This window comes from Apteryx mantelli, chromosome 7 (genome assembly GCF_036417845.1).
Source record: "Apteryx mantelli isolate bAptMan1 chromosome 7, bAptMan1.hap1, whole genome shotgun sequence".
Taxonomy (NCBI): Eukaryota; Metazoa; Chordata; class Aves; order Apterygiformes; family Apterygidae; genus Apteryx; species Apteryx mantelli.
Window position 1 is genome coordinate 36,937,843 of NC_089984.1, and position 103,604 is coordinate 37,041,446.

Consider the following 103,604-nt stretch of genomic DNA (forward strand, 5'->3'; position numbering starts at 1 on the left):
CTGTGCTCTTTTCAGGTAGCAGAGCTGTGTCAAATCACAAATCATGTTGGCTTATATTAAAACAAATCCACTTGTACAACCTGAACAAATCTAGGCAACTCAAGGCATTCATATATTCTTGTTTTCTTCAGATTCCACTTCTGTGGTTCCGAAACCGTGAGGGAAGATGTTCTGCAAACTCTTACTGCTTGCTAACAACATATACAAATACCCCAAATCTTGCTATTAATAAAAGCTAGTCATGCATAAAATACTGGAGTCTGCAATCACTACATTTATAATATTCATAGCTTTACATCCTGAGTAATGAAATGTACCTTCAGATGCAACCATACATGCAAGGAGAAACCCTCCCTGCTCCAGCATGCTAACAATAAAAATATCCAGGGAATTTTAATACACAATGGTCTTGAAGGCTGCAGACATATCTCTCCAGACAGCCTGCAAAATACAGATTTTTTAGAGTGGCTTTAGGAGTGACTGATCCAAAGCCCACTGAAAAATTCCTCTTGATTTCAGCCTGCTTCAAAATAACTTTAACAAGGGGAAGAAAGGGGGCAACTAACTGAATCTTGTAAGTGGCTTCAGACACACTGGACAGTACCAAAGAGGAAGTACAGGTGTTTGTTAGTAGAAAGAGATTAAGGAGGCTGATGTTCTTGATCAAATTGAAGGTTAAGCTCCAAATTGGTGTGAAGTAAAGATGAAAGCAGAAATAGGGAGGTGAGCAGTTTAGAAAATGAGGACAGAAGTTTTTAATTACACAAGAGATGGAAGAGTTGATATTATAGATAAATGGTAATACGTTTTGGTGTTTTAATGGTAGACTAAGCTTGAACCAACTGATCTGCACAAAATTGATTTGAGAAATCTGCGTATCAAATTTGAAATGTTAGTGAAGTTTCACTAAAATGCTCATAATCAGAACAATCACCAGGCTACCCTGAAACTTCATATTGGCCCTCAGCCTGCTTGTAGATTTTTCTGTTAACATTTATGTAGCATCTCTCCCAGACTGCCCCCTGAACAAAACTGCCAGATCTTTAAATAATCAAGTCATAAAACGAGTAGTGGAACAAGGGAGTAGCTTTTTCTCTCTCTGCTTTTGACAATCACATTCAGCTGATTGATAGTTCACAAACTCAGTCCTGTCCCTAAATAATCCTGTCTAAGCTCCCTCAGCCTGCTGCTGCTGAAGCAGACTGCTTCTCCTGTGCTCTCAGAAGAACCTTGTCCTTATCGGAAAACAAATCACAGAGCTGCTGGCATCTGGAGACCTACCACTCTCTTGGACCATTTCTCTTAAGGAGTTTCTCTTGACCCAGGCTGGGGCACTCTGCTCTTTCTGCCTTTCTGTGTGACCTTTCCTCCTCCAGTGTGTCTTGTCATGAGGGAATATCAGCTCCCTTGCAAACCTTTGGATTCCCCTTGTGGTGTCAGAGGTTGAAACCAACTCATCCTGTGTTAGAGCACTACTCTTTTGACATAGAAGAAAAAGCAGTTTTTCTGCTTTAATTAATTCAGGTCATTATGCCGCTCTTGCAGGGCAAGGGGAGAGGGAGTGAACTGTAAAAGATGATAGAAAAAGAACAGTCAGCACTGAAGAGTGGCAACTTATTTGCATACTCAGAGCTGCAATAAATTCCTCATGTCAAAAACAAACTGTTCCTTGGTTTTACTCAGCTAAACAGATATCCCCCAGCAATTTAATTGTCACTCAAAGAGATGTGTAGGCTTGTTTTTATGTTTAAAAACAGACTCTAAATTACACTTGTACTACAAGCCCAGATTAAAAGGCTCCCAGGAGCATGCCACAAACCAAAGAGTGACCTGGAGAATCACTGATTCCTGACTCCCTGAAACCTTGCTCAAGGGAGAATAGGGAAGAAACATGAGCAAGTAAAGAGGACACCCCTTGCTATGCTGGCTTAGATCTTTGGTGCACTAGAAATGGTAAGCCAATTTTTTTTGACCAAATTCTTTTAAGACCAAACAGCAGATGTTTTTCACCCTGATGATACTGGTGTCTTCCTCTCATTAAAGTGCTTCCCTGCTTGTGCTGCTCCTCATGGCAGCAGCGAGTGCACAGCCAAGAAGTTTGCTTTGTACTTTTTCTTCCTAGCCTGTGCTTTCCATGAGGCCTACAGACTACTGGTTATTTTGGCTCCAGTTTTTCCCATCCTCATGTTGGCAGAGTAAGAGGGTAAATAAATTCAGTATTTGGCCTAGAAAGCTCAATTAAGTGATTTGTTTGTCTTGAGTCAGGCTGCACTAAGTCCTGTTTTAGGTCACTCCTGCACAACCTTTCTTGAGTCTCTGAGCTCAGAGAGTTGTGATCAGCAGTGCAGAGTCTAGTTGGAGACCTGTAGCTAGCGGTGTGCCCCAGGGGTCAGTACTGGGTCCAGTCTTGTTCAACTTCTTCATCAATGACCTGGATGAAGGGACAGAGTGCACCCTCAGCAAGTTTGCTGACGATACAAAACTGGGAGGAGTGGCGGTACACCAGAAGGCTGGGCTGCCATTCAGAGAGACCTGGACAGGCTGGAGAGGTGGGCAGAGAGGAACCTCCTGAAGTTCAACAAAGGCAAGGGCAGGGTCCTGCACCTAGGGAGGAATAACCCCCTGCACCAGTACAGGCTGGGGGTTGACCTGCTGGAAAGCAGCTCTGCGGAGAAGGACCTGGGAGTGCTGGTGGACACCAAGTTAAGCATGAGGCAGCAATGTGCCCTTGTGGCCAAGAAGGCCAATGGTATCCTGGGGTGCATCAGGAAGAGTGTTGCCAGCAGGTCGAGGGAGGTGATTCTCCCCCTCTACTCAGCCCTGGTGAGGCCACATCTAGAGTACTGCATCCAGTTCTGGGCTCCCCACTACAAGAGGGATGTGGCACTACTGGAGCAAGTCCAGCGAAGGGCTACAAAAATGATTAGGGGACTGGAGCATCTCTCTTATGAGGAAAGACTGAGAGAGCTGGGCCTGTTTAGCCTGGAGAAGAGAAGGCTGAGAGGAGATCTTATCAATGTGTACAAGTATCTGAGAGGAGAGTGTCGAGAGGATGGGACCAGACTCTTTTCAGTGGTGCCCAGTGACAGGACGCAAGGCAACGGGCACAAACTGAAACACAGACAATTCCATCTGAACATGAGGAAATACTTTTTCACTGTGAGGGTGACAGAGCACTGGAACAGGTTGCCCAGAGAGATTGTGCAGTCTCCTTCTCTGGAGATATTCAAAACCCACCTGGACGCGATCCTGTGCAATGTGCTCTAGGTGACCCTGCTTGAGCAGGGAGGTTGGACTAGATGATCTCCAGAGGTCCCTTCCAACCTCAGCGATTCTGTGATTCTGTGATTCTGTGATTCTGTGGCTGTGCGGCTATAGTTTTGCAGGAGGCAGAGTATCCAACACTCTGCATTCTTTCACACTTCATTCATGTGCTCCATTCCAAGGAGGAAAGCACATTCCCTCCCAGGGAGATAAACAGTTTCTGGGTTTAACCAGAGCACATACTGTCTGAGACACCAGAGCCTGCATCTGATGTCAGGCCTCCATGTATCCTGCATCCCTTTGATGCTGTCCTGCATGCTCCTTTTCGCCTCAACTGTTTGTCTCTTCTAGAATTTGGCTTCCTGATCTCAATATCTCCCGCTGAGGTAACTTCAACAGGACTATTAACTTCCTAACACTGCAAGAGAGTTTCTCCTTTGTCTTTTGTTCCTTTACCTTAGTATAAGCAGATTCTTGCCTACACAATTGTTTTGACAGTCATGATATTCTCAGCATTATCTTTTGCCATAGCCATTTCAGCAGCCCATGTAATTTTAACAAACACCTAACAGAATCAAGACATTAAAGTTGACAATGGTATAATAAAAAATCTCCTTTTAATAACGAAGTGGAGCTGCCGTCATCTTGTTTTAGCAGAGTAAAATCTCTTGCACCCCCCCCCCGAACACTTTACAAAGCTATTACATAAAATGCAATGTTAAATGAACAACAAATTACTTTCCCTTTAGCTAGCTTTTAATACTAATGGTGCTATTTATTCCTGACCTTTTGAAATATTAGATTTTTTAAATGACAACATGAAAAGAATTCTTGTTTGAAAACGCAAGCGACTTTAAACCACGTTATTACTTGTAAGTATAGCATGCACATGCATCATTCATTTCAGTGTCCCATTTATAGCTAATTGGTATATATTTCAGTTGACATATATTGTTCTCCTGCAAACGTGTCAAATTCCTTAATGATGTCAGTGACAAAAGCATAGCGTTTGAGATATATAAATTACGCTCTTTACCATATAATCATTCTTATCTATTGGAAATGCTATTTGTGACAAATCATGTTCAAAAATACATGCTAAATTGATTATTTTTTTAAACTTTAATATCACACCATTCATGGCAAGTCTTTGATCGAATCTTTAAATGTAGAAATGTTTTGATTTTTATCTGCATCATTTTGTAGCTTTTGAAAAGCTTACTTTATTTATTAAAGGAAGAGTACGACAGCACAGATCTTAAAATGTATCTTTTGTTATCTGTATTAGAAAACAAGTGAGCTATAATTGTGGTTATGGAATGAGTAATTTGGTGAACAATGCTTTGTAATGTAGTTTAGGTTTTATAATTCCTGCCAGAAATTACTATTATTTTGTTGGTGGGCAGCATTGCAATCAGAATTTTAAATATGGCAGCAAACTTGGCCTACATATTTTCATTACATTTTAGATTGCCAAGTGTAATGTATGTCACTCATACATTACAGATCATCTGAGGATAATAAAAAAAAAAATTCAAGATTTCATGTGACTAATTATTACTAAGCTATAGCAGTGCTTGTTGTCTTTATAAAATGCTGTCTGTATCATTTGCTCCATAAATCAGTAGGATAATGATCTACCTTTCGAGATATATTTGCATGTATCTTAATTTGGTGTTGATGAATTAATTCTTCTTCCTGAACCTCTTGAGGTTTTTCGTTTTGGAGCCTTTTTACCTAGCCTCAACTGACAATGTTTATGTATGCATATTTAATTCCATATCCTCCTGAGGTGTCTCTTCAGAGTAACAAATAGGAATTTTATTATGTTATGCTTCAGGACTATTTTGTTCTTAATTTGAGTGAAAATCAAATGCTATTTAGCCACACCTTCGTACTTCAGAAATATTTATACTGTATGGTCATATTTAATTGTGATAAAACAAGCTATTAATTAAAACTTGTTAAAATTTTGTTATTTTTTGAAATTGCGATGAGATTCTCTGACAAAAAAAGATATTTACTTGAAGAAAATATTTGCTTCTACCAAAACAAATGCAGTAAGTTCAGATTTCCATTTTTTTCCTTTGAAAATGCTTCCAAGCATAATGAAAGCAAAAAAATGTATTGGCATTTTAATTGGCCAAAACAGAAGGTATCAGTGGCGGGGCAGCGGAAGGGAGAAGGTTGATGTGATGCTCCCACTGCTCTAAATGAAAAATACTATTAGTGATGTAAAGGCCACTTCTAAATTATGCCTGTACACAAACAGAAACAAGAAGTAAAGTACTCCTTAAATTAGTCTAAATATTGTATTCAATTATACAGTAACAATTGAGTGACTACTATACTTGCTAGCATACTGAAGACATATATTATGTGAGGCCCAAAGACAAATGTTATATTCAAGTCCCCCTTTGTGCTATGGCCCATGTAATTATTGTTGTGGTACATATGGTTTGAAAAATCTTACCTTTATCTGCATTAAGTGGATAATTGCTTCACATCAAACCAATTAGGGAGCTGATGGAAAAAAAAAAACCCAAGATCTAACCTGCACAGCAAAGCACTGTTTCACAGGGTAGTTTTAGATAAACATAGTCACACATGATCTCATTAAAAATAACAACAATGAACAATATCAGGGGCTCAGGCGCCTCAGTTTGGAGTGTACAATTCTAAAGCACGAAAGCCGTTCCGATTTACATGGAAGTGCTGATTATCATCTTTGGAAAGTTAAGTTCCCTTGCGAGAGCACTACTGTTTCTTACTCAGAAAAGGCAGCACACAAAATCAGTTATCACTTCAGAAAAGTGGCCCAGGCTTACATACCTGCAGTATAACAATGGCTGGTGCTTACATACCTTTGCACATTCACAGTTTTCAGAGGGTTTTTTTAAGGAAGGAGGGATATAAGTACTACTGTCATCGCCTTAACTAAGCGGTAAGTGAAACACACAATGAGCACATAGGTATTTTGCCCGAGATGACAGAAAAGCAGAAGCCAGTCCCTCATTCACTGAATGCTGCACGCTGTTTACTGAATGCAGTCTGCCTCCAGTTACGGAAAATTCCAGAACAGCTGTGTAAGAAAGCACCTCAAACTCTCATTTTAGACTTACAGCCTTTTCCCTGATGTCCTTCTTTAATCATACACTGACCTCCTCTTATTTGATGAGTGGATAAAGATCGGTTGGACGGGAGGGCAGCCTGACAGGGCTTCTCTGTCGCCGCCAGCCCCGACCAGGCTCACTCAGTTCTTCGGGCGGCTCTGTGGCCTCACCTCATGGCTCTTAGCTGTCTCTCCGAACCGTACCCAGCTCCCCTTTGCTTGCACTGTGGACAATGTTGCCTTGCGACCATTTTATACTCCACAGTAAATTTAATGGGGAATCAGAGATTGAGAGGTGTTTGCTCTCTCTGCAACCTCACTCTGTAATAACTACACTCCAAAAACCTGCCTCTTCCACAGGATTCAGGCAAGCAGGATTTAGGAAAGGAGGTTTCTCCATCTCATTAAAAGGAGATTACAAATCCTTACACCTTTAGTTTAATTCAAAAGGGAATCAAAATGTCTTCTCTGGGTCATGACAATCAGCCGCCCAGTTCCTCCCACCGAACCTGAATTACAAACCTTCTCCCAGTGTCTGTGACAGAAAGCACGCTGAAGGGCAGTTTATAGCACAGACACGCCGCTCCCTGCCGTGTCTGAAGGGACAATAACACAGTAGCAGCAAAGGTCATATATTTGTTACAAAGGACATTCGTGGGGGATTAACAACAACAACTCCTTCTTTTTAACCAGGGAAAATGTTAAGAGAAAAGTGACTGCACTAAAGAATAATTCTCCTTTTGACCCACAGAGAAAGAGGTGCCTAATGAAAATATATGATCACGGACAGTGTGAAGATAACTGTCTGATCAGATAATGGAATTGTTTTCAGTGATAAGAATGAATCCATTACTAATGCAAATAACGATAATAATTATAATTTGCAATACAGTAAAAATCACCTAGTCTACCTCCTCCTCTGACAGGAGACTGTATAATAAATTATAGGCTGAGGAAAAAAAAATTCAAAGGGATAAAGGTTAAAAGATTAAAAAAAAATCTGAAACTTAAATGCTTAACAGGGAAGTCAAGACCTGAAAGCAGAAATTGGTGCTATTAAATAAAGCAATTGTGAAGAATGAGATATTATGGAATTGATTAACAAACCAGAAATCAAACCTTTCCTCGTATCACTACCTCTTGTCATAGATTTCAATAATTTTGAAAGAACAAAAAATTTTAAGTTGGCATATAATGAAAAAATTAATTATTTAAATGCAGGTGAATAGGCTAATAATACTCTAGAAAGATTAATATAATCTAACACAGCAAAAACCCCCAAAAGAGTTCAGCAAATTTGGGGAATTTCACCAGTTGTTTTTGCTTTGCTTTGGTATCTGAAACAGGTCCAACTGCTCTGCCACTCCTGACCAGGCCTGTGTGAAAGGGTATCTGCAGACCATGCGTTTCTAAATGGGAGCTCTTTTGGGGGTTTCTGTGCACATTAGGATTCTCATACCAATCCCATAATCTCCTTTGTTCATGTGAAGGATTTGGGGTACAGGAACAATGGGGGAAATGTTTCATTTCACCTTTGTGGGGGAATAGAATAAGACAGATGGAACAAATCTTAAGTTTCTGAGTTTATACTACGGATACTTGCCAAGTGAGCTCTTTTGTTGCTTAGAATAATTCTGCTTCCTCCATAAATTAGGCAGAGCTGAAAGGGTTTACCATACCTTGTTGTCATTTCACCAGCCTCAAAGGTTAAGGTGGTGAAGCAATGGGAATCTATCAAGAAAGTGTATGATTCTCCCACACTCATCAATTCTCAGTAAAATAGCAATTAAGTGATTGAGTCTAGAGCCATGTCTTCCAACACTCTTTGTTCAGATCCTGGTTTTCAAAGTGCAGCATGTGCCATAACAGTCACAAAGGAAAAGCTGGAGATTTTAGGACAGGGAATATCTGAGAGAAATATAAAGGCCAGAAGTGCTGACCCCTAGTCAAAAGTGGGGATGACTACCAGGTGGACTAGTTTTTATTCCTGGAGTGGAGCTTGGCTTAATGCAGTTAGAGAAAGGCTATTTTATTGCATTTTCAATCTGCAGTTAAAAGTGTTATAGCTCAGTGTATCCTGCCTAAACTCCCACAGCAAGTCCTTCTGGAAATTGCTGGTTTCTCACTCTTAAATTTTTCATTGCAGCATTTTTTATGTAGCCCAAAAGCTCAACACACTTTGATTTAGTAGCACAAGTAGTCTATCAGAACTTCAGCACTATAGGAATTCAAGGAGAATGCTTTAGCAATGCAAATTGCTGAAAGCTACATGAGTGCAAAACTGTATATGATTCATAACCACAATTTGTGGTTACCTCATAAGCACAATTTTTCAAAAACACATCCAAGTAGTATAATATTAACTGCTGCAACAAGTCCCCAAGGTTTAAATGCACACTTCTCAGACTGCACGCAAGACCTTTAATCAGTGTTTGCAAAAGGCAAAAACACAACATGCCTCAGTTATTCACATCACATTTCATTGTTTGCTGATGCTTCACCAGGGCAATCTGTTTCTTAGTGAGATATGCACCATAGGAGTCCTCTGTGTGTGTACACACAGAACTACTTCGGCATAGATTTCCAAATGTCTTTCCAGCAATGAGATGTTTATCTGCAAGAAAACAGAATCCACTGTTTCATCCCCCAAAGTGGCCAACAGAGCCATAAAAAAAAGACCATAAGTCTACAAAATGTGATTGAAAGTCTTAGGTTTTAATTTAGAGAATTAGACTGAGGGCAAGCATATGAATACTCTTCAAAAACCTGCCACAAAGAGGAAAGGAATGAAATGTTCCTGTGTCCTCTAGGGATATGACAAGGTTTAATAGCATTCAACTGCAGCCACAGAGATTCAGAGTTGACATTATGTAAGACTTGACGAAGGTGAGGACAGTTAAACACAAATAAACTGCCTGCGAAGGTAGCAACATTGCATCATCAGAAGGTTTAAAAACATTAAACAAATGTCAGGAACCGCTTAGGCAGAACAAATACTGTTTTGCAGCAGGAAGGTGAAATATGTGATGTCTTAGGTCCTTCCCAGCCTAATGTATCTCCTGAAATGCTCTGACAGATCTGTAACTGCAGTCAACAAAAACACTGGATGGAACTGCATAGGTGTAGAGAATAAAGGCCAGAGTATTTGGCATGGACTTCTCTCCTCTGTGACACCATTTTCTTCTCCATTTTTCCCACAGCAGCCAGTGTTTATTAACCTTCACTGCATGCTGCAAAGCCAGTCTCTTCTTCATTCCTGAAAGCCGGACATGTAATTGACACTGGCAAGCAGTAGTTTCAAGCTCTAGTGAGGACTCTGTGGCAGTGCTAATTAATTTTTATTATCTGTATTGTCATGGGGTTATATCTGATCTTGCTGTACTTGTTCAGTTCATTTAAAACACCTTTTACAGACTTACCAAGGTTACTCATAGCACTGGACAGCATCCCTAATAGCAAATGAAAAAATCTAAAGGCACAGTTAATATTATATACCATCTGACCCTAAAGGAGGGAAATGATAAATGCTTACGTGGGATGTGACCAGTGTATTTTGGCATCATCCCTTCAGGCCTGTAGAATCTTTGATAGACATGCGGTATTTTTCGAACTTCAATCTCATGTGTCTCACCTCTAAGACAAAACAAAGTAACTACAAAATTAATTTATATGTGGTTTGGAACATCCTCATTTATGTTACCTGATTCTTCAGATGTTTTACATAATTATCAGACTTAAAGGCTGACCCTGCTGCACTGAGCTGACAAAGGTATCTATTCTTCCACCTGTATATGTACTACTTGCTAAGGACTTTGCACCTGTGTGTTCCCAAAACCCTGTAGATACTACTGCTATCCTGAGACTTCTGCTTATGCAAGGAACATAGGGAGATACTTATCTGAAGGGAAGGATGATACTGTAGTATTGCTTGTAAGACAGCACAATTAAATACAGGACCTCCTGCAGATGTCATGCAGGACTAGCATCTTATCTGTTGAATCCAGCTCTGCTGTCAGTTAACTTCTTTCAAGTCCACTGATTTTAAGAAGTCAATACTGACATACGTAAGGGTTTTTTGCAGGGGAAGGAGCTAAGAAAATGGATCTGTACAATTGCCACTAGATGAGTAAAAATTCTGTCAACAATACGTTTTACTGCAACAACTTAATTGCAACCTCAGTACATGTTAGCAAATACTCAGTGATGCCACATGTACCATATGTAGTGTGTGGGAAGCATCAGGTCAGCATTGAAGTTGTTCTTTGTACTACAAAGGAAAAGGATATGCTCAGTCTAGTGTTCTCTCTTATCAGCTGATGGCAGAAAGAAGTTCCAGGTAGAGGTACAGAGCTGATTCCTCTGAGGGAAGGAAATATTCCTCGTTGCCATTAGAAGAGAGAGAGTCACATTTCTAACTCCTTGGACTGCTCTGGCTTAGCAATCCAAACTTCCTGGTATTCACAGCTGTCAGTCTCCCCATTCCTTTCTACTGTAAACCCTTCCCTGATCTCCTTCAGTTACTACTGCAACATACCAATGCCTGTGCTCTCCCGCATCCAAATCCTGGCTACATACCTCTTCAGCTGATTCCTTTGATACCCTTACATTCAATTCAGTATTGTCCTCCTTTTACTTGGTGGTTCTGCTGCAGCATACAATATTCAGAGAGTAAGCCTGCATTGCATTTTTCATTCCTCCATGTTTATGTAAGCTTACCTGTGGACACTGATAGAAGGATCATAGGGGACTCGCTCTATTAAGTTCTTAAAATCCTGAAAACAATTTTTTGCCATCACACGGTAACGAACACCATTTCCTAGTTCAGTGACTTTTGCTCTAGGCACAAAGCCGGTCCAACCTGGGATAGGGGGATCCAGTAAACTTCTCTCAATTATTACAGTACCTGAAAAATGAGAAAATAGATACTACTTCAAAATTATATCCAGCACCTACAAAATTATATGTTAAACATAGAAGATATAGAATTTCCTGGCTTACAAAAAGTGTTTGCAGTTAATTGACATACTTCATATACTGCTCTTCAGTCCTTTTATATTGCTGAGGTATATACTTGGTTGCTTTTGATATACCCCTTAGTGATGCTGAGATAAGCTTACATTTTTTATCCAGGCAGCTTCTCAAATCCTCAAATACTTTTGAATATGTATTTCTCTGGCTACAAAGGACTTGAGGGCTTGGCTAAAAGCCAGGAGGGGCTAGACTTAAAGCTCCCCTGAAGTCAGTATGAACCTTACTGTTGAATTTAATGAGCTCTGAAACAGTCCCTACATAGTGAAAATACTCTTGCACATAAACGTGTGTCATTTCCACTGCACTGTGAAAATTCTCACAAAGGAAATTGCCTCCTGCCTGTGACACAGTTTCAACGGGACACGGGTGACTTCCTGTTTCAAACTGACAGTTTACTATGCTGTGTGCTGTTAAAATAGCCATTCTGTTCAAACACTAGAGGTAGCTGCTGGTAAGTGAAACATGAAGCAGTATAGGAAGAAAAGGGATAGCGACAAAATTAAGAGTTATAACTAAAGAATTTTTTAATAGTAATCATGGTAGAATAGGTTTCTGGGGCATCCTATACAAGACTGAAATACAATGAAAAATGCCAATTCAAGACAACCTTTAGTTCAGATGGAAGAATTAAAAAAGCCTGGATTGGAGTTCAGCTGAGTTGATGCATTTAAAAGTCATGGTTTGATCTGTATTTGGAGATTGTGTTCCCAAGAGAAGATACTCAGCAGTCTAAACTTATTTCAACTGAGGAGTCTGAGAAAATGTTTGAGAAGAATGAACTTTGAATGGGGAGACCTGGATCTCAAATTCTGTAGGAGCCTAAAGAACTGGGAGGGAAACTGTGAAAGAATTACAATGTAAGACTAATTAAAATGTGAAAGACATCATGTGTTCATAAGTAGCCAGTAGTCGAGGCTGCAGTGAAATGTGTTGTAAAGGTAGTAGTTAAATCCTCTTGTTAAAAAAGTCACACCATTTACTACTACTATAATCTTTATTATTAGAATAGTGATTTAATTTTCTGAACAATTAGATTTAAATGTTTAGTACAGTAGGATTCAGGAGAGCTTAAAAGCAGATTCTCTGGGAATTTAAAGGTTTCATTTGAATGATTTGTTTGTTTCCTAAGAAATCAGGACTTAGATGCATGTAACTCTACAAGAAAAATCTCAAATAAAGAGTCACTTTTTAAACCTGCCCTATACATTAACAAAACTGCTAGTGTTATCATAGCTGTTTTAGAGCTTCTGTATTTAGCTTTTCCAAGACATGAGAAGTATGTTTCCTGCATTCTCTGTGCACCTTAATCCAGCACTGTAGTAAAATCTGTGCCATATTTCTGAGCATGTGACTAATGAAATCAATGAAGTTATTTGCATGTTTAAACTAGGCATAGCCATAAGCAGGTCCATATATTAAGTCAAGGATAAGAAGACAGAACTATCATGAATTCATACATTACAAATCATCAGAGCATTGACTTCTTCACTTCCCCACATCTTCACTTCCCCACAGGTTACTCAGCATTCCTGACATTTGTTGGGATGCATTTTCAGGATGGCAAAAGATGACATTTTTGTTGCAAGGAATTGCTCTTTGCACACAGTAAGATTTGTGGGACTGCACAAGCTTTAATGTAAATGCCTGTCTATGTTTGAACATCCACTTTCAGATCTCTAATTTGAAGAAACAGCAAGCACAAAATTCTGCCAGATTCTTCCTCTCCAATACCTTGTGTCACCCTACAGGCAGTCCCTCTGAGAGAATGCCTCTACTTACCAGAGCAGAGGAAAGGAAGAATGAGAATAAATAAAACATAGAATTTACTCCTAAAAAAGTAAATACAAATTTTTAGACTTCAATACCTAAATGAGATATGCAAATAAGAGACACGATTATACAGTCTGCAGTTCTCACCAGTTTATCTGAGCTGCAGCTGTTCACCATCTCTTGAAAATCAGGCAGCTCTTGAACTCAGTAAGGGGACTCCAAATTCATTCTACTGGAGAGGGATGTTTGGATGATGTTTAAGCTGCTTAGGAAACTGAGAGGAGAGATCCTCTTTGGGGATGTTGTACACTGCTCTCGAAAGATTTTTTATAAGTTGTTTTATTCAGTGATTATTAGCACCAGCATGAAAACACTGTCTGCAAATCTCAGTGAGAAGCACTGCTCCATTTGGAACCCTATTTAAGCAAGGATTTCTGTAATATCAGTAGAACTGATGTAGGATTCATACAAATTACTTCCTATCAAGATGGGGCTGTAACTTTAAATATAAACACACTCACATGAGAAAATCTCAAGATTTAGAAAAGAAACATCAGTGAAAGGGCCAAATTCTGTCAGTGAATGCACATACGTGCAACTGCCCTGGAAATCAGAGCAATGAGCTAGAACACTGAAAGCAAAATTTTGTTCTTAATGTGTCCCTGAAGACTGTAATTATATTTCCCATTGTACTAGTAACATTAATTGAATGTTTAGCTGAAATCAAGTTCATTACAAGTTAAATACAGTACCTAGCCTATTAGGATGGTGTTTATAATTATAGTCATAAAGTACTCGTAAAACATCTTCATTGCAGCAAATAGTTGGAAGTTGGGGTGTAGTGGCTGCTATGCATCTCAGCTCATTCTTCGCATCTTTGCGTCTTTGAGTAGCATTGCAGAATAAGGTCATGTACACCACTGAATCGCCTCCATAACTAGTGCCAATGCTACAGAATTTCAGAGGGACATGGCCTGCAACAATTAGCATAAAATATAACATCGCTTAAACTGTAATAGAAGCTTTTCAATGCAGCAGGACATTAAAAAACATTTCTAGATCTACAAATGCACAAAAAGCTTGCACATACACCTGGTCACATTAAGTTTCTTGGCCTGATACCTCAGTTTCAGCAATAAACCAGCCTTTGACAAGGCCCAAGAGAGTACAGTCCTTTCTATCAATTTTCATGTCACTTCATATCTGTGGGGAAGAATTAACTTTAATAGATATTTTTAATAATAGAACTGAATTTACTTTGAGTTTATTAAAAGTGCAATTTTTAAGTTTCATCTTCAGCTGGTTAGAAACTGTGATTACATTAAAACAAAGAACTGCACTATCAAAAAATTATTTCAGATGGGAAACCAACTCTCAGAGGACTGTCACCATGTAATAATCTATTTTCATTACAAGTGCACCACTAAATATCATGTTACAGCTCAACCTGAAGAGTAGGACTCTGTTATATGCTAAAGAAATACAGTTAAAACTGCATTATGCCAGACCAAAAACTGCAGCTGCTGCTCAGCTGTAGCCTGCATCTTCCATCTGAATGAACATGGAGCAAAAAATAGTTTGACTATACACTGAAATACAAATCTACAATTCTGGCTCAGCATCTCTGCATGGCAAAAACTCATATTGGAGTACTATAAAACGTACTGATGTGCTTTGGTCCTTCATGTAAAATGGAGAAGTCTCCATGGGACAGGAGCTGTTGTAGAAGCTGCAATTATGGCCCATTCACCAGCTGAGGTTCTCCTCAGCAAAGGAATTCATTGCTGACTAGTTCTGTTATACTTATGGGAGAGAAGACGTCCAAACATATTGCTTACCTGTGTATCCAGGTATCGGAGGATTTCTGGCATCTAAGTATTTTCGGACAGATATCATAACTGAAAGAAAATGGACAATTATATCTAAATTCATGTCCCCTTATATTAAGGAAAAAAACACATTACCCCTTCAATTAGCAGGCCAAATTCAGTTTCTTTCCAGTTAAACTCACAGCAGCTCCTCCAGAACAAACTGAATTCTAAAAACTTATGCTAGTGTGACCAAGCACAGAATTTGTCCAGTCAATAAATCTGATGCTATTTTACTCCTGCAATTGATTTTTTAAAAGATATGTAGTTAAATAATGGATTCTCATTTTTCATCTGATTGTTTCCTATTAAAAAAACTGGAGAGAAACATCAAGTTCAGTAAGGAATATATAGTGCATAAATAGTGTTACAAAGGAATATATAAGTGCGCATTCCAGGCATGCTAGCAGAGTGAGCAGGGGTCACTTTTACTGGTCAAAATCACCCTCTAGTTGTAGCTATTTGTTTTAAACACCTTAATTGAGTAACGTTTACGATTTAGATTGTATCTCTATAAATAATGGTCTCTATTCCTGAAGTATTTCCATCATTCCTGCCAGGAAAACACTCATGCAACCAACAATGTTTACATGAAAATTTTAATGATACTCACTGCACCTGGATCAGTTTTCTTAATGAAATTATAGTTGACTGGTAAACTTCTACTATGAACACATTCCTGATTATAAACTGTCTGGAAGCAGAACAATAATCTGCTCCAATGTGGCACAAAAATCATTTCACCTGCTAATGTTACATCTGTAAGGAAACATATTAAATCACAAGAACAACAGAACAGTAATCCAAAGAACCCAAAAAACATTTCAGAGCGTTATCTGCTTCCACAGATTGAAAAGAGATAAACAGCTAAATATGATCTTGAAGGGCAATGATGTTGCAAAACTACAAGCACACCACCACCCACGAGATTACTATATTATAGATAAACCCGGACCTGACATATGATACCAGAAGCCTAGTAGGCCTTCAGGATAGCAAGTGAAATAAAGGACCTTAAAGAAGATACAGAGTGGAAAGGGATTACTATGTAGAGAAAGATGTTACGTCACAATGTAAATTACCTTTAAGGCATCAGTATAAAGAAGAACAGAGCACTGAACTCCTAAACACAGTTAAAACAGTACAACAGGTTTCCCATAAGAAGCTCAAAGTGTCAGCTCAGAATCTGCAATAAATGCTTAACTCTAAAAGCAGGAGGATAGGCGCTACAAAGAACCCAGTTTCTATCACATTACCCGTGTTGAATAATACTTCATGTCACAGCTTAGGATGGAAAATAAAGCCAAAAGAAAGGGTACGATCAACACTATCAGCAGAGTAATTTCTTTAATTTCCTTCCTCATCCACAAATGCAATAAACAGTAGTGCGAGAGGCTGAGGCCAGGCTGCGGAGTTGTCGCAGGTGTAATGGTGCCTGCACCCCACACAAAAACCTCTCACCAAGCTGGGACCTACCCACAAGCTCACTTCCTCGGGTGTGACAGAGCGCGATATGCGGCCCTCACGACATCTATGGCAAGGCCTTGTGCATAACTGCTGTCGCGACTACAAGCCCTGCCGCGCCCCTCCCGAGGAGCCCCGCCAGGCTGCTCCGCTCTGCGGCGCCCTCTGGGGGAGGCCACCGCGCGGCCGCCGCCTGCGAGGGCCCGCCGGCCCGCCCCGTGCCCCGGTGACGGCCGCCGTCTGCGAGCGCCCGCCGCCCCCGTCCCCGCCCGCCCTCAGCAGCTCCTACTCGGCAGAGCGTCCGCGCTGCTCGGCTCGCCTCGGCCCGTGGCGCCTCGCGCCGCGGGGCCCCTCGCCATCTGGCGGCCGTTGGGAGCTCCGGCGGCGCCGCCGCTCCGCAGGGGCCGCTGGCGCGCTCGGGGCGCGGCCAGCCGGCGCCCTGCCGGAGACAGCAGCGGCCTCGCACCGTTTCTTCCTTGGAGGGGGCCTTCCCCGGAAGGCACCGGCTTCCTTGCCTCTCCGGGGCCCTGCGCGCAAATACCTGGGAGTATTTTTCGGGGAAATGTGTCGGTGCTGGTGGCAACCTGAAGGCTTGGGAGAGAAACTCATGCACTGGCATTCTTTAAAGCCATCTGCATATTGTTTTAAATATATTTCCCCTCCTCCCACAGGCAGCGCTTCAAGCAAGTACTTTAAATCCCTTCTTTGATAAATTTTGAAGGTGAACAATTTTAATTCTGGAAATTTTGCATTTACCCTGGATGTGAACACCATTTAGATGTTCACCCTCTACTCAACGTGTATCTTCCTTCAGACCTGCCACCATGGACTGTGACTATGGAATATCCACAGTCACATGCTGTTTTTTGTTTTACATCTTATATGCTGTTATGGTTTTCTAGTTATCATCAATAGGCTCTAAGAGTAATACTTAGATGACAGTGAAAACCAGCAGCACTGTTGTATTTCTCGACATCATGAGAGTTCTGTAGAAAATGTCTTAAAGGAGTGGCAAGAAGAGTATGTCTTCAGTGTTGAGCACATGCCATTTCCCAGCTCTCTCATTCTGATTCATGATGTCTTATAGAAAATACCTAATCTGTTTTTTGGTATTGTCTGAAGCCTTCCTGTCTTAACACCCAACAAATGGCCTATTCAAAGCTACACAAACTTTGTGGAATTTGAGTAGGATCCCCAACAGTGGATTTCAACCGTAGGCACATATGGACTCCCTCTAAGAAATACACGCGTGAACTAAAAAAGAAGCAGCCTACTGTTTGAAGATCTGCATATGCTACACAGAGGCCTGCAACCTCTAGGCAAAGACTCTAGGTATCCACAGATCAAAACAGGTTTAAAAAGTCTGATATGCAGCACATACAGTTGGCATCCCTTTTGCTCAGTTATGCATATGAAGGTGCATCCAAATGCAAGTATAACCACCTAGCCTTTCTCACTTTCTCACTTTTTATAGAGATTTTCATAAAAATAGTAACACCCAGAAATAAAATTTAGTTTTATCATATTTTATTTGACATGGTTGAAGACACAAGAACACTCAGATACAATCCAGACAAGTTGTGAACAGCTCCAAACATCAGTGAAATCTGAACTTATCTTGCACAGAGGTGAACAAGACCACAATGGTTGGTTTTATAATATAGTTTAAGACTATTTTAAGCAGGTGAGTACTGTGACATTATGCCCAACAACTTTTATACTATTCAGCCGCTTAAGCCACTTCATATTATAAATATGCAGCTTATCTTGGCGATTAAGCCTCTGCAATATATAATTAGCTTTCTCATAATAATGCATTAAAACTCCTGTATATATATACAGTGGTATAAATATACCAATGTTACCTGTTCTACCCATCACTGCACATTTATCAGATTCTAGTACAATTAGTTATTCTATCACAATTAGCTGCTAACTTTCAGCCTGGAGCTATGTAACTTTGACCCACACTTGCAAATTGCTGCTTAAGAAAAACTTCTGTCAAGGCTGCCTGTTTTGCCTAAGGATAGCAGGCCTTTTCAACACTAAGTTGCACAATGCCATCTGAAATCCCTACGGAAAAATGCTCTGCAGGGAATATCCTGCTAAAGTTACAGAATTACTATTCTAAATATGACTCATTTCCTAATAAATTTCATACTAATTTTATAGCCTAAACAACCTTCACTATCAAAATGGGCATCCATATGCCACTTACCATGTAAAGTTGTTCAACAGGGCTATAGACTACAGACCATAGCATAATATTCTACTTCCTTATTCTAATTCACTAGAAAGACAAGCTAATTTTCCATTCTTGGGTTTAAAAAGGGCAATGAGGTCAGGTGGGAGTTTGCTCAGTAGTTCCCTGTTCTGCAAAGATAAGCTTGATAATGAGGAAGTGCAAAAATATCCAAAATCTTCACATTTTACAGTTACAGCAGAATCATTTAATTAACAAAACCCTGCTTGGATCCACATAGAATCTTATAAAAGGTGAATACAAAAGTGCAGAAAAACACTACTGTTCAAAAACTACACTTCTGAAGAGCTGCAGAAACTACTGTTACTATTCACTGCAAACAGGCTGAAAAGAGCACAAAAATCATGAGCCACATGATCTGTAGTGGGCCTCCTCTTTGTGGGGGGGTTGCAGCCACGTAACAAAGATTTTACTAGACCAAATTCTGCACTAACTTAAGGCCACAAAAGTACTGGAAACAAGTCTGTGCAGAATCAGACCCATTCAGTGAAACGCAGAATGCAAAGATACTGAAGCCTGCTCTTCTGTATGAACTTTGTGTTTGGGCACTGGTAGACTAGTAGTCTCTACTGCATCTGACCTGCAGCTACTATATATTGGTGTTGCCTGGCTTTGGCAAGTATTTTTTTTAACCAGAGAAGATCCATAAAAAAACAAAACAAAACAAAACCTGTTGAAGAAGCTGTATATCCAGATCATACATTCTAAATTTTAACACGATTTTACAGGAGGATTCATCCATTATTATGATGAACTGTTAGAAATGGAAGGGTGATGATCTGAAACAAAGAAATGAAAATCCCACCAACATACTAGTGCATCCATGTAATATGCTTAACTGGTATAACTTGCATTGCAGGAAGAATGTTGTATTCTCTGACACACCAACATTTCTTTCCTATTATTATAAGATCAGCCTTTTACATTTCATATCTTACCATCTTTAAAAGCCTATAATTATGGAAGCTGATTGAAAAACTATGTTATTTAAAATTAACAGCTGAATGAAATCAACAGAGGCAAAGAGCATTTTTATACAAGAAAATAGCACTGTAGAAAGAAAGAGTCTGTACAATATTTAAATATTGTATATACATAAAATTATATTGTTCATAACTCATCTTAAAGTTTCTCTTGTTTGTAAACCATGGAAAGCAACACACAAAAAATTCTATTTAGCTTTTAAAGCATTTAGCAGGCAGCAGGAAACTGAATGCTAGCAAGCACACTTTGTAATTACAGAAAGTATCCAGCCAGATACTGTGACTAGCATTCTCCATAGTCTTTTTTTTTTTTTTTTTTAATTAACTGAATGCAAAACAGATTTCTTTTCACATTCTACTCGGGAATTCTGCAGGAGACACAAAATTCAAGAGCAAAATGCAGCCAGCCCGTTCTGCACTCTTTACTGTGGCAAAACTCTAGGTTACATAGAAATCTGAAGTGCAGGATTGGAACGTAAACTAGTGAAATAATTGTTAAAATTTTCATTTCCCAAAAGTGTCAGTAATGGCTTTAACTCATGCTCAACTTATTAGAAAGGAAGGTTTAGTTTAACAATTAACATTGCAAAGTTTCAAAAATGTAATGAATTTCAGCAGGTAATCAGCTCTGTAAAAGCTTTGGAAGTGTCAGTATTTTGGGGTGATTCTACTGATTAATATTAGTCTGCAAATTTGAATGGGGATTTGCATTTGCATTAAAAGTTGTCGGTTCATGGAAGATACAGATCCAGGGTTTCACAAGTTACCCACTCGTAGGATTTTACAAAATAAAAATTGTGCCAGTTGCAGAAGAAATTCTCCAGGTGAACATGCATAAGAAAATATTTCTAGAAAGTTGTTATTTGGTAAGCAAGATGTTACTGTGACCATCATTGTACTTCCCCTGTAGTATAGTTGTGTGCTCCCAGCCACAAAAGGAATGCTTTATCTCCTTAATGCTATTTGTAGTTTCATTCTCTTGGCCTCTGTCTTCCACTTTAATGCATGTTAAACTCAATACAGAAATGTATTTTTCATTATTAAAATGTTTGCTACTCAAAATAGATTATGATACTTTTGATTTGGACATTTTTTCCCTTTTAAGTTGTTTAAAACTTCCTGGACAGCCATCAGCTAACTGTATTTCCAAAAATTAACATAGAGATTAATGAAGAAAGAGTATAACCACTGGGAGGAGTGGTTGATAGACCAGACGGGTGTGCTGCCATTCAGAGGGAGGCTGGAGAAGTGAGCAGAGTGGAACCTCATTAAGTTCAACAAAGGGAAGTGCAAAGTCCTGCATCTCAGGAGGAATAACCCCATGCACCAGTGCAGGCCAGGGGCTGACTGACTGGAAAGCATCTTGGCAGAGAAGGTCCTGGGGGGGTAGGGTCTTGGTAGCAAGTTGAACAGGAGCTAGCAACGTGCCTGTCCTTGCAGCAAAGAAGGCCAACAGCATCCTGGGCTGCATTAGGAACAGCGCTGCCAGCAGGTTGAAGGAGGTGATCCTTCCCCTCTCCTCAGCACTGCTGAGGCCACATCTGGAGTGCTGGGTCCAGTTCTGGGCTACCCAGTAAAAGAGAGACATGGACCTAGTGGAGCAAGTCCAACAAAGGGCCACAAAGTTCATTAAGGGACTGGAGCATGTGAGACAGGAGGAGAAGCTGAGAGAGCTGGGACTGTTTACCCTGGAGAAGAGAAGGCTTGGGGGGATCTTACCAGTGTGTATAAATGCCTCCTAAGAGGGCAAAAAGAAAATGGAGACAGACTCTTCTCAGTGGTATCCAGTGAACAGACAAGAGGCAATGGGCACAAACTGAAATACAAGAAATTACATTTAAACAAAAAAACCCACTTTTTTTGGTGAGAGTGGTCAAACACTGGAACAGGTTGCCTAGAAAGGCTGTGGAGTCTCCAACTTTGGAGATATTCAAAACTCAACTGGACAATGTCCAGAACAACCAGCTCTAGTTGACCTTGCTTTGAGCAGGTAGGTTGAACTAGTTGATCTATGGAGATCCATTCCAGCCTCAACTATTATGCGATTCTGTGATTTCCAATGTAGACTAATAAAAGTAAATTTAAAACAGCCTTAAAAGGAAAATAGCTTTGTTCTTAATAATTTTCCAAAGTGTAAATGAGAGCAATGCTAGCTGTTCAGTTCCAAAGCTAGCTCTAAGAGCTTTTAACAATAAAGGCTTTATTTTCAGACTGGAGCAGTTAATATTAGGCTCCCAATATATATATATATTTTTTAAATCTTTTTTTAAGGATTCCAAGGATTTTATTTTCAGTGGAATCTCAGAAATTAAGAAACTCAGTTTCTATTTTGTTAAGTACGTGGCTTTCAGCATTTAAAATTTTGAAAGTACAGGGCAAAATCAAGAGAACAAAAGACTGTAAGCTAGTAATTTTTTCAGAGGATGGTGCTGTTCAAACAGATAATTCCTACAACCACCCTGTGAATTGGTGAGTGTTTCTTGGGAGGAAGAAGAGGAAGAAGGGCACAATAAAGACATAATGATTTTATATTTTTTAACTAATCTTTAACACCCAACAACAATCAGTATTACTTAAAAAAGGTGGGGCTTTAAGCATGCTTGAGCAACTCAGTGACTTTTACTACCTCTGGAACTTTTGCTCCCCAAACTTTTAAAGGGTCTTTTAAGATCCAGCCTTTGGTCATCCAAGGTCACAAACATGACATATCCCTACCTACTGGCTGTTCTCATCTAGCCTGCTGAAATTCAAGTTGATTACATGATATATGAAAGTCAAAAAATGAAATAGTGGAAGAACAGTCTCACAAACAGGCCATGGTGGGGTAAATGGACTGCTAGTAATTTAAGAAATCAATACCAACTTTGACACTTTTAGAGGTGGCAACATCAATGGCTATGGCTTTGATTTCAGTGTCCCCAAACTGCATGAGTGTTTTGATCTCCCGCCGGTTTGGCACTGAAGCATCAGTTCCCGTGAGATCCAGGCGAAGGGTGCCACACTTTTTCACTCCAGACTCAGTGATGAAACTGACATTCTCTTGTTCCGAGCTGTAGATATTGATCACTATTACTAATTGAGAAGGTTTCGCAGGTGTGTAACTGCGCGTCACAGTTTCTCCAAGGGCTACAGATTGGTCAGCTGAGATAAATTTGTCAAAAACATCAGTGCACCAGCGTGTGCCATCTTTGATTAGCAGCTTCTCTGGTGGATGCTTCCCTTCCACAAACCGATTCAGCACCCCGACACCATAGGTGAGAGGGGAACGTCGCACTTTGATGACAGCGGGGTCTAGACCAAAGAGGACAGCTCCTTTGAGTATAGTGAGCCCCACATCCTGAGGAATGATGACTCGACATCTGGAACCAAAAGCACTCTGGACAGCTTGTTGAAGTAAGGGGGATTCAGCAAAGCCACCCACCAGAAACAGAAACTTGACACTGGTCACTTCCGGTTTATCAAACACATCACCTAAACAGAAACAAAGGCCAGTAAGGTAGGGAAAACTTTCCTAAGGCAAAGTGATGCAGGTGAAAATCCTAATATCCTAATATACACAAGATCTGAAACTGCCACATGTTTTGAGGGACTCTATGCCACTCCACCACACTTAGCATGCACTAGTTCCACTTCTGCTTCACTTCCTCTTCTACAGAAGAGGCTACGGTCTTGTCCATACAGTCTTTCACTGGAGCAATGCCTGTGAATGGGAACTTACTAGAAAGCATAGGACATTTCCAAAGGAGAAGTGGCATTTAGGCTTCCTAAACAGAATTTTTATTTAATTTGAACTAGTAAAGGGAGATACACAGATTTTTTGCAAAGAAATCCTGCCAGTCAGAATACGTGTGGTGGGGGAATAGACGTCATCTTGTCACTGCAAGTAGCAATAAGATATTCCCAAACTTAACCGATTCAAAGGCCCTCTACTACATTCCACAGAATTCATCCAATTTTAAATTCACTTCCTATTTTGGACCCTACCATCTTAACCACAATGTGTACCATCTGCAAAATAATACCTCCTTGCGTTTTTACAATTTTCCCTCTTAGCTTAAGCCCACGTCCTTTAGTTCCAAAAAAAGCAAATATTTTAATCACTCAGCATCAACTAAGGCACACCCTTAGTTCATTTAAATAACTGAGGCAGCATGAATGAGATGTCTGTCCAAACTATTGTAATCCTAGATCTCTCCTTTCCTGCTCACATATAAGCTGTTCTGTATTATTTGTCTTAAGTTGTGTCCTCTCAAATTTACCTAATAATTCCTCATACACAAAGACCAAAATTGGATACTCTATTCCAAATACAATTCAATTAGTGCTTTGTAATGCATAGGCAATAATACCATGCTCAGCATACATATTATACTCTACTTGATACAAACCAAGTCTTCCATGAGGCAGAGTTTGAGTAATTAATTTCACAATAAACCTATGTCACTTCCTACTACTGGATTAATATATCCAGTGCTGCTTAAGCCATGCCTGGGAATACTTTTACCAAGATGCATCACTTATTATTTGTGTTTTAGAGATGTCAGTGATTTGGGCAGTCATGAAAAAAATTGTGACTTTATAAGTCCATCCACTGCTGAGAAATGAACTAGAGGTCTTAATAACAGGAATAATCAGAAACATAATTATGTCTCTGGCATTAATTAGTTCTTTCCAGAAACAGGAAAAAGAAAAGTAGGATCTGGGCTAACCAGTACACTTCAGCCTTCTGGATGCCTGTAGCCCTAGAAGTACAGAATAATTTAAGCTTAGACAGCAACAGGACTGAATCACACTCAAGAACTTGTACTAGAATGAGGTAGTAAGATATATTAAGGCGATGCCCCCTACTTGAAATTACTTTCCTGAACACTTTGTATAGAGCTACAAGTTTCAGAATTAGATTCCTTGCCTAGCTGGGTTGTTTGACTACAATTCCAGCTGCCGGTCTGAAACAGGCAAATGAAGCTTCAGTCTCAGCTCAGCTAGCAAGTGGGATTACACACAGATACATACTAAGGTGCTGAACAATCTGGTCGATTGTAGGTTTGAAAAGAGCATTCATTGCATCGGGGCTCATCCTCAGCATTCCCTGGGAGGACCACTTCACAAAGTCCACACTGGAAAATAATAGTGAAGAAGGACATTAAAACAGTAAATCTAGCCTTAAGAAACAGCCAAGCACTTGCAAGACATAAATGAATGAGTTTACACAATCTGCATGTTGTTTGCTTGGAGCAAAGGGCCTGGCCTCACCCCAGCCCCAAGACAACTTGAGCAACGTAAAATTTCAAGGGAGAATTGTTCTTTTTGCTTGTTCAGTTGTTGTTTTCTTTGCCTGCTTGCCTCCTGTAGCATTACCAATGCTCCTGAAACAGATGTCGGTCCATCCTGTGCCTGCTTATCTGAAACAGCACTGATTCATCCCCAGAAGGGCAACATTTATATTATAGCAGCAGCAGGCCAAAGCCACTGGAAACACACAAGGAAAATAAGCAGGTATAGGAAATCTCAGGAGGCAGAAGGGAGCATAGCATTTTAATGAGAGGCATAACGTTTGTTGAATGAATACAGGCATATGTTATTCCATCATTTATCCACGTCCAAAAACCAGTTATAGCCTGATAATCTCGTTTTCATTCATGTACATATGTCACCTTTACACTCTTTCTATCCCCTGCTATCCTACTAATTCCTTTTTATTTTGGGGGGAATGTTTAGCACTCCCTCTCAAATGCACCATTAAGACTACTAACAAGAAGTCTTGTGATGGGCAATATTTCCAGAAATCTTGAAAATTATTTCAGAGCTTCAGTCTCATTTAGGAAGTGACTCTGAGGCTGGATTTCAAGTCATTTAGACTTTAAGTACATTTATTAACAGTTAGGAAGAGATGCAGAAGTTTCAGCCTGCATGCTATATTTAACGTTCAGTAGAAAAAATGCAGGAAGAGGCCAACGTGCAGGTATTAAATAGCATGTCTTCTGCTGTCAGGTTCTAAGCATTCTGCTCCAGATTCATGGGCTCTCTGCTTTATTCTCCTTGATGCCATTAGCCTTCATGTCCCCCGCAGCACAACTTCAAAAGATGCAAAATGTCCACTTCTACCTTCTCCTCACTTTCTTTTCTGTAGTAACCCATGATCTTGTCTTTTAGGGTGCTTTCTTGAAAGTGACAATCCTGGACTAAAAATTCTGTAGGGGGGATTACCTCCTCACCTTCTGAGCAAATGATCTACCTGGTAAAATATTAAGGGGAAAAAAAAAGTCCTGCCATCACTGCAAAAGAAGAACACCTTGCCTAGCTCTGTGCAGTGGCATGTTTTTACCTGTGATCTTGCATTGCTCATAAATATATCCATACCATGGATATATTTATGTATCTCATGATCCTGGATTTGTTTCAAGGCCCAGGCCTCTACAAATTAACATTCTCAGTAATTAACTTTTATGCATCTAAGTTCTCTATTTGTTATCTCTGACCCTCTTACTCTATTAATCTCTTTTCCCATTTACAAAATGGGTCTTAGGTTTAAATGAGTACTTAGCAAATCAAAATTAAAAGTATCATCTGGGGTTGATTCTGAAATAAAATCATTAATAAATATGTATAAGTGACTCAAAATACATGGTCAAATTCAGGAAAGTGACTCAATGGGTCACTGGGCAACCCAGTAGGTGACCCTGCTTGAGCAGGGTTGGACTAGATGATCTCCAGAGGTCCCTTCCAACCTCAACCATCCTGTGATTCTGTGAATGGTGGCCTTATGAAAGTCATAGAAAGCAATACCGGGAGAGTGTAAGTCTTGTACAGAAAAGCTTTTGCAAGAGATTGATCAGAACTTTTTATTCTGGAAACCACACTTCAGGCAATCCCATTTTCTCATTAATATATTACATTTTTACATTATTTTCTTTTAGTCCACATGTAATTAGGATATTTTAATTGTCTTCGCAGTCAGTTGTTAATTATGCATCTATTTAGGTTCAAACATCTACTCACTTGCTTTTCCTCAAGGCATGTTCTACACTGTGACCTCGAAACTTCTTGTAATAGTCAATGAAGGAGAAAGGCAGAGTAATGTTCAGTGGATTGGTCCTGTCTGGAGCTGCTGCCCTTTTACGGGACTCAAATGCTATCATCAGATCTACCCAGGCAGCAGGACGCTTGATTTTAAATTGTTCAATAAAATCTTCTCCAAATATTTTACACAGGAGCTTTTCAAATTCATAGTCCACACCTAAAGAACCATATGGCCCACCTGTATTACAAACAAAATACAGCTTTAATATTCTTCTTACTAGATTTCAAGTTCATATACACATCAGATTGGCACTACTGAGAGCGTCATAGCATAGAAAGGTATACAGAAAGAGGTAGCTTTTCTAAAGATATCAGTTGATCTAATACAAAACATAATTTACCTTTGCCTCACTTTTACCCTTACACCATCATCACCGCTGCAACACTACCATCATAAGACAGAGAAACATTTTTATTAGAAGCAGAGGAAACTGCCTCCTTATCCACATACGAGAAGGTGTAGGTTGGACTTGTGTTCAGGAACAGATAAACTTGATGTACAATGCCCTGCTTGTTCTTACTAGCTTCTTTTCCATGGCAGTTCTGCAGCCACTAAGACCGAGAATGCTCAGTGATGTACCATACACAAGAGGACTAACTCAGTAATACAGAGGTACAGCAACAAATAAGAGGCTGCCATGTGGTTAACAGCCTGGCATAGGACAAAGTCCAAGTGGATCTGGAGTTCAGGAAAGGATTATCATTCAAGGAATTGCATTTTGCATCTTTGTTGTGGACCAATCATTGTGTATTTTTCCAAGAGAATGGTGGACCCTCCTTGTTCCACTGCCTGTGAAATTACTGGAATATACGACCTTCCCCTTAAATCTGGGGAAAATTCTGTTGTGCCAACAGTCACTTTACAAGGATCCTGTTGTGACACTCAGCTATTTTTATCTATATGGTATATCTTGAAATACCTGGACAGAGCAGCAATATACAGGTGACCTGTGAAAGGGGAGGGAGATGATGACTCTGTTAGCAGAAGTCTGACCAGCGCCATGGCAGGGAGTGAGTAACAAGGGAGGTTACAGTTTCTTACCCTCTCAAAGTCAGGTTTACCATCCCAAAGCGTCAGAAGAATAAAGTGATTTACCCTTGTCTACTGACCAGCAGTTAGGTTATCATAATTGTGAATGCTGATCTTACTTCAGGAAGAACTGTTAATTAAATGTAGTGAATAATAAACATTACCTTCAATCACAAATCAAAATATTACACAAAAAAATGCAAGCCCTGAAAGCGTCATTTACCTGTTGCCTTGTACAGTTCCTTAAGATGCCCTTCGGGGAGCCTGATCTGATGAACAGTCATATCCACTGTGCCTCCTCCACTGTCAACGACGATGTAACGATCACCTGGTTTGCAACAGCAACAGGCAAGTGATATTTACGTTAGCATTAACACAGCAGTATATTGCTATGAAAACTTCTCATAGGCATTATCACCATCAGAGATGATGGCTTGCATAAAGTCATGGATGTCTGCACTGAAAATTTGATCATTATTAGCAATTATAATGTAGTGATTGATAATAAATATGAAATTTGGATGTCAAAAGCTATCGGTTTAGCACAGATGAGTGCTAAAGTGGATTAATGGAACTGCTCATGCTACTGGTACATACTGGTGGGTTTCCAAATTACTATTATGGCATACTTACAAGGCCTGTTCTGAGGAAATGTGTTCTGGTCTGTATTTTAAAACCTGGATTCCTTTCTATCATCTGCTTAAAAAGCTGTATTTCGCTAGAGCATGCAGAATTGCAGCTCAGCCCTGTTAACTAAGAGCAGCACATGTACTTGTATTTTTTTCTGTTTATAATCAGTTTGAGAACCCTAAAGTGCACAGCAGATTTGTGGGAAATGCAATGTTCACCCGCAGTATAAAACCCAAAAGAGAAAAATTCATTCAAGAAAGGACACTACCTTCTTCCAGTTCAGACCAGATCTCTCCTATGACATTTTCCACCAAAAAGGTGCGACTCTGTCGATTACGACGGACATGTTCTTTAGCTAGTCATTGAGAGAAAGAAAATTACTGCGAATAAGAAATCATGAACAAGTTGATAGCATACAATGCAGGAAGCAAATGCAAGCCAGATGAGATATCTCTATGTATCACTTGTTAATAGAACAGATGAACAAAACCTACTGCATTAGCATTGGGAATATAACATTACTCCTAGAAAGAAGGAAAAAAATGGTTTTTTAGACATTCTGTTTTTCCTTGATAGTAATTGGATTAAAAACAACGGGATAATATGAAACCCACAAACAAGTCCTTCCTTAAAACACTTATTTTTTATATTCTGGTTTTAAAAATGCAACCTGAACCAAGGTGTCCTAGTTGCCAGGTGTGCTAAGGGGTATTTTTGCCACAAGGTGGCAGCCCTAGCCCACAAGAGACTGACAGTGTCCTAAATGTTCCCAGGAAGGGCAGAGAAAATCCAAGATTTTCTACTACTGATTTTGGGTGCTCAGCCAAAGATACCTTTGGAGCCCTTCAGTCATGACCTTTCAGTCTGTCTCAAAACAAGCATCCAAAAACACCAGTTCACAGATTCATAACTTCTTAAGGTCCAAAGAGATCATCAAGTCTGAGTCTCTGGTAACTCAGGCAAGAGAGAGTCACCTGGACATGGTTAGAGACATTAACATCTATTTCAACCTTTACTTATGGAAATCCTGGTTTTATCTATAGTCTGCACAGCAGAACCTAATACTGCAGTTCTTTCTTAAGCAAATCAATTATATCTTTCCTTGACTAATAACTAAGATTTGGCCTATTATAAATATGCAGAGGACACTGGCACAGAATAATTTAGCTACATACAAATTAAAAATTAAGCATAATCTAATAACACTATTAGAAATTAATTTACAAAAATTCATTTCTACTTAGACATTTAAAAGATGCCAAACATTCTGTGAAGACAAAGTAGAGCAGCCTTAGCTATTATGCTTCTTAATCAACCTGGATGACCAAAAAATCATTTCTTGTGTAACTTTCATTCACCTTCAAAGGCAGTTAAATAAAATACTACAGAAAAGAAATGCATCCTGTAATCCATGAAAATATCATTCTTTCTGAAAATAAAAGCATGCAAATCGCTGAATGTATTTTTCTTCTTGTTTCTATAATGCCTGTCATTAGAAGAAGAGCAGAGGCTCCACTTTCACCTATACCCCTTCCATAAAGTCCCTATGACGCACACAAGCCATGCAAGCCTCACTGTACTGACTAAGCAGCACACACCAAGAGCTTACATGACAAAGTATTCCATGACAGAACAAGCAGTAGGTCCAAGAACGGGCCTGACAGAGCCCACAGAAGTCAGCGGGAGTCCTTTCATTCACTTCTGTGGGCCATAACGTGAACATGAGATCCAGTCTTTAACCATGACTGAAGTAAAATTGTCCTGGCCATTATGAACAGTAAAATTTTGGTTTTGACTTCACAGCAATAATATGGTCCTTGGAGTGCTTCTCTCTGTTTATGTTTAAAGGGTTTTCCTTCTTAATCCATTCTCAGCTTTTCTTGGGTCCTTGCCATGCCTACATGAAATTTTAAATCCAACCCCAAATTAATTCACTCGAAACTTTGTTTTCCTTAATTTTGATTAATTCTGATTTAATTAATTTTTCTCATCAACAATAGCTTTCACCTTACAAAGCCAAGAAAGAGAACAATAACCCTCTGTCCAAGAAAAGACTCTGTAGCAGAATATCCAAATCTGTCAAACAGATCCCACTCAGCTTCAAAACCCCCTTAACCAGATAAACTTTTTCCACTGATAATTTATTTTCCCAGAGGCAAATCCCCATAGAGCCTGAAAGTGGGTACACAGAAAATCACATGGAAGAGGAATGGTTCAGAACATGAACACAGGGGAAAGAATGTGAGGGGAATGCAGAGGAATTGTGTTCTGTGCCTTGCGTGGGCCTCTGTAACACTGAACACATCTGACAACTGCTAGCTAGGAGGTATATGAATATGATAAAATGATGTGATGACTCAGTCTGACTAAAAAAAACCCATCCAGTAAGTACAGGAATGGCTTTACTAGCTTAATCTTCCATTTGCTTATGCTGTTTTGAGCTACTTAATGTGATGAAATACAAATTATTCTGAAAAATTCTCTCTGGGATAGATTGGCACACCACCACTGATGTTAGTGCAACTGTTATAATTCACGCTAACAGAAAATATGACCCATTATGCTACAATCACACCATACTGCTTCTCCCCCCCATCCCTCTTTTTTTTCCCTCCAATCTCAGGTAAGCTCAAAAATCTTTTGTGATGAAGAATCTTTTGCCAAGTGACTTAAACTGTGGTCCAATCTCTGTCCCTCACTGTAAGTCAGTCTTCAAACATTGATATCAATCAAGTGCCAATAAATTAGAAGTGCCATATTTAGTTTCTTTGCAATGTGTAGATAAATTCATTGCTGAATTCCTTTAGTGTTTCTTAGTGTTTCTAGTAATTAATGCTGACTATTTCATAGGGATGACATCGGAAAGCACAATCTGCCAAAACTCTGGAAGAACACCTCAGTCTCATTGCAGACCCAGTTGTATAACATTGCTTCAATAATGCAACAAATTGAACACATAATTGTTTCCAACTTAAGATAAAAATTGACCCAATCATGAAGTATTAATTTTAATTAAGGCAAAAAAAAATACTGATCTATAAATACTATGCTTCTCTTTAATCTCTAAAACAGTCCCACAACATCCCAGTAAAGGCAATGAAGATATCTGCATGCTAAAATTTAAGTGTGTGCAAACATGTTTGCTGGATCAATATGTAAACTAGTCTAATTACAGTAAACAATGAAACAATACATTAAAAGCAAATTAATGCTAGCCTGAAACATTTCAAGAGAGTGAAGACAAGAAATGGTAAGCAAAGAGCCCTAATGAACAAAGCAAGTTTAGGCATAAGAATCTAAAGTGAGTTAATAGAAGAAGTACCCTGTGTAAATCCAGTTCCAGTTGTGTCACTTGGGCTATAACCATTGACAGGTGCCCTACTACTCAGGTCTATCATCTGGTGAAGGCGAAGTTTTCGGCAGTAGATAGAGGCAGCCTCAGGTTCCAGGGCAATGATCAACTGCTCAGGATTTTCAGGAGTTGCCATTCCTGCCTGTGAGAGAGAATTAATCAGAGAAGTGGGGTGGGAAGCACTGTAACCTATCAGATCCTTTCCAGCAAGTGAACAAGCATTTTCCCAGCTCTGTGTCATTTAGGTCAGCCCTCCAAGTTCAATGCACAAAGAAGCTGCTGCCATTCTCTAAATGTCTTGATCCCCAGATCAATCATCCTGCCTACTATATAGTCACAATTTCACAAGCTGTAAGAGGGAAATACACACGCGCTTACCATGCTGAGTGTCTACCTGATCAGCTGTGTGTGTGACAGGTGGAAAAGGAAAAGTCATTTTGAAACCCATGATGAATGGCCTAAAACTCCAATTAATCCACGAATCTACCTGTTAAGAGAGGGCCCCAGTCTCCTTTAAGAAATGAAGAAATACCTTTGGCTTCTTTTCTACACAGTAATATTTTAAGTATGTCTTGTTTTATATCCTAGCAATATAGAGGGTAAGTGGATGATGCAATGGGAATTGCATTAGCCCAGCTAACTTTGCTCACAAATACATTGCGGGCTCATTATCTGGGGGGAATTAATTTCCTCAGTTAGTTACCTTTGCTGAAAGTGACCATCTCCCCACCCCACAGCTTACCAGGAACCTACAATACACTTTGTTAGAAGTACATTTTTTGACTTAAACTCAACATTTGCTATTCCCCAATCCACTGCTTTTAGGCACATCCCCTTTTATAACAACTTCAAAAAGCTCAGTATTCAAGTACTCAAAGTACAATGAGGCAGGTTCTGTAAAACATAATGAGAACAAGCCTAAAAATAAACCCAAACTGTAAAACTAACAGTTGTCATTCTTTCTACTTGCTTTCTAGATAGTGAGTTTTCAGACACAATGTTTTTGAACAAGCCACAAGTTCTCACACAACCACATCACTCCCAGAGTTGAGCTTAGAGAAAAATATTGAAGATCAGTTGACAAAGTTGTGTTTTCATGTCTTTTCTCCTGTATTTCTCCATACCAAACTTTCCAAGTTTGGAAAATGCAGATTGACAGTTGCCAGAGTAACCCTACAAGATATATAAAGACTACCAGTCAAACACAAGTCCAAGCCAGACTTTCCTGCCATCATACCATTTACATGCAAGCATATGTGCAGGCACAGGTTTAGGCAAGCTGGGGCTGTACTGGGGATGAAGATGAAGTTCTTGCATCATGCCCTAGTACAAGCCTGAACTGTCCTCCAACCAGTCTAGACATACTAAGCACAAGCAAGGCTGGGCACATGCCAGCTCACTCCACCATCAGGTATCTCCAGCTGAGCTCTTCTAAGCACAAAGCTTTAATTTGTGGAATTGGAAGAGGCAACATTCAAGATATAAATCAGCTCTTTCTTGGTCATACCTGACAGTTGTTTATCTAACTGGCTAAAGACCTCCAATAATGTACAGCCACCTCTCACAATCTCAGTTCTTTACTGCCCTTGCCTTTTGAAAGTTTTATTGAAAGTCTAATCTGAATCTTTATTTCTGCAATGTAATGCCAATACTTCTTGTCCTATCCAATGTTGACATGGAAAATAGTTCCCTGCTTCCCTGCTGCAGTTTTTACATATATTTTAAATCCATTATCATGACCTGTAAGAGCTCTGAATCTGAGCAGCAAGTGTTTTAATAGCCATCAACGTGGATGACCTTAGCATGCTTAGTTTGCTTGATGAACTGGGCATACATTAGTAACACAAACAGTTCTTGGTTTCATGTCCAGCCTATGCACTAAAATAGGCGTTGCTGGTTGTTAGAATACAAAATAAATTGTTGCTAAAGCATATTAAAACCCAAAGGCTACATCATAAAGTATTCCCAGAGGTGACAAGAACTAAGCTGCACACACAGGAAATGCATTGGTATTTCCTAACCTGGGGAAAAAAAAAGGACGGTATTAATTGCAAAGCCATCTGGTTGTTTTTGTTTTTTTGGTGTTTTTTTTTTTTTTGGGGGGGGGGGTATTTTGCTACAGATTTCCAAGGCTGATTCTGCTAAAAGAAAACAGTAAACTATTAATGATAACAGTTGCTTCCTCCCCTCCTCCAGCAGTAGTCTGTATTATGAATATTTCACATTGCAGCCTGCACTTCAGTAGAAGGCAGTTATTCTTCATCAGTTGGACTCAAATCCATGTTCTCAGATCCTCCCAGTATAGTAGATGCTATTCTTGCTACTTTTTTTGTCTAGATATAGCATATTCAAAATATCTCCTGAGGAACACATTCAAGAGAAAAGAAATGACAGTTTTTAACAATTCAAAGAACAGTTGATCCTAATGGAATTTCATGAAGAAAGCCCTTTTTTGTTAAAAAGCTTTCCTTACAGAGTTTGAAGGGACAGTTACAATGAAGAATGTGTTATTTCATATCAAAAAAAGACCATACCAAAAATCTTGTACAGAAGAAGGTACCAGGCATCCTGTATATAAGGGACAATATTGACTCTTTACATACTACATTGGATATGCAGCATTTCTATACAGAGTATTATAAATAGCACATTACTGTATATATATCTACAAACCGCACACACAGTGACACATCTGTGGGGAGAAGGGGAAAGAGAAAGAAATGTGAACACACACATACTGCTAGGGAGGAACAGAGCAATGAGATTACTTTAATACAAGCTCTGAAAAGATGAAGACAAAAGGCAATACCATTATCATTACAGCTGAGAAGAAAAGGACAGGAGATGTTGAAAAATATTGAGTGTGCAGAGAAAGAGGAGTGACAATAGCACGTGGTCAACACAGACAAACGGTGAAGCATTCAATAAAAGTCTTGAGCCATAAAAGTTTGGGAATTTGCTATATTTTACATTCATTCCTTTCCATCTGCCTCACACCCCGCCCTCACGCACTGCTGCCCAAGTGCTACTGTAACTAAGAGTGGAGATTTAGTAGTTAGCAGGCTTGAATGAGGTAGACCTAAAGTTAAATCCCGCAGACGTTGTTTATGTAGAACACGCTGGCAGCGGGACAGATGCATTACACTGCTTCTGCCTAGGGCGGCTTATAGCAGACTGTATTAGAGACCTATGTCTTGACTCTAGATTGATAAGGAGACCTCCCTTCCAGTCACTCAGTACCAGCATAAACCCAGTCGCTTATGAAACATGAAGAAAACAGACAGCAGTTTTTCCAAGAATGTTAATGTATAAAACCCAGCCATAGAAATGCAAAAATCTTGTTAGTATGAGAAAGTTCTTAAAAATGAATTTATTTCCAGAAGATTCTTGCACTTATATACCTGGAAGAACCAGAGAACAAGACAAAAAGGACTGCTTTAAAAGCCTACCACAAACAGTGCTCACTCTGCTCATCTGTCTGAGCACTAGGATCTCATACTTTGATAAAGGGACTCCCAGACTTCCATCTACTCTAGTAAAAACTGATCTTTGAGCTGGTTCCAGTGCATTACCATTCATTCACAAAGATGCACCATCAACAGCATACCTGAGAATGCTTCAAGGCCTCAAGTTATGGGGCATGCATAATTTGACACCCAGATACAGGCGAATTCTTAACTTGCCACACCAGCTCTGCTGCTGTGGCCATTGAGATGTATCACCATAAAAGAGAGTGAGCTATATAGCTGACCATAAATACACTCTTGATACTCTAGGCTGCCAAGTGTTAGACTAATTCAGAACTAGCAAATATTGTCTGGACTGTAGCTCAGTGTAGCTACATTCTGAGCATTTCCAGAGAACTAATTAATATTCACTTATTCAACGTGCAGAAGCATTATTACTACAGATTAAAAAATGATACTTTTTAAACCCACACTCACATGCCACGTTGTGATGCATGATGAAAAGAACAATTCACATTTAAGATTTTTAAATACTGTAACACATACAACCTGAAAAACAGCAGTATAGTACAATATTCTGCGTAGTTTGAGTCTTTTTAAAAGGCACACCCAAAGCTATGAGCTAGCCCTGCATGAAAGGCTCCCATCTCTGAAAGCCACCATAATTAGAAGCTTCCACATCCAGTGTGTCACACTGGTGTATCTCACAATGCAGCCAGGCAGAGTACCACCTCTGCTAGGCCTTCTTTGATACACAGTGGTGGACTCAAAATGAATGGCCTATTAGGAAACACACCATCATTCACAAGGTACAAAATGCAGTTCCTATTACTATCTTTTTAAACTATTGTAAGCAACAGTTAGGTTTCCTTTTTTCTGTTTTAATAAAGATACATTAGGCATCTTTTTACAGGCAAACAACAAAATGCAGGAGCACTATGACCCATAACGCAAAAGAACATGCCTTACATGAAGTGTACCGGTTTCTCTGAGCTATAAAACTAATCAGAACAATTGACACTAAGGTCTTCATTAGTGCAAAAAAGCATGTACAGAAAATAGTATTCCATCTGTTGAAATCACAATTCTGATTTATTATTAGAATTGGACGTTAAATGGAGTCAGTCGCATGCTTTTCATATTAATCCTTACCTCCTTGAGCTTTACCTGCCCTGGAAATGTGTGCTTTGTCTCTCTCTTTGTCTCTCTCCCTCTTTCACTCTCTCCCTCTCTCTCTTTCTCTCATATGCACACACTTCTCCTTCACTCAAAAAACCTAAAGCCAAACTTGCTTCCTGAGTACTGAAACTTTTGAAGCCTCATGATTGACTGATGTGAGGGCTGAGAGCTCACACTGCAGTTTTTTGTGTTGTCAGGGAACTTACAGCAATGCCTTCCTGTACGCAGCTGCCGATTTTCAATGATCTCTGAAGCTTCTACCCTTCTATCAAATTTGGCTGATAACATATAGGCAGGAAGGCATACACATACAACATATTTGCATAGGCCTAGCTTGCTGTGGAAACCAGACCATTAAAAATGGCCAACTATGCAGAACAAAACTACAGCAAGAGCACAATAGCAATGGTAAAAATGCTGTACTGTCTTGTGCAGAATTTTCAAGGACTTTTCTCCATCCGAAAGGGAAGTATTTAATTAGTTTGCATGCACAAAAATTATACTTTTATGTTCCTGAGGCTGTGTGGAGGAAGAATGGGCTGTCAAACCCTTCTTAAGCTGTGCAAGTAGCTGTGCTAGTAGCCCAGTACTGGTACTATCCTGCCAAGTCATGTGGGAAAGCAGCAGCTCATGGGACTAAAAAAGCTGCATGCAGGCAAACCAGAAGACTCCTAGTGGAGAGATCTACTCTTGCGGATCAGATGTTGGACTGGAATTGTCCAGAGAGAAGTTTAATATCTAACTCAGTCACAGACTATGTGAAACTGAACAAAATCACTTAGTCTACACTGGGACAGTCTGCCCTCTGTTCCCTACACATGCAATGGCCATGTAAAATGCTAAAGAGAAAGGGGCTAGCATCCATATTTACCCACTTTCAGGTAAGTGCTTCAATAACTAGGGAAGATGCCAGTTCTCACTCTGGTCCTGTGAAGCTATAATTATTCCAGACAAAACGGTGTAGAGTCAGGAGGAAAAATATTCACCATAGAGCCGTCAGGGGCCTGTTTGGTAGGACACTCTCCTTAAAGTCATCTGGAACCTTCTTGAGAGAACTCATTTCTATCACCTGCTGGTCAAGTGCTTCAACTACTGTCCTATGTCACATGGCACCACAGATACCAGCATTTTTCAAGAAGTACAATCATGACTACCATGTCTTGTGAGGAATTTGCTGCTGCACGTGCATGGTTGGTGTGCAGCTGGACTCCTCGAGGGCATGGAAACAGGTCTAAGCAGAACTTCAGATGCTTAGTAAATCTTATGGGTAAACGGTAAAATATTTGTGTATTTAAGATATTTATTATAATTAGTAACAATAGGAAAACTAGGATTGCAAGTTAAGCACTGCACAGCCTGCATGGAGAAAGTATTGCGTAACTGAATCAAGGCAACACAAAACAGCAGCTGGAAATTACGTGCCCTGGGAAATTTACACTGCTTAAACTAATCAGGTCATGGTGTTAACAGATTCACGATAACACCATCCACTTAGTGCCTTGGTAAGTGAGCTCTTCTCTAATCCTCCTCCTTTTTCACTAGCTAACACTTTCTCCAGTTCCATGGCATCAAACTGGGTTGTCACAAATAAACGGCTGAGATCTAATTACAGGGACAGAGCATGCCAGGAAAGAAGATGAGCAACACGGGGAAAGATTCACAGCATTATCACAGAGGCTCATAAGGGGAAGTTGGGTTGGCAGGGAGTGGGGCTAACGGATATCACAGAGCTGCATGAAAAGCACAGTTCATGCAGTTTTGCTACATCTTCAGCCTTAAAACTTAGGAAGCCTTCAGAAGAAAATTTGGGGGGAAAAAAAGAAATCACTACTGTCACATATACCGGTGATTTGCCGTTAGTCTTCAGAATGATGAGAGTACCACAGCACAATAAGTAAGGCGAATAAATACAACAGAGTGAAGTCAGACAGCTCATTTAGCTCAGTTCATTTATATGTGCAGAGACAGACTCTTAAAATTGCTCAACAGCCACAAAAGAAGGAGGATTTTCAAAGGCGCCCAGTTTCCTCTTAGGGACCTCAGTGAAGAGGCTGGGTTTTCCAAAGACAGGGGAAGGAGCTACTAGGTGCTGCCTTCCTTTGGAAAATTCAGTGTCAGGATTTAATTGCCTAGATGAAAACTGAGAATTGATTAACTTTTTTTTTTCATCCAGTCAGTGCAATGTTTGGGTAGTGGTTGATCCTACAAAAATCTCACATCTATACTGTCAGAGAGGTACTTGCTGCTTGACAGAAACAAGAACTTTTTGATTTCTTTTCTACTTTCAAAATGCATCAGGGTAACCTCCAAAGTCCATGTGCTCTATCGATTTAAAATTAGGGTTGTGACACAAGCTGTCCTTTGTCCTATTGTGATCTGGTGCTGCTGATAATATTTTGCATTTCACAAGTGAAATTATAATGGATAAGTACCACAGCTGCAGAATTCCTTCAGTGTCAGCTTTCCCATCTGTATGGTTAAGTGACAGGACAAAGATGCTCATCCCTTTGTGACAAACCTGCCTGAGAGCATATAGATGAAATCTCAGGCTATGGTAAAAGAGCAGTAACTTCATTTTGCAGACAAAAGAAATAGAAATTATGAAAGATGAGAAGCCTAAGAGCCAATTGGCTTAATGGAGGGGTGGAAAGGCAGGTGGTGCACAGAACTGGAAGTTAAGAGACTCCTGCAATAGTTCTCACTTATTCATTTTGCACTAGCTTAAATGATTATGTAATGTGAAAGGCAGAGGAGGACCAACTCCAAAGTAATTTGGTCTTTAGACAGTCCTTAAAATATTGGGATTATCATGAGACCTCTCTTTGTGGCCCAAGATATCTTCCTTCCTGTAGTGAAGAAGTAGAAGCTGTTCCTATACACTTCCACATTTTTTCCTTCCTTTTAAAATACCAGCGTGCAGACTTTTCAAGTGCTTGTTGAATTGCCAGAGCTTGCCTATACTAAAAGCTCACACAAAGTAACTAACCCACAGAAAAATCACAGCCTCCCTATAGTCTCTATACAGAGTGAACTGGGGGTGCTGCATACGCTTTGAAGGTGGAACTCACAAGCTATAAACTCCTGTGAAAGGAGCTTTTAGGCAAAAATCTTTAACCTGCAGGAAATCAGGATACATGATAATAGGCTATATCACACTTGCATCCACATAGGACATTTGGTGAACTTAGCCAGAGAGATGCAAATTAACATCCAGTTAACAGCAACACTATACCCCATTTAAAAGTTTGTGCATAAGTATGTATGTTAGAGTGGCAAAGGGTTTAGATTAGCTTTTTATTTATAATCAGGCTTAATTTTGTGGTGGAAGAATCCCTTGGATACCAACTTCAAAAGGCTGGGATGAAAATATCTAATCAATGTGTAGAAGATTATTATTGTTGTTAATTCCAAAGAAACCACTGGAATTATTTACAGCCCTCTATTACAGCACTTGCACTGAAAAACAACAATGAAGTAAGTATTTCTGACTGCTAATTTCAATGAGTAATGGCTACAGAGTGAACTCTGTAATGGTTATAAAGTGGGCACTCTTGGACCCGTCAGTTTAAGAGGGACACGGAGAAAGTGGAGAGGGTTCAGGGAAGACTACTAAGAGAACATGGTCTGTAAAGAGAGACTGAGGGAGCTGGGCTTGTTCGGTCTGGTAAAGAGGAGGCCAGGGGGCAATCTAATAGCTGCGGACGACTATTTGAAAGGCAGTTACAAAGACAGTAGAATTCAACTCTTCTCAGTACTGCCAGCCGATAAAACAAGAGGAAACAGCCACAAACTGCAGTTTGGCGAGTTCAAATTGAGTATTACAAAAAAAACATTTTCACTAGGAAATTGATGCAGGATTGGAACAGTCACCCAGAGATGCATCTCTGTCCTTGCAGGCTTTCAAAACTTGGCTAGACAAAGCCTCTGCTGACCTGTCCTGGTGTTGAAAATAAACCCACTTCAGGTAGGTGGTCAGACTAGATACCTCTACGAATGGAAACAAATGCTTCCAAAGAACGCTTCTATGATTCTAGAATGGTGAGATATTATATGCTGATAAAGACCAGAAATACTGGTAAAAATCTTTCCCAAACGCAAAAGACCTACAGTTTTTGATTTCTTCTCTTTGTGACTGCTGTGTCAAATTGTTGCCTCTATGTATCCATGAGAGGGAATCAATTGCATCTGACAGCACGACAGAAATACCAGACTCGCCATAATAAGTCCGCAGTTACTCAGGGCCTCACAAGCTTCTGTACATAGTTCAGTCATCTTTGCAATTAGAACTTTCATTTGAGTCTCTTGACATCAAAAAGAAACATTCTTCATGCTACACTTTTTTAATGTGAAGGCTATACTATTTTTAAATCTAAAAACATAAAAAGCATACCAGTCCTAAGAAGTCTTAGAGCCTTGAGCATCAGCCACCAGTGATTTTAGGAAGTGATTTAAAACAATCGGTTTAATGCATCAAGGACACACAGTAATTTAAGATAGTGATACAATCTGCACTGAAAAAATTCTGCCTCAGTTCAGTGTCTGAGGGAGCGTCCTCTTTAGGGAGGAAAATTCAGTTCCTAGTTAATTTTTCATAAGTATTCTTTATCATTTGTAATCCCTAGTTAATTCATTTTCTTATATTTGTTTGGAAAGAAAAGATGTTCTTGTTTTTAAAAGTATGGGAATCAGCAGACCTGTACTTTAAGCTCAATTCTTTTGTGTTCAGCTCTGCTACAAGCTTCCTAGCTAAAAAAAACCAAACAAACAAACACTAAAGCAAATGCCTCAATTTCTGAGTATGCAGCTCAATACCAGGGCACAGGTTTACAATTGGGTTATTACTGAAGTTTGTTGGAACGGGGGGGGGCGCTTTGACTCTTAAAAATCAAGGTGCCCATTTATCCTATACATACCTGATCATATTTGCAATTAGCAAGTTGCTTTGAAACAAAGCAGAATCCTGTTGATATTTCATTTCTGTTTACTAAACTATTAATAAAGCTACTCCTATCATAAGAAAGAAAGTACAGCCTGTAATACTGCTCCCTCCTAATGGCTGTTCAGAAACCACAACATTATCCCATTCTGAAAAGCAAGAAGATAAATGGGGAGCCTGGAATTGCAGTGATGTGTGACTTTTGCTTTCAGCATGCTCTTTGAATAATGAATGTTGTGGAGCTATACTGGCTACAATCAGAACTTTTACATTTGTGTGCTCACTGATTAGATAAACCTATTTGCTATATATGGCTAGGCTGTCTTATTGAGCTAAATGCATTTGGAATAGATGGTCAGACTGCTTCTTTTTTTTTTTCCTGGGGTTACTGTTACCCAGCTACACATACAGGTTGTATGGATGCCTTATCGGTATTTCCAGACTTTGTATTTTCATACCTTATTTTTATAATCTATTTTTTATATTTTCAATCTGAACTTGGAATTTTTTGAGAGTGTAAGCACTGCTTGATTCTATTATCAAAACCTACAGTAACTGGGACTCGGTCCTCTGGATTTTGTACAATAATTTCTGGGTTTTAATTTATAAAACAATAAAATTTACTAAATGTGTTTATAATACAATAAATTAAAATCAGCCTTATTAAGGCTGACTCAGGTATTGCTGAATGACAGATAGCTCACCAAGGGAGAGGCCGTGTTGGCAGTTCTACAGTAAATGGGACCACAGCAGCAGTGAGTCCATACTTCCACAATGGTAATTCTGCTACAGCTAGCTCCCAAGTGACTATTGCCGCAGATCACATCTATGCAGTAGATGAAATCACGGCACCAAGTGGCATTACCAAGAATTATTTGCTGCACTACATTGCATTTCCCAGAATGCAGGAGGACATCAGTTGCAAGTTTTATGACTAGCACTCTGTATTAAAAAAAAAAGACACCATTAAATTCTCATAAGCTTTTCAATTTTGCATGTTCTATTATTGCATAAATGCTCTTTGTACCACAGGCGTGCACTAGTTTCCACAACAGAGAAGCCTGACTCTCTGTCTTCCTATTTAAGTATCTTCCTAGCATCTCAGATTCTCCCTTTCCCTTTGTTTCAAAATATCCTCTGCTGTAGGTCCTTACGGCTCAGGCTGGTTTCATTAAAGCAAGACAAGTGACCCTTACTTTGAGCAGTTTCTCTGAAAAAATTATATGCTTGGTACATTTGCAAGTTGCATCTTATTTCGTACCTTGGTCTTTCTGATTTTACCTTAACATTTTCCACTAGTTTCCACTTTCAGCTTATATATACCTTGTACTTCTTTTTCTCCATCCTTCTTGTAATTGAATACTGACATCTAAGATGTCTTTTCGACTGACCTATTATCCTCCTTCCTTGTCCTTTCTATGAACCTACTACAAATAATCCTACCCACTAGTTTTAGACCTTGTCCACACTGGTTTATGCTTGTTTGTGGACTTGTATCATTCCCCCCACTCCTCTGGACTGTAGTTAAAGCCCCTCTGGCTGCTGTTTTCTTCTTTTGGCTGGAACCTCCCATCTAGCACAATCTTTCTTCCAGCTGGACAGAAGATTCTGATTTTTCAGCTATTTATATTGGTTTCAATGCCTTTCCAGGCAATCTATAAGATCCTCAGAAACACATTCCACTGCTATATATAATATTCACCTTCCTTCCCACTACTCAGTAGATTCCACTGCATTGAGACAATTGCTAAAGGAGAGGGTCTATATATAACTTTACAAGACAAGGCTTTACATACAGCTTTACAAGACTGGCACAGATCTATCTACTCTTACCTAGAATGCTGTGAAAACTCTCCATTTTACTTGGTTGGCAAAACAAAAAGATGACCTCCAAAAACTCCAAATTGTGCCACACAAATTGACAAGCCAAATTTAACAGAACTGAATTAGCAGACAGCTTTGTCAACTGCCTGTGCTTTCATGTGAACCTGCCTGGGTAATTAGCATGTGTGTAAACTGAGATTTATTAGTACGTATTTCCCACTGTGCTAAATTCCCACTGTGTAGATTTTCACTCCTCAATTAGTTATCCTTCCTAATTAATCATAGTACAAGATGCAGTATTCTTCTTAACATATCACTTCATAAACATTTTAATACTTATGATGATAAAGATCATAAGACCATAAAAGTGAAAGCATGGACTCAAGAGAATCGCAGGAGCTGCAAATAATCAGGACAGTTGATGCATTAACACATTTCTGCTCTTCTGCCTCCACTAACAAACACTGTTTCAAACAAATCACCAGCTTTCCAGTGCTGCTTATGCCTGAACACCATTGCCTTTTTATGGAGTTTATAGCAAAAGTCTGTTACACTGCCTAGACACAGAATTAAATTCCAGTTGCATGTGCTTTACATACCGAAGAGGACAATACTTACGAAGGAATAAGCTTAGCTTAGCTTCACAAAGCTTCACAGGTGTCAGTCTGGTTAAGTCTCTCTAGTTGTTTGTCTTTTTAAATCAAATGAAGAGGGGAAATGACAGAACTGTAAAGGCAGCAACTCATGAGCAGACTTCTCAGAACTAGAAGAGCATAAATAATTTTTGAAAAAGGGACTTAGGTCAGTTCAGCTGCAACAGCAAATTGCACCCCATCACTGATCAGCATCACTGGGGGTGGCCATGGCTATTTTCTGCAGGTTTAGCTCCTTGAACCAGTTAACTCTTTTAAATTGTCTCACCTGTCAGATGAGTGCCAGCACAAAGAAAGAGAGGCAGGACATGCAACCAGAGGAAGAAGGGAGAGCAGGAACTGCCTGTTTAGCAGCAGCTAGTCATCAACTCAAGCATAGCTGTATCTTCATGTTACACTCCTAGGGAGTCTCAGGGAGTTAGAAAGCATTCTCTGCTATCAGTTTGTGTACTGCATACAGTGAATTACAGCCCTTTCCTTCCCCTCACCCTCTCACACCGCCTCATACACACAGTGCTATGTCGTGCAATCTTCTTGTCGGTGTAACTCCTATTGAAGTGAACGCAGATGGCAGATGCAAGCTCATGGCCTAAATTTAAAAGAAACTTCAGGTCATAAAGTTTTTCATCAGCATTATCTCACTGGTGGCCATGGGTTGGGCCTAATCCATAGACTGTTTCCATCCATAGCATCAAAGGGTAGTTTAGGTAGCAAATGCTGGCAAAGAGCCCAGCACTACTAATTCATGAACCTGAAAATGGCCTGGCACAGAGCTGCTGCTCCCACTACTATCTCCATATATGGTGGAAAGGGGACCTAAACTCATTTTTCCTGCTGTCCATACGAAAAACCTGTCAGAGCAGCTAGGGGCAGCTGCTGCCTCTGTGTCAGCCCAACCAAAGGCTTCAAAATCTGCAACATGTGTCCCATGAGACTGGAGAAGTGGAACTACACTAAGTTATGCATACAATAATTCCAGTGAACTGAAAAGCTTTACTCCAATATGGACTGTATGTTGTTAATACATTTTACTGTCCTTTAACTAAAGTTACTTATTCATCAATTATGGTTTTACTTTATACTGTCACAGCTCTCATTAATTACAACTGAAGTCTGTAGGAAGTCCCTTTATTTGTCCTGAAATCTTTATTGTCTTTAGCTTCCTGTCTCTCAGAAAGCTCCCTCTCTATCTTAGAAGACAACCCAAACTGTGCTACTAGCTGGAAGGCTGACAACTATTTTAGTGAGCTCATTTTTTTTTCTTCTCTTTTTCTCCCTCTAGAATGAAGAAAAAAAAAAAAAAAAAAACAGTGCTTAATGCCTTCCAAAAGGTAGATCATTTCTGTTGGAAAATGTTTAACAATAGAACAGACATGCACATCTGAGACAATACCTCATTAAAAAAATGTTGTCCTATTTTTATTACATAAGATACATTCTGAAATCTCTCTCCAGAGAATTACAAAACAGCCTGTCAGGTTAGCTGCAAATGGGCTCATGTAAGCCAATGTCTCATTTAATCAGAAAGATGTGGCTTCCTTGGTCTTTCTAACCCATTTCAAGACAGAAGGGATCTAAAAATATCTTCTTTTTTTCCAGAAATACTGTGAGTATAAATAGTAAGTATCAGTATACAGAAACACTGTGTCAAACTGAAATTCACTTAGCACAATACTTCATCTCAGAGATATTCTGATATCCAGAAAGGGACATTTCATAGCATGATCTAAAAACTCTCTACAGATGTTTGCTGCAATCTGTTTTCTGCATTAAATCTCATTATCATCATTATACCTGGATGTTGGCTAAATCCTGACACCTGAAGTCTCGCATTCTTTCCACAAAATGTTATAAATATGATAGTTTGGCATATCCTTCACAGTCCCGTAACTCTCAGTTCTTCTGAAGAGTGTTCAGCACCCAACCTCAATTACATCCTCTGACAATACTCATCACCTGGATGAAAAGTGTTGCCTTGGATAATGCAGATTTTCCTGCTTTCTGTTTTAGCTAAAATTCTCTTCTCAGCTGTGTGCAGAAACAAAATGAATGAATGGGATAAGAAAACATTGGTTGGAGGTTAACATTTAAAACTTTTGACAAAACATCTAATGCATTTCCTTTTTAAGGTTAATAGTGAATCTGTTCTTTTTCAACAATATCCTTTTGAGGCAACATCAGTCCTAAGCACGGTATCCAAATAAGGCTGTAATATTTATTTACAGGAAAAAGTTGTTACAATATTCTCCATATTGCTCACTGTTCCCATTCCATGTCATGATAACATCTTGCTTTGTAGTTTGGGCCTTTGTTTTCTGTTTTTTAAACATAACTTCACATCAGACAGAAGAGTTCACTGTACTCACAGTCACACCCACATCTCTTTTCTGATATGACATAATTCATTCAGAACCACCTAAGACAATCTTTTCATTTAAATGCTCCTTTCCAGTGTGCTTCACTTCACATTTTTATTGGCAAGGGATTTCACACGCCATCACATTACTCATTTATCAAATTATTTACTTTTCTCTACAGAGCAGGCTAGCACTGATCAATGTAATGTAATGTAAGCCAAGAACACAATGTGTTAAATAATGATTATCATGCTCATTCCACAATGAACCTGAGGTGAAAATACTAAAAAACCTTCAGTGTAAGAGCTGGTTAAAAAAAGGCCTCAGAATTTCAGGCTCTTGTGCTTAATCCTATAGTCTAGACTGCCTCTTTGTTTATTTATAGAAGCTTATACATGCAAATTGTTATTTTTGTTATTTGTAACTGGTATAAAAATCTACTTCAGAGCCCTAGAATTCCATTTCAGAATCCACAGTACATATCAAAAGAAAAAAAAAAAAATCTTACAATATCTCTAAGTAACTGACCAGTTGACTGATGTTTAGAAGACTACAGGATTTTTGGGGTAAGTTTATGAGAATAGGCTAGCCTTCCCTTCCCTTTCCTTTGCTCTGCCCTGAGTACATTTGGCATGCCATATTTCACTTCTTTATTTTATAGCTTCTGCATTCTGGATTGTGACATATTCCTGTCACACTCTAACCCTTCCCTAAACTTTATTTCTACTAGCATGTTCAAGAAATTCCAGCTTGCAGATTCTGCCTTGCGTTTACTGTGGCCTAAGAATTTGTATTGAAACATGAGCTGGAAGAATGTCATTACTAAAAAGAAACACCATTAGGATTATTAAATCTTATGTTCCCTGATAAACAATCTACAGCACATGAATTTCATTTGGATAAGGGTTTAAAAGTGCTGCTCATAGTGAAACATTAAGACAGCAAAGCGCTATTAAGACTGAACCAGCTATTCATCCTTACCTAAATTCAACCGATTTCTATATACTAAGCATAAATGGTCTTGAATACCCTTAGAGTTTCATCTTTCCATTAACGGGCACCATCTTTCATTGCCATCAATAATACAAGACTAACAAAACACTGAAATTTCCTTTGTTAGTACAATCTCATCAGACACAGAGGTGGGATCCCCGTATTGCGTCCATGTTGACAGGCCGTTGTGATGATGCTGTAAGTGCCAGGCCATGCTCATGAGCAGGAAGTGGCCTGCCTCCAGACCTAAGCCATCTTTTCGTGTTGGGGTCTAGATTTCAGGCCCAGCGCAGGCAATCGCATGCGGTTACTGTTGCATGGATAAGAATAAGGGCAGGCCCCACCAACAGGAGCAGGATGGAGTGCTGCATGCTATACAACCAGACCACACTGCCAAGGTCTCCAAAATTAGAAAACATAGCAGCAATTTGAATTTGTTACTCACGATGCAAGTTCTTGATAAGAACAGAGTTTCTGTTAAGACTGCTAAGTACAGTGCTGCTGATAGAACTACACCAAAGAAAAAATTTGAAAAAGCAGGATACCAGGCCTCAGCAGGCAACATACAGCTTTATAACTATCTCTGGATAAATAGGACTTAAGTAGGGACAACATAAAGAAGTCTCTGTGGGTTGTTATTCAGGAAGAAAGCAATTTTGACTCAGCAAAGTGAGATTGTAAAGACAAGCAGCTCTCTAAAGCCTACTACATTTAGTCCTTCAGGAGGCTCCAGAGAGCAAGGTAAACCAGAATAAACAAATACCTGCTTCAAAGAGGTAACAATTCAAGTACAAAAAAAGAGTTAAGGGTAGAAAGAGTACAACAGATGAATAAGGACAGGGCAGACAAGGTAACAGCGAGAAGCAATAGGAGCAGTTTTCACATACCAGTGAGCCAATTATAGTCAAGTTTTTGTAGGCATGAGAAAAGGCATTTTCGAGAGGGTTTCAGAGGAGGAAAATGAGTTAGCATTACAGAGATTCGTGTCCAGGACATGCAGCTTATGCCAGAGGTGACACAGATGAAGGAGTCAGATGACGGTTGATCCCCTGTCAAAAGTGAGGCTACAAAAACCTTTAATGGCAGTATTCTGAAGGGATACAAACTAGGCCAGATCACAGTTGCCAAAGCCAAAGAAAGGATGTTGCAGTAACTGAGATGCAAAATCAATGACAGCTTTAATGAAAGCTCAGCAGTATGTACAGACAGGAAAAGTTGTTACGCAGACAGAATTAGCAAAATTTTGATAGGCTGGGTGTAGAGACAGGAGTGTGAGCCGAAGGGACCACCCAGATTACGCATTCAAACGATAAGCAGCATAGCAACTGGAAGGGGAGGTCGCAGTTACATTCGGGCAGATTAAGAGCTCCAGGTTAGGAATGTTTTGGTAACAACAAAACATTCATGAGGGGATGTCAGAGATGCACTGAGATTTCAGGTTGGACAGAAGGAGACAGATCTTGAGTGCAAACACAGATCTACAACAGTTTTACTTGGTTTTGATAGTTCCACGCAGTTTAGCTTGCTTAGACAACCGTTTAACACTTCCTGAAAGGCTGGACTTTATGTTGTGAAACAAAGACTGAAATTATCAGTATTTTTATTCTCTTACAGCTAGGTCACTTGCCACAGCTTACTAGAGCAGATATACACTACTCATTGACGATTCCCACTAGTTAGCCATCACCTAGTTTAGAACTGGTGGTTGTACCTCAGCGTACTTCCAGTAACAAAGTGTCTACCACTACCTTTTTGTACTCTCCTCTGCTCAACACCCAGATTACTTTTATAGACAACAAGCTCTCATTTTCAGGATGTTTGCACATTACAGAATCTAGTAACAAGGGCTGGAAATTTTAATCTCTCTTTATGTACAGGTCTGAAGAACATGTTGGACCTGGATGGCAATAGGAATGTGAAAGACTGAATGACAATGCAGAACTCTCCATTTTTCTTTCTTCATCCCCGTTTACATTAAACATCAAATATGTGTGTTAAGTAAACATTCAATTATTTCCCTAAATTCTTTTGTTTTCCTGCAACTGATCACACACCCTGAGCTAAAAGCCTTGTCAGTCCTTGCTGTTTATCAAGCTTGCCGATAAAAGGACACAATCACAGACAAAACCACAGACACAGACACTATTCAACAACATTCCACTGTGCCACGAATGAGAAATGCCAAGAGATCTACCTTACCCTGCCCTGCTCCTTACACAGCTCCCATTTCACAAGCACACATGCACACAGACAGCAGGCAGACAACAATATAAAAAGATAATGAACGGGTCTCTCGTGTTCCAGATTTACCTACAACAGTGTCGTTCCATCAGAACTTTAAGAGTGTTTTGCTTCTGGTACTATCATTAGCAATCCCACAATAAAGACTGTTAAGAAAAATGTTGCTCAACATTAGAGATGGGTAGAAACAGAGTCAGAAAAATCTGGGTGCTTCCCAAGAGCACTCTGCAAGTTACTCATAAACTACCGGGTATCTTACAAACTGTGCATTGTGTATCTGCCGCCAGTGGGTTGTGTAAATTGATGTGACCAAAAATAAATAAAACAAAACACAAAATGAATATCCTGACGAAAATAAGAATGTGTACATCTAATACATCAAAGATAAACTGAATCTGAAATAAAGGACATGTATATGGAAAGTGTGCATATTTTATGGATTTGGGGGGAGAGGGTTAAATGCACAGTGAAAATAACATTTGAATTTAATTTTATAACCAGACTATCCGGTTCACAGTCTTTTCATTCCTACCATGGGAAAATGGGAAGAAGAAAAAAAAAATCCCACTGAGGAGGCTTTCTGCTTTCCCTCCTCTTCCTTATTTTTGTACTTTAAAAGCCTGTGATGACCTAAGGAAAATAACAAAACAAAACTGTGTCCAGTATTTAAATCAAATTTCCCTTGGGTCTCAAAATTACATCTGTTCCATGTGCACTGAGTTCGGCAGGAATACAGTGTACAAGATGACTAACACATTAGAGCTTGAAGTGAGGGACACCAATATATAAATTGAAACAGAAAGAAAAGGGCATTTAAGAGGTGAATACATATGACTTGAAGCTACTGCTTTGTAGAGTTGCCTTCTTTTTTTAATGTTTCTAGTCTGACTGTTTTCTAGTCCAGTTTTATACAGAGTATATTAGTGCCAATTGTCCCAAATACAATTTATCATTTAGGTTACCAAGTAGAGCTTTAGAAGAGCACTCCTGCTTTCATCCTGTAATCTTACCTTGTAGGCGGCTTGTCTCATAAACTGCTTTGCAGGCTGCTTCCAAATAGCAGGCACTGTAATGACCCATCTTACTTCAGAGTTTTCAAAGTCTGAGCCTGCTTGGTCACTGAGCTCCTAAACCAAAGGAAAACAGAGGTGAATGTAAGACGATGGGCACCAATTTTATAAGAATGCATTGTTTTCTGCTAGATCCAGTATCAATAAATTTCTCTATTTTTTCTTGTCAACAAATCAGATTGTTTAAATTATTGCTAACCTGTCAAAAAAGCTTTACTGTGTCAAAACCTGCAATTAGGGTTGACACTTCTCCAGGAGGCCTATAAAAAAGTTTCCTGCTTAACATGAAGCAGGAAAGTTTGCTTTTCCAAAAGCAGCTCACACATTGCTGGATATTACAGATTGTTTATGTATGTACTTAGTAATAGTGTGGTATTTGCTGCTAGTCTGAAGAATTCACACTTGCATCTTGATTAATATACAGAAAAATATTTGAGGTATCATTCATGAACATTATATTTTACAATCTGGATTTTTCAATAACTTCTTTATACATCATTCACCTTTAAATCAAAGTTTTACAACTCAGTTAATAAGGGGAAGTTACAGTTAAAACCTTAAAAAAATTGACTGATTGCTCCTTGAAAAGTTTGCTTTAAGCAAACATTCAAAAGTAGTTTAGTTCCTTTATTTTCCTCTTTTTAAGGGAAAAAAGAAAAGTCTGTATTGCATTTGCAAATTAGGTGATATACTGACATGTTTTGGGAAAGGTTCCAAGCAAAATGTCATTACCATATGTCCTACCTAAATCCCCATCCAAACAGGGAAAGGTTCAGAAAGGTGAACAACGGGCCTTTAGAATGTAAAAAAAATGTTTCTGCATGTGCTGTGCCAAGGTGTTGTGTTTGCTTAGCTATGCCACAATTCAAAAATCCATGGTAGAAAAGTAGCACCTTTATACTGCACAGAGCACTTGGTATGGACAGATGATTATAATCCAAAGTAACAGACCATTTACACTGCTTGTCTAATTAGTTTTAGCATGCACTTGCAAATCACAGGGATCTGTTTATTAACATCAAGAAAGGATGCAGCCCTGAAGAGGGAACACAGCAAATATACGCAATTGTAAGGATTTCCCCAAACTATGCAAAGGTTCAGGTCTGTCACTGAAAATTCTAGTCAAATACAGTCTTTGACCAGACAAGGATTTCAAATTGTAGTGGTAGGATTTGTGCCTCTGTAGCCATTAAGAACAGACAGATCTCACAGAGATTAAATTAACCCCATTCAGAAAAGTAGGTTAGCTTTCTAACAAGGCTGTTTTAAACCATGCTTGCCTGGGTGAAGATTTAACAACTAATTTGGCCTAGCAACTACTATTGTTTACATTGACATTATGGTGGTGCATCTGAAGCCAATGTGTACTTAATTCATGTTTGGCTGCTTGCACGAGATTTTAGATCTCAGAAACTGTTTACTGGGAAAATGTATTTCATAAGAGAATACCAAATACATACCTGGGACCCAAGAAGAAAATTACAAGAAAGAAGTATTGTAGCATTTCAAATGTGCAACAGGAAAATAAAATGCATTTTCCTTAGCTTGTAAGAAACTTAAAAAATCTATCTTCTTTACTGCAAAGAATTCATAACAAATGGTTTGCCTTTCTCCTACCAATAGCAGCCACAGTAGAAAAAAAAAATGCACAGAAAAACAGGCAAAATCTGACGCTGAAGGCAGTGTAAATGGGCCCTATTTCAGAACACAGTATGAATTAAACCCATAACTGATGTCTTACTTCAAGGTTTTCCCTAATGCTTGTTAGATTTTTTATATAAATTACATTGAGGATCAGGGCAAAAAATAACATTTCATAGCATAACGACCTGAAATTCACCCCTGTGAATGGTCAGCACAAGACCGAAATACCATTAAATGAGTCTAATTGTGGCTCTTTGGCAACGTGCGCTGCAGTTTAACTGTGTAAAGCAGGATAAAGGAGTGTTGTGCAGGGGTACCTGAGCTGGTCTGGATAACGGAGTCTATGTACCTGTGCTATTGCAAAGTCCCATAGAGGCTAAAACACTGCACTTCTCAGGGCAAACAGCCTGTACAGACCACTGTGCTAGCATAATTACACCACTGCCATCATGTCAGCTACCCTGTGCACTTCGGCAGGTCATCACTGCACAGACTTACAGTGAGATTCAACTCGCTAAATTGTAAAACAGCTTTTAATAATCTCTTTCTGTTACAGAATAAATCCAGCTCCTCTGACTTCCCTTTGTTCAGCCACTGAAGACAATGTTAGATCGGGACAGCAGAGCTCAGTAGGTGCCCATCCTACAAGGTTTCACAGTACAAACTCTTTAACAGGAGAGAGAACCTTGAGCGAGCACAGAACAATGAACCGACCCAGCAGCAGAACTGCAGGGGCCAGGGCCAGAAGCTAGTCTCAGATTTAATTCCTGAAAAGTTAAACGTACAGATAAAGTGAAATGCTGAGCTTCAGTTCCTGCAGTTGTAAATTTTATTTTCAAATCAACATTTTTCATGACAAAAAGCAATAGAAAAGCTTCATACCAGTAAGAAAATATTCAGAACTCTGTATCACAGTGTTAGATTTGCTATTATTGAATCAAGCTTCCCTTGTGTGAAGGGAAATCACTTCAGGCTATTATGAACTCTTCAGAGTCCACAGCCTTCCTAGCGTTTCTACAGCTGCCTTGCTTTGTTTACATCAAATACTGCTGAGGTCAAAGCTTGGCAAGGTTAAAAGTGTTAGGAACACATTTTTATCAGTTATAAATATAGAGAATCTAGATAAGGAAGCGTTATTCTACCTTTAATGCCTGTTCCTTGAAGAATTGCAGGGCGTAAGCAAATATCTCAAGTGCTTTGACTTTTTTGCCATTTGCAGCTGTCAGGTCTGTCTCCATGGTAAGATTCTACATGAAAGAAAATAACTGGAAGTTACTCAAAGGAAGAAGTAAACACAAAATTAATTCCCACTGCTTGAGGAAAGAGAATTCTTCTTTATCCACCTGGCTAGGAAAAAGTGACAAAATTGCTCTGAAGAGGATCTAATTCATCACTTGAATTTCCTGGAGCATAATATTTGCTGTTTATTTTAGACCTTTTTTTAATACACCTATCATGTCTACAAATAACTGTAGGCAGATAGAGCACTATGGACTAAATATTAAATAATTAGAATAAACTGCATCTGTAATTAATTGTAACAAAGCTGCATATGCAAGGTATTTAATCCAAGTTAAGAGCTAAAAGCATGGATTTTTGGCTTCCTACCAACACATGAAACCAGAAAGCATCTCAATACATAAGGTACTGGCCAAGTCCCAAAGCTCTAGAACGGTTTAGTTTAAAGACAAAAATATAATCAGTAGGAATAATATGAAATTATTACAAATAATCTGGGCGAATTTGCTTCTGTGCACAGGAGTTCAACATGGCTCTTACATTCCATTTTTGCTTTCTGAATAGACTTTATACAGCAGACAGACCTCATGCAGACTCCCTACACAGCTGTGAATTTCACCAAAGAAAACTAGGACAGGAAGATCTAAGGAAAGCAGATATTGAACTGCTATGATCTAGAAAGCAGGCAGTCAAAAATACACTTGCCAAAGGCAGTGAGAAGCAAAATAAACCAAAATATGTTAACTGAAGTGTTTCATTTAATTTATTTACTTTCTAAACCTATAAATGAAGCTGCTTGATCTAGCACCCTCCACAGATGATTTGAGTAGCAAATGCACAATTATCCAAAAGAGTTAGTTACTACTTACACCAGTGGTATGTAGCTTCATCTTAAACTTTTCAAAATACAACCAATGCTTTGACTCATTTGGATCCAAGTCATGGTAGAAATCTCTTGCTGCATATCCGAAGCTATGAAACTTTCTTTCTGGTGTTAAGAGGATAGTAGTTGGTGTCTTCTGAGTGGATACGCCTGGATCTCCACCTTCCCATCGTCTATCAAACAAGTGAACCATCTTCAGTAAGTGATACTCATGTTTAGAGCAGCAGGAAAATTAGTGTATTGTGAGAAAACAACCTGGTAGTAGATTGCACACACTGCTTTCCCCTCCAAGGATTTAAATTTCAGTCCTCATAAGACCAAAAGCAAGTGTTTTTATTCACATCCAAGAAAAGAGGACTGTCATTTTTATTTCAGACAATTCAATAATTTTTGCATCTAGTTGTACAGTTTTTAAGGATATAATCATACTATTTCTTTGATAAGAATACAGATTCCCTGAAATAAACCAGAGATTATTATTATTAATAAGAGATTATTATTATTAATAATAATAATAAATATAAAAATAATAATAAAGAAGAGAGAAGTAACAAGGAAACAGTATTACACTTAAATTCTCAAACTAAACATACATATGTAATAAATATTGCATGGAAAAAGTCTGATAATTATTTAAGAACATTAACCAAGAATGAAAAGCCAAATCCTCAAAACCAGTGGCCTATGCAATCTTAAATCAGACTACTTGCATGCTTACTTGTAAGAGAATATTTTTCCCCATTTTGAATTAGTGACCTGTTCAAATCAGCTGACTCCAGTGTGCAGAAGTTGATTAAATCCCTGCTTCTGTCACAGAAAGTTCAGGGATGCTAGACAAGTCAGTGCAGCAAATATCCAATACCTGTGCATGTTCCTAATTTCCTGGACACCCGAAACTGAAACCTGCTCTGCAGATTTTGAACACTCTTCCCTGCACCTTCTACTCACCTGAAGACAAAGGAACTTATGTTTTAAATGTCTAAAATGCTATAAAAATTTTACAATCTCTCTAAAAAAAGATGACTCCTCAACCCCCAAATATCTCATAGGCACCAAAACCTTTCCCTCACTACCATGCATAAAAATGTCAGATAAAACTATACTGTCTCATCAAGATTGTGGAGGTATCTTCACGACCTGAGAAGCACAAAGGTATTACGGTGAAGGCCACACAAAAAAGCCTATGAAAACTGTTTCATTTTTCAGTTCAGATTTGAACAGTGTGAAGTAAGACAAAGTTTGGTTCACAGAATGAATAAGGAAGATAAATAAGAACACCAAATACAGAAACACTCTCCATCCTTTGTATTAAATGCAGCAAGAAGTCTGCAGGAGGAAAAAAACTCAAAGGCCATATAGTAAAATGTGGTATTACAGAAATAGCTGAGAATATTCCTATTTTCTCTTCACTTCTCTGTCACAGAAAAAAAGAATGGAAGAACAAGGAACTCACATGACTGTTTCCCCATCATATAAAACATTTTCAGTACTGGAAATAAACACTTATCTTTTTTTTTTTTTTTTTTTTTTTTTTTTTTTTTTTAATAAAAGTGTCAGTGGAAAATCTGGCAAACTATCAGCCATAATCATAATGCAGCTCAAACAGAGGCCAAGTTAAGATCACAAGGGCAATTAAATTCTTTATTAAACTGAATGTTGAGTGCTTTTTCTAGGGATAGCAAAACACACTTTCCTAACATACTACTGCCAAAAGTCCTTCAAGCACAAGAAGACTGTGTTGTTTTGTGGCACTTGATTATGCAGCATAGGAAGGTTATTCAGAAAAATGTATTTTTTTCCATTTTTCTCTCAGAGGCAGTTGAACTAGCTGGAAGTTAACTAACATACAGACTGGGGCAGAGAACTGACATGGAAAATTTCAGTCTAAAGGGTTAATACTTGGCAAACAGGATCTTATAAAGTGCTGGGAAGCCTTAAGACCATTCAACTAGACCCAAAAAGGGAAAGTAATTTTTTTTCTAACCTGGATATATTTCATAGGAGTTGCAAAACTATTCCCTGGAAAATTTACCTATATATTATTTCTTAGCATTTTCCCAGAAAAAAAATTAAAGATGATCCAGGATACATCATTCTTTTTCTTTGCAGCAGTATCAGTGATGGCTGGGAATCCCCACGTGTCTAGGAATTTAATCTAATATAGAAGGCACTTCCATTGATTTGAAAGCAGAAACAGTATAATGAGAAGTGGATGTTTTTCACCTTCATCCAAGGGAAAACTTTGCTAAACTCACTGGCCCTGCTGCTCAGCCCCAGGGCTACTATCAGCTGGGCAAGGACTCTGGTTCCAATTCATTTCTTCAAACCTGTTGCTAGAAATGTAGCTGGTCATCTCCAAAAATCTTTGAGTAGGTGTTAGAGTAAACATATGGTTCCAATGATAAGAAGTACAGATCCTACAGCCCGTGAACAGAACACACTGCCTACTCCACCAGCATGTTAAATCCCACACACCAGCTGCAAACAGGGAGGAGGCAGAATGGTAGCGTTTTGCCTTGGAATCATTAGTGATTCATTCCGAGTCACTGGTGGGAAATTCCATAAATAGAACATGTGCTTAGATGCTGGCTAATAACAATACCTCTTTATTTTTCTTTAAGGATAGACACATTTTCTCTTTCTGGAATAAGTATACTTAAGGTGCAGTTCAAATGATGAGAAATCAATGCTCAGTACTACGGTTGAAATTTTCAAAACTGTCTAAGGAATTAGATGCTCAGTTCCTGATGAGTTTCTAATGGAAACTAGACACTGAAATTGTTCAGCTAGTTCAAAAGTTCTCAGCCTGTATTTCTGTTCAAGCACAGAAAGAGCAATAAAAACAACAGAAAAGGAAGTCTGACTGTACTATTTGCACTCAGAGCTTTAAATACATTCCTATGTGGCATCTTTTCTAGACAGAAGCAGCTGCAGTCAATAGCACGTGTATCCTAACTCCTGACTCTGCTACGCTCTTAGGTGGACTCCTAGCTTCAATCCACTTAATAGAGGCTTCTTTCAATAGTATAAGTAAGGCCAGGATTTCAACACTTGGGGTCACATCACTTTTCTTTCATGGCTCTGATACAGGTAAAATGATGGTAGTAATGCTCTTCAGAAAAAAATGGAAATGTGTATTAAGAGCATGACCCAATGCGAGGCAGCAATACTCTAAATGCATGTGAAGGATATTTCCTGAAAGCAGGGTCACAGCTAAAAGTCTACTCAAGCAGAACTCAGGGTAAATTTTTGCCTAAATTTTAAATATTTGAGACCAGTTCCTAGGCTGATTAAAGTAGAGTAGCTTATCAGAGCAGTATAGAACAGTTCACAGCCACAGAAGATCTGACCATATAGTAAAACTGAAAAAAGAGCTAAAGCAAAAGTAGTGTGAAAAGGATCACAAGGTTGTACTAAGATCAGAGAAATGTCCTTCCTTAAACATGAGTCTGGCTAAAAGACAGAACAAACAGTGATCCTTGGAGAGTGATGAGAATTTGATCCAGAGCAGGAGCATAACAGTCAAGGAAATGAAGCAGTGGGGTCATCAAAATGTAGTTGAATGCCTCTGAGTGTGTATGTGCGAGACGTGAGCAAGAGTCTGCCAAGAATCACAATCCAATAGGGAAGAGAAGGAAAGAAAAAAAAATGAGAAGTCGGAAGTAAAGAAGTTATGCTGAAACAAGATGACATTCTCCTTCCTTCCAAAGATAGGCTGCAATTTGTTTCATAATCATGCATTTTCTTCTGTGTATTTTGTATCCATTTGTGAAATACTTAAATTCAGTGTGCTGCTGTTTAATCAGCAGCCAAAGCAATTACAGCTATACATAAGTGCATGTAAATCTATAGGAGTTTTTCAAAACTGTGTAAAACATCATGTATTCACTTCAATGGAAGTTATTAACTAGTTCTATAGCATGGAACCGTGTTTCATTATGGCTCTGGCACTGCACTGCTTACTGAAGTGCTCACTGAAGTCATGGCCAGATTGTTCATAAAAAACGTATCCATAGACTCAAGATATGCAGAGAATAACACTCATTTTAACGTATACTTCTACCCTGCAACAAGAACCTGAGGTAAGGTAACACAACTATCTTTACAGAAGCAGTAGGGAAATAATAGGAGTTTACAGGCATGAAGTGTTACTTAAAATTGATAAAACAGTAATTAATGCTATGTGATCAAGGTAAAGATATTCATCAGTCATCTAGAAACACATGCCCAATTCAAATATATGCTTTAGTCTACTGAAATCAGTGAAACTATTCATACATTTAAAGTTAAGCATATGCCCAAAACACTTTGCTCGGTCAATGCCTACAAACTCGTCTTTTTAAGTATTGGTCCTTGCACCAAATAAACGCACTGTCAAAACCATGATTTTGTTTGTCTATTAATTATACATCTAGAATCACAACTTTGCTGAGACTCTACAGTCTAACTTCGCACTAAAGCCCTGTACATTAACTCTTTTACCAAAGTAGGACCTTCTAACTGAAACCATCTTACCCTTCTTTGAGATATTTTACAGAAAAGCAGCTTTGTTAAAAGGCAGTCAGAAATCCAAATGTCTGGAAAGGATCAACACTAGGGAGGGAAAGTGGAAAAAGTGTTAAGAAGCAAAGAGGACCATGTATCATTGGTATGCTTTATTTTAATGTAAACATTCTCGAGTAAGGGTGGGAAGTGACATTTACTCTGCTGAAATATTTGTAAATCATCCTATGTGTAACCCTGATTATATACAGAGTGTGAACTTCTTAATGCCTTCTGAACTACTGCATGACTTATTCTGATACATTTACAATTCTTTCCTTTGAATTTTATGATTTCATCTGTACATATTATTTCATAATTTAGTTTCAGCTATATCTTCCCCAAAATCCTGCCATTAACAAGACAATGAGCACTCTGGACATACTCCCTGCCAGCAACATATTTTATGAACTTTTTCAGTACAACTTCACAGCCAGAAGTACAGTCAATATTTTATTTAGACATTCTTGTTATTAAAATATTTTCCATTGTTTGAAATATCTGTTGGATTCTTTTTTGTTGTTGTTGAAAAATAAATGAATTACTTTATTTGATTTCCTTTTACGTCAGGATCCCATAATGTCTACAGACGTAGGAAATCATGATTGTGAGATTAACATAAATTATGGTATTTTGAGCCACAAGAAATAAAATGTCATTTAAGATTTGGGATATACTCTCTGTTGGCTACATAGTACCCAGATTTCAATGTCTCAACCCTGAGATCTGCATCAGCAAGCCAGGTACCCTGGAAGGAGAGCCAAGCTTGTAATTAACTGCAGTAGAGTGTGAATCCAATGGCAAAATCAGGTCTAATGTAAAATTTTGCATACAAATGGTTTAAGGGACATCCCTAAGTAAAATCTCCACAGAGACTGCAGGAATGACATTGAAGATATGATTTAGGATTGCTCAGGTATAGTTTCAGAGACAGCTTCCCTTACTTCATCCAGCTTTGCTTATTTTAAGAACTTTGATTTAATCATCTGCTGCCGAAAGAGATTAGGAGACACTGATAAGTAACCTAGCTGAGATAGTTACACGTTACCTGTCCTTTGACTTCTGGCATCATGCAGCTTCCTGGGCTGCTAGCAGAACAAGAGATTGATGGGACACAAAAAGGCCTTGAAGCACTACTTGTCCATACTGAAAATGTTCCAAATACATCTTTGCAGCCATATGGCCTATCACCCTTTCAAAATTTACCACCCTTTAGATTTTATTTCATATCACCCAGTTGTATCAGGTCTCCCTGAAATACTTTGCAACGTTATACAAACTGACCATTCAGGCTGACTGCACAATCTGTCTGCTGAGATTTAAACAGATGCATTCAGCTAGCATCTTTACTCATAAAAATTACAGTATATCACACCAGACTACATCAGATTAGTTTTTTGGCCCTTTAATTCTCAGCATTACAAGCAACAAACAGTAAATTACCTATTGCTATAACAGCAGCTTTGTTCAGAGAAACTTCTATAGCTAAGTTTTTCAGACATCCCTGTTTATGCCTGAAATTTTCTATATCTTGGTCTTGTTACACAATTAAAAAAAAAAAAATTTGAAAAACAATATTAAAACAGTTTGTGGTGCTTCCCTTTTAGGTAACCACCAAAATAGCTTTTGCATTTGTGATTGCAATGGATTCATATGCATCAGATCTGTAAAGGGAAAAATCAGACTGTGATGATTTAATCAATAAATAAAACAAAATAACATAACAATAGCATCTAAATTCTGTCCCTTACATGCACACAATACAGAACAGATTTCACATCAAACTTTGATTTTCACATTCATGCTTTTGATTGCTTATTTTGCAGCATCATTATCAGGGATTTGGGTCAAATTTAATGCTAAAAAGCTTAAATCAGCCAAATGAAGTACCAATTTCTGGATACAAACGACTAAAAAGTGTTATACATGCAACTGCATACAAGCATGATTCCAGGATATGGGCTGTTTCAGGCACCTTACCCACTCTCACTTCAGGCTAATGGGGAACACTGCGCTGCATTGACTTATGCACCTGTGATATTACCACAAGTCCTACACAACAAGGGCGTTGTTAATGTGGTAATATGAGTCTGCCAAATCCTGTATGACCTAGAAATTCAAACATTTTCTTAAATGCTGAATAACCTCTTCTCCACCATCCTGGTAAATGCCGTGACTGCTCTTATAAATGTGTAGTTTTTCTTATAATCTCATGGGTAAGGACATACTGACTTAGTAATTATCGCTGCACCCTGAATGATTCTAAATACTCACCGATGCCTCCTTTTATTCAAGTCATCTTATAAACTCAGCAAAATAACATAAAAGGGACATGCTCATGTTGATTAGTAAAGAAAAAGAGAATACAACAAGATGCAATAGAGAACTGTAATCATGACAAAGAAAAGGTGTATGCTGTGGTAACACTAGATAAATCTAGAGATTTCAAGCTCTTGCAAAAAATATCTGTAGCTATTGCAGGCAATATATGCTGTCACCATCCAAAACTAAATGCTGCATTGCAGCCCTTACCTCATTACATGAATACATTCCGGTTCCTTGGTGAAGCTGTAGGCATAGCCACTGGATGTTGTGCCAAAATCAATAGCCACAACAACAAGAAATAACTGTTCCACAGCAACATCTGCATCAGAGTCCTTCTGTTAAATGGCAGAAGCAGAATAGACACTGAGTCACTGATTAGAAATATAATTGTAACCCGTCTTATCCTGCGGTGTTTCAGTCCTATGAGACATGCATCTCTCTTCCATGAAAATAAGGAGTTCCCTAAAATGCACTTGTGACCAAAATTAATGCCAGTAAGCTCCGTATTCTAATGTAAATGGAAATTTAATACACAATTCAATCAATATATTTGCTGGTGCCTTTTATACATATCCAATTGAATCAGTTTCTTTCATACTCATTTCCTGGAATAGTTGTCATCCTGTATCATTAAAACTTATGGCTAAACACTGCATTTTTGTTTTTTAATTGAAGAACTGAAGAATATGTTTATATCCGTCAATGTACTATTTTGAGATTTATTTTGTGGTTATAGGAGTCATATGACCTTGAACCTGAGATACTACTCACTTTTGAACAGTAGTTCAGAAGTAGTGGAGACAAAACAACCCAGCACAGGGCAATAACCTTTCTAGCACATATGTCATTATTTGTTGATGAGAATGTATACAAAATTTATTTCAGAAACACTCTGTGCATTCTTTTCTCTTGTCTAGGCTAAGATATGGAAGGTTGTTCAGCTGCTTATACTAAATTTGAGTTCTTCTCCCTGCCTCTCCTTTTATCTAGAATCCTGCAATCCTGGAAAAGCACAGTCCATGGCAGCGTGGGAATGTTAACTAGAAGAGGTGAAGGGGTTATGGCCCACTCATAATGGCCAAATCGTAATGATGTGGTATAAAGCATGACCTGAATAAACAAGGAATAGTGCCACTCCCCAGTATGCTGCTGCCAGGCCCCTGCTGAAACGAATAGGAGCTCTGTCACCAACTGGAGTGGGACCAAAATGTCACTTAAAGCTATGGATAGCATAAAAGGGATCAGGATGTACAGAAATGACAATCTTCAAAATAAACTACCTCCCATGGAACAGGCAGGAGAAAGTAATGTCAACACATAGTGTATAATAAAAGTGCATTTCTTACCACAATATGTGATGGAGACAGTGGCGTTATTCCAGGGTCTCCCAAACTTTTGGCTGGTGATGAGTAAGCAGATGTGGAAACTGCATCTAAAAGGAGACAAAAGTTCTTCATTGTCAGTACGGAGAACAAGTAGGATAGGACAGTTGCTTTGCATGCTACTATAGAATTTTCCTATTGTAAGACATCTGCTAAAAAAGAAGGCAAATTCTGCAGCCTCCTTGTAAATTGTATTTTTTGCCCTTAGAACGTGCAGTTCAACTGCAGTTTTGTTTTTAAAATATTTCTTTGAGCTTGATGGCTGCTCTTCATTCTTTTGCCTTCTACATTACCACATATAATTTTTGAAATCTTCCTAAATATATTCAGAAACCAGAGTAGAAACAAGTGGCTTGAACACTATACACTTACATTAATAGCCTAAGATTTAAATGCATGAATGCAGAAACCTAACAGAAGTTGCGAGATCAACAAAGAGCTCATTTTAAGAGGAAAAGAACAGTTGATATCAACTTGACAACTCAGTAAGGATAAGTTGCAATTACTCTGTCAAAAACATTTATTCTTAAACTTTCCTAATACTCTGTTTTTTCTCTTCAATACACTCTGCACCGAAACATATTGCAGCTGTTAACATTGCTGCAGGACAGAACCCAGCTGGGAGAGAAGAAAGTATCATTAACAAATTATCAAAGAAATATTTCTATTCTGCATACAATACTGAAATTTCATTTAGAGGAACATCTAAGTGACAAATACTGAAACGCACTATTTGTGTTTTTTTCCTTCTTACATTTACCCTATGAAAATGGGTAGATGATAGAAAAGGAAATGATTCATTAAAATAACTAACTATTAACGACTCAGAAGGCTCTATATGTAATATATTCTCTTATGAAGACCGGAGCAATTTATCAAATTGAAATGTACAAAAGATGCCACATGCCCCGTCCCTGCTCCTCACCCTCTGCCCCCAAATTTAGGCCTTGAGAGTTTACTGAATTTTCTTCTGCAGAATACAAGCAAATTTCATGCAGAGCAAGGAAATTATTTAGAAAGTCCCTAAAAATGAAGAACTGTAATAAATATTAAATGACACATTTCAACATATTTTTATCACCTACTTGCTTATGCATTTTATTGTATGATATGTACATGTAATTCCTAGACATGGGATTGACAAGGCAGAGCATTGCTCTGAGATGAAACAGGACCTGCTATGCAAGAAGCAGCCTTAGAGCTACTTACTGAAGAATCCTGTTGTCCCTGGTAGTCCAGGATGTGTTGCTTCCAGGGAAGACGCAAGAAACTTTGCAGTAGGCCTCTGTACGGACTAATCTGCCCACAAGTAAAATTTCCCTCCCATCTTCATAGTACTCTTGTAACAACATTTATTTCTGTGCTAATTATAACATACATGTTGATTCTGATCTTCAGTAGCATTTATAAAAGTCAAATATTCATATTTCCTACACAAGTTCACCAAGAATACATAATGTTAATCCTCCTGCAGCAAAGTACAAAAAGCTACAGAGCAAACGTGACAAGCGCAGAATCTGCCCAGGTCATTAAGATTTGTTTGAATTAGATGCTGTTATCAGCCACCTTATCCATCTGTACAAATTCTTCCTCTTTTCAAAACAGCTTCATTTTGCAATATCAACATGTTTTTTTTCTTAGAATTGAAGAAGAACATTTCAGCACAAAAAAGAAAAAGAATTAGTAGCAAAACAGGTTCCTCCTGCACTGCCGTCTTTCTGAATGGATCAGAACATTTCCATACTGACTCAGTATCTTTTGAAATCAGCAAATTTCCTCCAACAATCCCTAGCAAGCTGACTTTGGAGGACAGAAACATAGACATAAACCACTGTCTGTGTATTTTTAATGTTTCTCTTTGTTACTAATTCTTTTTGTTATCTGTTTCAGCATGCATGTTTCAGGGATTTTCCAGCCTGTCTTCAGCTACAAGCTTTTGCTAGGTGTACCTTGAAAGGTTATTTATAGCTCTATATAAAACAAAGAAAATCCTGTGTGACAGTATACACATTTTTCTTTGTCTCCAAGAGAAGAATGATTAAATAACCCTTGTGATATTCATCCAGTGAAACTGCACAGACTTCAGTGGAGTTATATCAAGAATCAATTTGACTCAATTGACATGTGATTAGGTGGCTGTATCCAGAAGTATAAAAATATTTGCTAACAAAGAAAAATGCTCAGCAGAAACCAGAGGGCTGTCTTAGCTACTTGCAGAAAATATTGCGTAAAAGAGAAAACAGATTTAGATACTTTCTTCCAAAACATTTACAATAATTTGTCCATTCGTTTCAGTTTTGAAATGCTCCTCGAGACCTAAGTATAAAGGTTAGGTTTGTGGCAGTGCTGACTCTTCCTAGATCTCATCAAGTGCTCAACGCTACTGGAAGATTAAGCTCTTGGTGACTTACTGATATCTTTGGACCAGTAAAAAACAAACAAGCAAACAAAAAACCTTGCAAAAACATGATCATTCTGCCCTGTATTCACAATCGTACTACATCTAAGTTATATCCCACTCCTGCAAATACACAATTAAACAAAAGAATTGTACAGTGAGTCCTAAATAACAACAGACAATAGTTTTGTTGGCTCAAGAGAGGAAAACCATGGAAGACAATGCTACAACCTCTAAAGTAGCAAACTGGTATTTTAACCAAAATATACTATTACAGTGATTCTCTAGAGTTGCTCTCATTTTGACACAGCCAGCAGCTTTGTTACATTGCACCAGTTTAAAAGCATTTGGTAACATTTCATTATACAAGTAACTAATTGTGTCCAACAATAAGGACAATCATAGTCATTATAATCCGGCAGTTAAAAGAGGCCTTAATGCTACCAGACATTTTGCAAAGCTAATAAATGAATGAGTTCAGGTTAGAAAATGGGGAAGTCAAAAAGTTATTTATCAAAATGGGTGGTATTTAAAGAAACTGGCTTGCAATCACCTCTGGATTTAATGCCAGAAGTTCTTCTAGCAAGTAGAGAAATAGTTGTTTAAAAGCAAATGAAATTAGGAAATTTATAACATTATACTATCTACCGTATCTAAACTGAAAGGTGTTAAAATATATTGGTGTAGGGGGGAGTTTTTATATTTTGTTGAGTTAGTGTTTGCTTGAGAAAAAAAGCGTGTGTCACAATTTTACAAATCTGTTCTGAATAGCAGCAAATGCCAGGAAACTCCAGGAAGAGTTGGATATTTGAAAATCTTATTTCCAAAGTACTGTGATTGGTTAATCTGAAATAAAGCATCTGTTACAAACCAAAGAATGGGTAAAGAGTTGCAAGGAACATGATTAGCAATCATGCATGAAATGATGCCTAGCATTTGTGAATAAATTTTCTTTTAAAAAAGTAAAAATAAAATATTCTGGAGAGTCTCATGGTATTTGGAACAGTCCTTAAAAACAGGATGGCTTATTAAGATTTCTGTAACAACAAAACACAATTAGTAGAGTCTCACACAGCCCCAGTTCCAGCTTTGCTTCCCATGTCTACCAAGGATCTCAGTCTGTGTCAAAGTACACACTATAAAGAGACATCTAGCAACACAGCACAGGATAAATAAACATTTAATTCTTGACAATGTGCACTCCAAAATAAATGAAGGAATCTGATTTAGAATCCAAATTAAAATAAGTCTTCAAATATCTCCACCAACATTTAAAATAAAAATAAACTTTTTCTAAATACAATGCAAACTTCCAGAAATTCTTTCATTTACTTATGTACAATAGTATAGGCACATCAACACTGGTAAACGTTAACCTAAAATATGATAAATATCAGGGGCTTGACTGGTTTAACTAAATGCATATAGAATGAATTTGACTATGTCATTAAAATTTCTGACTACAACCCTAACCTAAGCAATTGCCAAGGAATGCCTTGTGCATTTTCCAGATGACCAGCAGAGGAAGGGAAAATGGAGAAGGGTCACTTCTTCAGCATTTTTTTGAACACTCAAAAGGTCCCAGCTGATTTGTAAATCCCCTCACAATCAGAGAACTGGCAAAATTATGAGACCAACAGATACTGTATTAATAATGAATCATATTCGTTATCAATCAGCAATTGCTGGTTTACCAGATTTAATTTAAATTAGTCCTTTTCATATAAACACATATTAGACAGCTTATTTTCTGTGGTTTCTGGCTACAGCTAGTCAGGTTAGCCTTTCCTATTTTTCCCATAAACAATCAGCATTATCCTACATTTTCAACCTTACTTAAGATAAAATGCAACAGAGAATTAATTTTTAAGCATCACAAAATAAAGACACAAAAAAGTACAAAGCCTACAAAATTTAAAATAACTTAGCTGATGTAGTGTGAACACTTCACTGAACACTTCACAGCATTCAGTTCAGCTGAATACTGATTTACTAATAGATCTCGAGAGCAGGTTCAAGCTCATTATTTAATTAGAAAGATCAGTTAATAGCAGCTGATCTCCTTAGGCAGACAATCAGTCTGTTCTGAATATTTGGGAACCCCTGTAATGAGTTCCTATTCATCACAGGATAAACCAGTTTTAGTAATCCACCCAAAGCATCAGACACATAGATCACCATAGTCCCAGTCGGTCAGTTTTAAGACAGCAGGCTTAAAGCTGCTTTAAGAAAGACTGCTAAACCTCACTGTCACAAGTCACTAAGGTGGTACTAAAACCAAAATTCTTCAAGTAACTACACAAAATCTGCTTTTATTAAATATTTAATTTTATTAAATTCAGCTATGTCAGGCACCAGCAAGAGACTTTTTGCCTCACATATCAAGGGGAACTGTTCATTTCAGCAGCGAAGTGGCCTGCCATAACAGTGGCTTAACTGCTGATAGGAGATTCCCTGTAACCCAAATAATATAGGCAACAGATAAGCTAAAGTTTTTGCAAGTGTGCATTGTCTCTGAGTAAGAATTTAACACAACAAATAAAAGCAATGAATCAGGAAGCAGGATGTCCTGCTAAACAGCATAAAGCACAGCAATTCGGTCAGGTTGGAGAAGGAGGGGAAACTGCTGAAAGGGTCTCATCATCGTTTTACCAAGCAGAAAAGGAACAATTTAAAAAAGGGGGGGGGGGGAAATTAAGGTACCAAAGCTCAAATTTCCCATCAGAAACCCCAGTGTGGACTTTTTCAAGCACATTCTGCAACACTTTAAAGTCACGCCTACAAAGGGGAAAGCTTGGCTGGGAGAGAAGTGCACTTGCTGAACCTTCTGGGACCTGACTTCCACTAGAGGGTGAAAGCCATGGGACTCATCATGGTCTGGATCTCTTACAGCTGTTTTGCAACCCAAAAAATAGGCAGCATCACTATGAAATCATCTCTCCATGGGAACATGCCTAAACAGTAGAGGGCATGTTATATCCCAGTCTAAATATCCTAAGGTCATTCTTACTACCATGACTCTGCTAGAGCAGTCACAAACCCAACACTTGCTATTTAGACTCTCCTTATGTTTTTCTGAATTAACAATAGGATCAATGCTATCCCCTATTCCAGGTGATACTTCTAGCATTTTAAGTGTATTCACAATAATGTTTAAATACTAATGTATATTCCTAAACCAATTATTTCACTCCATAATGCATGATTCAATGAATTCCATTCACTGTGTAGATCTGAACCTCTGACTGAGCCTGGGGTTCCACTGGGGAGATCTACATACCATACCCTTCTCTAGACTCTCCCAAACTCCCAGCTGAGTATTCCTGCACTACACTACACTGCCTCAGAATTAGAGCTGCTGTAATTCTTTCCAGTTTATGCAGAGCATATGCACTCTTCCATGTGCCAAATCCACTGGGCCTCCTAGCTATTTGTTGGCTGATGAACCAGATGCACAGAGTAAGTCAGGATGCATTAGACCTACTAAAAATGCACCATAGGCAGCTGATCTTTAAGAGTGCAATAAATTCAAGTTATAGGAACCTACTATGCATATGCTAATCATTTTCGTAGGTCATATGTATGCACACATAAATCATTTGCACATATCTGATGGCCAGCTCTCTGGAATTTCCAGCCATTCAGCATCTGGTGAAAGTGACTGCTATACTATATGTAACTACTGTCTCAGCCAGGTTGCAAATCAAACCAAAATCTTAGATGAACAGTCAAATTCTTCATTTTCTATTTGGACAACATTTCTGGATGAAAAAAGGACATGCCTGCAGAAATATGAGTAAAGGGTAGCCCTCATGCATTAAAGAATGCAATTCAAAATATTTTCATTCAAAATATTGTATATCATTTTAAGTATCAAAAACCACTTTGCTGCAAGCAAAGCTTGCTAATGATGTTTGCACAACAAGAAAAGGATTTACCATACTGCTATTAGCTGCTAACTGCTGCATTGACGAAGAAAACCTTATTCAGCTTTTTCTATTGCTGAGACCTTGCTTTGCATTAAGCACAAAATGTCACAGCTTCCAAATGGATCATGACAACCTTGAGCATTTTACTGAAAATACAAAGATGGCCCTTGAAAATAATTATAGAAGAAGAAAAAAGAGACAGAGAAAAGCAAATACAAAAAAAACTACTTAAAAATATTCCTATGCATAATAAAAAGATCCCATATTTTATATCAGAAGTAAGAACCTCCAGTTTGTCCTGAAACCAATGATACCACTGCTATTAACGTCAACAGAATCTGAGTTCTGTTCTTCTTTTTAAAATGCCAGTAGGCATCCAGCTGGTTTCTTGAAGACTGCAATACGCTTCCTTTCTACAGATACAGCCATAGCTAATCTCTGATCCAAATCCAAGTTTCCCAACACCATTTCATAATAATCGATCACACAAAAAGCTGATATTCATCTCATTGATACCAATTAAAGCACAATAGCAAAAAAGCAAAAAAATTTTCAAAATTCTTTGGATAAAATTCTAAAAATAAGACATATTTCTCATTACAAGCTATGCCCTTCCTCATTTACACTTTTACATTGCCCCACATCATATTTATAATTCAACTACAGGAATTACTTTTGCACTATGCTATCAAGCTTTTGAAGATCATTTAATTCTTTTAATGTTACTGTTAAGAATACTAGAAAAAATTCCAGGTTCATCACATCACTCTGTGGATAATATTCATTTTCTTGCACTTCACCAGCAAAAGGCAACTAAAAGACATCACCTATTTTCTGTGAACTTAATTTAAGATGAAAGAAAGACACAGCAACTTGCAATAACTTTCTGATTATGCCACACGGGTTAAGTTCACCTCTTTTCTCTTTTTGAAAGATCTTAATCTAAACTATTTTACCTAGATTAGTCCTGACTTCAGCTTGGGAAGCTGAACTAAAACAGAATAAGCATGCTTCTATGCATAGTTCACAACTGGGTCTCTATGTCCTCAGCCAGGTCTATATCAATAGATAAATCTGACCTTCAAGCTGCCTTAAAAATCAGACTCCCTCCCCATCTATGCTGTAAACTCATAAATCCAGCTCCACCCTGAATGCCCTGAAATCTTTCTGGCTTTTGAGATAAGCCAGCTCCCTCTTCCTCCCCCAGGCTTGATGTTTTTCCACTTGCTTGGAATCTGCTCACACCCCAGAGCTTTGAGCTTGGGGAACTCTGCAGTGGCAGTCTTGCTCTTCCTAGGTTCCAGCTCTTCTGCACCCACGTACTACTCAAGAAGAGACAAAACTGATTTTACTTTACGTATCAGATGGAGAAGGCAGGCTGCTTTAGTAGGTTTTATGTTGTGATAAAGGTGGGTTAAGGACAACTTCTGTGGCTCAAGGTGGTGGAAGACAACTCTCCAGGTTCACCCTATATATTCCGTATAATTCTGCAACAAGCACCTTTAATACGCACTAACCAACCTTCTCTTCCTTCAGCAAATTCCTCTATGAACCTGCTTCCTTCAAACATTTCTGCACTAATTAGCCTCTGTGCAAACAATATCTTTCCCTGTGTCTTCTCATCTCTCCCCTATTTCCAAAGAAAAAGACATATGAACAGAAAACAAAGAAATACTGGCAGACAGATCTGGGTTCTGTGAAAAGATACCCACTCAGAAAAAAAGTTTCCTGCTGCCTCCCCATTTCATCATCACATCTGTCATCATCTACCTCACCCACTTAGTTCATTGCAAGCTTGTCAGGAATAGCAATAGTGAGATTATGCTCAAGTTTCCAGGACCACACTCATAAAACAGAGTATTTGTGATGTTAATCTCTTTCTTTGGGAAATATACCATTTACTAGCTGCAAAATGCAAAAAACCCAAGATATTAAGAGTTAACAAAAATTTCTATTTTGTCTGAACACCTACCTAATAACCCTCTCAAGACCTCATGCCATTGTATCCTGAAAATTAGGCAATTCTAGATTTATTTTCCTAGATCCCATGACATCTAAAGCAATATTATTCAAAGACTGAACAAAAAATACTGTTCAGCATCTCTGGACCATGTATCTAACATGTACAAACAAGAACACTTCTAGAGGTACTGTTTGCTTATAGAGGAACAAAGTTGTTTAGTTATCCAGCATTCTTAGATTCATGAAATACCTTATAACGCATCGAGCTGGATGAATACATTGACTATTTTTTCATAAAAGATGAATAGGGAAAAATGTTTGAAAACATTTGTCCTCTAAGGTCATTTTGACAATCTTCAGGAATCCCAAACATAATTTGCACATTTTTAGTCTTGACAGAAAGAGAAAACAAACCTCACCCCAAAAAATCAAAGAAAGAGGGAGACAGGCTAACAAGGAAAACCAGACTGTGAAAAGTAATAGTCTACCTAGTGGTCAGCATGAGAAATGCTATTTATAAAGCCCTTGATATTCTGCAAAGCTATTAATCCTGCTTTTGCTCAAGGATGGGAAATAAGAGAATATTAGTGGTTGCAAAACTGCAAAAGGTGGTGTCAAATTTGACAATTCATTAGCAAAGCCAGCAGTGAATCTACAGTCTAGTACTACTGATTTAGCTTCTGAGTGACATTTCATAGCTATATCAAAAACAAACTTGTATTTCTTTATTTTCTTTATTTCACAATCCTGAAAATAGATCAGCTGTCGGGCTTAAAGGAAAAAAAACTTACAAGGCGAGAGGCTGCAAACAGGAGAGACAGTAGACTTTTAGGCTTTGCAGAGATCACAAAATCAAGCAGTCATTGATCAAAATCCATTTCCAGAGTTTTTAATACAAGCACCCATCAGGACTAAATCCGAATGCGATGATTATGCACATACATCACACAGAGACCAATACTAACCAACCAGATTTTAACTAGTCAACTGAGAGTTACACTTTCCTAGAGGTGAGCAGATGGTACATTCTGCAGAGGAGTTGGTAAGGCTGAAATCATACCAGGAGCATAGCCGAGTAAGCAACAGCTACTACAAAAGGTTATTTTTTGAATGCGACTATTCCATTAGGACAATACTTAAAGCTTTTGTAAATGGTATTCCCTACTGTTTTGATTATAATGTGTGTGCTCCACTAAGGTAGCCATGGAAACTTAAGGAAGAGGTGTTAAATTTTTTCTTAGATCTGCACAAGGAAATGGGGCTAGCTGCCAGTCAGTGTAGTGTAACCACAGTCATTTTGATCTTTAAGCATGGATAAAGCATCAAGAATCTTCAAACTAAGACAAAATGCACAAGATCAAATTGTCATAGGAATGCATTGCTCCCAAAATGACTAGGAGATGGCAAGGACATACTAATAAAACTGTGATCTTTATGTTCTTATTTTCTGTTACTAGAGAGAACTAGCCCCATTGCTCTAACAAGGGGGGATACACCCAAATATCCACTCTTCAGACTTCACAGGGAATGGAAAAAAAGTGCAGATGCGAATACACAGAGCCTCATGATAGAAGGCCATGCAGAACAGGTGAATACAGGGTGCTCCACAAGGCACCACCCCTGGAAAGCCTTTCCCTCGGTGCAGAATGGGTGACTCTCACGCACTGCCCAAGCCCCTTTCTCAGTAGGTTTGGGATGGGAAAGACTACTCAGTCCTCAAAAACAATGAGAATGTAAGATGTACCCAGAATGGGACAAATCAAAGCAATGTTCCCAGATGATTCCCTATGCTAGTTATTTCTCCCATAAGGAGAATAATTTACCTCTGCTTCCTTCCCAGGAAAACTACTTCATGTTGAGTAGATTAATGCAATAGAGACAGAGTTGTTCTTCAGAGACAGGAGTGTGTAAACTTTCACAGATCGCATAAAAGTGTTACTGTAAAACTACACTGACATACACACTGCTGTCTGGACTCCAAATGATGAAAATTGTTAGAAATTTCTGTAAAAATTCCTAGGAAACTGTATGCCCAGGACACAGTCTGTGAGTGTTGACCAAGGCATTGAGGAATTACTGATGGAAGAAACAACAGATATAAGAGAAAGCAATGGAGCTTCACCTCAGCATTTGCTTTTTAGTTTTACCACTACAGATTCTCCATTTTGCACAGCTGGAATTATAGGATGTCTAAAAACTGACTATATATTGCATGTTGGAAGTTAATGGCATGCAGTCTACCACACAGGCAAAACGTGCTGCCAGATGTGGGTCCAAGGCTCTCTCTGTTTGGTTGCATTCTGGGGTTTTGGTAGAAGAAATATGCTATGCCCTGTGAGAAGGGAAGAGGCAGCCTCCTTTGTAAAGTCAAACCATCTCCTTCCTAAAAACCGAAGCATTTGAAACCCCCAGCTTTCCTTGAACCAGTCAAGAAACAACTTAAAGAAATACTCTGAGAATGAAAAATTGACAGGAGGGGAGATGCGTTTGGAGACAAATCCTCAGCCCATATTCCAAAGAGACTAAAAGGAAGGAGGAGTAAGTGGTGTCTGACCGAGACACGGAAAGTTGGTTTACTAAAGGGAATGATTTCTGGAAACTGTAATGCATCCCATGCAACGCATTATTTATCACAAGTTGTTCCCACATCCAGTTTCTTTCAGCTGACCCTTCCTGATGATCTAAATCTATATCAAGGGAATCCCCTTGATATACCTATCTCCCGGGGAGGAGAGGGGAAGGAGACGGTGGTGCGATAAGTAGGAGAGCGCCATGAAACATCCAGATGGAACCTGTTAGAAGTGCAAATAAGATCAGTATTGCACATTTCTCATTCTTAACTTAAAAATAAAGCACACATACAAGAGAAACTTCGCTGGCTTTTTTTGTTTGTTTTTTTTTTACACCAACATAATAAATGAATATCACAGACTATTTCTTCTACAGTGGAACTATGTCATGCAACTAATAAATATGAGGATGCAAAGGTTAAATAAAGCTTGAGTAAAAAAAAAGACAGTACCCCTAGTCTTTGATACAAGAAATTACAGCCAAATTGTAAGCTTGATGTGATTTCCCAAGAACCTTGCTTATAGTTTTTCATTGTCTTATACCTTGTACAGCACCCATTTCACTCATCCAAAGAGTGTGAAATCTTCATCAGTGATTCATGTCTAATGGGACTTGGGGGAGTGATGGATATAAGTCCTTCTTTTGACCCTGCTTTAAGGAGCAGTAGAAAATCAATTCAGACCCTAATATAATTTATAGTAATGTCAAATTTGCCCAAAGTTATTAAGAGAAGCTTTAGGCTTCAAGGAGATGATTAGGCAGCCAGGGATTGCAGGTTTTTAAGCAATGCACCCCAAATATCCACCTTCCTTGTACAGGCAGCCTGAAGGATAGGATGCACAGAAGCCGATGCTGCAGCATCCTAGACAATTTCCCTACCCAGGTCTCCTGTACTTGCAAATTAAGATGCACACTGACCTGTGCGCCCAGAGCAGTGCAAAGCAATCATAATGGAGCTGCTGATTTGGGCCAATGAGTACCAAATGGCTATCATACATGACCAGATCACAGCAGCACACCAACGGTTTCATAAAGCAGTTCTTAGATATCCTTGATACATCCTTATGCAGTCCTTAACAGAGCCATCTGCGAGACAGAAACAAAGGCTTTTTAGCTTGAGTACTCTCATCCATATTCTGAGTACTTTCATTTATTTATTTACTTGCTTTGTATCAGAACAGACTGCATTTTTCTTTTCCCTTACATGAAAACTTTCTTCAAATCCCTCTGAGACAGACTTTGGAGGAATTTCCTGTTATAATACCTATTTGTTACACAGTTCACTGCTGCCATCCTAATTTTAACATGCTGCAAAGTTACTGCTTTAAGGGTAACTAGGGCAAAATTTAAAACTTGCATTTATTTATTTAAGTATATATCATTTAGGTTTCTTAACACCATGGACCATAGCTGACATATTTTAAGTAATGAGAACTATGAAACACTCTTTTTAAGACCAGAAGGTGTGTGGTCATTGAGAAAGACAACTCAGATCTGCTGGCACAGGGAAAAGCAATGGGAGAAATGAAAGGGTGGTTTCAATTTAACAACCCAAAAGCCAGGGCATTTATTACAGTTAAGATGGGATCTACAGGTATGTCACAGAGACATCAGATCACTTAAGTTCATACATGACAGTAACAGTTCCTGAGCACACACACCAACATCTTTGACCTTACATCACCAACAGCTGCACACTCTTCAGTGAAAGGCCCGTGAAGATAGCATGCCATTCAGAATCGGGGCCAACGAGCTTCAAAGTTCATTCCTTAAGCACAATGGATTTCATGTCTTCTTCAGGTCTCTTTTACTGTTGGGGAAATACAGCTGCACAGGCCTATGTGCTGGTGCCTCCAGATTTTTCCTCCTTTCACCTGGCAAGGCTGCCAAACAGGAGAGTGACAAGCGGCAGAAGCTGAACACATAAACAATTGAAATCCTTTATGAACAGACAAAATAGTCCAAAGATTTGACTAAGAGCTGTAAGATACTCACTAGCAGACATATGGCAAATGTCAGTGTTTAATTTACATTTAAAAAATAAACAGAAGGAGTAGATCCAAGCTTCCCCAAAAGGTTATGATGTCCCATACTTGATTAAGGTCATGACTGTTCTTATTTGCCTACTTGGAGGCAGCATCATTTGAGCACATTGTTTTTTTATTCTCTTCACGTTTTCCATTACTATTTACTGAAAGCCAGTGTAGCTTTTGTAAATAACCATATAAGCTTTGTTGCTCCTCTACTATACCTACAGACTAATACAGCCACAGAGAGAACATTCTGAAACCACAAACGCTGCACTCTTTGAAGTCAAACACTGCTGAAATCCCATCCGACACATCATCAAGAGGCAGATGCAGAAATGGGAGGTGATGGAGCCTTAAGCTATTATTGGTTTAAAATAAAAAGTACATTTTGAGGATGGGTTTTAATAAAGGGGTAGATGACTGGTGCAATTATAGACAGAATAAGCAATACCATAGTAAGGGACAACAAAAAGGGAACTAATCACAGGGAACAGCTTACAAGAATAAGGAACTGGAGAAAACCTAGATATTTGGCCAGAATTGTAGCTTTGAAAAAAAAGCACAAATTCTGGACTTAAATGCAACAGCAGAGATGACCTCCAGAAGGGACTCAAAAATTTCAACAGCATGCCCACCACAGTAGGAGAAGCTGGCTGTCACAGGTCACATTACCTCAACAAGAACAAAAAAAGCACTCAGTAGGAAAAAAACACAAGATAAGACACCAGTCAACTCACAAATACCCCCCAAAAGTTGGAAAAGTTAGAAAAGGAAACAGAAGTTAAATCTTGACATGTACACACACAGATCAGGTCTCGTGTAGCATCCTGGTCTCCCTGCACAGATCATGCCTCCTGAAGGCTGCTTGGACTTGAGCTGATATCCAAGGCCTCGGCAGCCTATTCCAGCTCCTGCTGACAGTTGAGTTTGAGAGAGATCCTGGTCACACCCTTTAGACTTTTATAAAGTGCTGTTACACCATATATGTACCTGCTAAATCAGTCTCTGAATAGAACAGATCTCTTGGAGCCTGAATACAGTAGCGCTAACTACAGCTTTAGGGAAACTTTGTAGCTAGTGCTACTTTGTAGCACTACTGAAAAATAAGTGGTATTGGAGTGGGAACACACTAAATATTCAGACTAAAAGCTTATAGTGTGTGTACCATAAAGGAAAACTTGTCAGCTGAATTCATGTCACCCAATTATGAGCTGATGCCTTAAAAGTGTCAAAAGTTAGTGTAATTAAATGTTTTAAACATAACAGCTCCTCTGTATGAACAGTTTCATCCAGGCTCATACTAGCCAAATTGCAGATACTGCAATGCTGTGCTAACTGAAGCTATAAAAATGATCAGCAGATACTACATACAACGCTGGTATTTTACATGTGGACATTTCTTTTATGCATTATGCTACCCTGTAGTAAATTACTGCAGCTTCAGCACTGTCAGTACACTAACACTCACTAAATCACATTTTATCCCTCCCCTTTTTTTTTTCTTTGACAGCTTCAGCATTCTGGAGAGTGGAAAGAATATCAAGACTGCTGGTACAACACATCATTGCTCTAATACATGGTATTCCTTCTTCTAACAAAATCCCTTCTGCACAGGTTTTCCTAGTCATAAGTTACTTAAATTCAACAATAAATTGCCCTAACCGTGCAAATTTGTGCAAAACATGTAATATGGCATGCTGTCATCTAACATATAAATGAGTCTGTCATTCCGTTCTTCCCTTTATCAGCTGTATGCTATAAAGTTGTTACAGGTAACTTCAAACAAAACAGACTTTAGAGTCTTTATTTAGGAAGCACTTAGAGAATATTTACTGGAGTTCTTTTGCCCTCATGTAAAGTAGATTATCTTAAAGATTCTACTGTTGCTAAATATCCTCATCCGTGACTTTTAAAATAGATGCTCTATGACTCCTCTCTTTCATATGTACTGAGAATAAGCTATTTTATTCAAAACATTTCCCAAATTCCATTATGATCTGCATAAGCTCAGCTTCTTAAATTTCTCTCTATATTACCCCCAGCATCTTAGGACCAATATTACAGTTTTCTCAAATCTTTGCAGCATACAGTTAGGAAAATGGGAAGGGGAGATGAAATCAGGCTGAGCGTGCATTTCCCTTAGGTTATTCACCCAAACCATTTGTATCCTATGAACCCCCCTCCCCTCCCCCTAATGTTCCCAGTTCCCTTCCAACACAGGCAGAGAACACCCCTGCCCTGCAAAGTGCAAAGGCTGCAGTTATTTTTATCAGGCACAGTGCAATCACAAACGGACCAAAACCACAGACTCTTTCTTTCAGGCAAAGCAAGATTCAGATTGTCTCTGCTCATATCTCAAATTTGCAAAGTCAGAGACCCGTGGACGAAGTGCATGTGGTTTAACAGAACCGCTTCAGTTTTATCCCACCTCTATGCCTTGCTGGGAGCTCTCTGGTCCCCAAGGCAGCACCGGGACCCTAACACAAGGCTGTCATCCGGGACAGCGCTGTCTCACCAATCCCAGGACTGTCAGGGCTTTTTCGGTGCATCTGACCATTCGGTAAAAATGCTGCTTTCCTTTATTTCAAACAGCAGCACCTGATTTTCAGTCCAAGCCGCCGCCTTCCCCTCCCGGGCCGCTGCCGGCAAGGCGAGACCCCGACCTGCAGGGAGGAGGGAGCCGCAAAGGCCTCGCCGCAGGCAGGGATGCTGCGCCGCCCGGCGAGCCGGCAGCGCGGGCAGCCGCGCCGCAGCCGCCGCAGAGCGCAGCGCAGCGGCCGGGCAGGGCGCCCGGCCCCCGGCCCCGGCCCCGGCCCGAGCGGCGGCGCCGGGAGATGCCGCCGCATTGTTTTTTCACCTGGATCCCCTCCCGGTCTGCTGCATTGGCTCCCCCGGGGACGGCACGTGATGAGCAGCGGCAGCGCCGCAGCAGGCTCATTCGCGGCGCCGGTCGCCGCAGGTCCGCAGCGAGCTGCCCCCTCCCCTCCCCTCCCCAGCGTCGCTCCGCAGGCGCGCCTGCCCGCGGCCCCTCGCTGCGCCCCCGCGGCCTCCACCGGCGAGGAAGAGGGAGGTGCTCGCCGTCCTGCCCCGCACCGCACGGCGCGGACGCAGCCGGCGGGACATTGTGTGCCGCGTCCGCCTCCCGCCCCGCCGCCTGCGGCTCCAGATGATTTCCCCCGATAGGCGGGAGCCGAGCCCGGCGGCTGCAGCGCGCTGCCCGGAGGGGCCCCGCGGCCGCTCCGCCGCGCCGGAGGGGCGCCGGGGCAGCGGCTGGCCGCCGGGGCAGCGGCTCGGCGCCGGCGCGGGCGGCCGCGGGCAGCGCTCCCGCACTGCGGCGGCCCGAGGCCGGCGCGACCCGCAGCGGGGCTGCGCCCGCCCGCGGAGCTCCGCCGCTCCCCTTACCTGCAGCGCTGCTCTCCGTCTCCGACATGGCCGGGCCGCCCGCCGCCGCTCTGCGGCTCTCCGCCCGCCGCGCCGCGCTCACTGCGCACGCCGAGGCATGGGCCGACGGCGGAGCCGCGCTGCCCGTCCCCGGGGGAGGCTCCGCTCCTTCCCCGTCCCCACCCCGCCGCGCCTTCCTGCGGACGGTGCAGGGAGCCAAAGGGAAGCCTCCGCGTCCGACCCGGCGCTGACAGGCTTCCCGCGCAGGCTGCGGGGCTGCGTGGCTGCGCAGCCCCTCCCCGCCCGCCCCGCCGCAGCCGCACAAGGCACCGCGCCTCAGCTGCAGCTCGGAGACGGGCGCGGCGGCAGGAGAGGGCTCCGAGGGGCGGCCTGGCCGTCGATACGGATTTCGTGGTTACTGAAGCAGGAAAACCCCAATGGCGGTAACTATAAAAAGAACACCCTCCCCAAGGCCAAGTGGCTGAAAGCGAGGCATCCTGCTACAAGCCCTGCCTCCTCTTTGCGCTGTGGAAACGGATTCAGTGGGAGACACAGCAATGATGTTATTTGCAAAAGGCACGTTGGCTATTTGGCTTCCCGTTGTCAGAGATGTGTAGGCCCAGCTAACCGAAGCATTCAGAAATTACTAAATGCCTCCCAAAATCACGAATTCGTGGGTTATTTTTATAGCATTGGATTCTTCTTATTTATCTTTGGAGCCCACAGAGTGAACTCATTCCTTTACTTTCCAGCCTTGGCAGTCATTCACATCTCGAAAGCATTGTCAACAGCTCATGTGGAATAAACAGAGGCACTAATTTCAAGCACAACTTCTGTTCCACACGAACTGCCAGGTACGGACAGTGGTTCTACACTCAGGATGTCCCCGTGATGCTCATCACAAATATTTTTGTAAATTCCACCCAAAGTGTCTCCCATCAAAGCTGTCACTCGGACAAGGGAGAATCCGTTTAAAACCTCCCAGGACAAGAGAATCTTGAAGCAAAACCCTACAGACTGCAGGATGCTTACTCAGCACCTCCTCCCATTCGTCCTCCCCCTTCCCCCCTCAGCATGGTTTTGACAAGAGTCCTCATCACACAGTTAGTTCTGTTCCCTGTAGGTGGCTTTTGTTCCCTCTGAGAAACATATAAGGTGTGGCAGAAAAGTTAAAACTCCAGTAAACTGCTTCACATATATTCCTTTGACTCATCTGAAAGGGATACACCAATCCCAGAGTACTAAAAAGAAGACCTCTTCCGAACATCCACCCTGTTGTCCAGGGAAAATGCTAAGCTCCCTGGCTCTCCACCTCCCCAAAGCTGCAGCAGCACAAAAGGATTTTCTGAACTGGTGAGGAGAAAAGAGGGAAGGAATATGCAGCAAAGGCTAAGCAGGAAGAGCAGTGTCTCACTCCACCACTCTCATCAGCTGTAAGACTACATTCTTATGGAGACTCAGGAACGTAGGGATCACACATGATCTGCCAAAACCAGAGGGCAACATGCATTCGTACTGCTGCTTCCTGTTCTTCCCCTCTGCTCCACGCCATACAACAAAGGGGAACATCTGGCCAATAGTCTGCTTTAATTACATATTTAGAGTCAGGCTGAATATTTATGCTGTCATTAAACAGCCTCTGAAATAAGAAACCAAACAACTCTAATACTTGATTTCCTAACGAGAGAATTAAATACCAGAAACTTTTGCATCAAATTAAATACCCTTCAACAGCAATTGATCCCAAGCTTTAACATTTGTATTTATGTAATTAACAAAGGCAGAGAGAAAAAAAGAAACAATCAACAAAAACATAAGCACATATTCAAATTGTGTACTTTCAGGAAAAAATACTGCGTGCAGGCTGATTTTCCATGATCTTTCAAGCAACAAGACAACATATAAAAATAGCATTTGCTGGGTACAGACATCTTTCTGAATGTCAAGGCAGTGACTACATTATTCAATATCAAGCCAGGTTGCCTAAGTTACACACTCAGCTGTAGGTGTTCTGAATAATGCAGAAGGAGAATATTCGAATGCATGTGACTGCTAGTTTCAGAAATAAGACCCTTTTGTGAGGTGCTTAGCATCTCTTTTTAAAATCTAATGAGAGGAACCGAACAGAAAAGTGCACTTGAGATAAAATTAGATTCTCAATCTAAAATATAAAACATAAAACATAGGACTAAAGCACCTTAAATTTCATTAAAGCTTTATATATAAATAAAAATTAATTATAGAAAAATAAAAGAGTACATTATTTTCTTCCTTTGTCATCTCTTTCTCTTGGAAACAAACAGAAAGATACATTTCACATGAGAGAAAAAAACTTAGTAAAGGTCACCACATCAAATGATCCTGCTTGGGCCTGAACAGGCTTCACTTTGGTTATTTATTCCTTAGGAAGTTTGTGATTTTTATGGTCATTTTAATGTGTTGTTTAGAATTTGTGGTTTTAATGGTTGAGATATTAAAGCATATCAAGAAATGAGTCTAAATATAATGAATAAAATGTAAAAACACCGCAAATTCATTTTGAGCAGGATGGCAAACTGTATTCTCTGAACACCTGTTCCTAAGAACACCTATGTGAGATAATCAGCTGCTCCCCTGCACATGAGATTTGATTTTAGTATGGGTCTAGAAAAAATTTGTTTTCTTCCCAGTGAACTAACATCAACTGGCTTAATAAATTGCAGGAGAGTAGCAACAGGAAGGAATAAGAAGCTTATTTGACTCTGAAACATCAAAGCATTATTCTGTTAGACCACTAAGGTACCCATTAGTGTTAATACAAGCACCAAATCCAGTAGCTGTGATGGTATTACTCTGACTATGGGGAGAAGTACCATTACTGCGGTAGCTTGGGACAGACTTACGTTTTAAGTTCCCTCTCAAACCTATACTTGGGATTGAATACTTCTCAAGCTCAATCAAGAACAGTGCTTTAGTATACTGTATTTTGCATCTACAGAGCACTTCTTACCCTAGGTGATCTCCAGTAAGCTGCAGCCCCAAGCAAGTCAATTTACCACACAAGGTGTTCAGATACACTGGCATTAACTGGTAATACAAGAATAGCAACTGTCCAAACTAGGTCTGATTTTAACAGAGCTACCACATACATGTTACCCATTATCATCAATCAAAATTTCATGAGAAAATTGAAGAACATCATAGTGACCTGTCAGGGCTATATTCACGTATTGCGAGACTTTGAAGACAGTCAGTGAAAAGAGCTATGTATCTCTCGAGCACTATTCAGAGGGTCTAAGTAAGGCCCTGACAAGGTAGCACTGAGAACTGGTGAGCTGTAAACACCACGCACAGAGATCTGGAAGGAATATAGGCATTTTAAAACGGCTTACAGTGCATCTGACAACAAGACACATAGATCTTATGGCAGACACGGAGATCAGCGTACTGCCGCAAGTCCAACACGTAGCCCAACACTGCAATCAGGAGAAGCGGTATCTGTAATGCTACAGCCACAACACATTTAAAACAAAAGAGGACAAAGCATGCAAGATAACCTGCCTAGGATGGTGCCAGCTCGGTAATCTCTGAACAAACAGTACATCTACCTGCTTAATGAAAACTTCTAGGATAATGGTTTTATGCTTCAAAGAGTTTCCTCTTATGTACTTACTGGAGCATGATTAAACATTCAATGCCTAATTTTTTGTTTTCATCTGCATAGTTGTTACTGCAACCTCCTTCTTCATTCCAGCTGTATAGTTTTCCAGCTTTCAGTACTTTAACCTCTCCAGTTCTGCTTATTGGTTCATGAACCAATAACTTAGAAATTACCATTAGCACAGAATCAACTGGCAATCTGTTTCCCTAGCTGAAGTAGCTATCTCCCCCTTTCCTAAAAACAGCCTTTTATATTACTACTCAAGAAATCTTTGTAAAGACAAGATGTACAAAAACTATTTATCACTGTCATAGCTTTTCAGTGAAGAAGCTTATTCAGTGAAGAAGCTTATTTAGCACATAGGAGTATGAAGGGTTTCTTCAAAAGGAACAGATTATACAGTTTTTACCTCTATCTTTAAAACATTTCTCATTTCTAGTATCTCAGCATCTGTTGGAAATTCATTATTCTCAGAACAGAATCTGCATAGAATTCTCCAGCATTTCATAGCAGGAATGTTTTTTGGGGGCAAATCTGCTAAGCTGTAGATATGAAATTGTAGTTTTGGTGCTCGCAAATCTCCTGGTGATATACTTATTCACTTGGAGATTACTTTCAAATACATAAATGACAGCCCAGTTCTAACCACTGCTTATACCTTTTTATATTTCTGCAAACTATACCATTTAGATATGTTGAACACTGAAAATTATCATGTGTCCAAAGGAAACACATGGTAGTAATGTCCAAGAGCCTTATTGCAGACTGTGCTAGATGCCACATGCACAGAACCCAAAGATGGACTCAATCCCAAAGACCCTTCAGTCATACTCTCCGTTCTGAACTCCATTTTTCATTTAATTCACTGTCATTCCTCAACACTGGATGAATTCTAAAAAACTGAAACAGAAATATGATGAAGAACTAAACAGGTATTATATAACTTAATGTGATCATACTGTCATCTGTGTATCACTCTCATACATACACCCACATATATAGAGAGTAAAAAACGCTATTATCTCAAGATATTCTTAAAATATCAAACCTGATCATGCATCCATATTGGCTTGTTTTACCACACACTTCTTACAGCTCCAAAAGAACCAATGCTGTATATGCATCAACTAATAAACGTAGTTTTGTTATATGGTACTTGTGAGTGTATACACTGATTAAATAAGTGCTGAGCAACGTGGCTCTCACTGAAGTCAATAAAAGCTGCAGATGGCTCAACCACTTATAAAAACCAGGAACTACAGTTGGGCAGGACGTAATTCTGCATACCTTATTTCTTATGGCTTCTGTTCAGGAAAATAATTAACACTGTGCTACCCAGGTGGCATGGTTATGTATCATTGTTCATACCATGCTTTGCAGACTGCTTCATTGAATTACATATCATTACCAAAATTGCAATGTTTTTTGCTGTGCAAGTAATAATTTGGTCCCTTAAGAATAACCTGTACCAGATTGATTATACAGAATTTGATCAGTGTTAAGGGGAGAGGAATCAGAAAATTATCAACCTCAACAAGTCACATAGGAGCATATCATCTCATCGTGCATCTGTGATGCACAAAAATGTCATCACAGACATACACAGAACATATGATACTCACCGGGATACTCACTCCTATCTAAGCGCTTTCTGAAGCTGCCTGTGTTCCAGTTAAATACTAGAAAGAAAAGGCAGCAGTGCCAAAAGATAAGCAGTGGATGATTCACATGATGCTCAAAACAAATTGCATACAAGGGGACAATCCGAAACTAGAAAGATATGCAGTTTTCACAGATTGATTACTCACAGGGAAAAACTGTCATTTAGATTCCATGTAGGTACATGTCAGTTTAAGTATTTAAGTTTTTTCTTCCAAAGCCATTTGAGAAACTGTGTGGAGAATATACAAATATAACAAAAGGAGTTGTCAATGCAGCTCCTCAAGATTAGTAAAGAGTAGATCAGAACAGTGGGCACTATAATGCTCATTAGATTTCATCTACCTTACTCTGTATCTGGGAGGTAAAAGAAATCACATGGAGACATGTATGTGCACAGAGGAATAAAAGGTACTGAAAGGCCAACTGAAGAAATGCAAAGGAAGGCTAACAGAAAGGCTACGGTATGGAACAAACGAGAAGTAACATGATCAGTTTTACAAGAAATTATCTGTAGTATAGCGAGGAATCTATACCTCCACCTAAGGCTGGACAAATTGATTACTTTACTAGAGTGACAAAGGCAAACTCTTCGGTTCACTGTTATGGATCGTCTTTTGATAGTTTCACTCTAAATCAAATTAGCATCAAAACATATTTTAAAGTAGTTTGAAATTACTGGTATAATAGTTATATTTTTAAATTTATTTAAAATTATTCCCAACTAAAGAAATCACTTCTAGTACTAAAGGTCTACATTTTAAAATATCAATGTTAATTTAACATTTTGGAACTGATTCATTGTTTTGTTAAGACTGAATTCCTAAAATGGTAAATTCTCCTAATGAAAAGCTGCAATAATTATGAACTAAATCAGACACTTATGTGTCAAAAAGAATTCAATTTTTTTATGATTTGAACTATTGACCAAGTTAAACAAAAGGAGTAGCTTTTTTATAAAGATTAACTAAAAGTTTGGTTTCCTAGAGCAAGGCATTTTTCTAAAAGTAAAAAATATGAGCTAAAGGGCTATCTTTTGTTCTCATTACGTTGGTGTAGTCTATTTTTTCACAAACGACAAAAAAAATAGAATGATAGTTAAAGTAGGGCAGACACTCTTACGTTGATATGAAGCTGCCTTATAACTGTTTAGCTTACAACTTAGGTGCATGGACAAGCCCTATAATTAACTAATGATGAATAATGTTTCTTCTGTACAGAAGATTCTTCCTCCCTTCCTTAATCCTATATTTGCCAGCTGGCTTTTTATGTTATTTACATATGTATAAATTTAATTTTTATATATAGAACTTATGTATTTCATGTATATGAACCTATATTTCATATCTATGAACATTATATGATTAGATTTTTGCTTGTAAGAATATTTTTCAAAAAGAAAAGACTAAGCTGTTTTAGAAGGTGTTCATATAAAAATATGTTTTGAAAATGTTCTTGAAGCATAACCTGCAAATATAAGTGATGTTGTATTTTTTTCAGAGTTAACTTAAAAAAACGTAAAAATTATACGGATGATGCCAAATGGTACCATTTATTCAATCAGTAGACAAAGCATTATGATACACAGTAAATCAAACTGATAAAGAGGAAAAACAGAAATTACTCTGAGACATATATATGTGGTTAAAATGTCTGAAATGGATAGTGTCTTGAATATCACTTTTTCTCAAAATCTTAATGTGCCAATGATCTCTTACACTCTTTGTTAGTTGCTTCTAATTTTAGAATTTTTATCGAGGGCGCACACACCTGAATCAAAGTATATAACATCCCAAATAAACACCATGAAGTTTTCTTCTCAATATCTAATCTGTCTCACTACACGTTACATGAGACCTCTGTGGCTTTTTTCTCCCTAATCACAAAGGGATGCCAGTTCCGTAAGGTTATATCACTCTACCACTTGCTCTAAAATCTTTCTGAAAGAAGATATCAATACCAGTTTTTGAAGATTTCTAAAAATGAACTCTACTATGCTAAAATAAAGACTATGAATCAATAAGTCATATTACTCCTACAAAGGCGAGTCCTTATCATAAGCAGGTGCAAACAATTAAAAAGTCAGATTATGTAATAACAACAACCCAACAGTCATATAGGAAAGTAAGACATAATGACTTTTTCTTGAAGAAATGTTGTTCATATACAAAATTAGCATCATGGAAATATATGCATAATATATAGCTGCTATAAATGAATAGAGAAATAGAACACTACAATGACTACATAAAAATAGAAATAAAAATAAACAATTTCATGTATTTTCACAAATGTAAATGAGAATACAGTCTGTCCCTGACTTCACAACTAAATAACAGAAAAAGAAAGAAAAAAGAAGGGGGCAGAATTCTCCTGATTTAAAAATGTAACTTAAATCAGAAACCATCTTTCAAATGCTTGCTTTGATGAAACATAAAGCTGTGAGTTGGAAAAGTCTGTTATTTGTCTATTTTCATTTAAATACAAAAACTGAATCAAAATCAAAAAGACTGGAACATTCAATGCAAAATACATCTTTCCCCTTAGTAAATCCGTTGGATCGGCCTGTGGTATTTTCAGTAATAATTTATTATTTTAGTCTTCTTTGGCAACAGAAAAGAATGTTGTTGACATTCCTTTAAATGTTTAGCCTAAATTATTACTAAACTGCTTGGGTCTGGTAATCTAATAAACCAAGAATTTGTTCAGCAGAAAAACTAATACCTCCTTAAATTGTCACTTTTTCAAACCTAACTGCCAAAAACATAATGCTTTAAGCCCTTTGAAAAACACAGTAAAATTATTTTAATTTGCTTTTTCATTGACAAAAGAAGTTCATCACATTGACCCCACTAGCTGCAATAAAATCTCTGCTTTTTACTTTTTGGTCTAATTATCATTTAGCAAACAATATAGATGATTATTTAAGTATTTTACATATGAAAGTGTATCTTATAAAACCAGAACTCTCACTGACCACATAAAACATCCCCTGCCTTTTTGTATATAAGACATGAAGGCAAACTGTGGTTACAGCCATCTTTCAGATGAATTCAAAGTCTATTAAAATCAATGGAAAAGCTCCCATTAGTTTCAATGAATTTTAAACTCCGTTCCCAAACACTGAGGTCAGATGGTAGCTGCCCCAGTATCCGGGAACTATATAATATAGGAAGTAATGTATAATAGTGTTTCTAATATAGATGTTCTTTAGCTAGTACTTCATTAATCTTTACTATTACACAAAATCAGCGATTGTTTACATCATCAGAATGACTGTCACAGAATTTGGGTTCACATTTTTTAAGCGGTACAACATAAAACAGGAGTTTGTTTTTAAACACGTGAGCACAGAACATGCTCAAAAGGAGACTAGATTCATTTCAGGATCCTCTAACACCAGCAGATCTCAGCAAGGACATTTGGAAACCCAAACAGATCAAATGCACAGAGATTAATGTGTCCACACCTCAGACCGTCTTTGCTTATACAAGGTCTCCTGACTTTGAAGCAAAGGGCAGTGAAAGTAAATCTACACCCTTCTTTAAAATCAGTTCTGCAGAAAATGTGTGTCATATGGACAGGGTGCAAGTGCAATGAAAAAGCCATCGCCAAAGGTAACTGCATTCAGCATGCCTAGAACGGCAGCATAAAATTTCATGGGAAAAGAAGTACTTGACAGTGTTTACAAATAGTGAAATATGCGTAAAAATAATGTTTGACAAATCCACTTAACATCTCTCTCCTAAAGGACTGTGTTTTGGCTGAGTCCATATTTGCAGTCTTTTGCCTTGAGCTTACATTTGACTGCTCTGTTATTTAGATAGTAGATGTGACCTTATTTTACTCATACAAAGAATGGGCAATTTTAAGTATGAATGTACACCAAAACCAGTGCCAGGAAGTACAAGACATGTATGACATCAAGGATCTTTCCCTTTTACTGAAATAATATATGCTGTACCAGGTTTCACTTCTACTTTTATTTCCTTCAAATTACACAGAAAAGCCTCTGACTTAAATATATGGGACATTCAACTTATACTAGAAAATTAATTTCAGGACCAACACCTTGGACTAGTGAGAAACAAACAAAACTACTGCCACTAAAGTATAATTTAATGCAGTGTTTAACTCCAGAGCAGTCCTCCTGGAAAAACCTGTCACAGAAAGGGAAAAGAAGTAGTCAGAGGAGACAAACTGACGTGAAATCAAATGGTTCACTAACATAATTCTCGTACTAGCATGAAGTAGGTGTTCAGACTGCATGAATTAAATAAAAGCAGGTAGTAAAGAGAAAATAAATATGAAGCTACTGTTTAAGAAACTGAAGGAGCACATGGTAAGGAATGTACAGGGAGGAGTGACTGCTGACAGAAGAAGCACGAGGAGATAAGAATAGTATTTTCTAAAATAAGGTCACTGCAGAAAAGGTTTCAGATTCCAGTCTGTGTTTATAGCCTTTGGTGTCAAGCTGTCCAAGAACAGATCCAGAAAGACTGACTTTGTAAAAGTAAATTTTCTCTGTCATCGTTTTTCTCACCCAAGATGCTACTGTGTCAAGGCCTATAAACTTCACTGTAAATATTATTATGTTAGTAAGACATGAAATACTGTATATAGCTACAAGGAAAATAGCGTGCTTGTATCAAATATAGGTTCCTGTTCACTGATGCAAGATTTGAGGAGCATTTTCTGTAGATAAATGGGTTTGAAATGACATTAATTTAAAATTATATTTCCTGTCACAGGCTGACTATGCAGACAATAGACACGTAAGCAATTCAAACATTGCCATGAATAACTGTACTTATAGTCAGCCTTCCTTGCTCAAATGTTTCAATGCTGGATATTTAATTAATACAAAAGCAGCACACTTACCTCTTATCATCTACATTTTGCACCTGAGTGAGGTAACTGAACCAAGAAGTTTTAAACTCAGTTTTTCAGAGGCATCCATAACTCTCATTTTGCATAGCACTGCATGGGTACTGTATCTCTTAAGATTTGCGCTAGGGAAAACAATAGTTCAGAAGCACTCTCTAATTCTTAATGGTTAATCTACTTTCTCTGAGATGCTGCTGCTCAACTTCTAAGAAAGCTAGTGTCTAGCAGTTAGTGTACTCAGAGGTAGCTAGATGCCTAGCTTGATTTTCAAATTCAGTCAGGTACCTAACCCTCACTGAAAATCACAGGAAGTAAGTGTAAAATTGTTTTTCAAAGACAGCTGAAAAGCTATCTCCATTTCTAGGTCCATTGACAACCTTACTGCACAAGCATTTTTTCCCTGTAATACATGTTTCTGTGTATCTGTGCGTCTGGGGTAATTTTGAAGGTTTGATACTCTGTTTTGCAAATGTGAGGATTTTTGCTGGAAAGAAAATTAAGTTTGCCTTGAGATAGTCCTCTTGTGCCTTCCTACAGGAATTGTGCCTTCTTGCAGGAATTGGAAATTTTAAGGCCTGTTAAGGAATGGGTACACACAGTTCTTATACCAAAGAAAGGAAACATTTATACTTATATGTGAAATCTTCATGTATTATATATGAACAAGCTTTACATGGATACATATCCTAATTTTCTACTAATGTGGTACAGTCTATAGAGAAAGACACAATTCTAGACAAGTAGCAGCATTCATAAATCCTTTCAATTCACTGCTGAATCTGTTACGGGTTCTGTTTGTAATGCTTCTGTATTTGGCTGGCTTTTCTCAACCCATACAGCTGAGTGGAGACACTAGGCAAGAGTTCTGGTTTTGCCTCTTTCTAGCCCCATGTCCACTATTTAGGGTCCACTGCTTTCTCAAAGCTGCTGCTTTAGCATATGCTATGCCTGTAGCTATCTGAGTTGCTGCCAAATGGCAAATGCTGATATTGTTCCACAGTTAATAAGCTGCCTGCAGCTTCAGCTCCAGCTGATGCCTTGGGGTCCAAAGCAGGATTTTCAAAGTATGTGTTTCCCTGTTTTCATAGCTAGTGCTTTCTAATCGTTTCAGGATGCTCTGAGCATGCCTAAGCCAAAAGGTGACCAGCTGTCCAGATGTATATAGTGGAAGAGATGGGTGCTTGTCTTTCCCTGTCAGCTGTTCTGACATGGAGACTTGAACTTCTCTAGCATGTGGGATATGGGAGTTCAGGACCTCTCCGAATCATACTGGGGAGACATATCTCCATTCTGAATGTATATCTACCACTTTTTTCACATCTCTCCCTTGTTCGCACACTCATGGCAGTGATTTAGACATAGGCTTCTAACTCCAGGAGAAAGTTCATGGCTGGGAAATCTCAAAAGAAAGCACCTGCTTGCTAAAGACTGTTTTACTCCCATCACTGTTCTTGATGTTACTGTCTTGGCTAGCAAGATTGCTTCTTCACACAGCTGATGTCTGTGGGGACCCTGGGTTGTCCAGCTCTTCCCTATAAATTGCTTGTGGGAATACTGGAGCTGAGTACTCCATCTAGCTACAAGACTTGTGGGAGATAAGCAGTGCCAGGCACTGAAATGCTCAAATACCTTTAAGGGTCTAGGCTGAGCCAACTGGCTTTCTTTTTGTCACAGCAAGAGGCCTTTTAAATACCTTCATGTGACTGATGCAATTTGTCACAAAAGAGCAGAACAATAAGCTCTGAAAGCATTTAAAATTTTAAAGGCCTATTAAAGAGACTCCTTTAGGAGAAAGATCTCCTAAACTCTCTCTAAAGTACAAAATCCATTAGCTCTGAAACACTTGATAACGCTTCTTTTAGTAGATGCAAAAGTTTACATGATTTCAAGTAAATTGGACAAGTGCTTGCAAGAAACATCCATTGAGGATTACTAGATAGATAAACCATATCAGATTCATGAAATCTCAGGTTGAAAATAGTCAGCACCTGTGAGAATACTCAGGGGAAGTATCACGTATGCTTGCTCTGTTTTTGCTCTTTCCGGGTCATTTGTTTATGGCCACTGTTCTTCTGCTTGCATGCTTTTAATAAGACACTTTAAATAATTAAAAGTGTGGTCCTTGTTTATATATGGCGGCTGTCCTTCCTCTACATGCTGTTAGAGGATATAGAGGCAACAGAAGGGACCTCAGAAGGGATACAGGGTGTAGACAATCTCCACTCCAAAAAAGCCAAAGCTCTTAGGGGTGACTGGATTCCAGTTCCAGGAGATTTGGTCCTAGGTCCACTGGTGTCTCACAGCTTGCTGTGAAGGGCAGTGATGCTTACTTACTTGCAGCTCTGTATAAAATCCTAAACTACCAGCATTGGCATGAAGAGGTCCTTGCTGGGTTGATGACTTAATTAACTCTTTTCTATCAGGTGTATCATACATATCATCGAGCACAGCTGCACAGCTTAAAAGATGGAGGTTCCAGTAAGCACCAAGGCACTTAAGAGTCAGGCTCAAAACACACCAGGTTTCTGAGTACACAGATCTCTGTCTGTTTCTCACCTTTACAAATGGAATGCTGGTGTTACCTTAACACACTGAGGTATTGAAAGACTGAATACACTTAAGATCATCAGAACACAAAAACTATAAGAAACTCTAAGGCTTATAAGGAGCTGAGAGAGAAAGATAAACAGAAAACTGGTGGTATCTGTTCAAAATTTGGAAGAGTTTGTTAGCGGCCATACAAGACACTCACCTCGAAACTAGAAAGAGAGAGAGGCAATAGTATGAACGTACTGAGGGATACATATCTGCTTAGTATCTTTGTTTTCAAGTAAACTGCTAGCCAGGCTGTCTCCACTGCTTGGTTCTGCAATGTAATATAATCTGAAATGTACACTACAGTACTGCAGAGATGCCAGATTTAATTTATATGCTTGAATTAAGTGGACTTAGGATGCAAAGCTGAAGTCAAATATGGATTTACATTTAAAAATAACCAAGGGGGACTAAAGCAGGAATTTTATACTTTTGCAATGAAAGACAGAAAAGTTGACAACTGTCATACTTGCTTGCATGACGGCCATCCCCACAATGCAGCAGGCATAACCTATAAAACCCTGCAAAAAAGGCCAAAATTAAACTTTGCAGAAATTCCTTAGTAAAGGCTCCTCACTCCTTCCTACTGAAATAATAATTTCTGCAGAAAATCCTAGGAGAACAGAAAAATATGGTATGACCATAAGCTCAAAAGGTGAAAAATATTCACGCCAAACATGTCAAAGGGGTCAAGGACTCCTAACTCTTTGGATCTACCTCCTTCAAGGTTTAAAGTAGGGGAGGGAGGGAGGGTGTGGCTATAAGCCTGTACTCTTGCAGTTATATCAACTTCTGCAATTAGAAGTCATCCAAACAGATGATTTCAAAATCATGCTGGATTCAAACTGTTCAGGACTTTGTAAACTTGGATCAACCTCTTCAAACAAGGCAGCAACCATTTTCCACTGCAACCAAAGTTTCCAAGTGATTGCAATGTATTACTCAAGATACCATGTACTACACTAATCTACTCAAGAGGTGACAGAGGCACAGAAAACTGTGTAAGGCCAGCATCTGAAAGGAAAGGTTGCAAACTCTTGGGCAAACGCAGATGATAAAAGCATTCCTGGAGGCTATTGCTATCTAAGCATTCTGAAACAGCCAAGGACATCTTCAGAACAGCATGGTATCATCTCAGAAACTCCACTCTCGTTATCTATTTTGTTTGTGCAGTGCTTGTTTTGTCCCTCAGCAACCTAGTGTGACCCTCTTTAAAGCCAATGGAAGCTAAACACACTCACAGGCAAGAATAAAATGGAAATCAACTCCTTACAAAACAATTGCACACAGGCTTTGATTTGACAGCCAGACCTGAATCCAGTAATATTTTGGGATAAATGTCATACTTTTACTGTAGATCTAAGTAGGAACCAAAACAAAAATTGCCAATGAGTTGGAAATGGATTGGACACATCTTAAAAACAACAAAACCACGAACAAAACTCAAATGCTTCTATAGACAGTGATAAGAAAATCAACAAAAATCCAAGATAAAAGCTGAACTGATCTGAGAGAATGTAAGTCTGTGACCATGTCCCCATATTTCACAAGGGCAATACAAGACACTGCACTGCTCAAACCAAACCCAAAGCCGTACCCATGTCCTTGTTTGTCCCAAAGCCTGAATTTTACAATAAATCTGTATCCTTAGCTTGTCTTCTTTCCCTTAGTATGCACAAATGAAGCAGGTTCAAGGCTTCATTCAGTGCTCTCTGCAAAATCCATAAGCTCTCAATCACTGACAAAGCATTAATATCTTTCTAGTGTTGTTCTCACTGTATCTGCTTTCTGAGCATCTCCATGCATGGCATACAACATCCCGAAAAAAAAAAAGTTCATGACAGCAGCTCCAGAAATACACAGCCAGTGCTTACTACATAGCTAATAATGTTGTCCCAGCTGATTACTCTGTGCCCTTTGATGTGTCCTTTTTCCTTCAGCCAAGTCAAGATACAAGCTTAACTCTGAAAGGAAAATCAATCAAATTCTGCCTACAATTCCAATAGTGTAAATTTGGAGCAATCTCACTGTGTTATTTCCAATGTTTCAGCAACACAAAAACAGTATTTGAGACAAAGAGCACTGTGAAAAGTGATGCATAGCTAAAGTCAGGAGACTCTACTAACACAGAAAGATTCTATTTTGGATTAGCAACATTGCCCCAACAGCACACAAGGAAAACAAATGCAAGGTAACTTAGGAGGAATAATTTGACTAGCCTCTAAACACTGCTAAATTCTAAAGTAATCCCAACAAAAAAACTTGTTGTCATTGGTGAACAACACACTATTCATCATCTGTTGTAAAATTAGCAAAAGGTTAAGAAGTATGTAAGAACAGAGTTAAAAAATAATACCTCAAATATAAAGCTATGTTAAACATGATGCTCTCATCTGGCACACCATGTTCAGTTCATACTGTCTTGAGAGTTATATAAGAACCAAGTGGCTCAAAGTGCATGATAAGAAGGATTTAAGAGATATTTTTCCACATGATGAATCACAGAATCACAGAATGGTCAAGGTTGGAAGGGACCTCTGGAGATCATCTAGTCCAACCCCCCTGCTCAAGCAGGGTCACCTAGATCACATTGCACAGGATTGCATCCAGGTGGGTTTTGAGTATCTCCAGAGAAGGAGACTCCACAACCTCTCTGGGCAACCTGTTCCAGTGCTCTGTCACCCTCACAGTGAAAAAGTTTTTCCTCATGTTCAGATGGAAGCGTCTGTGTTTCAGTTTGTGCCCATTGCCTCGCGTCCTATCACTGGGCACCACTGAAAAGAGTCTGGCTCCATCCTCTCGACACCCTCCCTTCAGATACTTGTACACGTTGATAAGATCTCCTCTCAGCCTTCTCTTCTCCAGGCTAAACAGGCCCAGCTCTCTCAGTCTTTCCTTATATGAGAGATGCTCCAGTCCCCTAATCATCTTTGTAGCCCTTCACTGGACTTGCTCCAGTAGTGCCACATCCCTCTTGTACTGGGGAGCCCAGAACTGGACGCAGTACTCCAGATGTGGCCTCACCAGGGCTGAGTAGAGGGGGGGAATCACCTCCCTCCACCTGCTGGCAACACTCTTCCTGATGCACCCCAGGATATCATTGGCCTTCTTGGCCACAAGGGCACATTGCTGCCTCATGCTTAACTTGGTGTCCACCAGCACTCCCAGGTCCTTCTCAGCAGAGCTGCTTTCCAGCAGGTCAACCCCCAGCCTGTACTGGTGCAGGGGGTTATTCCTCCCCAGGTGCAGGACCCTGCACTTGCCTTTGTTGAACTTCAGGAGGTTCCTCTCTGCCCACCTCTCCAGCCTGTCCAAGTCTCTCTGAATGGCAGCACAGCCCTCTGGCGTATCAGCCACTCCTCCCAGTTTTGTATCGTCAGCAAACTTGCTGAGGGTGCACTCTGTCCCTTCATCCAGGTCATTGATGAAGAAGTTGAACAAGACTGGACCCAGTACTGACCCCTGGGGGACACCGCTAGCTACAGGCCTCCAACTAGACTCTGTGCCACTGATCACAACTCTCTGAGCTCTGCCATTCAGCCAGTTCTCAAACCACCTCACTGTCCACTCATCTAACCCACACTTCCTGAGCTTGTCTATGAGGATGTTATGGGAGACAGTGTCGAAAGCCTTGCTGAAGTCAAGGGAGACAACATCCACTGCTCTCCCCTCATCTACCCAGCCAGTCATTCCATCATAGAAGGCTATCAGAATGGTTAGGCATGATTTCCCCTTGGTGAAGCCATGCTGACTACTCCTGATCACCTTCTTTTCCTCCACATGCTTGGAGACAGCCTCCAGGATGAGCTGCTCCATCACCTTTCCAGGGATGCAGGTGAGGCTGACTGGCCTGTAGTTCCCTGGGTCCTCCTTCTTGCCCTTTTTGAAGACTGGGGTGACACTGGCTTTCTTCCAGTCTTCAGGCACCTCTCCTGTCCTCCATGACCTTTCAAAGATGATGGAGAGTGGCTTAGCAATGACATCCACCAGCTCCCTCAGCACTCGTGGGTGCATCCCATCAGGGCCCATGGATTTGTGGGTGTCAAGTTTGCTTAAATGATCTCTAACCCACTCCTCCTCCACCAAGGGAAAGTCTTCCTTCCTCCAGACTTTCTCTCTTGTCTCCAGGGTCTGGGGTTCCTGAGGGCTGGCCTGAGCAGTAAAGACTGAAGCAAAGAAGGCATTCAGTAACTCTGCCTTCTCTGCATCCTTTGTCACCAGGGCACCCACCCCATTCAGCAAAGGGCCCACATTTTCCCTAGTCTTCCTCTTGCTACTGATGTATTTGAAGAAGCCCTTCTTGCTGTCTTTGACATCTCTCGCCAGATTTAATTCCAAACGGGCCTTAGCCTTCCTCATCGCATCCCTGCATACTCTGACAACGTTCCTATATTCCTCCCAAGTGGCCTGTCCCCCTTTCCACTTTCTGTATACTTCCTTCTTCTGGTTGAGTTTTGCCAGGAGCTCCTTGCTCATCCATGCAGGTCTCCTGCCTCCTATGCTTGACTTCCTACTCATAGGGATGCACCGCTCTTGAGCCTGGAGGAAGTGATGTTTGAATATTAACCAGCTCTCTTGAACGTCCCTTCCTTCTAGGGCCCTAACCCATGGTATTCCTCTAAGTAGGGCCCTGAAGAGGCCAAAGTTTGCTCTCCTGAAGTCCAGGGTTACGATCCTACTTGGTGCCCTGCTGCCTCCTCGCAGGATCCTGAACTCCACCATCTCATGGTCACTGCAGCCAAGGCAGCCCCCGACCTTCACATCTTCCACATCTTTGTTTGTTAGTACAAGGTCCAGCAGCACACCTCTCCTTGTTGGCTCCTCCACCACCTGTGTCAAGAAGTTGTCACCAATGCTCTGCAGGAACCTCCAGGACTGTTTGTGCCTAGCTGTGTTGTCTTTCCAGCAGATATCGGGGTGGTTGAAGTCCCCCATGAGAACCAGGGCCTGGGATCGTGAGGCTACTTCCAGCTGTCTGTAGAAGGCCTCATTGACTTCCTCTTCCTGATCAGGTGGCCTGTAGTAAACACCCACAACAGTGTCACCCATGCTAGCCTGCCCTTTAATCCTTACCCATAAGCTCTCGACTTGCTCTTCATCCACCCCTAGGCACAGCTCAATACATTCCAGTTGCTCTCTCACATAAAGAGCAACTCCACCACCTCGCTTTCCTGACCTGTCTTTCCTAAAAAGCACGTAGCCATCCATGACAGCACTCCAGTCATGCGAGCTATCCCACCATGTCTCTGTAATGGCAATGAGATCATGGCCCTGTGACCGCACACAGATCTCTAGTTCTTCCTGTTTGTTCCCCATGCTGCGTGCATTGGTGTACAGGCATTTCAGGGATGTGATCAAGCATGCAGGTTTCCCAGGAGGGGTAAAAGAGGGTCCTCCATAGCCACATCCCATGCACACTTCCCTGGCTGCATTCACCTGTTGGAGGCGTCCTGACTTGAGCAGTCTTTTGCCAACTACTCTGTCACTATAACTCTCCCCTTCCCCCATCTTTCCTAGTTTAAAGCCCTCCTTACCAGGTTGGCCAACCTGTTGGCAAAGACCCGCATGCCCCGCCTCGTGAGGCGGATCCCATCTCTCGCCATCAGTTGTCGATCTTCAAACAGGGTCCCATGGTCGTAGAAACCAAAACCCTGTTGCCAACACCAGCGGCGCAGCCAGTTGTTAACCTGGAAAGTCCGTCTCCTCCTCCTCTCATCCATCCCCCTCACTGGCAGGATTGAGGAGAAGATGACCTGGGCTCCCAGACCCTTGACCACCATCCCCAGAGCTCTGAAATCCTGCTTGATGGTCTCCAGTTTGCCCTTGGTGTCATTGGCGCCCACATGGAAGAGCAGCAGTGGGTAACAGTCCGAAGAATGGACGAGCCTAGGCAGTCTTTGCATGACATCTCTCACACGAGCCCCTGGCAGGCCACAAACCTCTCTAGACATGAGGTCTGGTCGGCAGATAGATGCCTCCGTCCCCTGCAGCAGGGAGTCCCCCACAACAATCACCCGCCGCTTCTTCCGGGCATTCCGGCAGGGCACAGGGTCTGTTGTCCCAGGTACTTCCCTTGCAGCCATGTCCATCTCCTCCTCATCCTGGAGGGCACTAAACCTGTTCTTCAGCTGCAAGTCTTTGGGAGGAGTAGGAGCCTTTCTCCTCCCACGAGCAGTGACCAGTTTCCAGCCTTCTTCAATGATGTTATGATGTACCATTTCACACGGCACAGAGCCCTCTGGCAACTCCACTGCTGCGGGGGGTTGGGACTCCTGAAGCTGCACAGTCTCTGAAAATACCCTGTCTATCTCTTGCTCCGCTTCCTGGATGCTGCGCAGCCTACTGACTTGCTCCTGTAACTCCCTTACCTGACGACACAGCTCGCCAACAGCAGCACACCTCCTGCAGGAGAGCTGACTGCCAGCCCAGGCCTCCTGGAGAGGCCCCAAGCACTCCCTGCAGCCTGGGACCTGCAGAGCTGCATCTGCTGTCAGAGGGTCGGTCTGGGTCCCAGCCTCTGACACAGCAACTCCAACAGCCACTGGGGAACGTGCTGTGCAGCGTGTCACAACCACACCTGCGGAAACGTACACCACAGGGAACAGAAACAAAGGTTCCTTCGCGCGAACTGCTGCCTCTGTTCACTGCACTCTAGGCCTGGCTCTTATATAGGCCTCTCCCTAGCACTGGCTAAGAGGGTGCTTGACCGCCCTAATCAAGGGCCACGGGGATCAAAGGCCCCAACTCTCTCTGGTCAGGGGCAACCAAGAGAGCTCGTTAGCAGCAGCCACTCCTAGCTAGAGCTTTTCCCACGAGCTTTTCCCAGGAGAAGTCAAGGCCTCCTGCAGTTGTCCTTGCCTAGCTTCCCCTTTCCTGTTCACAGCAATCACCTGCTAGTTCCTCGGGGGTCCTCAGAAAGCCCACAACTTCCAACAAGATCCTCAAGTTCTAGTCAGAGCCCAAACACTGTTGCGCAAACTGTGCAATGAGAAATTGTTAAAATTGGGATTGTGCACAGAGCTGTAGGACAAAGCTGTGTTGACACACAACTTATCCAGTAACAGTACAGTAATACATTGCAAACCACAGCTTCCTCATAAAAATATTTCAGATTAAAAACAGTGTCCCACAATTCGGCATTTTTTATTTTGATTAAAAAGTATTAATTCAAATGCAACACATCCAGCCTACAAAATGATTTGTGAGATGACTTAGCAAAGATATCAGTACAAACAGCAAAGATTAAAAAACTCTAAACATGGCAGATTTAAAAGATTTCTATTGTGAGACTGATACAACTCCCAGTGCCTGATTAGACTCATCAGGTAGTGTTCAAGGACAGAGAAGATAATCTTAATTCCAACATCTACCAAATATCTTTACAGGGAAACAATCCTGAAGTAGTCACAAACAAGTTACGTAAGCCAAGACACTAGAAGAAAAGATGTGCTACAAGAATACCAAATGGTGAGACAGAACACTCCGAAACAGAAGATATCTAGCAAACTGCCAAAATAGTCATTTGCCCTACGATTCTAACGTGCACACCAGAATCATACTTTGCAGCCACTAACAGGTTAGTCCAAGAGGAGGCTCAGGTGTATAAACAAAATCAAGGATGATACTATTAATTTCCCTGTTTCTTGAAGACATCCTAGATACTTCTGGAAGCACTTTTGTGCAGGCAAGAGGTATTTATACTCAGGCCCAGGCAAATGACAGTGATCTCCTACAGCTCCAAGTAACAGATCCATCTCATTTCTGCAGAAAGTTTTGAGAACAAAAAAGCAGCCAGTCACGTGAATAGAAAGTGCATGGGATTCAGGCATAGCAACCACTGACAGACAGGCACCTGTCCCTGACATCTTCACTTCTGGCTCTTATTGACTATCTTAAAGTTTTCATTTTAAATTATTTAGCTTTTACTAGCATTTTCCTTCTTTATTTATTTCCAACATTAGGATGTATAACAGCTACGTGAAGGCTTTGCCACAACTGTGTCAGGGGGCTGGAACTAGGATTAAGAGTACAAATACATGTTCATACAAGACATAATATGGTTGAAGACTCTATGCGCTACCACAAAATAAACTTCAATTAGCACTGCTACTTTGTGATATACTTTTATTACAGTTAATCTTGTATATTCTTTGCTAACTAGTCTTGCTAATTTTGATTGCTTCCTTTGCTTATAATAATAATCCAAATCTGATGTCCTAATTGCATACTCCAGGGGTTTGTAGGTCCTTGGGGAGTAAAAGAAAAGGACACAGTTGCATCACATGACAGAAACTATTCACCATCCCTCTTGAATCACTAGTGTCAGCTCAGAAATGCACCAGAAAGGTGTTCACTGCTTTTGTCATCCTTAAACTCTCATTAGTCTCCTTACTTTTATAAGATATATATTTTGTGTTTTATATCAGCTATCCCATAGATTTAATTTGCTTAAAACCTTAATGTAATTTTTCTGCTATGAAACACATTAGCATTTGGTGTTTACTCAGGACGGTTGTTTCAATGGTCTTTTTTTAGCTGCCTTTTTGGCTTATTCTTTTATAAATTTACAACTTATTCAGAATCATGCTGCTCCTTTAATCTCTTGCTGGACCTGCTGTTCTCTTCATGTTACTATGTTATTTGTTGAGCTACATTAAAATGACTTGGAAATTGAGAAACAAGATTAAATCCTTGTTCTTAATCTTTAAGACTGTAACAAAGCCTAATGACAAATTGGAGGGAATTCAGAGAAGAATGAAAATGAGTAAGGTGCTCAAGGCAGTACATATTTAATTGCTTTCAGAAGGCCATGGCTAACTAAAACGGGTGTAACTAGTGTTACATAACCTGTGATGAGACTCTGAGAAGTATGGGGTCAGATTCACAGTAGTGTGGGAGAGAATTTTTTACTACACTGAAAAGAGATGGAGCACAATGAAAGGAATATAAGGAATATTTATATTAAATATCATGAAGTATTTTAAAATGATAAATCTTAAATTCTGAAAACATCAAACAGGAAAATTTTAGACTGGTAGAAAACATTGTGCAAGGGATTATATGATATTGGCAGAGGGAAGGAAATTACTTCATGAACTATTGTTTTGTGGCTTTCTGCAGTTTTATGAGATTATTCTCTTTTTCTGTGCCAGTGTAAGACAATTTTCATGAACCTGTGAGTCGCTTCTATGAAAAGGAGCAAGGAATAGAGAGGTCAGGAAGTTCTTAGATATAGTCCTAAATTTGCTTATCTATAAGGTTCTAAGTGAAATTCTGTTTTTCAGAACACAGAAGTATCATAATTTGCTTTTTACAGAAACTTCCTTATCCTGTTCCAAGATGGTTTTCACTGAGAAAACAGGCAACAGAGTCCAAAGGGTTCTATAGCTAGCATGTTAATCTATTTACAAAATTTGGTCAGCTATTGTGGTGTCCAGCCAGGGAGCTAAGTTCTTTGGCGAAGGTGACACTATGGGCATCACAAACACTGGAACATAGGAAAATGTCCTTTGGGAGTGATATAAGGGAAGGCAGAAATAATCTTATTACTAGATGAATGAGGGGCCTCAGCCTCCTTGCTACCAAATGCAATCACATTAAAAATTTTGGATGTTTAACTTTCCACTCAACCAAAAACACTTCTTGGCAGATAACCACTGAAGACTGAGGCCAAATGGAAATGTTTGGAAAGTGAAAAGCAATATATTATTAGATTTTATCGATAAATATCTCCTTGATATATAGGTTCATAAGATGTCCTAAAATAATAGACTAGAATCAAGAGGCATAACAGATGGACAGGAAGAGTCCTTCTGGGCTTACAGAAGAGCTTTGTTGCAACCTCTTAAGCTGGCTTAAAAGCATCCAGTCTTTCCAACTGAATACATCACATACCTTCTGTCAGAGGCAGGAGAATGCCATGTGCTATGACCTTTCTCCAGGCACACTGTAGCTAATCATACAGCATGTGCATGCTTCTAGGAAGTTTGGGGTTTATTACATTTGCATAGATAAATTATTGCACATGGGCAGTGAGCCTGTCTGAAGCTGCTCTGTCTCTGTATTTGCACAGTTTGGGACAGATGGCAGCAGGGCACCAGTGACACTCCTTGAGCAATTCATGCAACCTGCTTCTGGCCCTTCTTTTCCCTAAGCATCCCTCCAGCTCCAGCACAGAGTTAACTGCGGTAGATGTGAATTGTTCCAGTGGTGGCAGCTTGCTCCTGAAACAATTTTTTCCTGGAGGACCCTCAGGTCCATGCCTGTCATGTATTTGATGGACTAGGGGATGTCATCTAGGAAAGAGAGCAGATAGGAGTGGGCTACCACTGTCACCTATTCACCCAGCCTGCAGCCTGTCCTTAAGGTGCTCTCAGGAAAAGGCATGGTACAGCTAATAACCGACTGACCGGAAATCAAGCGGTCAGTGCTCACCATAAGATATTGGAAATGCAGTTGCTATGATGGCAACTGTACAAGTTCTTTGATTAAAATTTGCGTGTAAAGAATTGTCTATAAAACCACAAAGCTGGGATTTTTCTATTGAACATAACGAAAGCTAAGCTTTAAAACCCAACAGGAAATAAAGGCCAAAACATCCTACACACCTTTGAAAACCTCAGCCTAAACAACCAGTTTGTTTATCTCAGAAACAGCCTCTCCTACTTAGCTATGTAACAACCAAGACTGAGGAGGCCTTAAGCTAACAACTCTTCACACAGGATTCATTGGATGAAAGATAATTTCAGGAAAGGATTCCTAATTCTGGAATTTGTTTTGCCCATTAATCTACCAGAACTTATCTGACTATCAAACCACGCTGTGACACATATTTCTTATATATTGGAAGAAAGGAAAATTTCAACAAATATGGGTTGGGGGGGCATCTTTCATTTAAAATCCTATTACAATTTTTGCTTATTTTGTTCTGTAATTGTTTTAAAGACATGCTGTGGATTCTGGAAAGAAATATTTTAGTACAAATAAATAAATGGGACAGTGCCACTTTGCCATATCTCCTCCTCTCCCCCCACCTTTCTCTTGCTTTATAGGAACACCAACGCGGAGGGAGCTTGACTTCTTGGCAGTTAATGACCAAGGCAAAAGGTCACCTACAAGAACTTAGCTTACAGGAAATGCTCAGTTTAGCAGTTATTACTAATTGATGATGAAGAAAGATCAGATTCCAAGCACTCAGACACTCTATTTCTTCTTATTGGTCAATGTGTTAATTGCTGCTCCCATTTCCACTGCTAAAGAACAGCACCGGCCACTGAAGAAACTAGAGTGCCCAGCTTTTGAAACAGTCACATGTATTGACCCAGTTTTCCCAAATCATATTTCAAAGGTTTTTTTGCAGTGATTTTTAAAAAACATGTTAGAATTGTGATCTTTCCTTGCTGCCCCTGATTATACAGCTAATCCATTTTTCACTAAATACAACGGCAGTTTTAATACTGGCTTCGGCAGGAGTAGGAACAGAGAGTTATATTTGGCATCCAAAGACGATCTGCTGTTCAGAGGGTCATGGAGTTTGGAATCCAGAAGAAGCTGTAACCCCGTCAAGTTACTCTCATGCTCTCGGGTTTATTTGAAAGAAGCTTGTGTTGTTTTTCAAAGAGGTTCTCTGTGGATATATTTAACCAGATCCTTGGGAAAATCCTTGTTGTACTAAAATTAGGAGTCAATGACCATAAATGACAAAAGTCTAAAACTAGGTAAAAATAAAATCTGCAAAGTCAGTCTCAGACTAGATTATCAGTCTTTATCCAACAATACACTGCCATCGTGTGGTTCAAAACATCAGCAACATGATTCTAATAAAATACGCTGACACAAACTCCTAGAATGTTTTCACAGATCTTTTATAGCTTTAATTTCTATTATTCTAGCAATGCACCAACTTTCTGTTTTCACAGTATTTATTAAAAACTTCTTCATTTAAAAAAAAAGGAAACAAAGAATGTGATT

The 103,604-nt window shown here is 39.6% G+C and overlaps 2 protein-coding genes across 2 annotated transcripts in view; one reads left to right on the forward strand and one right to left on the reverse strand.

The window, feature by feature from the left end:
• The window catches only part of LOC106489494 (inactive pancreatic lipase-related protein 1-like), a 15,952-nt gene extending 15,757 nt beyond the window's left edge, over positions 1-195 (forward strand). Inside the window, exon 12 of the mRNA XM_013948680.1 lies at positions 132-195. Within this exon, the coding sequence (XP_013804134.1) occupies positions 132-195 (64 nt within the window). The remainder of the gene's footprint in view (positions 1-131) is intronic.
• A 22,307-nt stretch (positions 196-22,502) lies between these two features.
• HSPA12A (heat shock protein family A (Hsp70) member 12A) lies at positions 22,503-78,932 on the reverse strand. Its single transcript, XM_067299562.1, has 12 exons — positions 78,875-78,932; positions 62,547-62,632; positions 61,408-61,535; positions 54,320-54,506; positions 53,354-53,458; positions 50,508-50,624; positions 31,818-31,989; positions 28,764-28,850; positions 28,089-28,193; positions 26,755-27,013; positions 24,769-24,872; positions 22,503-23,226 (listed from the first exon to the last, which is right to left on the reverse strand). Exons 1-12 carry the CDS (start codon positions 78,900-78,902, stop codon positions 22,592-22,594), a joined length of 2,013 nt encoding a protein of 670 aa, XP_067155663.1. The 5' UTR covers positions 78,903-78,932; the 3' UTR covers positions 22,503-22,591.
• Between the last annotated feature and the right edge of the window lie 24,672 nt (positions 78,933-103,604).

Bases quoted from the DNA above. Each gene is read 5' to 3' on its own strand.
- HSPA12A (XM_067299562.1), bottom strand. From the start codon at position 78,902: ATGTCGGAGACGGAGAGCAGCGCTGCAG. The intron at 31,990-50,507 runs GTAAGATTACAG...TCTCTCTCACAG, and splicing joins TGAGACAAGCCGCCTACAAG to GCAGGAATGGCAACTCCTGA. The intron at 23,227-24,768 runs GTATGTATCTGT...GTTTCTGTTTAG, and splicing joins CCAGATTGTTCAGCACCTTA to GTGATGTGTTTGATAAACCG.